This window comes from Trichomycterus rosablanca, chromosome 21 (genome assembly GCF_030014385.1).
Source record: "Trichomycterus rosablanca isolate fTriRos1 chromosome 21, fTriRos1.hap1, whole genome shotgun sequence".
NCBI classification, from domain to species: Eukaryota; Metazoa; Chordata; class Actinopteri; order Siluriformes; family Trichomycteridae; genus Trichomycterus; species Trichomycterus rosablanca.
The window spans coordinates 15436534-15569825 of record NC_086008.1 but is presented as its reverse complement, the minus strand read 5'-3'; the positions used below and the strand labels follow the sequence as shown (position 1 = coordinate 15569825).

Genomic DNA, 133292 nt, shown 5'->3' with positions numbered 1-133292 from the left:
TGGTGGGTCATTCTCAGCACTGCAGTGACAATGATATGGTGGTGGTATGTTAGGTGTGTTGTGCTGGTATGAGTGGATCAGACACAGCAGCACTGCTGGAGTTTTTAAATACCGTGTCCACTCACTGTCCACTCTTTTAGACATTCCTACCTAGTTTGTCCACCTTGTAGATGTAAAGTCAGAGATTGCTGCTGTTTGAGTTGGTCATCTTCGAGACCTTCATCAGTGGTCACAGGACGCTGCCCATGGGGCACTGTTGGCTGAAGATTTTTGGTTGGTGAACTATTCTCAGTCCAGCAGTGACAGTGAGGTGTTTAAAAACTCCAGCAACACTGCTGTGTCTTATCCACTCATGCCAGCACAACACACACTAACACACCACCTGCAGTGCTGAGAATGATCCACCACCTAAATAATACCTACTCTGTGGTGGTCCTGTGGGGGTCCCGACCATTGAAGAATAGGGTAAAAGCAGGCAAAAAAAGTATTTAGAGAAACAGATGGACCACAACCAGTAATTGTAGAACTACAAAGTGCTTCTATATGGTAAGTGGAGCTGATAAAATGGACAGTGAGTGTAGAAACAAGGAGGTGGTTTTAATGTTATGGCTGATCATTGTGTAATTTTTACATTATTATTAAAGAAGGAAAGCTTGGATCCTACACTTATTTTGCAGAAAGTATATCTACTTAATTTGACTTCATTTTACTTTTACATTTAAATTTTGACTAAAACAGATCTTTTGGTTCTTTACATTGGCTAAAATATTACCAGCAATCAATGGTAACCATTTAATCATTTTTACGTCGGTGCCTTGTTCTCTGTTACAAGATTTCATGGTGCTGTCAATAATCACAAATTCTTAATGGTGTGCTTACAAAATAGTGAGTGCCTTAATGTGGCTGAAATAACTAGATCCAATGGTACTGTTACTAGACATCTGAGGATATGTGTATTGATACTTTTTTTTTAATATGAGGTTTGTGAATCAACTAGGGTTAGAAAGGCCTTATGATGCTTGGAACACAATTTGATAGATTTTTTTTTTTGTAGGTTTTAGTCTCCAAAGAAATTTTGCAATACTATTACATCCCTGTCTGTTAACAAGTGATGCTCTCAAGAACTGTAGAGCTTTCACCATAGCTAAGGTGTGTTGCTTTACTAAACAGCAACTATTAACCAAATTACCCCTGTCAGACATACACTGATTAGCCATAACATTAAAACCACCTCCTTGTTTCTACACTCACTGTCCATTTAATCAGCTCCACTTTCCATATAGAAGCACTTTGTAGTTCTACAATTACTGACTGTAGTCCATCTGTTTCTCTACATACTTTGTAAGCCCCCTTTCATGCTGTTATTCAATGGTCAGGACCCCCACAGGACCACCACAGAGCAGGTATTATTTAGGTGGTGGATCATTCTCAGACACAGCAGCGCTGCTGGAGTTTTTAAATATCGTGTCCACTCACTGTCCACTCTATTAGACACTCCTACCTAGTTGGTCCACCTTGTAGATGTAGATGTAGAAGTCAGAGACGATTGCTCATCTATTGCTGCTGTTTTAGTTGGTCATCTTCTAGACCTTCATCAGTGGTCACAGGACGCTGCCCACGGGGCACTGTCAGCTGGAAATTTTTGGTTGGTGGACTATTCTTGTCCAGCAGTGACAGTGAGGTGTTTAAAAACTCCAGCAGCGCTGCTGTGTCTTATCCACTCATACCAGCACAACACACACTAACACACCACCACCATGTCAGTGTCACTGCAATGCTGAGAATGATCCACCACCCAAATAATACCTACTCTGTAGTGGTCCTGTGGGGGTCCTGACCATTGAATAACAGCATGAAAGGGGGCTTACAAAGTATGTAGAGAAACAGATGGACTACAGTCAGTAATTGTAGAACTACAAAGTGCTTCTATATGGTGGAGCTGATAAAATGGACAGTGAGTGTAGAAACGAGGTGGTTTTGATATTATGGCTGATCAGTGTATAATGAAAAACATTACACAGTAGATAAATGTGGACAGCTTCCACCAATCTGGATCAATTATTAACAGCAAAGGATCCAGCAGTCAGGGAATACAGCACATATGCGCAGTACAGACACTTGGCAGAACAAGAATGAAGGGACTCTAAAAGATTTACCAGTTTGTCTCTCTAAACAAAGATCAGAATGGTCCAGAGTGGTCTTCTCTGTGGCCTGTTATGTATGTGAAAGCTGGACAATAAAAAAGCTGGACAGGAAGAAAATCAGCAGCTCAACAAACCAAACTGGAGTTGCTTATTTTGGCACATTGTTGAAAGAACAAGTTAATTGGGAAACACAGTTATGCTTGGAAAGCTTGAAGGTAAAAGAGGAAAAGGATAGCCATCAACAAGATGGATGAGTGCAATTAAGAAGCCTGAAGACAGGTTGTTCTGGAGCACGGGTGTCCAATACATGGATCGCGCCTTATTCAAACAGGTCAGCGTGATTGACATTAAATGTGGCCACTGTTTCTTTAATTTGCGATTTGTTTCCATGGCTACGCCTCAGCCTACTTAAAGCACTGCGAATCTAGAAAGTTTTCATTCATCAGTAGCCAGTTTGCGCCATTTTGAAAGATGAGTGCGCAACCAAGCAAACAAACCAAAAACGTCTCTATTCAGGCAAGAACACTGCAGAGACGCTGTTTCGTTCATACGTGGCAGATAAATTTTAACCTTACAATCTGACATTCATATGAAGTCAAGGGCCTCTGCTGGACAATTTATTTATTTATTTATTTTTTAGAATTTTCTATTTTTCCCACTTTTCCCCCCAATTTTCTCCCCTAATCTAGTCGTGTCCAATTACCCTGATTGCGTCCTCTATACTGATTCGACCCTTCACCGCTGACTAAGGACGCCTCTCAACTGACATACAGGCACGTACAGTCAGTACAAACAGCATTTTTCACCTGCACGAGTCGAGTTCATACACCGACGGGCACTGTGTACGGAGGGCCACACCCCCATCAGCATTATTCCTCAGCCCTGTGCAGGCACCATCAGTCAGCCAGCTGGGGCCGCAGTTGCACCAGTTATGAGGACCTATGATCCGACTTTTTACCCCTAACCCTATGAACAACAGCCAATCGTTGTTCATGCAGCCGGCCAGCCCAATCAGAAGGCAGAGCTGAGATTTGATACAATATATTAGAAACTCCAACTTTGGTGTGCTAGCATACTTTACCGTTGCGCCACCTGAGCGGCCTCTGGTGGACAATTTTGGAACTTGCTGGCTGAGGTAAAAAATCCAAACATATGAAAATGTGCCACATATTAGACTGCCAGCATTTTTTGGATCAACCTACTTGTGTGAAACAGCCTTTTCCCACATAAAAATAATTAAGTCTAAATATCGGTCCACCCTTACTGAAGAACACTTGGAACACTCCTTGAGAATTGGCATCAGCAGCTACTGTCCAGACTACACAAACCTGGCTGACACCATTCAGTGTTAATCATCAGAATAAGGTTAGCGTGATTTTTCAGTTGCTTGGCCTGTAATATTGAATATCAATATAGGCGACTGAAGCACATTTTTAAAAAGCTACAAAGCTTTATTGAAAAATGATGAGGCCAACCCTTTTTAAAAGTAGATCGCGATGACCTGTCGACTGAAATAGTAGATCTCAAGCCACGAGTGTGGGCACCCCTGTTCTGGAGAAACTGCCCAAATGGTTACTAGGAGTCGGAATTGACTTGATGGCACTTGGTAGAAATAATAATTAAAGGAATAATTATAATAAGTGTGTGTTTTATAGGAGCTTTCTTAAACTGGCCAGTGTAATAAACAATACAAACTACAAAATACAATTTAAACATGTTTTTAAAAGGTAGTATTACCCTAGACTCAGACCAGCTACCAGTCTCTACAAATCAGATTCCTTCCTGGTAATCATCACATACACCATATTGCCAAAAGTATTCGCTCATCTGCCTTCACACGCATATGAACTTGAGTGACATCCCATTCTTAATCCATTGAGTTTAATATGATGTTGGCCCACCCTTTGCAGCTATAACAGCTTCAACTCTTTTGGGAAGGCTTTCCACAAGGTTTAGGAGTGTGTTTATGGGAATTTTTTACCATTCTTCCAGAAGTGCATTTGTGAGGTCAGACACTGATGTTAGACGAGAAGGCCTGGCTTGCAGTCTCCACTCTAATTCATCCCAAACGTGTTCTATCGGGTTGAGGTCAGGACTCTGTGCAGGCCAGTCAATTCTTCCACACCAAACCTGCTCATCCATGTCTTTATGGACCTTATTTTGTGCACTGGTGCGCAGTCATGTTGGAACAGAAAGGGGCCATCCCCAAACTGTTTCCACAAAGTTGGGAGCATGAAATTGTCCAAAATCTCTTGGTATACTGAAGCATTAAGAGCATCACTGGAACTAATGGGCCGAGCCCAACTCCTGAAAAACAACCCCACACCATAATCCCCCCTCCACCAAACTTTTCACTTAGCACGATGCAGTCAGACAAGTACCGTTCTCCTGGCAACCGCCAAACCCAGACTCGTCCATCAGATTGCCAGGAGAACCAGGAGAAGCGTGATTCATCACTCCAGAGAACTTGTCTCCACTGCTCTAGAGTCCAGTGGCGCCGTGCTTTACACCACTGCATCCGCCGCTTTTCATTGCGCTTGGTGATGTAAGGCTTGGATGCAGCTGCTCGGACATGAAAACCCATTCCATGAAGCTCTCTACACACTGTTCTTGAGATAATCTGAAGGCCACATGAAGTTTGGAGGTCTGTAGCGATTGACTCTGCAGAAAGTTGGCAACCTCTGCGCATCTGCTGACCCCGCTCTGTCATTTTACGTGGCCTACCATTTCGTGGCTGAGTTGCTGTCATTCTCAATCGCTTCCACTTTGTTATAATACCACTGACAGTTGACTGTGGAATATTTAGTAGCGAGGAAATTTCACGATTGGACTTGTTGCACAGGTGGCATCCTATCACGGTACCACGCTGGATTTCACTGAGCACCTGAGAGCGACCCATTCTTTCACAAATGTTTGTAGAAGCAGTCTGCATGCCTAGGTGCTTGGTTTTATACACCTGTGGCCATGGAAGTGATTGGAACACCTGAATTCAATGATTTGAATGGGTGAGTGAATACTTTTGGCAATATAGTGTAGTTTTGCTCTTAAGATAAACCTTGCTCAGCTTTTTTTGTGTCACTGAATCCACCCACTTCATACTGGCCCGCCTTCTGTCGCCGGAAATTGCCAACTTGAATTGAAAATGAATGACAGGCGGTCGCTTCGTTGCGTAACTTAAGACAGATTGGTCACACTTAGCATAACAGGCTGTGTGGGTTTTGATGGGAGAAAAAGGGGGCAGCTACAACCCTCTTTGCTCTCTGCATATTGTTATATTACTGAATCCCTTTCTGTAACAGAGCTGAATGGAGCTGGTAATGTAAGCTGGTGAGAGTGAACATTTTTGTTAATATATGAAGATGTAAAATGTAAACACAAATGATAGGATTGAAAATGTAGATATATATAGTGAGAAACACATATTTAACCACTTTTTGTTGTTCAATATGCTTTCATACATACACCGATCAGCCATAACATTGAAACCACCTCCTTGTTTTTACACACACTGTCCATTTTATCAGCTCCACTTACCATAAAGAAGCACTTTGTAGTTCTACAATTATGTTTGTATGTTTTAGCCTGCTGTCACCCTGATATTTAATGGTCAGGACCCCCACAGGACCCCTACAGTGCAGGTATTATTTAGGTGGTGGATCATTCTCAGCACTGCAGTGACACTGACACGGTGGTGGTGTGTTAGTGTGTGTTGTGCTGGTATGAGTGGATCAGACACAGCAGCACTGCTGGAGTTTTTAAATACTGTGTCCACTCTATTAGACACTCCTACCTAGTTGGTTCACCTTGTAGATGTGAAGTCAGAGACGATTGCTCATCTATTGCTACTGTTTGAGTTGGTCATCTTTGTCCACCAACCAAAAATATATCCAGCCAACAGCACCCCGTTGGCAGCATCCTGTGACCACTGATAAAGGTCTAGAAGATGACCAACTCAAACAGCAGCAAAAGATGAGCGATCGTCTCTGACTTTACATCTACAAGGTGGACCAACTAGGTAGGAGTGTCTAATAGAGTGGACAGTGAGTGGACATGGTATTTGAAAACTCCAGCAGCGCTGCTCTGTCTTATCCACTCATACCAGCACAACACACACTAACACACCACCACCATGTCAGTGCAGTGCTGAGAATGATCCACCACCCAAATAATACCTACTCTGTGGTACAGTCCTGGAAGAGTCCTGACCATTGAAGAACAGCATGAATGGAGGCTAACAAAGCATGCAGAGAAACAGATAGACTACAGTCATTAATTGTAGAACTACAAAGTGCTTCTATATGGTAAGTGGATCTGATAAAATGGACAATGTGTGTAAAAACAGGGAGGTGGCTTTTATGTTATGGCTGATCGGTGTACATTTTTACTGTTTTTTGACTTTGTACTCATACATGTGAACAATGCTTGTACATTTAAGCATTAATAATGAAATACTTGTTTATTTGCAGTTTTTAGTTAATTTACTTGAATAAACAAGTATGTGTTACCTCTTACTGTAGCTGTACATAAAGAATAGACATGAAAATAAGTCATTTAACAATTTGATATTGCACAACATTTTCATCATATTCATATTGGATTTGAATTTTAAGACAAACCTGGACTCGATACAATTCCATAATTGTATCACGCATATGTATTCTGAATTCTCGTATTGTGTTCCTACTCAACCCAGGCGAGGATTAAAATGTCATCGTGGTGCAGCGCTCCACACTGGTGTGTTCTAATTATAGATGCGCACACTAAACAGTGTTTGTTACAAATAAGGCCATGCACAAGGGAAGCTGTTTGAAATGTAAATGTAAATGAGACACTTATTTTATATATTATGGGTGTTGATACACATTTTACTATTTAATGTAGTTAGAATTTATTGCTGCTGTATTCACTTTTAGAGTTTGTAATAACACAAATGTTTATATACATTTGTTTTCCTTGCAAATTTATGATGTATTATTGACAGCATTTCTGTGTAAATTTAGGCTTAACTAATACTTATACTAATTAGCCATAACATTAAAAACATGTCAGTGTCACTGACATACCAGCACAAATAATACCTGCTCTGTGGGGGTCCTGACCATTAAAGAACAGCATGAAAGGGTATTTATATATATATATATATAAGGGATATTTATATATATATATTTATTTTTATACATACATACATACACAGGACAAGTCACCAGTCCTTCACAGGGCAAACACACACATTATCATACACTTACACATTCACACACACATTCATGTGGAAACCCACATGGACACGGGAAGAACATATATATATATATATATATATATATATATATATATATATATATATATATACATACTGATCAGCCATAACATTGAAACCACCTCCTTGTTTCTACACTCACTGTTCATTTTATCAGCTCCACTTACCATATAAAAGCATTTTGTAGTTCTACAATTACTGACTGTAGTTCATCTGTTTCTCTACATGCTTTGTTAGCCCCCTTTCATGCTGTTGTTCAATGGTCAGGACTCTCACAGAGCAGGTATTATTTGTGCTGGTATGTCAGTGTCACTGCAGTGCTGAGAATGATCCACCACCCAAACAATACCTGCTCTGTAGTGGTCCTGGAAGAGTCCTGACCACTGAAGAAAAGCATGAAGAAGGGGTAACAAAGCATGTACAAAGCAACTACAGTCAGTAATTGTAGAACTACAAAGTGCTTCTATATGGTAAGTGGAGCTGATAAAACGGACAGTGAGTGTAGAAACAAGGATGTGGTTATAATGTTATGGCTGATCAGTGTATATTCGTACACACATCTACATAAACGCACACACAACTGGTTGTTACTATAATAACTGCCTCGCACAAGATATCTTTCCAGTTTGGCACAGAAATTCCTGGTTGATATCTTTGATTTTAGTTCATTTTACCCTGATGTTAATATAAATGATGATGATGTTTTTGGACTTTAAATGTTGTTGCTTTTGGTTATCTTGTCTAAAGTATTGTTACTTAAAAAAATCATATTGTAATGTAAAGTCAGTTTTTTAATCGGTTTGGAATACGTGCAGAATGGCTAAACCGTTGTTGCTTAGCCATTTTTAAAGTAAAGCAACAGTATACTGTGATTTTAAACAGTGTTAAGGTCTTTGGACTGATGCTTTGGCGGGCTGAAGCTTCTTTTGAGTTTTTGTATTAAGGCTTTATTATGCACTTTTTTAATGTTAAGGAAAGTTGTTTTACAAATGCAGGAAATAAACCAGAAACCATGACTACATGGGCTTTTGTGTTTTTATTACTATTATTTACAATTAAAATGTTGGCTGCTCCCGTATTTAGCCCAGTTTTTATGCCAGATGCTCTTCTTTTTTATCAGGGGGTATGGATGGTTGAACAACCTAGCTATTGGGAGGGGCACAGTGGCAGTTCAATGTTTGGAAAAAAAAAGGAAGATTGCGACAAAAAGGGCATTCAGCGTAAAATTGTGCCAGGTCAGGTATGCAAACCAGAGTAATTTGCAGTGGCGACCGTCTTTTGTATTATGTTTGTTCATCACAACATCATTGAACACAGGAACAAAAAGAAAAGCATGATCTGAGGTGAGAAACCCTACGTCACCATCTGGTCAAGTAAGTTTTTAGCAGCTACCAGTTGGTAACCATTGTGGGTACATGTAGAATAATGTTATTTTCCTGTGGATGTGATGTTTGGGTGCAGCCTTTGATAACATATTGCTTGTTCTTAAAATAAAAATTTTAATGTTGTGATTTTAATTACAACCCCAAATCAGAAAAAGTTGGGACAGCATGGAAAATGCGAATAATAAAAATATATGTCATGTTTTGTCTGGTCAACTTAATTTAATTTATTAATAAACCTTCATTCCTGCATTTCAGGTCTTCAACACATTCCAAAAAAAGTTGGGACAGTAAAGCATTTACCACTTTGTAATGTTGCCATTCTTTTTCACCACACTTAAAAGATGTTTAGGCACCGAGGAGACAAAGTGATTTAGTGTTTCAGCTTTTATTTTGTCCCATTCTTCCTGCAAACATGTCTGCAAATTCTCCACACATTCTCTATTGGCGACAGGTCAGGACTGCAGACAGGCCAGTCCCGTACCCTCTTCTTCCATAGCCATGCCTTTGTAATGTGTGCAGCATGTTGTTTTGCATTGTCTATTTGAAAAATGCATGGACGTCCCTGGATAAGATGTCTTGAAGGCAGCAGATGTTGCTCTAAGATCTCAATGTACTTTTCTGCATTAATGCTGCCAATCACAGAAGTGTAAATGACCTTTGCCTAATCCCTCACCCATGTGGTTATATTGTTGAGTGGCGGTTCTTGATGCAGTGCCGTCTGAGGGATCAAAGATCATGGGCTAAGCTTAAGCTTTACGCACTGAAATTTCTCCTGATTCCTTGAATCATTTATTGATATTATGCACTGTAGAGTGAGAAATTGTTGTCAAACTGGAGATCTTCTGGCCATCTTTGCTCATTAAAGTGTTTCCTGGATGCTGCTTTTGTACCAAACCATGATTACAATCACCTGTTGACATCACCTGTTTGGAATCACATCATTATTTAGTTTTTTCACCTCATTACTAGCCCTAAATTGCCCCCGTCCCATTTTTTTTGGAATGTGTTGCAGGCCTGAAATGCTGGAATGGAGGTATATTAACAAATAAAATGAAGTTGTGCAGACTAAACAAAATATCTCAGGTTGATCCTGTCTGCAATCAAATAAATGCATTTTTTGTTTTTTATATTTAACTTTTTCTGATTTGGGATTGTATATATTTAAATAGTATTTAATTATTTTTAATAAGTAAAAAAGAAAAGCATTGGGTAAAGCATTTCCTGTATAATCAAGGCATCAAAGCTCTAGGGCACCAGGCAGTAACAGGGCAGCGCTACATTCCTCTGGTAAACCCGTAGACAGCTTGTATTTAAATGGATGACTGTTAGCAATGTCACACTGTTATGTGGTTGAAGGTTCTATTTTATATTCAAGGGCTTTATTGCTGTTCAACATCTTTAAATGCAACAGTTTAAACTAGCTATTATAACTTGAATATAAAGCATGTTCAACCGTCATGCTAATAGTGCTAAAATTAGAGGGCACAATGTCAGTTGTACAATAGTGTGCTTGTGTTGGGGTTAATTATCTGTATAGTCACTTTTAAACACTGTAAAAAAAAAACAAATAGAAGAATCATGGTGTGTGTGTACTTTTGAAATTAAAAGTATTCTGAGCCCAGAAAACTTGATGCCGCTTCTTTTTTTGTTTTAGTTTTAAGTGGCATTTGTGAATGTAACATATTGTAATACTTGACAAAGATATTGATCCTTAAATCGTTTAATGATATGCACAGTGGAGAGAAATATTAGTTTTTAAATAATATTACTATCCCTAAATTGCCCTATCCCAACTTTTTTTTTAAACGGCACTGCATTAAGAACCACCACTCAACAATAGCTGGTATAACCACATGGGTGAGGGATTACTTTGGCAAACCTTTGTCAAGCACTACAATACAGAGTTACATGCACAAATGCCACTTAAAACTTTACTGTGCAAAAAAGAAGCCTTATGTTAACCATGTCCAGAAGCGGTGTTGACTTCTCTGGGCTCAGCTAGGATGGACCATTACACAGTGGAACTGAAATGAATCAGCATTCCTGGTCTTTTTTTTTGGTCTGGACCAAAGATGAAAAGGACCATCCAGACTGTTATCAGCAACAACTCCAAAAGCCAGGGTCTGTCATGTTATGGGGCTGTGTCAGTGCCCTTGGCAAAGGTTAAATTACCTTTGCCAAGGGCACTGACACAGCCCCATACCATGACAGACCTACAATACCTCTGTGATGGCAGCATTAATGCAGAAAAGTACATTGAGATTTTAGAGCAACATGTGCTGCCTTCAAGACGTCATCTTTTCCAGGGACGTCCATGTATTTTTCAACAAGACAATGCAAAGCAAAACCACATGCTGCACACATTACAAAGGTATGGCTGCGGAAGAAGAGGGTATGGGTACTGGACTGGCCTGCCTGCAGTCCTGACCTGTCCCCAGTAGAGAATTTTAAAATAACAAATTCGACAACGACAACCCCGCACTGTTGTACATCTTAAGACGTGTTTGCAGGAAGAACGTGACAAAATAAAAACTGAAACACAAATTGCTTGGTATCCTCGGTGCCAAAACGTCAAGTGTGGTGAAAAGAAATGGCAACTTTACAAAGTGGTTAATGCTTTACTGTCCCAACTTTTTTTGGAATGTGGTGCAGGCCTGAAATGCAGGAATGGGTGTTTATTAATAAATGAAATATCTCAGGTTCATCCTGTCTGCAATGAAATAAAAGTCAAAGTAAATGTAAGTCAAAGTAAATGTAAGAAACTCACAAGTTTTTTTATTATTTGCATTTTCTTTACATACTGCCCCAACTTTCTCTGATTTAGGGTTGTATCAGCCAATTCCTTTATCAGTTCTGAGCATCACAATGCAAAAATCTCTTTTTTTATTAAAACAGAGAATTCCAGCTTTTGAATGACTTCAGACTACAAAAGGGTAAGTCATTCACATTTACTGTACAATAAAATATAATATGCTTACATATTATATTCACAGACACTATCAGGCTAGATAATTAGCAAATAACTAGCTAGCCTGTGTGAATGGAAATTTTATATTTTATTAGTTATTTGCATCAAACTTATACATTTCTGCTTTCTTAGTTCAATTAGCAGAGGTAGAAGAGACTTTTGGAAGGTTACTTAGGGGCAGAGATATGTTGACCTTGGCATGGGCTTCTTGCTTCCATGGGAATGCATAAGTGTCGGGACTGTGTGCGGGGGTGCACGCAGGGTTTTGATACAGGTGCATACATTGTGGAAGTATGCCATGTTTCTAACAAACTGACTATTCTTGTAGGATGATAAGCAAGTTTGATGTGGAAAGTTGACCTTGAGTTGGGTCGCTGAGAAGAGTTAGCCTGAAGGGGCAGTAAAGTGGGGTATAAATACTGCGATACTACAGACGGCATACGCCTCTCTCCTCTGTAAAGCTGTGTGAGCGTTTGCATTGAGATTGGTCCTCAGCTGAGTAATAAATTGATTATTTGCTTTTATCATTATCCCGGTTGTCTGTGTCAATCTTTAAGGGTTATTTTGAATTCCCACAACAACATGGCACCAACCAGATGGGACCCCGTTCCTTGGACGGCTGAGAAGTTCTGGGGGATATAGACGTCGGTATCCTGAAGGATTTCACTTCATCTGAAACGCCCAATTGGCATTCTGCGTTGCAGGACCAGACTTCATCTGCCGCCTTGGTTCCGGGGTTACTATCATTTTATAGAAAGTAAGTAAATAAAATATTAAATATAATTGTACGTAACAAAATTTAGACTTGGATTTTGTTGATGGTTGGGATGGCCAGCAAGGGTCGATGGGATGTCGACTTGGTTTAGCAGTATTTCTTGGATAGAAAATCTGCCACAGGTTGACGAATATGTCTCCCAGGAGAAAAAACAAGTCAATCCTAAACATAGAAGTTAAATATGGGATATATTTAACGAAATACGGGGTGTATTTATGTGTTTAGGTGGTGTAGAACGAACATAGAAGTTAAATATGGGATATATTTAACGAAATACGGGATGTATTTATGTGTTCGGGTGATTCACAACGGACAATTTAAATTGGGTGGATTGACACAAAAGGCATAATGGGGAGTGGCAAAAGCAAACAGAAATTTTTACTAGATGTGTATGATGAACCAAATGTGTGGTTTATGGATGTTAATTATGGTGAAACAGCAGTGGCTAAATTTGCATTTTGGATAAAAGAGTGTGGTTTTTCTTCCAAGGGTAGTTTTAGTGAAAGACAATTAAAAATGTTGAAAAGTTGAAAGAAAAAAAAAAAAAGAAAAAAAAAAGAGATGTATTAATGTGAAGGTTTTGGTATGTAGATTATTGAGTCTAAGAAACATGCATATATGCATATTCTATTACAAGTAGCATGTAATACTAACAAAGCAGATGTCTAGTGTGTAAAATCTGTTTCAGACCCAGACCTAGACGGGTGTCCCGGTCCGTGTCCTCCAGCACAGAGACGAGCGCAAGTTCAACAGGAAGCTAAGGCAAGAAGCCATGAGGATTCTATTCCACCTCCTGAACAGCATCGCCCAAGAACTCCACGTAATAATCTACTAGACCTGCCTTCCAAACCTGAAGCAGGAAGCTCAGCTGTGCTAAGTACATCCTATGACCCGCCCAGTGAGGATAGAGAGGACCTGTTCTAATCCAACATGTTTTCGTCCCTTCACACTCGCTCGACTGATGAATATCGTTTGAAGGAGAATAAAGATAGACAATAAAGACATGCTACACTTCCCGTGATTGAAGTAGCAGGACCTGATGGACATGTAATGGTGGTTCATCGTCTGTGGACTGAGAATGACATCCCTGAGGTGTCCCAACAACGGACAGATCCTCTTTAAGTTGAAGAAGAAAAGTTTTCAGCGGAGCTGAGACCTAACAGAAATGAACTAAGACATCTAATGGGTCAGAAGCTGAGCATGGACATTTCACATGTATAAATGGACTGGACAACAGACAATGTCACACAGTGAAATGTGACCTGGAGTTATAAGGACAATAACAAATGCTTCATTTGCAAAAAAGGACACTGGGCCAACAAATGACTAAAAGAGTTGAGAACTATGGAGAAGACTGAATGATGGAGGAGGACTGGACTGAGGACAAACCAAAAGGGTCTGGTGAGTCAGAATTTTCTATGCTTTGCAAAGAAGAATTGCTTAAGCTAACACCCTTTACCTGTTAAATATAAATGATAAGATCCAAGTAGCTATAAATCATATAGAACAAAAGTATTTTCCTGAAGGAACATACAGTATGTTAAGTATTCTGAACCTTAAAATGTCTATGATAATTTAATGTTTGTGAATGGTAGTGAGATACAGTTTTTGGTAGACTGAGGAGAAGGGAGTTCAGCCATTAGAACTGACAAGTTTGAGGTCATTCCAAAGAAAAGTGGAAGATTCATGCATTCAGTTAGGGCAACAGGAGTCATGGTTACTGAATATTATTCAGTGTTGTCAAAATGCCATTTGCAAGGCCTTGAGCCTTTCAAATTTTCCTTTCTACTGTCAGATCATTGTCCAGTGAATTTACTGGGGCGAGGTCTGATGTGAAAAATTAGGTATTACCCTGATCAGTGAAACTGACAGGCTAAAAATCCAAATTACCCAACATAACTCCTTTCAGGGTGTAATGATGAACATTAAACCCTTACTTTATGTTTATTTGTGGCAACTCTGCAACCACAGCATGAATGAAGTGAATCTGAAGCACACAGAACACGCTTACTTGCTTACTAACCAAGTGAAAAATTAAGATTTGCATTGCACGGATCCAAGAGGGGGAGTCAGATGAAAAGGAGTGTTTTAGAAACTTAGATAAGACTGAGGTTGTTTTCGAGTAGAAGTAGGAGCGAAGTTGAAGTTGACTTGTTTAGAATTGATGAAAGGGAAGGCTAACCACACCTGATTGACATAAAAGGCTGTGTCCCAAACGTGTCACTGTATAAAAGTTGTAATGATCACTGCAGTGATTTGGGTCCTTGAGGGTTGGAACTGTTGTCATGTGATGGTTGAACAGACATTGTGGATATTTTGGTGATGGAGAATAGGCGAAATGTCTGATTTCTGTATTATGTTGATCTATGTCTCTCATGAGGAGAGGACAGTTGAGTTGTGTACAAATGTGTACAAAGGACATGATTGGTTGTGTCCAAAAGGTCAACAGTGAATGTTTGTTGACAGCTCCAATGAAGGAGCAATGTGAAAATGACACAGTGAAACTATTATGTCACCTAGCAAAGATAAAGACAGCCTTTCAAAATTACAATTAGTAAAACATGAAGTTAAATTCCTAGGTTAACTGATCTCTGTCGAAGGTAAAAGATTAGAAAATGGCAGAATAGAAGCCATTCGGAAAAATGCCCATGCCAATCACAAAAAAGCAACTAATGTCTTAGGTATGTGATTTTATTGCAGAACTATCATCTCCAAGTATGAAGTCCTCGAGGCTCCCTTAAGCGAAATTGCTGATGGGAAGGGCCTACAGGCCCACAGTGCACTTAGTTGGAACATCAAAGCGGACAAGGCCTTTGAAACATCGAAAAGAGCTCTGCACATAACACCAACACTGTGAATCCCGGATCCAAACAGACCATTCACTCATACAGTGAATGAAAAAGGAGGGTGTATGACGTCAGTATTACTCCAGGGTCATGGAGGTAAACTAAGACCGATAAATAATTTTTTAGCTAAATTAGACCTTATAGAAGCAGGTCTCCAATGTGTTTGAGAGCTGTGCCAGCTGAATAAAAAGTGGTAAGTGATTCAATACACTTAGTAGGTTACTAAAATTTGACCTTTTTGGTACCAAACTATGTTTCTCAATTGCTGAACAAAGAAACAAAAAACTGATAACATGACAGCAGCCAGATGGCTGAGGTATAACAATGTATTAATTGAAATGCCTAACATCACACTGAAAATATATAATGTATTTAATCCTGATACTTTTCTTCCTACAGGAAATGAAGGTGAACAAAATGATTGTTTTAATGTTGTTAATGAAGTTTGCTTTCCTAGACCAGATTGACAGGAAACTCCAAAATCCAGATATGGAGCTGTTTGTTGATGAATCTTCATACAGAAGCACAGAAACAGGAAGAAGCTGTGTGGGGTATGATGTAATGACAAAAAATGAAACCATTAAAGCACAATCACTAACATCTCATCTATCAGCTCAAGCTGATGAATTAGTAGCATTGTAAATTGGCTAAAGGGAAAAACTGTTTACATTTTTACTGTCAGTAGATATGAATTTGAAGAAGTATATGTGGCCTTTTGACCTATTTAGGTAAACCTATCACACATCACAACCTGTTTTCTGCACTTCTGGATGGAATCCTATTTCCAAAAGCTATTGATATATGTAAATGTGAAGCTCACACCTCACGTTATGATCCCATTTCACAGGGCAACAACAGAGCAGACATGGCCGAGAAAGAAAAGGCAGCAGTGAAATGTACAGTAGATAAATATTTTGTGTTGTGCAAAAAATGATTTTTGTTTCAGCTGACCTGACAGCCATCCAGTCCTTCGCCAAGGCGGAAGAAAAGGCCGAGTGGAAGCGAGCTGGGTGTAACAAAAAGGACGAGGTTTGGTATGGTCCAACTGGTAAGCCGTGTCTTCCCAAAATTTTTTTTTCTAGATTATGATCATTTGACACATGGTCGAGACCATGTGCCAAAAAGGAGGGATGCATGGTAGTATCTCAAGACATTGGTACACTAAGGGCTTAACTAGCTTAACTAATTACTCCCAAACATTTTGTGAACGCTGCATGATTTGCAAAATAAATAAGGTTAGTAGGGGAATTAAAACTCCTTAAAGTGCCCAACCACCGACTGATTGATCATTTCAGCATCTCCAGATTGATTTCATTGATATGTTCTCCAAATGGATTGAAGCATTCCCAACTAAGGTTGGGACATTAAAAACAGCATGCAAGTGCGGTATAGCAAAAGCACTGACATAATCCAAAAGTGGGGGATCTGTGAAAGAATTGGCAATGACAATGGTACTCCATTTGTCAACAAAGCATTACAGCAGGTCGTGAGTATGTGATTTATTGATTTAAAACAACAATGTGCCCATCACCCAGCCTGTGAGGCTGTGGAGCGAGAAAATGGCACACACACACAAATTGACAAAATGTCGTTCAGATACTGGTCTGACATGGGTTAAGGCCCAGCCAGTGATAATAATGTATATGAGAACCAGAATAAGGGAAGAACAAACCTAAGCCCTTTTGAGATACTATTTGGCAAGACCTCCAAAAGCAGGAATCAGGCCCAGAGAAACTCCAAGGTCACTCACGGATGAGCGTGAGTGAAATGTTAAGTTATTGCGAAACCTGTCCTCTGTGTTTTGTGTGAAGTTCACAAGATTATTTGCTTTTATCATTATCCCGGTTGTCTGTGTCAATCTTTAAGGGTTATTTTGAATTCCCACAACACCTGTTAGCTTTGTGCTAATATGGTGTACATGAAGCCACATTTACTATAGAATATTTTGACCTTTATTTAATAAATCTGTGAACCAATCAGATAATAAAAATTCTGATACTGACAGACCCTCACTCATTTTAAAATCAGTGTGAGCTAGCTTATAAACAGACAGCTGGCCTGCTAACTTGGCTGCCACTTAAGCCACATGTTGTGTAAACTGTGTGTTCTTCAGACACACAAGTCTCAGTCGGCATCTCAGCATGTCTGGCAGACATCTCAATGTAGATGTCAGTTTATCACCTATTACTTAACCCCAGCAAGACAGAGCTAATATACACCGATGAACCACAACATTAAAACCACCTCCTTGTTCTACACTCACTGTTCATTTTATCAACTTACCATATAGAAGCACTTTGTAGATCTACAATTACTGACTGTAGTCCATCTGTTTCTCTACATGCTTTTTTAGCCTGCTTTCACCTTGTTCTTCAATAGTCAGGACCACTACAGGACCACCACAGAGTTTGAGTTGGTCATCTTCTAGACCTTCATCAGTGGTCAGGACGCTCCCCATGAGGCGCTGTTGGCTGGTTATTTTTGGTTGGTGGACTATTCTCATTCAAGCAGTGACAGTGAGGTGTTTAAAAACTCCATCAGCATTGCTGTGTCTTATCCACTCATACCAGCACAACACACACTAACAACACTAACGCCAGTGTCACTGCAGTGCTGAGAATGATCCACGACCCAAATAATACCGACTCTGTAGTGGTCCTGGGAGAGTCCTGACCATTGAAGAACAGCATGAAAGGGGGTTAACAAAGCATGCAGAGAAACAGATGGACTACAGTCAGTAATTGTAGAACTACAAAATGCTCCTATACGGTAAGTGGTGCTGATAAAATGGACAGTGAGTGTCCACAAGGAGGTGGTTTTAACGTTATGGCTGATCAGTGTACTCTTGGAGAGCAGTCTCCAACCCAAGACCTAGTCATCTCTCTTAATTACTCCATAAAATCTGACAATGTATGCAACCTCTGTGTTGTCCTGGATAAGTATCCCCCTATCAGTGTCAGCTATCCCTCTCTACTCATGTAGCTAACATGCCAAGATTATGCCAGTTCCTCCTCTACAACATCAAGAAGATTCAGCCATTTCTGTCTTTGAGAGCCACTCAGATTCTTCTCCTGTCATTTATTATCTCAAATCTGGATTGCTGTAACTGCCCCCTAGCTTCTATGTCCACTGTTAAACCCCACAGCAGCCCACTGTTCTTCCTGTAGCTGCCCGCATTTAATTTAAAACAACGATTACCAACAAAGCCAAAAATGAACCAGCCCCAAGGTACCTTAAAGAACTCAATACCCTGCTCCATACCACACAGCCAGCCAAGCCAAAAGTCTTGCTCATCTTGTTCTATTCTTTGTTATAGCACCCAACTGGTAGAATTCATTTAGCTGTCTGTTCGTACATCTGTTTGAGTCTCTCACTATCTTCAAAAGACGATTAAAGAGGTGTCTTTACTAAGCACTCAGCAATTTTGTATCCTTGAACTGATGTCTACTCAAACTACAGTAGGGAAATGTTAACTGTGGAAGCACTTCTGTAAGTCACTCTGTATAAGAGTGTCTACTAAACGCCGAAAATGTAAATGGGAAAATGTAAAAAAAAAAAAAACAGCATAAATGTTCATGTGTTTTTTTGTTTTTTTATTTTTATTTAATTTTTCCCCTTTTTCTCCCCCTTTAGCGCAGCCAATTGTTCAATTTTGCATCATGCTTCCTCTCTGTCTATGCTGAACTCTGCCCTGACCAAGGAGATCGAAGCTAACCCATATCCCCTCCAAAACATGGGCAGCAGCCAGATGCATCTTTTCCACCCACACATTGATGAGTTTGGCGCCACCCAGCGTTGCATGCGGAGAGACACACCCTAAGGGCACTGTTCCTCATCCCTGTGCAGGCGCCTCTAATCAGCCGGCAGAGGTCGTAATCACATTCTGACAGAGAGAGACCCACATCCGGTTCTTTGTCCTGCCCCCAACTGAGCAACCGGCCAATCGTTGCTCATACAGCCGCCCAGCTTCGAACCGGTGAAGCAGAGCTGGATTCGATACGGTGTATCTGGAATCCAGCTCTAGTTGCAGCATGTCTTTTTACCGCTGCTCCACCTGAGCGGCTTAATGTTCATGTTTTTTACAAGTTTGGGTTATGCTCAGTAATTCACTAAAATTAGGTTGCAAAATAAGACTTTAATCCTGAAAATACACTTTATCTTCCTGTGACAAATGTGATATAATGTTTTGTAATGTAGCCAAAAATGGTAAACACGGCCAAAAATACTGGCACCCCTGTGCTTCTATTGGAAAAAAAAGCACCACGTCTTCCATAAAATTGTCACAGTTGCAAATAAGTTGGAACAACCCAAAAAACTGTGGGGGACCAAAAGTTAAATCTTTTATGATTCCACACAGAAATTCTTTGCTTTTCTTTGAAATTCTTTTTTTTTTTTCGCAAAAATTGACTTGTGGACAACAAAAGTCAGCAACATTAGTTACGTGTGACATTTATACACTGCCTGGCCAAAAAAAAGGTCACACACTCTAATATTTCGTTGGCCCGCCTTTAGCTTTGATTACGGCACGCATTCGCTGTGGCATCGTTTCCACAAACTTCTGCATTAATTTTCCCCCAAGATCTTGTATTGATGATGGGAGATTTGGACCACTGCGCAAAGTCTTCTCCAGCACATCCCAAAGATTCTCAATGGGGTTCAGGTCTGGACTCTGTGGTGGCCAATCCATGTGTGAAAATGATGTCTCATGCTCCCTGAACCACTCTTTCACAATTTGAGCCCGATGAATCCTGGCATTGTCATCTTGGAATATGCCCGTGCCATTAGGGAAGAAAAAATCCATTGATGGATTAACCTGGTGGTTCAGTATATTCAGGTAGTCAGCTGACCTCATTCTTTGGGCACATAACATTGCTGAACCTAGACCTGACCAACTGCAGCAACCCCAGATCATAGCACTGCCCCCACAGGCTTGTACGGTAGGCACTAGGCATGATGGGTGCATCACTTCAGCCACCTCTCTTCTTACTCTGATGCGCCCATCACTCTGGAACAGGGTAAATCTGGACTCATCAGACCACATGACCTTCTTCCATTGCTCCAGAGTCCAATCTTTATGCTCCCTAGCAAATTGAAGCCATTTTTGCCGGTTAGCCTCACTGACAAGTGGTTTTCTTAAGGCTACACAGCTGTTTAGTCCCAATCCCTTGAGTTCCCTTCACATTGTGCGTGTGGAAATGCTCTTACTTTCACTATTAATCATATACCTGATAACTACTGTAGTGTTTCTACCATTGGATTTCACCAAATGTTTAAGTGATCGCCGATCACGATCATTCAGATTTTTTTCCGACCTCATTCCTTCCTTGAAGATGATGTTTTCCCACTGTCCTTCCACTTTTTAATAATGCGTTGGACAGTTCTTAACCCTATTAGTTTCAGCAATCTCCTTAGATGTTTTCTCTGCTTGATGCATGCCAATAATTTGACCCTTCTGAAACAGATTAACATCTTTTCCATGACCACAGGATGTATCTTTCGACATGGTTGTTTAACAAATGAGAAGCTACTCACTGCATCAGTTAGGGTTAAATAACTTGTTGCCAGCTGAAACATAATCACCCATGCAGTAATTATCCAATGGGAGGCTCTTACCTATTCACTTAGTTAAATCCAGGTGATGACCTTTTTTTTGGCCAGGCAGTGTATATGTATATGATTCGACATCATTCTGATCGTGTCATTTTCTGCTCTCTAATAACGCTTTGGCCGTCTTAACCCGCAACGCACGCAATGGGTAAATGTTACAGCCAGCTTCCGGCCTAGTGATGAAGCGTCACTCCCTACTCCCTACACAGTTTGAAGTTCACTTCATTTGAACATTTTTGTTACCTTCGGATTGCAATCTCACTTAAAATGGTGGAATACGTAGTGCACTTCACAGGAACAACTGGGGTGAATGGAACGCTCATACAGAATTGCTGCTACTGATTGAAAGAACCGCTTTCTGAACCAGTCAGACCTTCTGATTAAATTTTTTAGTAAGAAATGCTGTTATTTGCATGTATTTAGTTTGCAGTGTCACACAGATGATGTGTCAATGAAACGCTTGATTGGCTCTCTAACGAGTTAGTGTTTTACTTCACAACCGGGAAAAGTTTGGAGGTTTTTCATTATAAGCACATTTACAAAATAACGGATTATATTAATAATGGGACACACGGTTATAAATTTAATAGCATCTGGAACAACATAAGCTAAGGTAAGCAGTGGTTATGGATTTGCTGTGTTTTGGATTTTGGCCGCTGTGCCGTAATTTGCAATGAAAACAAAACGTCAGTTTTAACTACCAGTACCTAGGAAAGTAAAGGCACTAAGTAAAACGGCAAAATACAGTCGCTAATCTGTTTTTTATCTGAACTTACATATTATTTGTTTATTTCTACGCTACATTTCCAATATATGTTTTGTGTTTATTATATTGACTCGTGACTTGACTCTGATTCTAGCCTAAAGACTTGTGACTTAACTCGGACTTTAACCTAAAGACTCGTGACTTGACTCGGACTCTAACCTAAAGACATGTGACTTGACTCTAACTCGTATTTTGTGCGTATTTTGTATCTTGTGAACATCTCTGATACAGACACAAAGATTGAGACACTTTCCTCTATTTAAATGGGTGGTTGCACAGGTATTTTTTATATTGCCTGTTACTGCTTTTTGTTAGTCCATTGCAAGCATTTGGATTTGCAACAGTTTTCTTGGAAAAGTGCAGCGGTGCCCCTAAATCATGATTGCTTGCACTTTATTCAGTCTCAATTTTAAATAGCTTTGAATATTACATTTTTTCATATACGTTTCATATACTGCTTTATCCTAGTCAAGGTCACAGAGATCTTGAGACTACATGCTACTACATGGGGCATTTCCGAGTTGGTTATTCATAAATATTCATAGAGCCTGGTATAAGCATAAAGATGAAAAGATGTTTTAAACAATGTTTTGTTAAACAACAATGGTTACTTTATTGTAAATGACCTTAGAGAATGTGTGGTTATCTATTATATGTATCATGGCTATTTTTCCCCCCTTGTTCTCCCTCCCTTTGTTGTGTGTACTGACGCAACAGAAGCAAACACCCAGCTTGACAGGCCACAGACCTGTTAAGGGGTATTTAAAAATAGACCCTATTTTGCATTTAGGAAATGTTTACATGTGGTTTATAATGCAAATAGTACCTGGCCGCATTTATTTGTTGGGAGTACACCTTGCATGGCAGCAATCCATCACAGGGCATCACAAACCAGCTCAATGTGAGCTCAAGTCTGGAGACTGTGATGGTCATTCTTCATCTTGTTTTGTCTTCCAAGGTTGTCCTGGCACACTCTGAAGGTATGTTTCGGGTCATTGTCTTGCGTTGGATGAACCCTTGACCTGTTAGATGTAGACCAGAGTGCTGCAAGATGCCCACTGTATGCCCATAGTATATATCAGCATGAAACTTTCTATCTTAAATATTTATATCTACGACATTGTCCAAGCTTTTTGACTATGTAGTGTCCTCTTTGCTCAGTGTGTCTATTACGTCAGGTTTAGTGTAACATACAGCAAAAATGGATGTAACATTTCTTTTGGAAGCTTCATCACAGCTGAACGTCAAGATGCAGGTAGGACATGAGACTACTGATAACGCTGTTGTCAGGCAGTGAGTGTCCAATTATTCAGCACCAGTGTGTGTGTGGGTTTTTTTATTGTCCAAGTACCGACCTAGAGAGGGTGTAATGTTCCAACACTGATTTTAACACTGACATGGTGTTTGTAAGCAATGGAACACATTTTTGCCTCAAAGCCAAATTTACTTTGCCACTTTGGCCAAGCATCCGCCCTTGTTGGCTGTGGAGTGCAGTAGGCTAGCAGAAACCTGTTTTACCATGCTGGATACTGTGTACTGTGGATTCTAACTGCTTCTCTACACCAGTATACTGTGGATTCTTAAGAAAAGCCCTTAAACAGGCGAAAGATCATGCTATGCTCTATGTATTCCACCACTGTTTGTTCTGGCACGTTGACAATACAGAATGAGTCACTACTGCAACAGCAAGGGGATTATTTCCCATCTGGCTTTTCCACCCTCAGTCTCTCTTTAATTTGCAAACCCAAGGTAGCTTTACAAAATGGATAGAAATTAATCGAGTGGTGGTAGTAAGTGAATTTACATTTACATTTGCAACATGTGGCAGACGCGTTTATCCAAGCGACTTACAATTATGACTGAACACAGTGCGCAATAAAGGGTTAAGTGACTACTTGGCAGTGGTGGGGCTTGAAACCCCTAACACAGGCAAAAAGATCATGCTATGCTTTATGTATTTCACCACTGTTTGTGCTGGCCCTTGACCACACAGATTGAGTCACTGTTGCAATCGCAAGGGGATTATTGAACTGTCAACCTTCTGATTGTTCTGATTGTTAGTCCAGTATCTTAATCATTGAGCTACCGCTGCCCTGTGTGAATGGAAGTAGACTGAGAGAGAGGTTTTGGTAAGGAGTTTCAGAGAGAGGGGGGAGCAATACTGAATTACCTGCCACCCACAGTGGGACAGCCTGAACCTTGGAGACAGCTAGACACCTGAATTTGAGGACCTTAATTTGCTGGATGGGACATACTGATGTAGCAGGTCTGACAGCCCATGCAGGGCTATGACGGTTAGCAGCAGAATTTTAGAATGCATGCGTTTAGAATGCATGCGTTTAGTCGCGTTTAGTCACCGGTAGCCAGTGTAGCTGGTGAAGGATGGGGGTGATATGTGCAGATCTCTTGGTGGGGACTTGCAGGAGTCAGGTTGTAGAAATTTGGATGCCCAGTAGAGGACAAAGCACATTTAAAGGAAGACCATAAAAAGGAATTGCAAAAGTTTAAGCTTGATGTGACATGTACCAAGATCTTGCTAAGTAGCCGACTGCATCTTTTCACCTGCACTCGATGAGTTCATATGCGCATCAGCTTTGTGTACGGAGACTGATCACATTATTCCTCGACTCTGTGCAGGCGCCATCAATCAGCCAGCAGAGGTCGTAATTGCATCAGTTATGAGGTCCCTATCCGGCTCCCACCCTGTATGAACAACAAGCCAATTGTTGTTTGTGTAGGCACCCAGCCTGCCAGGTGATGATTTCAAGATGTCAGCTCTGGTGTGCTAGTGTTTTTTTTTGTGTGTCCCAAAAATACAATTTTATTTAATTTTTATTAATTACATTTAGAAATATTAAGTAGCGCTCAGATGATGCACTGTTCTATTATGCTAGCCTTTGGCCGGGCATCTACACAAACAGGATTGGCTATGTCTGAGAGGAGAGGAAAAATGGATGAAGCCCTGAGATAAACCCTGTCTGTGGTATTCTACAGAATATTATTATTTTTATTTATTAGGATTTTAACATCATATTTTACACACTTTGGTTACATTCATGAAGACAGATAGTTACTGGTTACACAAGATTCATCAGCTCACAAGTTTAATGTCATGGACAATTTTGGATAATCATGGATAATCTCCAGTTAACCTGACTGCATGTTTTTGGACTGTAAGAGGAAACCAGAGCTCCCAGAGCTCCCAGAGGAAACCCACACAGACACAGGGAGAACCTGCACCACCCCACCTGGGGATCGAACCCAGGACCTTCTTGCTGTGAGGCGACAGTGCTACCCAGTGAGCCACCGTGCCACCCGAATAAAGAATATAAAAAATATAAAATAACTGCAGTATCATTTGCAGAAAAAAGTAAATGAAAATATTTGCTCCAGAGTTTTAGTCAAGTCAACTTTATTTATACAGCGTTTTTTACAATAGACATTGTCTCAAAGCAACTTTACAAAATCCAGGACCAACAGATACAAAAACCCCTGTTGAGCAAGCCGAGGGCGACTGTGGCAAGGAAAAACTCCCTGAAAATTACAGGAAGAAACCTTGAGAGGAACCAGACTCAGCAAGGCCCATCATTCTTGGGTGGTCTGGAGGATACTTTAAATAAATACACGATTTACACAAAGCATACAAACACAGAATTAAATGATCTAAAAGTTATAACTGGTAATAAATAGATAAATAAATAATAATAGAGTTGTTATTCGCTCTAGTCTTCAATAAAGTCTGTAGTGAGTTCTTGTCATTCTTGGTGCAATTACTCCAGACCCGTCACATCCGGCAGGAGCAGCATAGTTGTCACAGCAGTCTCGACTTTAATCCTTAACCTCGGCGGGTAAACAGGTTTCCATCAGAATGCCTTTGGAGTAAAACAACAAAGAATGTAGTTATAATGTACAATGCTAGTTGAGTAAAACAGTTTTACAGAGAGTTTTAGATTCCGGCAGCCCTAATTATTACAGCATAACTAAAAGACATAGTTTTACCTTTTACTTTTACTAAAGTAATATTATAATATAATTTTATCTGGAGTGGCCAAATTTTAAGCGTACAACTGGTAAGAGATTATTCTGGTTGTTATATTCTTTTATCTGTTATATTCTTTTATCTGTCATGCGGGGTAACATAAAGCAGCACTGCCTGATGTTTTCAGAGAGATTTTCCCTCATGCGGGGTAACTAAGCTTTCCAGACCACATAAGGCATGGTGGCCATGTGTAGAGCTCTGCGATTTGTTGTGTCACACTGTTTGAAGCTTGTTGGACAGAAGAAAAAGCTTCATGCTGGGTGGCTGATATAACCTCTGCTCTATTGTAATAAACAACAACATGTTAAACACTTTCGTTACACTCAAGACATGACAGATAGTAACAGGTCACACATGATTTATCATTTCAAGTTCAATATCTTTGGACTCTGGGAGGAAACCAGAGCTCCTAGAGGAAACCCAGATGGGGGAGAACATGCAAACTCCATGGGAATCAAGCCTAGGTCCTTGTCACTGTGAGTCAACAGTGCACCCCCCTGAACCACCTTACCACCCCACTCTTTGCACTATGTTGACAAAACTTGACGTATATATAAAAGGGTAAACAGAAATTTCTTTACAGGCTCTTGTATGTTCAAGTGAAACAAAACGTTCAAGAACTTAAAGGTGGCTAAGTGGGTAGCACTGTCGTCTCACAGCAAGAAGGTCCTGGGTTCGAACCCCGGGTGGGGCGGTCTGGGTCCTTTATGTGTGGAGTTTGCATGTTCTTCCCGTGTCTGTGTGGGTTTCCTCCAGCTGCTCCGGTTTCCTCCCACAGTCCAAAGACATGCAAGTGAGGTGAACAAAAGATACTAAATAGTCCAAGACTGTGTTCGATATAACCTTGTGAACTGATGAACCTTGTGTAATGAGTAACTGCCATTCCTGTCATGAATGTAACCAAAGTGTAAAACATGACGTTAAAATCCTAATACACAAACAAACAAACAAAAGTGTGTGGACACCCCGTTGCATGAATTAAGATTAGGTGTTTTGACCACACTCATCGCTAACAGGTATATAAAAATACATTTGTGGCAACAGAGAAAGACCCTTTTCCGAGTGTGTTCCTGTTTTATGAGTTTGGTGTAAAGGAACATTGGTCAAATGCTGTTTTGAATACACAGGTGACTATTACAGTTCTGGCATGAAGATCTCTTTTAAGCCTAGGTCAGTGCATCCTAACTGGGTTAAGACCTTGACTTGGCCACACAATGTTGCTTAAGTTGAATAAAGCAACCTTACTAGAAAATGTATCATGTAACGAGTCTTAAGTATTTGGACACCTAAGCATGAGCTTGTTGGACATTGCATGAATAGTAAAAAGAGCGACATGTGTGTGATCGTTTTAGCTAGAACAGCATCTCATCTGAAAAGGCTACTCACAAGTCTTTTACTCACAAGGAATTTGCGCCCATTCAGTCAAAAAGAGCAATTGTATGGCTGGGCACTGATGTTGGTCGAGAAAGCCTCAACTGATGTTCCAGTTCATTACATTCCTTAATTGATGTTTCAGTGGGACTGAGGTCAGGGCTCTGTGCACGCCACTGGAGTTTTATTTTTTTCTTTAATCCAAGATTTTCTTCATGTCTTTAGCAGTCATGAATAAGCCTAACTATATATATATATATACTGTATATATATATATATATATATATATATATATATTGTATATATATATATATATATATATATATATATATTAGGGCTGTCGAAGTTAACGCGATAATAACGCATTAACGCAATCTCAATTTAACGCGATTTAAAAAAATAGTGCCGTTAACGCAAATTCTAGTTCATGTTGAGACTTGACTGGTAGAACCAACGTTTTAATGTCGGACTTGCCACCGTTGTTCATTTGCGGTTTGTTAAAATAATATAACTGAGCGTCGTAGGGATGCACTTGCATAATAAAGAAATAAATACACGGTATATTCACAAGTTGTCGGGAGCAAAACACTTTATGAACTTAATCTGTTACGGCACTGAATACCGGAGTCAAGCACGCTAGTCCATGAACTATGGAAGCCCCAAAAGGGTCAAAACACACTCACTTCGTGTAGAAACGTCCACTTTTCACATTTCACTTAAAAAACCTTGTTTTCTATAACATTTACACAGATTTTATTTAATGCGATTAATCGCGATTAACTATATGAAATTCTGAGATTAATCGCGATTAAAATTTTTAATAGTTTGACAGCCCTAATATATATATATATACTGGTGCTGGTCATAAAATTAGAATATCATGATTTATTTCAGTAATTCCATTAAAAAAGTGAAACTTGTATATTATATTCATTCATTACACACAGACTGATATATTTCAAATGTTTATTTCTTTTAATGTTGATGATTATAACTGACAACTAATGAAAACCCCAAATTCAGTATCTCAAAGGTACAATATTGAAGACACCTGGTGCCACACTCTAATCAGCTAATTAACTCAAAACACCTGCAAAGGCCTTTAAATGGTCTCTCAGTCTAGTTCTGTAGGCTACACAATCATGGGGAAGACTGCTGACTTGACAGTTGTCCAAAAGACGACCATTGACACCTTGCACAAGGAGGGCAAGACACAAAAGGTCATTGCTAAAGAGGCTGGCTGTTCACAGAGCTCTGTGTCCAAGCACATTAATAGAGAGGCGAAGGGAAGGAAAAGATGTGGTAGAAAAAAGTGTAGAAGCAATAGGGATAACCGCACCCTGGAGAGGATTGTGAAACAAAACCCATTCAAAAATGTGGGGGAGATTCACAAAGAGTGGACTGCAGCTGGAGTCAGTGCTTCAATAACCACCACGCACAGACGTATGCAAGACATGGGTTTCAGCTGTCGCATTCCTTGTGTCAAGCCACTCTTGAACAAGAGACAGCGTCAGAAGCGTCTCGCCTGGACTAAAGACAAAAAGGACTGCTGAGTGGTCCAAAGTTATGTTTTCTGATGAAAGTACATTTTGCATTACCTTTGGAAATCAAGGTCCCAGAGTCTGGAGGAAGAGAGGAGAGGCACAGAATCCACGTTGCTTGAGGTCCAGTGTAAAGTTTCCACAGTATTGAGTGCTGTACATGCTCATACTTTTCATGTTCATACTTTTCAGTTGGCCAACATTTCTAAAATTCCTTTTTTTGTATTGGTCTTAAGTAATATTCTAATTTTCTGAGATACTGAATTTGGGGTTTTCATTAGTTGTCAGTTATAATCATCAACATTAAAAGAAATAAACATTTGAAATATATCAGTCTGTGTGTAATGAATGAATATAAAGTTTCACTTTTTGAATGGAATTACTGAAATAAATCAACTTTTTCATGATATTCTAATTTTATGACCAGCACCAGTATATATATATATATATACAGTGTATCACAAAAGTGAGTACACCCCTCACATTTCTGCAGATATTTAAGTATATCTTTTCATGGGACAACACTGACAAAATGACACTTTGACACAATGAAAAGTAGTCTGTGTGCAGCTTATATAACAGTGTAAATTTATTCTTCCCTCAGAATAACTCAATATACAGCCATTAATGTCTAAACCACCGGCAACAAAAGTGAGTACACCCCTTAGTGAAAGTTCCTGGAGTGTCAATATTTTGTGTGGCCACCATTATTTCCCAGAACTGCCTTAACTCTCCTGGGCATGGAGTTTACCAGAGCTTCACAGGTTGCCACTGGAATGCTTTTCCACTCCTCCATGACGACATCACAGAGCTGGCGGATATTCAAGACTTTGCGCTCCTCCACCTTCCGCTTGAGGATGCCCCAAAGATGTTCTATTGGGTTTAGGTCTGGAGACATGCTTGGCCAGTCCATCACCTTTACCCTCAGCCTCTTCAATAAAGCAGTGGTCGTCTTAGAGGTGTGTTTGGGGTCATTATCATGCTGGAACACTGCCCTGCGACCCAGTTTCCGGAGGGAGGGGATCATGCTCTGCTTCAGTATTTCACAGTACATATTGGAGTTAATGTGTCCCTCAATGAAATGTAACTCCCCAACACCTGCTGCACTCATGCAGCCCCAGACCATGGCATTCCCACCACCATGCTTGACTGTAGGCATGACACACTTATCTTTGTACTCCTCACCTGATTGCCGCCACACATGCTTGAGACCATCTGAACCAAACAAATTAATCTTGGTCTCATCAGACCATAGGACATGGTTCCAGTAATCCATGTCCTTTGTTGACATGTCTTCAGCAAACTGTTTGCGGGCTTTCTTGTGTAGAGACTTCAGAAGAGGCTTCCTTCTGGGGTGACAGCCATGCAGACCAATTTGATGTAGTGTGCGGCGTATGGTCTGAGCACTGACAGGCTGACCCCCCACCTTTTCAATCTCTGCAGCAATGCTGACAGCACTCCTGCGCATATCTTTCAAAGACAGCAGTTGGAAGTGACGCTGAGCACATGCACTCAGCTTCTTTGGACGACCAACGCGAGGTCTGTTCTGAGTGGACCCTGCTCTTTTAAAACGCTGGATGATCTTGGCCACTGTGCTGCAGCTCAGTTTCAGGGTGTTGGCAATCTTCTTGTAGCCTTGGCCATCTTCATGTAGCGCAACAATTCATCTTTTAAGATCCTCAGAGAGTTCTTTGCCATGAGGTGCCATGTTGGAACTTTCAGTGACCAGTATGAGAGAGTGTGAGAGCTGTACTACTAAATTGAACACACCTGCTCCCTATGCACACCTGAGACCTAGTAACACTAACGAGTCACATGACATTTTGGAGGGAAAATGACAAGCAGTGCTCAATTTGGACATTTAGGGGTGTAGTCTCTTAGGGGTGTACTCACTTTTGTTGCCGGTGGTTTAGACATTAATGGCTGTATATTGAGTTATTCTGAGGGAAGAATAAATTTACACTGTTATATAAGCTGCACACAGACTACTTTTCATTGTGTCAAAGTGTCATTTTGTCAGTGTTGTCCCATGAAAAGATATACTTAAATATCTGCAGAAATGTGAGGGGTGTACTCACTTTTGTGATACACTGTATATATATATATATATACACAGTGGGGCCAAAAAGTATTTAGTCAGTCACTGATTGTGCAAGTTCTCCTACTAAGAAAGATGAGAGAGGTCTGTAATTTTCATCATAGGTACACTTCAACTATGAGAGACAAAATGAGAAAAAAAAATCCAGGAAATCACATTGTAGGATTTTTAAAGAATTTATTTGTAAATTATGGTGGAAAATAAGTATTTGGTCAATAACAAAAGTTTAACTCAATACTTTGTAACATAACCTTTGTTGGCAATGACAGAGGTCAAACGTTTCCTGTAAGTCTTCACCAGGTTTGCACACACTGTAGCTGGTATTTTGGCCCATTCCTCCATGCAGATCTCCTCTAGAGCAGTGATGTTTTGGGGCTGTCGCTGGGCAACACGGACTTTCAACTCCCTCCACAAATTTTCTATGGGGTTGAGGTCTGGAGACTGGCTAGGCCACTCCAGGACCTTGAAATGCTTTTTATGGAGCCACTCCTTCGTTGCCCGAGCGGTGTGTTTGGGATCATTGTCATGCTGGAAGACCCAGCCACGTTCCATCTTCAATGCTCTCACTGATGGAAGGAGGTTTTGGCTTAAAATCTCACGATACATGGCCCCGTTCATTCTTCCCTTAACACGGATCAGTCGTCCTGTCCCCTTTGCAGAAAAACAGCCCCAAAGCATGTTTCCACCCCCATGCTTCACAGTAGGTATGGTGTTCTTGGGATGCAACTCGGCATTCTTCTTCCTCCAAACACGACGAGTTGAGTTTTTACCAAAAAGTTCCATTTTGGTTTCATCTGACCACATGATATTCTCCCAATCCTCTTCTGGATCATCCATATGCTCTCTGGCAAACTTCAGACGGGCCTGGACATGTACTGCCTTAAGCAGGGGGACACGCCTGGCACTGCAGGATTTGAGTCCGTCTCGGCGTAGTGTGTATACTGATGGTAGCCTTTGTTACTTTGGTCCCAGCTCTCTGCAGGTCATTCATCAGGTCCCTCCGTGTAGTTCTGGGATTTTTGCTCACCGTTCTCATGATCATTTTGACCCCACGGGATGAGATCTTGCATGGGGCCCCAGATCGAGGGAGATTATCAATGGTCTTGTATGTCTTCCATTTTCTTACAATTGCTCCCACAGTTGATTTATTCACACCAACCTGCTTGCCTATTGTAGATTCACTCTTCCCAGCCTGGTGCAGGTCTACAATTTTCTTCCTGGTGTCCTTCGAAAGCTCTTTGGTCTTGGCCATGGTTGAGTTTGGAGTCTGACTGTTTGAGGCTGTGGACAGGTGTCTTTTATACAGATAACGAGGTCAAACAGGTGCCATTAATACAGGTAACGAGTGGAGGACAGAAGAGCTTCTTAAAGAAGAAGTTACAGGTCTGTAAATACTTTTTGGCCCCACTATATATATATACAGTGTATCACAAAAGTGAGTACACCCCTCACATTTCTGCAAATATTTTATTATATCTTTTCATGGGACAACACTATAGAAATAAAACTTGGATATAACTTAGAGTAGTCAGTGTACAACTTGTATAGCAGTGTAGATTTACTGTCTTCTGAAAATAACTCAACACGCAGCCATTAATGTCTAAATGGCTGGCAACATAAGTGAGTACACCCCACAGTTAACATGTCCAAATTGTGCCCAAAGTGTCAATATTTTGTGTGACCACCATTATTATCCAGCACTGCCTTAACCCTCCTGGGCATGGAATTCACCAGAGCTGCACAGGTTGCTACTGGAATCCTCTTCCACTCCTCCATGATGACATCACGGAGCTGGTGGATGTTAGACACCTTGAACTCCTCCACCTTCCACTTGAGGATGCCCCACAGGTGCTCAATTGGGTTTAGTCCATCACCTTTACCTTCAGCTTCCTCAGCAAGGCAGTTGTCATCTTGGAGGTTGTGTTTGGGGTCGTTATCCTGTTGGAAAACTGCCATGAGTTGAGCCAGTTTTCGAAGGAAGGGGATCATGCTCTGTTTCAGAATGTCACAGCACATGTTGGAATTCATGTTTCCCTCAATGAACTGCAGCTCCCCAGTGCCAGCAACACTCATGCAGCCCAAGACCATGATGCTACCACCACCATGCTTGACTGTAGGCAAGATACAGTTGTCTTGGTACTTCTCACCAGGGCGCCGCCACACATGCTGGACACCATCTGAGCCAAACAAGTTTATCTTGGTCTCGTCAGACCACAGGGCATTCCAGTAATCCATGTTCTTGGACTGCTTGTCTTCAGCAAACTGTTTGCGGGCTTTCTTGTGCGTCAGCTTCCTTCTGGGATGACGACCATGCAGACCGAGTTGATGCAGTGTGCGGCGTATGGTCTGAGCACTGACAGGCTGACCTCCCACGTCTTCAACCTCTGCAGCAATGCTGGCAGCACTCATGTGTCTATTTTTTAAAGCCAACCTCTGGATATGACGCCGAACACGTGGACTCAACTTCTTTGGTCGACCCTGGCGAAGCCTGTTCCGAGTGGAACCTGTCCTGGAAAACCGCTGTATGACCTTGGCCACCATGCTGTAGCTCAGTTTCAGGGTGTTAGCAATCTTCTTATAGCCCAGGCCATGTTTGTGGAGAGCAACAATTCTATTTCTCACATCCTCAGAGAGTTCTTTGCCATGAGGTGCCATGTTGAATATCCAGTGGCCAGTATAAGAGAATTGTACCCAAAACACCAAATTTAACAGCCCTGCTCCCCATTTACACCTGGGACCTTGACACATGACACCAGGGAGGGACAACGACACATTTGGGCACAATTTGGACATGTTCACTGTGGGGTGTACTCACTTATGTTGCCAGCTATTTAGACATTAATGGCTGTGTGTTGAGTTATTTTCAGAAGACAGTAAATCTACACTGCTATACAAGTTGTACACTGACTACTCTAAGTTATATCCAAGTTTCATGTCTATAGTGTTGTCCCATGAAAAGATATAATCAAATATTTGCAAAAATCTGAGGGGTGTACTCACTTTTGTGATACACTGTATATAGTATATTAAAACCACCTTCTTGTTTCTACACTCACTGTCCATTTTATCAGCTCCACTTATCATATAGAAGCACTTTACTGACTGTAGTCCATTTATTTCTCCATACATACTTTTTTTAAGCCTGCTTTCACCCTGTTCTTCAATGGTCAGGACCACCACAGAGCAGGTATTATTTAGGTGGTGGATCATTCTCAGCACTGCATTAACACTGACATGGTGGTGGTGGTGTTAGTGTGTGTTGTGCTGGTATGAGTGGATAAGACACAGCAGCGCCGATTGAGTTTTTAAACACCTCACTGTCACTGCTGGACTGAGAATAGTCAACCAACCAAAAATATCCAGCCAACAGTGCCCCATAGGCAGCGTCCTGTGACCACTGATGAGGGTCTAAAAGATGACCAATTCAAACAGCAGCAATAGATGAGCGATCGTCTCTGACTTTACATCTACAAGGTGGACCAACTTGGTAGGAGTGTCTAATAGAGTGGACAGTGAGTGGACACAGTATTTAAAAACTCCAGCAGCGCTGCTGTATCTGATCCACTCATACCGGTACCAGCACAACACACACTAACACACCACCACCATGTCAGGGTCACTGCAGTGCTGAGAATGACCCACCAACCAAATAATACCTGCTCTGTAGTGGTCCTGGGAGAGTCCTGACCATTGAAGAACAGCATGAAAGGGGGCTAACAAAGCATGCAGAGAAACAGATGGACTACAGTCAGTAATTGTAGAACTACAAAGTGCTCCTATATGGTAAGTGGAGCTGATAAAATCAACAGTGAGTGTAAAAACAAGGAGGTGGTTTTAATGTTATGGCTGATCAGTGTGTGTGTGTGTGTGATCACGCAAGCTTTGTAACGAGTATTTCCATTGGCTGCTAGACCTGTCCATCAAAACCGTGTAGCTCCGCCTCCTCCCCCTCCGATAAAAAGTGAAACTCTGTGTGATGTTTCATCTCTACAGTTTATTCAGCTTATTCTATCACATGGTTATAAACATGATTTATATTTGTGATGTTTGTAGTTTTCTAAAAACACATTCGTATCAGATATTTATATGGACTGTTTTAATTAACACTTTTTTTATATAGCTACAGTCAATTACTTATAGATAATGTCTGCTAACTTGACCGTTTCAGATATTTATAGGTGTTTAAATGGTAATTTAGAACAGTATTTCCCAGTATTCTTTCTGCACAAACACAGTATTAAAGGGTTTTCTTAATAGATCTATGAAATAATCATATCTGTGTTTTGATGCTTTATTGATGCCTTATATTAGATCAAAACATTATGGTTGGTGCACCTGTTTTCAGTGTCAGGGTCATGAACAGGAAAAGATCCTCACTTTTGTCAGATAATGTGCTTTCTACAATGAATTTAGATTTAATAATTTTATCATAGTTTATGAATGTTTTATTGGTAAACACGTTCTTGCAATAACAATGTACATAACTTAAAATTTGGCTTAATTATTAGTTTGCGATTAATTGAGATGAATACATATATATTAGGGCTGTCACACGATTAAAAATTTTAATCGAGATTAAAAATTTTAATCGTGTTACAGCCCTAATATATATATATAATTTTAAAAGAATTAAAAACATACACAACTAAACATTCACTTGACAAAAGTTGGGACCATTTGAGAACTTTATTATTATTTTTTTTTTAAACATTTTAACTTGTAATACATTAAATGCTACATTAAAGGAAAAAATGAAAATTGCTAATTACTGCATTTTTTATGAATTTTATTTTGAAATCTTAACAGGCTAGCATCGAACCCTGTCACTGAAGCTGCTTGTATAGACTGTAAAGTTAAGGAGAAATGAAGCCACTTAACCATATTATTTATTAAGTTCAATGTGCCCCAACCACATTACAATAAGATCTGCAGTAATAATCCTTTCACAAACCAGCGCAAAATACAAGCAGCTACATGCTTTTCTCCAACAATGGGGAAGAGAAGAGGAGGAGGAAGAGGAGGATAATATATAAAAAAAAAGAAAAACAAAGAAGCACAGAGTCCTAAAAATGTGGAATTTATCGGTTGGTTTTCTTCTTTTGTACATGGTGGCCAGTAATGGAGAAAAAGAGAACAGCCATGTGGCCACAGGTTTCTGAATTATCCATAGAGGTCATCATCGTTGTCCTCGTTAAACACGTTGCCTCCACTGCCACCTGCAGAGCCTTGGCTCGGTCCACCTCCGCCCTGGTTACTGGAGGGGAATCTAAGAAAGAGGATTTGATGGTTAATACACTGATAATCATTGGGCTTTAACTTAAACAGTGAGGAGAAAAAAAAAGCATGTTTTACATAAAAAAAAGAATTTTAGAATTCATTGAACTGAGATAAAAGCCACTTCACATTCACTGGCTTAGCTTCATATGTACAAAAATATGAAGGACCAGCTAGGCGACTGCTACACATGGTTTCTGGCAGACATGGTGCTGGAATTAAATTGTTTCTACAGGACACCTGATTAAGCCAAACACTTTATTTAAGAAGACACAATCATAAGTGTGTTTTAAAAACAATTCTTACTGCTATATAAAAAAAAAAAGAATCAGGTTAAGGGAATTATACAACACACTGCTGATCTTTATTTATTTTTTTAAAATGCATTTTCCCCCCTTTTTAGCACGTTCAATTGCCCGATTGAGTCATGCTTCCTCTCCACCAATGCCGATCCCCACTCTGATTGAGGGGGTGTGGGTTAGCTTCGTTCTTCTCAGACACGTGGGTAGCAGCCGTATACATTTTGTCACCTACACTTTGACGAGTGCAATACGGATCAGCACTGTGTACGGAGAGACACACCCTGACAGCTCTCTCTTCCCGTGCAGGCGCCATCAATCAGCCAGCAATAGCATTAGTTATGAGAGAGTCCCTATCCGGCTTTTTTTTTTAATATCCCACCCTATCCGAACAACAGGCCAATCGTTGTTTATGTGGCCCGCTCAGCCCAGCCGGAAGACAGAGCTGAGATTCGATACGATGTATTCGAGATCCCAGCTTGGGTGTGCTAGTGCGTGTTTTACCACTGCACCACCTGAGCGGCCTTTGGGCTTTTTTAATGCTTTTCATTTTCAGCTTTATAGCCAAGTTCTGAATGTTTTGCACCAAAATAGATATTTAATTCCCTCCAACTTTACCTAAGCCCCAGTTCCAACCAAATAAAAACAGCCCTAATGCATAATGCTGCCACCATCATGCTTCTCTCTGGCTCCAACCTTATGATTGCTTAAGTGCATGTACTTTGTTCACTCTTAAACCACTCTACTATATATTTTTTTTCTATTTTATTTATGCATTTTCCCATTTTCTCCCAATTTAGAGTAGTCAATTGGTCTTCCGCTGCTGGGGGAATCCCTGATTGCAGTCGAGGTGGGTATATTGCTGTTCACGCCTCCTCCGACCCACACACAGCCCTTAGTGGAACCCCTTTTCACTTATGCACTCTGCACAGGCACCTCTCTAGGGTCCTTACACAGCGTTTAAAGACCCCACGCTAGTGGAAACATGTCTGCTGCAGGCACTGCCAATTATGCCCGCTAGATGGCACCCAGCCGACTGGTGGCAACGCAGAGTTTCAAACCGAGGAGTTCAGAATCTCTGCACTGGTGTCCTAGTGGAATATCCCGCTGTGCCACCTGGGCGCCAACCACTATATAATTTGAACTACAGTATGAAAAGACACTAGTAAGTGAGTGTGTGTGTGTGTGTGTGTGATAAACGCTCGGTGATTATGGACTATAAATTAAAGCTTGTTTACCTGAAACTACCAAAGCCTCTGCTCTGCTGAAGGGTCTGTGCAAACATCTCATATTTGCGGATGTCGTTATCACTGACAGAGCGTCGAGCAAAACGCATGGCCTCTTCAAAGTGGTCCTTCCTGATTTCCGGCACTGGGTCGTCCTCCTCCACTTCCTGAATATAAACAATAATGGTATAGTAGTAACTGTTTACTGCACCAAAAATAAGGCCTGAATAAATAGCCCCCCCCACAAATGACATATTAAACATCTCTACCATGGCTGAGGGGTTTGTCTGCCTCTCGCGTTCCCTTCTGATCTCATTCTCGATAGACTCGCGAATAGCCAGCTTGCAGGCTCTCTGGCAAATCTCGGTCAAGTCAGCGCCAGAGAAGCCATTGGTCATCTTGGCAAGGAAATCCAGGTCTACATCCTTAAATGAGAAAACAAGAGGTTAAGAACTGTTTGTTGCATTCCAAAGTTTAGCAATATGACTTCCTAAGTGAGATATACCCTTGAGGATAGTTCAATGTAATTTAATTTGCATAAATTTAGTTTTTTTTATTAACCTTGGAAATGGGAGACTTCCTCAGATTAGCCTTCAGGATGGCCATACGAGATTTCTCATCAGGCAGGGGGATGTAGATAAGCTGGTCCAGACGACCAGGCCTGAGAATGGCGGGGTCAATGATATCGGGTCTGTTGGTGGCACCGATGATGAAAACATTTTTCTTGCTGGACATGCCATCCATTTCGGTTAGGATCTGATTGATGACACGGTCGGCAGCTCCGCCACCATCACCCACGCTTCCACCACGGGCCTTAGCAATAGAGTCAAGCTCATCAAAGAAAAGCACACATGGGGCAGCTTGGCGGGCCTGAAAGAGAAAGAGTGCATAGTGAATATAAATTATAAATAATATACACACAGCCCTTTTACAATGCCACTGCGCTCTAGATGAAGGCCCTCACCTTATCAAAGATTTCCCGAACATTAGCCTCGGACTCTCCAAACCACATGGTGAGCAGCTCAGGACCTTTGATGGAGATAAAGTTGGCCTGGCACTCATTAGCAATGGCCTTAGCCAGGAGGGTTTTACCACAACCTGGCGGTCCATAGAACAGCACACCCTTAGATGGGGTCATACCAAACTTCAGGAATTTGTCAGGATGTTCAACTGGGTACTAAAACAAGAGAGACAAACAGTAGTTCATTAAAACGCCAATCACAGGCAGGCTGAATTCCAGGATTCTGAATAGAAAGCACACAGTGAGGTAAAATATGCTACCTGAACAAGTTCCTGCAGTTCTCGCTTGACATCGTCCAGTCCACCAATGTCTTCCCAGGTGATGTTAGGCACCTCAACCACGGTCTCACGCAGAGCTGAGGGGTTGCTCTGGCTCAGGGCCCACTGCAAAGCAACATGAACTTATTTATAATAATATATAAAACAAGTGTCTTACTATAGAAACTGAACAATCAATTGAACTTTTAGGCATTTCTCAGATACCAACAATGGCAACTTGCAGTGGTGGTTGACCTTTCATAAAACCTAACATCCAAACACATTTTTGTGTAAATCGTGTATTTATTTAAAGTATCCTCCAGGCCACCCAAGACTGTTTTTGTATCTGTTGGTCCTGGATTTTGTAAAGTTGCTTTGAGACAATGTCTATTGTAAAAAGCACTGTATAAATAAAGTTGACTTGACATTTTTGGATTAATACATAATCAGAAGTAAAAAAAAAAAAAAAAAAAAAAAGTGTACATACCCTGAAATCATCCATGGTGACAGCCAGAGAGTTCATGACCTCTGCATCAATAGTCTCATCCTCCAGGTCGATGAGATCCATCTTCTTACGGATGGCCTGCAGTGCAGCCTCTGAGCACAGGGCAGCCAAATCAGCTCCCACATGGCCATGGGTCTCGTTGGCAACCTGAATGCCAAACATTATTCATTAGTGGTGAACACACAGATATGCAATACAGTTTATAGCAGTGCTTTAGTCACACACTCCTAAAAAGAAAAATGCAAATCTAAACTTGTTTTACAATCCTGTTAACTGTTCTTGTTTTTGGTAAGTACATTCGGATAGGGTTTCTTTGTACATTTCCACACTGTTACTTTACACTGTCAGCTACTAGGCTATTTTCATGGCAGGATATAGGTTCTGGCTTTGAGGAGTCTCAGTGGAGGTTTACTTACTACTCTAATTGTATATTTCAAAGGTTTGGGGTGTAATTTCTGTTTCTATAGATGGTCAATAGTAGGCATTTTTAGGACCCTGTGCTTCTAAAAATGTTGGAAAAGACAAAGTTTTTTGTTGTAGGTGAATTTAGTCCTATATTAGTGTGGTTCCTCACCTAGCAGGCAATGAGAAGGTGTTTAACCATGGTTCTTGACTCACTCTTGACTTTAGTAGGTAGGAGTGGGTGAGCTTTGTGTGTCCTATATGGCATCTTGTATATATGGTTTGTTCTCAGCGGTTTTTGGGACAGTGGATTTTGTTTCTTGCCATGGTGGGGTGAACTTTGTAGAGCGCTCCTGTTCTCCTGAGGTGTAAGCCGTAATGGTTGATTTAAATATGGACAGATGGTATGGAACTACTGGATTAGAGATGTTATGAGTCGTTTTGTTGCCGATGGTTAGCTGATGGTTGCTATTATCCAGAAGGAAGAGTTACGTAATGCCAAGTCCTGAAGGCAATTTTAAGTCTGTGCAGTTGAGACGACAGCTGTTTTGAATACAGTCCAAAGCTCAAGCTTGCATGAAGATAAGAGTAGTGAATTGAAATTTGGATTGAGAGGCTGAACTGGCTGATTGCACACATTCCCACATGACATTAGGAAATGCATTAGAGAAAGATGATCAAAAACATTCCAGACTTGCACTAAAAGACATCATTCAGGACCTTTAAAAAAAAAATCACTTACCTGCTCTAGGTCAACATCATCAGCAAGCTTCATGTTTTTGGTGTGGATCTGGAGGATCTCCAGTCTCCCTGTTGCGTCAGGAATACCAATATCCACCTCTCTGTCAAAGCGTCCTGTAGGAAGAGAAAGCAGATTATTTAACTTTAGTCACACATGGCTTCTATCAGCATGTTGGAGCAAGCGTCCATTTATATAAAATAAACAAAACTCACTAGTAATCTGACTTCATCAAATACCAAAGTCCACAGAGGTGGTGTAATAAGAATGATATATGATGCATGGCCTTTTATCTTACACTTAACACATACCATCAAACCAGGGTGCTGATTAATATATCCTGAATTATTAAGGGTATAATCCTGAATTTCAGCTACTCTATAGCAAAACTGTAAAACAACATATTTTTGGACACTCAAGTACCAGAGACTGTAAAAACAAATATTGTGACACTAAAATCGTTTCCTTCATATAAGTACTCTGGAGCTTATGGCCTTGTACAGTGAACCACTGAACCCTTGCTACGTGTGCATTAGGACAAGGAAGCACAGTAAGCATCATTTAAGTGCCTCTAAGTACAAGAAGGCAGCACAAAACACAGACCCCAAAACATGTAGTTCAGTGAGTGGTATTTATGACATTTGGAGACTGGAACATTTTAGCACTGATTATTAGCTGAATGCTAATGATATAATTAACCACTGTGCTAATTCACACACCAGTGCAGCAAGGCACATAACCACACTCTCACTAGCTCTCAAACACAAGGTATTTTTTCCTCCTTTGTGTGCATTTAAATGCTGATGGAGAAACAATTACTAAAGCAATTTAAAGAAAATTAGCAATGCATAAACCCCTTAGGAAAAGTTGGGATTCCCAGTGTTTACTAAAAAACGCAACTGTTTAAACCTTTCCTTCTTTGTTGGGATTTACTGAAGTTCAAGATCACAGAACAGCCCCTCCTATGATTTAAATTGGATTAGTGATGATCCAAAATATAATATACAATTATATCTTTAGCAGAGATGGGGAGTCAAGTCTGCAACGCCAAGTCGCACACACAGCAACTTCAGACTCGACTCGGACTCGTTTCAAATGCCTCGGACTCGACTCATGACTCGCAAAAAAATGACTCAAACAACAAGAGTCCCTAGCCACATGGTTCCTATTGAGTGCCCTTGTGTTCCCTACACACTGATCACGTGATCTTGACTATGAGACCTTAAGCAGGTTAAACAAATTAATTCGGACGCCCTGTGACGTCATCACGTACATTACAGCTTCTTGTTACCGAAATTTCTTTGAGCGTTTCTTTACTTTCTAAACTACTGAAGTTCAGCCGTCTATCATATTGTGATGTCATCTGGGAATAAACCTGATTTTATCATCGTACAGCCGCTTTGTGATGTCATCTGTTTATTGTTTGTGATTAACAGTGTAAAAGTTAACAAGCTACATTTGTGTTTTTGGCGGATTGTGCAGCGTTTCTGGACGGTCACTGGTTATTCTCACATTACTGCAAGTTTTTATTAAAGATGAATAAAACGTCGATCTGACATCATTCTGATCATGTAATTTTCTGCTCTCTAATAATGCTCACACAATGGGTAAATGTTACAGCCAACTTCTGGCGTAGTGATGAAGCGTCGCTCCCTACTCCCTACACAGTTTGAAGTTCACTTCATTTGAACATTTTCTTTACCTTTGGATTGGAATCTCACTCGAAATGGTGGAATACCCTACATAGTGCACTTCACAGAAACAACTAAGGTGAATGAAACGCTTATACAGAATTGGCACAAATGGCTGAATGACCACTTTCTGAACCAATCACACCTTATTTTAATTTTTAGTAAGAAATGCTGTTATTTGCATTTATTCAGGTTGCATCACACAGATGCGTCAATGAAACGCTTGATTGGCTTTCTAACGAGTTAGTGTTTTACTTCACAAATGGGAAAAGTTTGGAGGTTTTTAATTAGCAGCACACATTTACAAAATAACGGATTATGTTCCTAATGGGACACACGGTTATACATTTTGGATTTTGGCCGCTGTGCTGTGATTTATCGCATGCTTTTGTTTTGCAATGAAAACAAAACTTATCAGTTTAAGCTTTTAACTGGTACCTTCTTGTTACAGAAATTATATTCATTTGCACAATGACTAGAAAAGTAAAGGCACTAAGTAAAACGGCTAAATACAGTTGCTAATCTGTTGTTTTTTATCCGAACGTACATATTATTTGTTTATTTCTACGCTACATTTCCAATATGTTTCATGTATATTATATTGACTTGGACTCTAGCCTAAAGAGTCGTGACTTGACTCGGACTCGTATTTTGAGACTTGTGTCTTATAAAAAATCTGAATAGACAAATGATATTGGGCAAAATATTTTAGAATTGCAGGCCTAACATTATGATTTAAAGATGCGAAATCCAGCAGGCGTACCAAATCTTCTGAGTGCCGGATCAATGCTGTTGGGTCTGTTGGTGGCAGCCATGACAATGACGTGAGCCCTTTGCTTCAGCCCGTCCATCAGGGTGAGCAGCTGAGACACAATGCGTCTCTCCACCTCACCATGAGTCTGGAGACGAAGCACAAGACAGGTTAGCTTACTGCAAGGAGCGTGACTATAAACACTCGATCTTTCATAGCTATCTTTGTTTTAGTGGTTTTATTTTATTTATATGTTGGTGCGTATGTATGTTATTGTGTATGTATGTTAATGATCTGCTAAATGTTGCATAGTTGAGTGGTATTTATACTTGACTTTAATGTACAGCACTTTGGTTGACACACGTTGTCTTTTAAATGTGCTATAAAAATAAAGGTTCAGGCAAATTCTGCATGATCTCACCTTCTCTCTCTTGGGTGCAATGGCATCCAACTCGTCAATGAAGATGATAGCAGGAGCGTTTTTCTCGGCTTCCTCGAATGCTTTACGCAGGTTGCTCTCAGACTCACCAGCCAGTTTACTCATAATTTCAGGACCTACAGTAACAGAAACACAAGTTAAAAAACCTGCATGTGTCTTAAACGTAATCACACACAAACAATGCAATGTATTCTGCTATATTTATGATCATGAATGATAACTAGGGATGTAATGATGCACCACAAGACAGTTAAAAATCGATTCACATGTGTAACAATTCAAATTGATTTACATGTATAATGAATCGATATTCACTTTAAACAGCAGAGGGCACTAGCACTATTCACCTCGCCTGGTTGACGTCACTACAGGGTTGCCAGGTTCGGAAATTTTTTGGCCAAATTTATTTATGTGAAGATACTTTATTTGTAGTATTTATTTATTTATTTATTTATTTAATGTAGGATTTATTTCATTTCAGTTTTTGTTAAACAAAAAAGGAAATGTGCAGCATTGTTTTGCATAGTTTGTACCAAAAATAAAAGGGCATAAAGAGAAATAATAAAAAAGAGAAATAATAAAAGGGAACTTTGTCATAATTTGTCTTCAATTTCACTTTGTTTAAAAAAAAAAAAAAATGGGGGAAAAAAACGTATTGTGAACCCAGTATCGTGAATCGTTACATCCCTAATGATGACAATAGTTTTTACCATTTATTAAGAAGAAAAAGGCTCCAGTTTCATTTGCGACAGCACGAGCAATGAGAGTTTTTCCAGTTCCAGGGGGTCCGTACAGCAGAATGCCACGTGGAGGCTGTCATTAAAAAACCCCCAAAGTTTTACACTTTACACCAACATCACTTATAACTTTGAAACATGTGTAATGTATTACAAAGCATATTCCATACTTTCACACCGATGGCCTTGAAAAGCGCTGGATGTCGGAGTGGCAGCTCTACCATCTCTTTGATCTGGGCCAGCTGCTTTCTGACACCTCCAATGTCATCATAGCCTACTTCATTCAAAGATTCTTCCTCATCCTGGCAACACACAATACATATATTAGTATTAAAAACAAGACGCCAGTTGTCATAGGCTTTTTACTCAACTGCTTTAGTTTGCATGGATCTAAAATATAAAGCACTTTTTAATTCTATTTTTTGCATTGTCCCCCATTTAGTTCCAATCTGGTCGTTTGTTTGTTATTATCATGGCTAGCTAATAGATTATTTAAACATCAAAGTTTTTTCAGGGGCGTATGGTGGTTAAGAGTGTTTGTGTGACTATGAGGGTCTAGCTTATATGGTGTTTTAAATTGCAAGTGATTTCAAGAATTTAAGCAGTTTTTTGGGGGGAGGGGATACTGATGTGAAGATCCTTGTAGCTGTTCGTATTGTAGAATTGTGTTCTGATGGTGTTTATTTATTGGCATGAATAGAGGATGTGTTTAATAAAAGTATTTGATCCACAGAGGGGGCAAGTGGGGGCCTGGTCTCCTTTTAGCAGGTATGTATGGGTCAATTTGTTGTGTCCTATGCCGCATCTTGTGTATATACATTGTTCCCATACTGTTTTGAGGTACTGAACTCTTTCAGCATTTATGGTAGGGTGGGTCTCATATAGTTTGTTGTTGGTATGCGTTTCCCATTCGTTTTGCCAAGCTTCTGCGGTGTATGCTTTTTATAGCTGGACTGAGATCAGATGGTGGGTAAGGACATTGTTGGAGCGGGGACGTTACAGTTTGCTTTGCTGCCAAGTCTGCTTTTTCTTTTCTTTTTTTTAAGGCCGCAGTGTCCAGGGATCCAGAAGAACTTTGTCACGACCACAGCTTTTCAGTTGCTTTACTTTTTGGGCTATTATTGGGTGTGTAGGACTATGAGAAGCCCAATCTGGTTGTGTACAATTATTCCCCAAATGAGACTATAATGCACCCTCTACAACACATGTACACATGAACTGTCAGAGAGCTTCACAGACAGCAGTGTTGCATCTGGAGAGTCGCGCACTACTATCCGGGACTCAACCATTTCTTGTTCAGCAGGTCAGTAACTGCAGCAGTAATAAGATACCCATTCCTGTTTCCTCCTGTTTTAGAGAAGCCAATACATTTGGCAAAATTTTTGGAAGGCTCCATTTCAAGACCACATCTGTGCTTGCAACTCAATTTGAGACCTTCTTGCCTGCTTCACATTTCCAGACATTTACATTTTCAGCATTTAGCAGACGCCTTTATCCAAAGCGACTTACATTACAGTTACAGTATACAGTCTGAGCAACTGAGGGTTAAGGGCCTCAGACATGCTCTATTTAAGTGATGTTCAAGTTCAATAGCTGTGGCAGTAATCATGTTTAGATCCAAGTGTGACTAATGAATATGAACCCAGTTGCAAGTTGAATCTGGTTGATTTAATACCTAAGGAAGCAATTACTTTTTCCAAATAGGGCCACAACAGGCTGAACAGCATTTTTCATTCAGTATTTTGTATTTTGTGTTTACTTGGGTTCTCTCTGTCGAATATTAGAGGTAGTTTGAGGCTCTGAAACATGTGGAAAATGTGCAAAAAGACAAATCGTGAATCTGCAAATAATTTCTCACTGGACTGTAGGCTATTTTAATGGCACAAATGGTTATGAGGGGGCTTCGTTGCTAAGGGAACGAGGTACTGTTCATCTCATCACTGAATGGATGAATCTGCTGTCTGGTGGCCCTCAGATGTGCACTTTTTGCTTTGTTAAAGAGGAACAACTGCTTTGGTGTGGCTGAATATTTGTATTAAGGTTGGTGGTGCTGCTTCTCGTGGCTATAGGCAGTGCATTCGGCTAGCTTGACAAAAATTTAAGAATGGTACAAATCATTTTACGGTCAACACAAACTTTTACACAGAAAACTAGATTTTGTTACACATACTTCACGCTTGATTGGGTCTCCCTCACAGTGAATGACTGTGTCTGGAGCCACTATACAGTAAGGGCTGGGATCAGTCGCCACCACTTTAAACTCGACGGCACGCATTCCTCCTCTCACCAAGAAGATGTCACCTGTTGGAGAAACAAAACGGCATTTAACATAATCACAAAAAAACTGCCCAATAACAATTAAACCTTGTTTTTATTCGTACCTTTGCGGATTGGCCTATAAGCCTCAAGGAAATATGGCTTGAGGTAGACCTCAAATAAATTTCCAGTGATCCCTTCAACTGTGTCATCAATAGGTAAAACATGAATGCGTTTTCCATACTTTACATCAGGGCAAGGCTGAATACTAGAGAAAGATACAGAGGGGAAAAAAAACATATGTAAAATGTTATACTGAATATTTTATATTTCTAAGATGAATAAGAAAAGCTTTAAGACAAAGCTATATATATATTAATCATGATTAATCGACTGCAAACACTAAGGACACACAATAACTAAGCAAAATTTGAAGTTATGCACATTTTTATTGCAAGAAAATGTTTTTATGAAAACCAATAAAAAAATTTTATTCAAATTATTTTTAGAAAGCCAGTCAATGCCTATATAGAGTTGTTAACAGCTACCCATCTTTCAACCAGTTATTTAAAATGACAAGTCTGTTCACATTATCTGGCAAAAGTGAGGATGTTTTGCTGTTCATAATCCTGCCCCTGAAAACAGGTGCTCAGGGTACTAATATGAACCATTTCTAGATGCAACACATATAATGTCATGTAGACCCACATCGTAATCTATGGTAAAGAATCTAGTCCATTGCGATCCATTTAACACTAGTGTTTGTAATGTTCCCACGACATGTACAGTTCATGGGCTTTTAGACTGAGTCTGAGCTCAATTTGCCTGTAATGCGTATCCGTGCGCGCAGATGCCTGATGAGACAAAGGTTTGCCCAGACCAAAGGTGATATTAAAGCATCAATTAATAACTGTAATTTTGTCTAGTGATTATTTCTCATGCTATTTGACAAAAAACAAAAATTATTATTTAAAACACCCTATATTTTGCAAAATGTAGCAGTGGCAGCTGTAATTTGTAACTAATGACCATTTACATTTTCAGCATTTAGCAGACGCTTTTGTCCAAAGCGACTTACACAATGAGCTGAACACTATGAGCAATTAAGGGTTAAGGGTCTTGCTCAGGGACTCAACAGTGGCAACTTGGTGGTGGCGGGGCTTGAACCGGCAACCTTCTGTTTACTAGTCCAGTACCTTAACCACTGAGCTATCACTGCCACAAACTAGAAAAAGACCTGTGTTATCATTATACAGTATAAACACAATGTTGCTGTATTAAAGCACAACATTTTTTTATTCTCATTTCATTTTTTTTAATCGCAATTAAAATTAACACATTAATCGCATTTAATAATGCAATTAATGACAGCCCTAATTTACGTATATATATATTTATGTATATATGAAGTGCAATTACCTGATGACATCTCCAAGGCGCACTCTGAGGTTGTTGCGTACCACCCTGTTCATGCGGACCTTCTCATCAGAGCAGGTGTCATCAGACAGCACAATGCAAACAGTTTCCCTCCTCTTCTTGCCTTTGAGCAGAACAGTATCTCCTCTGAACAGCTGAAGCTCGTCCATCTTGGCCTAAACATGGGTACATTGAACATGCATAACTCAATTGGGTCACCAGCAAAGCAGACCACTGTTGTGTCAGGGTATATTTTATATATATAGGTGTGACAGATGGAGTACGTGGCAAATCTCACAAAGAGGAGGGTCTCCCCCCTTCCCCCACAAGATGTGCCAAACCTGTGTGGACAATGCTGCATGGAGACGGTCACTTGATCTACCCGCTTTTGGGTTTAATTCTAATTTTGGGTGTGTACGGTGAGACACATTTTATACAGTTTGTTTCTGACTTGAGGGTCCCATTCCGCTTGCCATATGTTCCTGAAGTAGGGGGTAATCAGGCACTCTGTCAAATGTGCATTTTCTTGCTAATATGTCTGCCTTGATATCGGTTTACAGCCATGTGCCAAATTCCAGCATACTCTTATGTTGTAGTTTTGTTTTTATTTGATCCAGCATGTTGTTTATTATTGAGTGGTCCTGGGTAAGGGTGTCCAATGCTTGTAAACAAGACTCGGAGTCAGTGCAAATTAATGTTTTGGTTTGCTGCATTGTGTGTATAAGACTTAGTGCCATGAGTAGGGCTTTGACTGTATAGGCTGAGCTATGATGGGGCAAGATGTTACCGTTTGTGAATTGTCTGTTTACAGTTACTGTTACTCGATTCGCCATCTGTGTACACAATGGTGTGTGACAGGTAGCTTTCTCTTAGATCAAGAAATCTCTTTAGTATGTGATTCCTTGGGCATGGATGGGTAGTCAGTTTCTTATATTTGACTATACCTTTCACAATAAAAACATATAACTCGCATTATATAATTTTATATAAAGATACATCATTTACAATATAACAAACTTGTCTATATTGACTATGCATGCTGCCCAAACCAGACCTTCTTTGGTCAATTAATTATAATTGTAACAAGACTTACCATGCCAGCTGTAATGCAACAAAGATTTAGTATCTGAAACTCACAAACTTTCTAATCCACAGCACAAAACATCTTAAACTTTAGCATACAAACTTAATCTTCTACTATAAATTTTAGTTTTTTCTGGATTCTCTCAATGCTCTGATGTACTTTTTGCATTATTTATCTTGCCCAACAGCACACTGTTTAATGCAAACGGCAAATTTAAGTTCTGGAATTGTAATGGCAGCAGGTACAGATCTGTTTAACATACATTTACTCAGACTGTGTGGTCTCAAATGTGATCAGCACAGCTATTTAATGTTGTTATTTATTCATTTATTTTCACCAACCACTTTACATCCTGCACACTGGGCACAGGGCAGGAACATCCTGGACAGGCCATTACCTCCTCAGACAAAAATCAATCATGTCTAATTTTACCTATATAAAAAATATAATCCTACAGTAACTGAACACTTCAAGCCATTGCATTTATTGTGCGCTTACTTAGGATGTACACCTAACTGACATGGTCAAATCAAACAGAAAAGTACAAGTGTTTTCACCTCCGGTTTTAACAGGCAGACATTGCACAACTGCTTCCTGACTGCATACCAAAGCATATATTGTGCTCTATATAATTAGTAATTACACTAACTAGTACTTCATTACATGATATATGGCTATAACATTCTAGTGATGGCTTGCCCACTTCAAGTAACTAGTGAGGCTAGATAATTCCCTATATTTATATTTCCACAATTTCCCTTCGGGGATTAATAATGTACTCAATCAATCAATCATCAATCAATCATCAATATTTGATTATTTCCCAGTGAGCTTTAAGCCTTACAAAGCTTTATGGCTTACAAATAACAAAATGATATTAAAAACAGACTAGGAGAGTAGTCAAAAATGTCTAGCAATTTTCAAAAACCTGCATTTTCCAAATCCACACTACACTGATGTTCATTATTTTATCTAAGGCTCTGAATAGTGCTTTTAAAGAAAGGTAGTGTCTGGAAATGTTAGTTTATCATGCATATGAAACCAGTAAAAGCAAACTGTCAAGTTCATACATTTTACCACAAGTAACACCTACGCAAATCAAGGGCATACCTGAGAGAGGGAGACCACACTGTTATCTTCATTGATGGATTCATCAACAATCAACCTGTTGGGTCTGTTCTTTTGCTTCAAAATAGCAGTAGAAAGATCATCGTTTTTGGATCTGTGAAGATAGACCAAACACACAAACAATGAGACGCTCTGGGTTGGACTGTTAAGGGTGTTTTTGGTATGCTTCCAGTGTTTCCAGACCCACCATGGCTCATTAGTGAATACGAATGGTATTGCAGTAACAAAGCAAAGTAGTTTCAAGTTCATTTGATCTTCTTGGTCATACAATTTAAAAGCCATTGACCTACATTCTTATAAAATGACATACTGAAACCATGCTGAAATCTTCTTAAAAGAGATTTAGGAAAACCCTTAAAGGCAAGAGAGCAAGTTGGCAACTCCTGCCTCCTACCATGTCCAAACCATCAGCTATTTGACATAGTGAGTCTTGACCATTTAACAATAATAACCAAGACATGTCTTGATACTTTAACATTGATTCAAATACAGCACAGAACTGTGAATGAATTTCTGTAACAACTTTAATATAGTAGGAAATAGAATAAGCAAGTATTTACATACTTGTAATGCAGGGTACTTCCCTGTATGTAAGGTAGTGTAGTATGGTAATACAGCAAGTAGATGCCACATAGCAACATATGGTTTCAATTTTCACATTCAGTCTTAGTCTGTGAAGATTGGTGTATGTTCACCACAGACCTTCTACAGGATTTAACCAACCACAAAAACATGCAAAACATGGACTACTCAAAACTGCCCAATTTTAGATGCCCCATCACAATTAATGAATAAGTGAATGTGCAAGTTGACCAGCAGTGGACTGGTGTTATGTTGGTGATGCCAAACCCATAGCAACCCTGACCAAGATGAGGCCAGGAAAAGAAACAGACCACAATTCGAATGGTATAACATGGTATATAACAGTGCTGCTAATATGTTGTTTTTTTTAGGTGGGCGTAAAAACACTTTAATTTTACAATAGCATGAAAACTTCAGCAATGTGTTAGGAAATTGCTTAAAACATGTTTTGGTCCACTGTAGTGTGTAAAATAAAAAGGATATGCAAGTGATGTTTGCAGTGAATAAAATTTTTTACAAGCTAGTGTGGCTTTAAATAATAGTATATTACTACAGTGAGAGCGAAACCTTGATTTATATATTGGTTTTTATACCATACGTATGTAAGTCAAATACGATAGTGCTGCTAAAAGATACAGTGGTACCTTGTAACTCAACGTCCCCTTAACTCAAAATCTTTTGGGAAATTTGTACCCTTAAACTCAGCGCGTGTGCAACTGCTGCTTTATTCAGCACTTGGCTTGAACGGTGTCGTAAAATGTCATGCGAACATGAGACGAATCTGCATGTGTGTGGAATAACCGTCAAACTCACTCTAAAAGCTCCACATGTATCTGTGTTCAGCTGCGTTTCTCCTGTTTCACTTTTAAACTTCTGTTACGGCTCGGGGTTCTGAGAAATTGTAAGAATCAGCTTTTAAGAGAGTCTAAAACGCTTATCATTAAAAAAAAAGTGACAATGTATTAAAAGAACGTCATAGAAACACTAAACCTCTCTTAAATACAAAGAGTAGGATTTTAAATGAAAAATTAAGGCACTTCACGGTAGGGCCCCATTGTACATCAATGACATGTTATGTCACTATAAGGCACAAAGGACACTCTGGTCTTTAAACAAATCTTTACTAAATGTACTTCAATCTTGCCTAAAACACAAGGGTGACCGTGCTTTCTCAGTTGGTGCTCCCTGTGGAATTCACTACCTCCTGGAATTAAATCCCAGACTTCGATTGATGCTTTTAAAACTTGTCTTAAAACCTACCTTTTCTCTCTGACATATGAAGGTGGTTAACCTGGTGATTCATTTACTCCTGCTGTTTTTATTCTTTGTTTATTCCACATTTATTAATCTAATAAATGTGTATATATTCTGCTGTACAGCACTTTGGTTTGCTTTGGCTTTTAAATGTGCTTTATAAATAAATTGAATTATTATTACTGCTTGTAAGTTCTTTCCACTAATTAAGAAGCATAAGAAAACAATAAAGGGTAAAGTGCAAGTTTTATTGTATTTGTGATTGATTTTTAACTGTTTTTTAAATTGTATTTCAGTGTTTTTATATTATACTTGTGTTATTTTTAGCATATCAGTGTCAAAAACGACCTCATTATTTTACATTAGCCTAAAATATATGCAGTTCAACAGGACCATGAAACGCATTAACAGGTTTCCCAAACATCCTTATGGGGGAAAAAAATACCTTAAAACTCAACGCCTTTTAAACTCAACGTCACTCCCAGAACCAACTAAGGTTGAGTTTAATGGTATCACTGTACCTAATAACAATAAAATGAAATTGAAAATGAAATTACACTTGAAAATTAAATTAATATTAAATTTTACAAAAAAAAGTAAAAATCATGATTTAAAAAGTTTGGAATTTTTAGGCCAAGATTTTACAAAAAAAGGTTTGATCTTATTTGCTTTAAACAGTGCTGTACCTATTCCAACCAGAGAACACGATCTGTTACAGTCTTAGATAAATGGCGCAGGTCTGATATCGCTCCACGGCCTACATTCAAATAAGCATTTTATTCCAAACATGTACGAAAATCGGTAACTGACTTAACTTGGGGGTATACATTTGTTTACCAATTAATAAATTAAATAAGTATTTGCTTACAGGCTACAGTACCAAACGGCTGATCCGTGTTAACCACTGTTGAAAGCAATTACCAGAGCATTAGCTAGCGTTAACTCTAAAAGCACCTTATTAAGTGTAGTATTGTAAATATCACATCTATCCGTTATCTAAGCCGTGCGCTACAAGTAAGAAAAGATAAACTGATCTGGATCGTGCTGTGATCTGGTTAATTATAGCAAACTTTCTCATTTGGTAAGGATTAGCTTCATTCACCAGCTAATACTTCAGATGTCCGAATGACACAGCAAATGCTACGAAAGCAAGCTAACGCTAACTAGCTTCAGCAGCCAACAAAAATGACAACACGCTAGCACGGTAGTAGTAAAGTGCAGTGACTATGAAAAGAAAAATGCTTTGATTTTGATTAAGGTATTTTATTTCGCACTAAATATGTCGGTAATTTAAACATATCTTTAATAATTTGTATGTTGTGTACTAGAATGCTAGCTAGCGTTACAGATGTGTCATTCGCAAACGAGTCGACTCGTGTGGGCCGAGTCACTCGAGCCGAACAGTCTTTTTAATAGTCAAACGGCTCGGAATGTTCGATCAAAAGTGAAATATAAACTGTTGTAAGGTTTTACAAACATGTCTAAAAAGGTTAAAAATGCAAAATCCACCATATAAATGACATCACAGCCAGTTATTGAAATACTCTAGCAATGTTACCACGCAAAGTGATGTTTGCGAGCCAACAGAGTCGGTTCTTATTGTGACCTGCCATCACAGAAATGACAGAAAAGAATCGTACAGCCAAACAGTACCAACACTGTAGCATGTTTACCACAAGAACTGTTAAGCTAATGCTAATAAAGTGATATAAAAGAGATAACCAAAGTAAACACTGATCAAATGAAGTAAAATTTACGATCAGTTGGTATCACAATGGAAAACAATGACAGCGGTTGGTACAGTTTACAATGTTCAATGCCGGTAGGCCCAAGCCTTAAGAGAATGACTCAGTACTGTGTGAGCGAGACCCTAACCGAGCGACATCGTTACTTATGTTTACATCGCAAATAAGAATAATGAACTTCAAAATTAAAGAATTAACTACTCATATAGACAGAACATTTGAAGCAACCGCGTATAACAGATCCGTTTAGTGACAGAACCACTAAAGCTAGCTTGCTTACAAAATGCTAAACTGCGTCGGTAGCTAGCGAACGAGCTAACTCAAGTTAGCAGTAAAATATTAATGTATATATTCTTAATACATGCGTTTGCTTATTACGACATATTAATGTTACTTACTCTCCACCTGAAGCCATGCTGCCTCCACCGTTGGTCTATATAAATAATAACTCACAGAACAGTTTACGGGGCCAAATCCAACCTTAAGCCTGCACTTTACCTCTGAACTGAATTTCAAAACGTCAGCTTAGCCTGCTAACATCATATGCGCAAAACAATCCGCCCGCCCCCTGACTAATGAGCCAATCACAAGTAAAAAGATGAAAAATTCAGCCAATCAGAGAACACGATTAAAGCCTTGCGCTATCACTGGGCCAACTCAAAATCCGTTTCATTTCACTAACAATCGCCCACAAAGACTTTCCTTATAGAGTGATGAAACGTAATGCGAAGTTCACACTACACGACTTTCTGATTTGTCGGGTCGCTGTACAGTTCACACTACACGACTGAATCTTTTGCACTCTGGAGTCTTTCAGTCGGTGTATATTTCACACTACACGACTGATCGGTGATAGGGGGTTTCACACTACACGATTTATCACCAACTGGAATCACAGGCGAGCTTTTCTGGTCTCCCAAACTATGTTTTTTTTTTTTTTTTTTTTTACAAAAACACTCGTGAGAAGTGACGAGGGGTTTAATGATACCACGTCCAAAAAGTCAACAAGCGTTTGTGTGCTGATGTGCAGCATAAAATCAAAGAGAAAAAATAAATGAATCTGAGTGGATTTGGCAACACGAGCAGCAGGGATTGTTTTTTAAGTTGGAGGTTAATAAATATTTTTGCAATGAGGTCAGAGATACTGTAAAACGTGTGTGCGCCGGTGTATTCTGATATAAACTATATTACGCCCCTGTCCCACCTGTTTACACTCCTCTCCTGTGTTTCCCCTCACACTATCCTGCGTTCTCATTGGCTGTTCGACATAGCACTCACTGCCAGTCGCACAACTCGGATCAGATATCTGACATGCTAGAAAACTAGATCCGGTCGCCGAGCGCTCGGCGAGGCAGTCGGGTCAAGTTGTTGGGTAGTTCATACATAGCGATTGAGAGCCGAGTTTTGATCGCCGAGCGAACGGCGAGTTGCTCCCAAGCCGGCAAATCTAGCACCGACCAGTTGGCGAGCGAAAATCAGGACAAAAATCGTGTAGTGTGAACCAGGCGTAATCCATAGCATTAGTTAATACATTCAAATAATTGTAAAAGTGATATAAACGTACCAATAAAGCCATGCTATGTCCAGAATAAACACACATTAAGGCTTTTGAGGGGGTGGTTTTAGCACTTTTATCAATTTAACACAATCACTTGAACGTAATATCAAACTAAGTGGGCACTGAAAACTTTTGGAGCTTTTTTTCTGGTAACCGGTGCCATTTCTGCAAAGAGTTGATGTATATGGATTTCTCTTTGCATAACTGCATTTCCTAATGCAGTGGTAGAATGTGTTCTGTGACAATGGTTTTCCAAAACACTTTTGCCCCATATGGCTCTATTTCCAAAGTAGCATGACCGTTTTTCACACAGTGCTGTCTGAGGGCTTGAAAGTCACACACATTCAACAGTGGGTTTCCAGCTTAGCCCTACATGATATGGGATGTCTGGATTTCCTGAATCTTTTTACATTATATACTGTAGATGGTCAAAGTGTGAAATTATTTGCAATTTTGCACTGAGAAATTTTCTTTTTGAACTGACAATTCTCTAATGCAATTTGGAAATATAAAATACATATGCAAATTATTTTAGATATATATTTTTGGATACATCTAAAAATGATCAGATGGCTTAATTCCGAGTGATGGGTGAAAATTACAGAAATTAATATTACAGCGACTTTCGGCATCTTAAAGAAATAACTTTTCAGTAAATTATTTTACTATAAAAAATGATAAAGGATACAAATAAAAGAACAGAACAACATTATTGTGTTACCCAAGTTTGATTATTGACATACTGTGACTTGTCTGTGTCGTGCGAGGCATGACCTTAATGTCTTTGTTGTGGTATTTGTAAACTGTAAATTATTTTACAAATGTCAAGTTTAATAATCTAAAACGGAACCTCAGATGGCCTTTTCATAGAAGGTGTACAAGATATATACAGGGTGTTTTTAAGATTAAAACTTAAAACTTATTATGTACCCAGTTATTGGTACATACACCAATCAGGCATAACATTATGACCACCTTCCTAATATTGTTGGTCCCCCTTTTGCTGCCAAAACAGCCCTGATCCGTCGAGGCATGAAGTCTGACACCTTTCTATCACAACCAGCATTAACTTCTTCAGCAACTCGCCAGCCACTGTTCTTTCCTTGGACCACTTTTGATAGATACTGACCACTGCAGACTGGAAACACCCCACAAGAGCTGCAGTTTTGGAGATGCTCTGACCCAGTCGTCTAGCCATCACAATTTGGCCCTTGTCAAACTCGCTCAAATCCTTACGCTTGCCCATTTTTCGTGCTTCTACACATCAACTTTGAGGACAAAATGTTCACTTGCTGCCTAATATATCCCACCCACTAACAGGTGCCGTGATGAAGAGATAATCAGTGTTATTCACTTCACCTGTCAGTGGTCATAATGTTATGCCTAGTCGGTGTATATCTGAAGTAGAGATGCATGAGTACCGATACTGGTATCGGCTATTTGCCCGATACCGCGCTCATTGTACTTGAACTTGTACTCGCAAACGAGGCTCCGATACTAAACATCCGATACCGTGTGCCTAGTGCACGTTGCTGCGTTATGCCTAGTTCACACTACACGATTTTTGCCCTGATTTTCGCTCGGCGACTGGTCGGCGCTAGATTTGCCGGCTCGGGAGCAACTCGGTGTTTGCTCGGCGATCAAAACTCGGCTCTCGCTAAGTGTGAACTATCCAACAACTCGATCCGACCGGCTCGCCGAGCGCTCGGCGACCGGATCGAGTTTTCTAGCATGTCAGATATCTGATCTGAGATGTGCAACTGGGAATGAGTGACATGTCGAACAGCCAATGAGAACGCAGGATACGGTGTGAGGGGAAACGCAGGAGAGGAGTGTAAACAGGTGGGACAGGGGGATAATATAATTTATATCAGAATACACCGGCACACACACACGTTTTACAGTATTTCTGACCTGATCGTTCTCTAACATAACAACAAAACACCAACATTGCAAAAATATTTATTAACCTCCAACTCATTAACTCCATCATTTTAAATAGGTATTGGTATTGGTATCGGTATCGTTAAGTATAAAAATACATGTACTTGTACTCGGTTGGGAAAAAATTGTACCGATGCATCCCTAATCTGAAGTAGCCGCTTCATCTTGGTTACAGTAGATCCTGTGCTTGTCAAGGGAACAGGGGTTGTAAAGCAGGAACACTGCTGTGTAGTATATATGCAACTAGTAGACCTCTGTAAGACAGCTTGGAGTACCAGGTACTTCCACGAGCATGCTTTTGGAAGCATTAAAACATGAAGTTCATATTATAAATAGTAACAAGACAATAAAATTAGATTTTAAATCAACCCACATTAACCCCACAAATACAGAATTTGTAAGTAGTTACTGTATTTCGGTTGATTAAAAAGTGGTATTTGAAAAATTTGTTAATTGTGTTCCAGACTGTAATAAACTCAATCAATTCCAATAAAATGTATTTTTATGTACACATATTATACAGTGCAAGAGATAAAATAAATCATGTAAAGCAAAAGAAAATACGGACATATTTAGAGGTAGAAGTATTTCAGAACGTTATTGTTCTGTCACACTACTTTGAATGAATTCTTCCATTTTCTTAATCAGGTTGCTCTTGTCAAAACAGATAGCATCTTCTTGCCATGTTTGAAGATACAAGGGCAGGTTTCTGAAATACAAACCCAAAGATATTTTAAATTGAGTAAAACAATGATATTAATATAATTGTGATTTTTCAACTATAAACAATACATACATACAAAAAACAGTTTTATTCACTTACAGTGTTGTAGGTGACTGTGCAGAATTATGAATTTGTCTCCATATAACTGTGGCCTCCTCCTTGCGGTCCAGTCTCCACAATATCTCTACCAGCCACATCCCTGTATTCTTACACCCTGGTAACATTAAAACCAAAGCATGATGTGGTGGAGACTGATGAACAATGCAACATTTATAGACAGAAAATTTGTGCTAAATATAGGATTAAAACTTAACAAATGTATAGTATAGGACTGTGGATAGGACTGTGGTATGGAGCTATTGCAAGGGGGACATAGCAAATGAATAAGGCATGTTTGAGCACTGCTATCATAAGATGGACCAATTTGTGAAAATTACACAGTAAAATGTAAGATACATAATTCATGTCACTTGTAATGATTCCACTGTAAAGGTGATTTGTTACATCATTCTGTTCCTGTGGACAGTGGTAGCCTAGTGGGTAGAGATTTGGACTATGATGGTGGAATGGTGGAAATGGTGGAATACCCTACGTAGTGCACTTCACAGGAACAACTGGGGTGAATGGAATGCTCCTACAGAATTGGCGCTAATGGTTGAAAGACCGCTTTCTGAACCAATAAGTTAGTAAGAAATGCCATCATTTGCATTTATTCAGTTTGCGTCACATAGATGATGTGTCAATGAAATGCTTGATTGGCTTTCTAACGAGTTCGTGTTTTACTTCACAACCGGGAAAAGTTTGGAGGTTTTTAATTATAAGCACACATTTACAAAATAACGGATTATATTACTAATGGGACACACGGTTATAAATTTAATAGCATCTGGAAGAACATAAGCTAAGGTAAGAGTGGTTATGATTTTTTTGCTGTGTTTTGGATTTTGGCTGCTGTGCCGTGATTTATTACGAGCTTTTGTTTTGCAGTGAAAACAAAACTTATCAGTTTAAGCTTTTAACTGGTACCTTTTTGTTATGGAAATTACATTCATTTGCACAATGACTGAGAAAGTAAGCAACTAAGGCACTAAGTAAAACGGCAAAATACAGTTGCTAATCTGTTGTTGTTTTTTATCTGAACTTACATATTATTTGATTATTTCTGCGCTACATTTCCAATATATGTTTTGTGTATATTATATTGACTCGTGACTTGACTCGGACTCTAGCCTAAAGACTTGTGACTTGACTCGGACTCTAGCCTAAAGACTCGTGACTTGACTCGGACTTGTATTTTGTGACTTGTGAACATCTCTGCCATACAATGTCTGACCCTGCGCACTGACCCCTTCAATCAGAAGTTGCAATTTTGCATGGATTACAATGTTAATAAAAAAAAATCCAATACATTTTCAGTGAAATTCCTAAATGTGTGTCAGAGTAAAGGGGGGCTGGAAAATATTCTTAAAAATAGTTAGTATAAAAAAATAACTGTATTTTTGCACACCTGGTAAGACCTGAAGACTGAGTTGAAAATCCCTTAAAGCTTCCTTCAACTGGCTTCTCTCAGCAAAACACACAGCTCTGACTGCAAGCACTTTTGCCTTTAAAGCCTTCAGCACCACCACATTAAGGTCCATGTCTCCTGTCTCTACTGAATCCATCTCTGTGGAAAGTTCAATTAAATGAAATTTAAATAATTAGAATTAGAGTTTCGACAGGTCTGGTTCGACCAGGAAACACTTGGCATAAATATTCCCAACAGGGTGCCAATTTATCACAGGGTTCCCAACCCAACCCTCCACCCACCACTCAGATAAATAGCTGAGATTTGAACACGGATCACCAGGTGGTGGGCTAGCGTAATAGATCGCTGCACTACCTGAGTGCCAGAAATAATTGTTAATGAATTACAATATGTCACAGAAAATTTATAATGATTAAAGACACAAAAATTCCTAATAAAATTAAGAAACTATAAATTCTTGTCTGATTAATCTTGATAAAAAAAAGTAAATTAATGCATACCTTTCTGTTTAATATGCACTTTCACCAGATGATTGATAGCTCTGCAAATAAAAAATATATATGGTAAATAAACAGAAATGACTATGAACTCATTCAGAACTCAAACATCTGTGAATCCATTGGATAAAATAACTTAGATTTCTGCACTGATTTAATGTTCCACATAGTAGTTGCCTACAAGAAATAACAGGTGATTACTGGTTACACAAGATTCATCAGTTTAAGTCTTTAATGTCAAACACAGTCATGGACAATTTTGTATCTACAGTTAACCTGACTGTATGTCTTTGGACTGTGGTAGGAAACCGGAGCTCCCAAAGGAAACCCACACAGACTCGGGGAGAACATGCAGACTCCACAAAGAACGGACCCGGACCACTCCACCTAGGAATCAAACACAGGACCTTCCTGCTGTGAGGCGATAGTGCTACCAACTGAGCCACTGTGCTGCCCTCATAATACACTGATCAGCCATAACATTAAAACCGCCTCCTTATTTCTATACTCACTGTCCATTTTATCAGCTCCACTTTCCATGTAGAAGCACTTTGTAGTTCTACAATTACTGACTGTAGTCCATCTGTTTCTCTTCATACTTTTTTAGCCTGCTTTCATCCTGTTCTTCAATGGTCAGGACCCCCACAGGACCATCACAGAGCAGGTATTATTTAGATGGTGGATCATTCTCAGCACTGTAGTGACAATGACATGGTGGTGGTGTGTTAGTGTGTGTTGTGCTAGCATGAGTGGATCAGAAACACCAGCGCTGCTGGAGTTTTTAAATACCGTGTCCACTCACTGTCCACTCTATTAGACACTCCTACCTAGTTGGTCCACCTCATAGATGTAAAGTCAGAAATGATCGCTCGGTGTTTCCATATTTAGGGGTTGCAACAGCAGATCTGGTCCACATGTTTGTCATAGTTCTTGCTCTGAGAGTGCAATAACAGAAGCACCTCCCGAGTTTAGTTTAAATAAACAGATAAGATTAACATAAAGACATGACAATCAATACTAGAAATTTTCACACTAGCCCAGATGTAATACTGCACATTTGAATTGCACAATCGTTAATAAAAGATTGCACATGTTAATTAAAGTCCACAAGCAGTTATTGCACAAAAACAATGTGTGGTTGTTGGTTGTTTAAGGTCCTTATGGACCAGGGGAAGAAACTGGAGGTACAAGCTTTAATCACTTATAAAATGCCTGATACTCATAAAATGCCTGTGTAAAATAAACACAGTAAGCCTAAACCAAGGTATAATAAGTGTTCGATAGTAATTTTTAATTACTCCCTTTTTTTCCTCCCCATTTTTAGCGCGTCCCATTTTTACCCGATTGCGTTATGCTTCCTCTTTACTGGTGCTGACCCCCTCCTCTGAACGAGGAGAGTGAACTGACATGCCCCCTCCGACACTTGAGCAGAACCCGACTGCATCTTTTCACCTGCACGAGGCAAGATCTCATGCCAATCAGCCTTGTGCACGGAGAGCCACACCCTGATCAGGATTATTCCTCTACTCTGTGCAGACGCCATTAATCAGCCAGCAGAGGTCGTAATTGCATCAGTTATGAGGTCCCTATCCGACTCCCTTACCTGGATGAACAACAGTCAAACATTGCTCTTATAGCCGCCCAGCCCAGCCAGATGGCAGAGCTGAGATTAGATACGATGTATTTTAAATCCCAGCTCTGGTGTGCTAGCGTATTTTACCACTGCGCCACCTGAGCGGCTTCGATTGTAATTTTTTACAAACAAATAAAAAGTGAGATGTGAGGGGTCTCTGAGGATAAAAGAGCATCAGCCAAGAGACCCCTCACATCCCGCTTTTGTTTGACCCGATGCCCTTGAGTAGGTGATTAAAAACGTAAAAAGTACAATTGTACATTTATTAAGTGTTATATTGATTTAGGCTGAATGTGTTTTTTTTTTAATTATTATTATTATAATGAGGATCAGGCATTAAATAAATGATTAATGCAGCAATCCAGGTAAATCCAAAGGCTTAAAACCTTCACTTACAACTGCATTTATCGGGTAGCACTGTCGCCTCACAGAGATAAGGTCCTGGGTTTGATCCACAGGTGGGCCAGTCCAGGTCCTTTCTGTGTGGAGTTTGCATGTTCTCGCCATGTCCGCGTGGGACAGTCCCACAGTCCAAAGACATGCAAGTGAGGTGAATTGGAGACACTAAATTGTCCATGACTGTGTTCGATATAACCTTGTGAGCTGATGAATCTTGTGTAATGAGTAACTACCGTTCCTGTCATGAATGTAACCAAAGTGTAAAACATGACGTTAAAATTAGGGATGCACCGATCCAACTTTTTCAGTTCCGATACCGATCCGATACATATACTTTGCAAATCGGCCGATACCCGATACCGATCCGATACCATTGTTGAATTAATAAACTGTATACTTTATTATGTGAAGGCATCAGGATCGACTTAAACATTACCAAGTTTGCAAAACAAAATATAATTAACATCGATATAAATGTACTGAACTGCTATTTATTTGTCAATAAAATAATAAACAGGCATCTTAATATTTCAGTGTTATTTTCACTCAACGAGTGAGCATCCGACGCTGCCTTGGTGACCAAAGCAATCCCAGCATTCATTGCGGGTCGGGTGCGCTTTTCTTACAGAAAAATAAACATGGCTTGACGGGGCGGAGAAACGAATGGAGTTATTATTAAACGTAAATAAAATATTACTGATTTTTAACTTGTATAAACTTGTACAGAGTGTTTTTATTTGCAAGTTCGAGCTCGTCAGGAAATGTAACAGTTATCGGTACATGAAGGGAAATGTTATATTAACGTTAGCGTTAGCGCTGTGCTACCTCAGTTCATTGGTTTTAATGGCAAGATGCTAAATGCTAAACCCGATGGAATCGCTATGTAACGCGTTCGAATAACCCGATTTATGAGTTGATGACTTATTAGAATCCTCTCTACTGAGGCAGCCGCTTATGTAGACAGCAAGGCAGCTCCTTAGGTTTTCGAACACACCCATAATGTAGCTGCTGACAATGAGAAAAACAGTAGTAGCTTAAATAACTTTTTCAAATAAACTTATCCGTAAATATTTAGTGCAAACAGTAATTCAAAATAAAATATAGCAGCTAAACCTGAGTAATAAACATGTTGCCATCGAACTTGTTGGCATAGCAAGCAAGTGAAATACCTCCATGCAGCTGACTCTTTGGCTCGCTCCATGTTGCTGTTTTTGTTTGTGCTCTACGCCATACGTCAGCAGCGCGTCCTGTATGGGCTTAGCACGCGTCGCAAACGAATTAAAGTGAACGTATATCACTTGGATCGGTTTAATTATCCGATATCCGATCCATCTCATTTTGGTAATATCGGGACCGTTATCCGATCTTAATATCGGATCGGTGCATCCCTAGTTCAAATCCTAATAAATAAACAAACAAACAACTGCATTTATTACCTGGTAAAGCTGGTCAAAGCCTCTTTCGTATCATTGAGCTGCAAATAGGCCTGGCCTTGGAGGAGGTAGGCAGCACCAGACCAGAGAACACACTCTAACTTTTCCCCTGGGTCATCAGGTTCCAGAGCCAGAGCCGAGAGTTCACTGGAAGCTTCCATGGGTATCTTGATCACCAGCATCTCTGGGATGAGGTCAACAGTCATAGCAATGACCTCATCACAAATTGCAATGGCATCCCAAAACCTTTGGGCCTTTAACAGTGCAAACGCTGCTTCAAGATAGACCACAGGAAGTCTTGGAAAGAGCAGGCCATCCTTTGTAGGTATCTATGTCAAATTTGCAAATTAGTAACTTTGTAAATAATAATATAATTTAATATAATATAAAATTATATAATATAACATAATATAATAAGGTGTAATATACAACCCCAAATCAGACAAAGTTGGGACACATGGAAAATGCAAATAATAAAAAACAGTTTCTTACATTTACTGTAACTTTTATTTCATTGCTGGATGAACCTGAGATATTTCATGTTTTATCTGCTCAACTTCATTTCCTTTATTAATAAACATCAATTCCTGCATTTCACACCTGCAACACATTCCAAAAAAAGTTGGGACAGTAAAGCATTTACCACTTTGTAATGTTGCCATTCCTTTTCACCACACTTAAAAGACGTTTTGGCACCGAGGAGACCAAGCGATTTAGTGTTTCAGCTTTTATTTTGTCCCATTGTTCCTGCAAACACGTCTTAAGATGTGCAACAGTACGGGGTCGTCGTTGTCGCATTTTTCGTTTCAAAATTCTCCACACATTCTCTATTGGGGACAGGTCAGGACTGCAGGCAGGCCAGTCCAGTACCAGTACCCTCTTCTTCCACAGCCATGCCTTTGTAATGTGTGCAGCATGTCGTTTTGAATTGTCTTGTTGAGAAATTCATGAACGTCCCTGGAAAAGATGAGGTCTTGAAGGCAGCACATGTTGCTCTAAGATCTCAATGTACTTTTCTGCATTAATGCCGCCATCACAGAAGTGTAAATGACCTTTGCCAAGGGCACTGACACAGCCACATACCATGACAGACCCTGGCTTTTGGACTTGTTGCTGATAACAGTCTGGATGATCCTTTTTGTCTTCGGTCCGGAGTACACAGCGTCCATTTTTTCCAAAAAAGACCTGGAATGCTGATTCATCTGACCACAATACACGTTTCCACTGTGTGATGGTAAATTCTAGATGCCTCCGAGCCCAGAGAAGTCAACGACGCCTCTGGACATGGTTAACATAAGGCTACCTTTTTTGCACAGTAAAGTTTTAAGTGGCATTTGTGCATGTAACTCTGTATTGTAGAGCTTGACAAAGGTTTGCCAAAGTAATCCCTCACCCATGTGGTTATATCAGCTATTGTTGAGTGGCTGTTCTTGATGCAGTGCATCATTTGCATTTTCCATAATGTTCCAACTTTTTCTAATTTGGGGTTGTAAAATAATATAATAGTTTATAATCAATTAAATAAATTACTTAACCAAAACAAATAACTTACATGTTCTTTGGAGTCTGACTGTAAATAAGCCAAAAGATCCAGATAGTATTCAGCACCTTCTGAATTCCTGATCAACCAAATAACAAGACAAATACATTTTGAGCACTGGTGTCACTAAAACACTCTCATGTATTTTGATCCTATGACATTTTCAAAAAAGTTTTTAAGAGATTTAAATCTGAAGTCTAAAAAGCCAGGATATTCCAGGACTCATTTCTTTGGTTGAGTAGAAGTGTACTTGGAAGTATTGTCTTGCTGGAACGTCTAATTATTACCAAGTTGTATTTTTACCCCAGACGGCATAACTGAGTATTTCTGTGAATCTATGAAGCCTGTGTCCCAGACTTCTACAGTATCAAAATATCCTCTGGTGTGTTTCCAAGGAGGACCAGGAGTAGTTCTGCCAGAGCCTTACAAAATGACCTTTAGTGGGCTACTGGTGTGCATATTTCTGATGAAACTGTCCGATCAGCCATAACTAGGGTTGCCAACTTTCAGAAATGGAAATAAGGAACACCCTGTTTACATGAGCGGGGGGGGGGGGGGGGGGGGGGGGCTTAGGGTTGCAGGTTGCACCTGTAAACAATATAACGGGTCTTACACCATCATAGGAACATTATCAAAATGTTTAATTTAAGCTGTTTAACATATATTATTTTCATTCTTTATTGATAAATCAGAACCATATTTTAGGTAAAACAACATGCATAAACAACATCATGTAACCTTTTTTCTCAATAGTGAAAACAACATTTTTACATAATCCATCTTAACACCGACATGCAGCCCGGTTCTGGACTGCGTTGCTTAGGGGGGCAGTAAGAAAATTGGGGGAGGGTTGGGGCAATGCCCACCCCAGCGCCCCCATAGTGCCGGCCCTGCTTGTGTTACTTTAGTTTCGCCCTAAGCCGGATTCGAACCTAGGGCAGAAGAACGTGCGCGATGCACGCTGCCCACTGCGCTACTCAAACAGTGAAGTATTTATAGTGGTGGTAATTTCGGTTCATTTTATGGACTCGGGTTAATCTGAGTCACTCAGTAATGTGATCCGGTTTACTTGGGTCACTTGAGTCAGTTGAGTCACTTGTCTTCCATGCACTCATCTTCTGTAAATAAATCCTTCTCTCTTAATTCTCTTGGGGGGTGTTAGGGTTAGAGAGGAGGGTGGACTCACCTACCAATCAGATGGGTATATTAATGGGTCACGGGTTTAAAATTACCATGGGGGCTGCGATACTTCTTAAGCAGTACAGTACTAAAGTAGCCTGTAAGCATTTGCATTTTAATAATAATATAACTATATTATGTTCTTTTGCTTACAAGAAAATATGCTGCATTAAATCTATACCACTACTGAACTGTCTAATCTGCAGCGTTTCTCTCCCATTGATAAAAATACGGAACAAAGCGCGTCCCGTATCAGTTCAATACGGAACGCGACATTTAGTTTCCAAATACGGAACGATTCCGTATTTTACGGGACGGTTGCCAACCCTAGCCATAACATTAAAACCACCTCCTTGTTTCTACACTCACTGTCCGTTTTATTGGCTTCACTTACCATATAGAAGCACTTTGTAGTTCTACAATTACTGACTGTGGTCCATCTGTTTCTCTGCATGCTTTGTTAGCCCCCTACATGCTGTTCTTCAATGGTCAGGACCCCTACAGGACCACCACATAGCAGGTATTATTTAGGTGGTGGATCATTCTCAGCACTGCAGTGACACTGACATGATGGTGGTGTGTTAGTGTGTGTTGTGCTGGTATGAGTGGATCAGACACAGCAGCGCTGATGGAGTTTTTAAACACCTCACTGTCACTGCTGGACTGAGAATAGTCCACCAACCAAAAATATCCAGCCAACAGCGCCCAGTGGCCTTGGTCCTATGACCACTGATGAAGGTCTAGAAGATGACCAACTCAAACAGCAGCAATAGATGAGCGATCTGACTTTACATCTACAAGGTGGACCAACTAGGTAGGAGTGTCTAATAGAGTGGACAGTGAGTGGACACGGTATTTAAAAACTCCAGCAGTGCTGCTGTGTCTGATCCTATCGTACCAGCACAACGCACACTAACACACCACCACCAAGTCATTGTCACTGCAGTGCTGAGAATGATCCACCACCTAAGTAATACCTGCTTTCTGGTGTTCCTGTAGGGGTCCTGACCATTGAAGAACAGCATGCAGAGGAACAGATGGACTACAGTCAGTAATTGTAGAACTACAAAGCGCTTCTACAGTAGTGTTCAAAAAAATAGCAGTGACTTTAAAAAAGTGAATAAAGCACAAAGTCATTATAATAACTTATTTCCATAAATGCAAACGCACTGAAAATACTACACTTTCAATTCTAAATCAAAACATTAACTAAATGTAGCCAGTTTGTGTTAATCCTTTACAGAAAGTTAAGAAAAATGAATATTAGGCTGTTCAAAATAATAGCAGTGCCAGCATTTTTCTTTAAAAACTAAAAAAATATATCTATAACATGAAAAAAATTTTTAGGTTTCACTTTACTTTAAATTACTGAACTAATATTTAGTGGCATAACAATTGTTTCCGAGATCTGTGTTGCATGGAGTCGACCAACTTCTGGCACATCTGAACAGGTATTCCAGTCCAGGATGATTAGACTACATTCCACAGTTCTTCTGCAATTTTGGGTTTTGCCTCAAAAAAACGTGTTTCAGACGTCAGCCCACAAGTTCTCTATGGGATTGAAGTCAGGGGATTGTGCTGGCCACTCTATTACCTCAATCTTGTTTGTCTGTAACCAAGATGTTTTGGGTCATTGTCATGTTGAAACACCCATTTTAAGGACATTTCTTCTTCGACATAGGCCAACTTGATCTCCTCAAGTATTCTGATATATTCAAACTGATCCATGATCCCTCGCATGTGATAAATAGGCGTAACACCATGGTATGAAAAACATCCCCATATCATCATTTTGTACCACCGTGCTTTACTGTCTTCACAGTGTACTGTGGCTTGAATTCAGTGCTCGAGGGTCATCTGACATACTGTCTATGGCCACTAGACCCAAAAAGAACAATTTTGCTTTCATCAGTCCACAAATGTTGAGCCATTTCTCTTTGGACCAGTCAATGTGTTCCTTAGCAAATTTGAACCCATTCAGGACACGTCTTTATCTTAACAACGGGACTTTGCAGGAGTTTTTGCTGGTAAATTGGCTTCACTTAATCATCTTCTGTACTTACTGGTAACTTCAGATGTTCCTTGATCTTTCTGGTAGTGATCATTGGCTGAGCCTTTGCCATTCTGGCTATTCTTCGATCCATTCGAACAGTAGTTCCACGCTTCCTTCTGCGTCTTTCAGGTTTTGGTTGTCACTTTAAGGCATTTTAGCTGAGCAGGCTATAATTTGCTGCACTTCTCTGTATGTTTTTCCCCTCTACAATCAAGTTTTTAATCAAAGTACTCTGTTCATCAGAACAATGTCTGGAACAACCCATTTTACCCAGTATTTTAAAAGGAAATGTGCTATGACCAAGCTGTGCAATATTTGCCACCCTCCTACCTTAAATAAGGGCCAAAATTGACACCCGTTCTTCTGCAGAATGAATGACTTCACCAATTGAACTCCTCACTGCTATTATTTTGAACAACCCCCTTTCAATCAATGCTTCAATTACTCAGAATGAGTGGGATGCATGTCCTAATTGTTGGGTTTGTTTTGTTTTCATTACTCTACTACACTTTCAAGTGAATTTTTTGCTATGTAGAAATATCACTTCTACTAAAAACAGTGATTTATCAAGTTAATGGTGTTGGACTGCTATTATTTTGAACACCACTGTATATGGTAAGTGGAGCTGATAAAATGGACAGTGAGTGTATAAACAAAGAGCTGGTTTTAATGTTATGGCTGATCAGTGTATACCAAATTTGGTAAGTCTGCCACTGGTGCCCCGTTTTTTTCACAGATGAGTGCGGAATCACACAGAGCATGTGACAGATGTGAAAGAGGTGAATGCTTTGACAGGTTTGTTGGTGGATCAGTGATCGTCTGGGGAGGCATATCCTTGGAGGGTCGTACAAACCTCCCATGGTACACTGCTATAACATAGCGGGATAAAATCAATTGTCAGAACTTGTACAGAGATTTGACTGGTACAATAGGGCCTGGACTGTTACCTCTCACACATTTAAGAATGACCACCTTAGAATAGCACCAACTGCTCAGCATGATAAGCGCATCTGAGCATTTTTACCATTAAAACAGCTTGGAAATAGTACTTGCCTGTCATTGAGCACACATCTTTGTCCCAGAGTGTGCAATATATGAAGAGGGGAGGGAATTTGGCAGATGAAGGTCATTTGTTCACTACCTAGCAGCATATCAGGAGATACAAGGAGGGCCGATGTACCTGATGAATCTCTCTCAGCGTGCAAAAGTGAAGCCTATTAAGAGTGTATACAAATAATGTCAGGATAGCAGGAGCCAGATAATTACAACTATACTCAAAAAAATATCTGCTTTTGTACTACATTTTATCACCAACAAGAATTTCAACACACATGCATCTAATGAGCAATGAACAGCAAACCTATTATCTGTACACTGATCAGCCATAACATTAAAACCACCTCCTTGTTTCTACACACAATTTATCAGCTCTACTTACCATATAGAAGCACTTTGTAGTTTTACAATTACAGACTGTAGTCCATCGGTTTCTCTGCATACTTTGTTAGCCCCCTGTCATACTGTTCTTCAATGGTCAGGACCCCCACAGGACCACTGCAGAGTAGGTATTATTTAGGTGGTGGATCATTCTCAGCACTGCAGTGACATTGACGATTGATGGTGGTGGTGTGTTAGTGTGTGTTATGCTGGTATGAGTGGATCAGACACAGCAATGCTGATGAAGTTTTTAAACACCTCACTGTCACTGCTGGACTGAGAATAGTCCACCAAGCAAAAACATTCAGCCAATAGCGCCCCGTGGGCACTGATGAAGGTCTAGAACATGACCAACTCAAACAGCAGCAATAGATGGTCGATCGTCTCTGACTTTACATCTACAAGGTGGACCAACTAGGTAGGAGTGTCTAATAGAGTGGACAGTGAGTGGACACGGTATTTAAAAACTCCAGCAGCGCTGCTGTGTCTGATTAACTCATACCAGCACAACACACACTAACACACCACCACCATGTCAGTGTCACTGCAGTGCTGAGAATGATCCACCATCTAAATAATACCTGCTCTGTGGTGGTCCTATAGGGGTCCTGACCACTGAAGAACAGGACGAAAGCAGGCTAAAAAGGTATGTACAAAAACAGATGGACTACAGTCAGTAACTGTAGAACTACAAAGTGCTTCTATATGGTAAGTAGAGCTGATAAAATGGACAGTGAGTGTAGAAACAAGGAAATAGTTTTAATGTTATGGCTGATCAGTGTAGAATGTAAAACAGAGTGGCTTAATGTACAAACTCCATGTCTGGATACTTTGTAAAATGCAGTAAAACCTAGAATTTGTGATATTTGTTTAGTCCTCCTAAAACTTTGATCAAAGGACAAAAGTATAGAAAATATATAATTCTAAAGTTTTTAAAGTGATTAAATAAAACAACAATGTATTTCTAGCATGATGAAGATTTTGCATTATAATCACTTACAGAATGTAGAAGACGTACAGCCTCTATTTCAGCATTACTGTTGCCTAGACTTCTGTACACCAGTGAGCTCTGATAAAGTGCTTTTTGACAGTTGAAGTCCGCTTCCAAAGCCTTTCTGTAAGATTGGAGGGCACTCTGGGGCTGGTGCTGAAACGACATAATTGTAAGTCTAATTCTATCCAGTTGTCATGCAGATTTGATGTAAAATTGGGGAAATTGAACTTGCGATCCATCACTTAGAGTAATTTTAATATTTTTAGATGGCATCACAAGACTATGAAGGAAAAATATCAGAGCTGTCATGGTAAAACAAAAATACTTGGTGTGGCTGCTATTCACTACAAACATTATTACATACACTGATAAGGCATAACAATATGACCTGTGTTGGTCCCTTTTTGCTGCCAAGACAGCCCTGACCCGTCGAGGCATGGACTCCACTAGAGCCCTGAAGGTGTGCTGTGGTATAAGATGTTAGCAGCAGATCCTTTAACTCCTGTAAGTAGTGAGGTGGGGCCTCCATGGATCTGACTTGTTTGTCCAGCACATCCCACAGATGCTTGATTGGATTGAGATCTGGGGAATTTGGAGGCCAAGTCAACACCTCAAACTCGTTGTTGTGCTCCTCAAACCATTCCTGAACCATTTTTGCTTTGTGGCAGGGCGCATCATCCTACTGAAAAAGGCCACAGCCATCAGGGAACACCGTTTCCATGAAAGGGTGTACATGGTCTGCAACAATGCTTAGGTAAGTGGTACTTATCAAAGTAACGTCTACATGGATGGCAGGACCAAAGGTTTCCCAGCTGAACATTGCCCAATGCATCACACTGCCTCCGCTGGTTTGCCTTCTTCCCATAGTGCATCCTGGTGCCATGTGTTCCCCAGGTAAGCAACGCACACGCACCAGGCCATCCACATGATGTAAAAGAAAACGTGATTCATTAGACCAGGCCACCTACTTCCATCGATTCGTGGTCCAGTTCTGATGCTCATGTGCCCATTGCTGGCACTTTTGGAGGTGGACAGGGGTCAGCATGGACACCCTTACTGGCCTGCGGCTATGCAGCCCCATACACAACAAACAGCGATGCACTGTGTATTCTGACACCTTTCTATCAGAACCAGCATTAACTTCTTCAGCAGTTTGAGCTACAGTAGCTCGTCTGTTGGATCGGACCACACGTGCATCAATGAGCCTCGGCCACTCATGACCCTGTCGCCAGTTTACCACTGTTCCTTCCTTGGACCACTTTTGATAAAAACTGACCTCTGCAGACCGGGAACAACCTACAAGAGCTGAAGTTTTGGAGATGCTCTGACCCAGTCGTCTAGCCATCACAATTTGGCCTTTGTCAAACTCGTTTAAATCCTTACTTAAATGTTCACTAACAGGTGCCGTTGTAAAGAGATAATTAGTGTTATTCACTTCACCTGTCAGTGCTCATAATGTTATGCCTGTTGAGTGTATATAACAAATCTCTGAGTGGCAGCCATATTATTTAATAATATTTAATATGAATAATAATAATTTTATTAGTTCTAATATACTGTATGTGTATTTGTAAACAGAGCATGCAGTCAGTCTTCTATTCAAACCTCTTCACATCTCACACTTTGTGTCTTTTGAAATAATATAATTTTTACCAATCACACTTAATCACCCATAATGACAAAATGAAAACAGACTTTTAATTAAAAATCAATACTGAAATCTTTCATTCTCAAAGGTTTTCAGCCCCTCTGCTGTGGCACTTCAAATTTTGACCAGGCACATCCTGTCCGCTTTAATGATCCTTAAGATGGTAAAAATGTGTTTCAAATTGAAATGATTGGACATACACTGATCAGCCATAACATTAACATTGTTTCTACACTCACTGTCCATTTTATCAGCTCCACTTACCATGTAGAAGCACTTTGTAGTTCTACAATTACTGACTGTAGTCCATCTGTTTATCTACATACTTTGTTAGGACCCTTTTATGCTGTTCTTCAATGGTCAGGACCACCACAGAGTAGGTATTATTTAGGTAGTGGATAAATCTCAGCATTGCAGTGACACTGACATGGTGGTGGTGTGTTAGTATTTGTTATGCTGGTATAAGTGGATAAAACACAGCAGTGCTGATGGAGTTTTTAAACACCTTACTGTCACTGCTGGACTGAGAATAGTCCACCAACCAAAAATATTCCAGCCAACAGCGCCCTGTGGGCAGCTTCCTGTGACCACTGATGAAGGTCTAGAAAATGATCAATTCAAACAGCAATTGATGAGCGATCGTCTCTGACTTTACATCTACAAGATGGACCAACTAGGTAAGAGTGTCTAATAGAGTGGACATGGTATTTAAAAACTCCAGCAGCGCTGCTCTGTCTGATCCACTCATACCAGCACAACACACACTAACACACCACCACCATGTCATTGTCACTGCAGTGCTGAGAATGATCCACCACCTAAAAAATACCTGTTCTGTGGTGGTCCTGACCATTGAAGAACAGGGTGAAAGCAGGCTAAAAAAAAGTATGTAGAAAAACAGATGGACTACAGTCAGTAATTGTAGAACTATAAAGTGCTTCTATATGGTAAGTGGAGCTGATAAAATGGACAGTGAGTGTAGAAACAAGGAGGTGGTTTTAATGTTACGGCTGATTAGTGTAGTTTGGAAATACACACACTTTCTTCTATAAGGGCCCACAACCGTTTATGAATCTCTGCAAACAAACGGTATCAAGGCAAAGATCAGGGCAAGGATATAAAACAATATCTAAGGTTTAGAGTGTTTTCAGGACCACAGTGACCTTAATCACAATTGGCACAACCTTAAACTTTAATATAGTTGGCCATCTGGGCAAAAAGGGTCTTGGTCAGAGAGGTAAGAAAAGATAACATTCACTACTCTGTAGGAGCTCTAAAAGTCCTGTGCAGAGAATCATTTCGGCACTGCAGCACTCCATAAATCAAGCATTTATGGTAGAACTGCACAATAAAAGACACTGATGAGTAAAAAAAGCATATCACAGCGATTCTCTGGTCGAATGAGATGGAAATAACTCTTTGGGCAGAACAAACACTAGGTAGTGCAAATCAGATTGCAATGGTAGCTGAGTGGTCAAGGTACTTGACTAGTAATCCAAAGGTCGCCGATTCAAGCATCATCACCACCAAGTTGCGACTGTTGGGCCCCTGAGCAAGACTCTTAACCCTCGCTTTGGACTCTTAAAGTCGCTTTGGATAAACGTGTCTGCTAAATGCCGTAAATGTAAATGTAATAGCACCTCTATGGTAAACATGATGGTGGCAACATCATGCTATGGGGTGCTTCTCAGAGGTAGGGATTAATTTACACATTTTTTGCCATTTTTTGTGCAGGTTGCTTCATGCTCAATTTTAAATTTCACACAAAACATATAAAATAGAAAGTTGTAGTGAAAGTAATCAGAAAAAATACAATTCTGGTATGTGCTGTATTCTTTTTGGGTTTACAATAGTATACACTAACAAGTTAATATACGCTGATCAGCCCTAACACTGAAACCACCTCCTTGTGTCTACACTCACTGTCTATTTTATCAGCTCCACTTACCATATAGAAGCACTTTGTAGTTCTACAATTACTGACTGTAGTCCATCTGTTTCTTTACATACTTTTTTTAGCCTGCTTTCACCCTGTTCTTCAATGGTCAGGACCCCCAGAGGACCACTACAGAGCCGGTATTATTTAGGTCTTGGATAATTCTCAGCACTGCAGTGACACTGACATGGTGGTGGTGTGTTAGTGTGTGTTGTGCTGGTATGAATGGATCAGACACAGCAGTGCTGCTAGAGTTTTTAAATACACTGTCCACTCACTGTCCACTCTATTAGACACTCCTACCTAGTTGGTCCACTTTGTAGATGTAGTGGTCACAGGATGCTGCCTACAGGGCGCTGTTGGCTGGATATTTTTGGTTGGTGGATTATTCTCAGTCCAGCAGTGACAGTGAGGTGTTTAAAAACTCCATCAGCATTGCTGTGTCTGATCCACTTATACCAGCACAACACACACTAACACATTACCACCATATGTCAGAGTCACTGCAGTGCTGAGAATGATCCACCACCCAAATAATACCTACTCTGACCATTGAAGAAGAGCATGTAGGAGGCTAACAAAGCATGCAGAGAAACTGATGGACTACAGTCAGTAATTGTAGAACCATAAAGTGCTTCTATATGGTAAGTGGAGCTGATAAGGAGGTGGTTTTAATGTTATGGCTGATCAGTGTAATTTAGCAGTCTATAAAAATAAAGAGGCAACAGCTACTTCTTACCAGCTTGGCAAAGCTTAGGCCTATAAGAGTGTAAACATGAGCCAAGAGAGCTCTGGGTGAAGGTAGAGTAATGGCTTCCTGAAAAGCCAAAAGTGCCTCACTATACTTCTCCTTCTTCATCTGCTCCACTCCTAAAACAAATACATTTAAATTTACCCATCAGGACAGACCACATTTGTGTGCAATATTTTCAGTATGGCCACATGAAGCGTAGTCACATTACCATGGGATATAAAAGTGGTGAGATGCAGAATATTCTTAAGATCCTGGACTGCAACGGAACTCAGCAAGGTGTCTTCTTGGATGGAAATGGCAAGGTTTCGAGTTTCTGCAAGCAGATCCATTGACAGTGTGCTCTGTTTCTGTGGGAGAGTCAAATGTCACAATAAATTAATTAAACCTCAAAAATAAATTCACTGTAAAGTGATGAGCCTCATCAGTAAGAATGATATTGTATATCAGAATCATATTACAGTTCAGTGAGTAATTGGACATTTATACTTATACAATAATGCATTAACACTTGTGGATATTTTATTTAGGTAATTACCTCATCTATGAAACACAATGACCTAAACATGTAAGGTCGCCAATCAAATTTCCACATTTACCTAACCCAGATAAATCCACCAGAACCCGACATTCTAAAAATAATATAATAATATAATAGCTATGTTTAGCTCAACTTTTTAACTACTCATAACTTGACAATCAACATTCAAACAAATACAAATCTGTGCACCAGAGCTGGGATTTCGAATACATCGTATCGAATCTCAGCTCTGCCATCCGGCTGGGCTGGGCGACTACATGAACAACGATTGGCTGTTGTTCATAGGGTGGGAAAAGCCGGACCGGGTTCCTTATTACTGGTTCAATTACGATCTCTGCTGGCTGATTGATGGTGCCTGCGCAGGGTTGAGGAATAATGCTGATCAGGGTGTGGCTCTCCGTGCACAAGGCTGATCCGCATATGAACTCGCCTTGTGCAAGTGAAAAGATGCAGTCGGTACTGCACACGTGTCGGGCCGTGTGTCAGTTGCGAAGCTCCTCAGTCAGCAGTGGAGGGTTGTGAAGGGTTGAATTAAAGAAGCCGGTGCTATTGCTGATGTGCACACCAGCACAGAAATTCTGAACTTCTTGGTTCGAAACTTACCGTTGCCACCAGTCGGCTGGGCACCATCTAGTGGGCATAATTGGCAGTGCCTGCAGCAGACATGGTTATGCTAGGGCGGGATGACTGGACTATGTGGGTGGGGTCTTCAAACACTGTGTAAGGACCCTGATTGGCAGATAGAGGGGCCTGTGCAGAGTGCATAAGTAAAAACAGGGTTCCGCTAAGGGCTGCGCATGGGTCGGAGGAGGCATGAGCAGCAATATATCCACCCTGACCACAATCAGGGATCCCCCAGCAGCGAAAGACAAATTGACTATGCTAAATTGGGAGACAAATGGGAGAAAATGCATAAATAAAATAGAAAAAAAAGTGCTTTAAGCAGATACAAATACAAAGCCACGCAGTTTAACTATTATCTAGGACTTACCTGCCTATTGCTATTTTACGTATTTCCATGTGGCTTAAATCAGCATGTTTGCTCATTTAAAGCTGAAGTGTAGGAAAAGCAAATTGTCCTAGGTGATTGCAGAGCATTATCAGAGAACATCTTAAATGAGCAAGGTTGTATACAGGGGATCCAGAGGGCACACTTTGTTAGATTTAGTATTGAATGCATACACTGATCAGCCATAACATTAAAACCACTTATTGTTTCTACACTCACTGTCAATTTTAACAGCTCCACTTACCATATAGAAACACTTTGTAGTTCAAAAATTACTGACTGTAGTCCATCTGTTTCTCTACATACTTTTTAACCTCCTTTTACTCTGTTCTTCAATGGTCAGGACCCCCACAGGACCATGACAGAGCAGGTATTATTTAGATGGTGGATCATTTTCAGCACTGACATGGTGGTGGTGTGTTAGTGTTCATTGAGCTGGTATGAGTGGATCAGACACAGCAGTGCTGCTGGAGTTTTTAAATGCACTGTCCACTCACTGTCCACTCTATTAGACACTCCTATCTAGTTGGTCCACCTTGTAGATGTAAAGTCAGAAACAATCGCTAATCTGTTGCTACTGTTTGAGTTGGTCATCTTATAGACCTTCATCAGTGATCACAGGACGCTGCCCACGGGGCGCTGTTGGCTGGATGTTTTTGGTTGGTGGACTATTCTCAGTCCAGCAGTGACAGTGAGGCGTTTAAAAACTCCAGCAGCACTGCTGTGTCTGATCCACTCAAACCAGCACAAAACACACTAACACACCACCACCATGTCAGTGTCACTGCAGTGCTGAGAATCATCCACCACCTAAATAATATCTGCTCTGTAGTGGTCCTGTGGGGGTCCTGATCATTGAAGAACAGCATGAAAGGGGCCAAACAAAGCATGCAGAGAAACAGATGGACTACAGTCAGTAATTGTAGAACTACAAAGTGCTTCTATATGGTAAGTGGAGCTGATAAAATGGACAGTGAGTGTAGAAACAAAGAGGTGGTTTTAATGTTATGGCTGATCGGTGTATATTTGTAATTTTTACCTATCAATCCACAGTGAATCATTCATAACGGTCATGTGTGCCTTTCACACATGATTGAGGTATAGCTCCTATTACGGCGTTGTAAGATGGTGAGAGATAGGAGCCATACCCCAATCATGTGTGAAAGGCACACATGACCATTGGAATTAATGGTCATTGTGATTTGCATATGGACCTGATCATCGGTTCCATTGTTATGTAATGGGTGGTGATCGGTCGTTATGCAAATCGGCTGCATATAAGGTTGAGGTATCCACCACCAACTCACTTGGATTGAGTGGCGAAACATATCTCTACAACAACTTGTGTCCAGATAAACTGATTCAACTTTGTGGATATAACAATTAAATGAATAGGTTAAAGTATTGGATGGTTAACAATATTAAATAAAAATACCCATCAGTTCATTTTAAAAGAAGTGGTGAAAAAGAAAAAGCCAAAGTAAAAATAATAGGTCCTAATTTCTTGTTGAAGTGTTGATTTGTAACATTTCTTACTTTGTGGTTAATGAGCACAAGCAGATGAAGGATCTTTTCAAACTGGCCCTCTGATAGCCATAGAGCCCACTGAACCAGCAGAAGCTTATGGATCCAGGGTTCATATTCCGTACCCCTGAATGTCGGCACCACAACCTGCCATAATGTAACCAAATCAGAAGTGGGTTCCTGTGTGCCAACAGCCTCCAATGCTAAAAACGAAAGAAAACACAACAATACATACAATTCATACATCTATGGGAGTTTATGCATGTTTATTTTTTCTACTGTAACAAATGTGATTTACCTCTCACTAGAGTATTGGTGAGGTGACAAGTTGTCTCATTTGATGTGGAGTAACCAAGAGAAAATATCAAAGTATTGAATGAAATAGTGATTTCAAGTTGAAGTTGTTCTGTGAGAGCTGGTACACCTGTGTGGAAAGTGCACAAAGAATTAAGCGGTTTGTCTGAAACAGGACCAATGATGCAGTTGTTCGACCCCAATGCCAAAAAAGTTTGCAGGAAAAAATATTAAACAGAAATACAACCCCAAATCAGAAAAAGTTGGGACAGAAAAATGCAAATAAAACAAAAATGCAGTGTTCCTTACATTTACTTTGACTCTTATTTGATTGCAGACAGGACGAACCTGAGATATTTCATGTTTTATCTGCTCAACTTCATTTCATTTATTAATAAACCTTTATTCCTGCATTTCAGGTCTGCAACACATTCCAAAAAAAGTTGAGACGGGGGCAATTTAGGACTAATAATGAGGTGGAAAAAACTAAATAATGATGCGAAAACAGGTGATTACTTTGGCCGAGTGCTCAAAGGATGTGCAGACCAGCTGGCAGATGTATTCACTGACATCTTCAACATCTCCCTGAGCAGCGCCATCGTTCCAACGTGCCAAAGAAGTCATGTGTCATGCTTCAATGACTATCGTCCCGTAGCACTCACGCCTATCATCATGAAGTGCTTCGAGAAACTAGTCATGAGGCATATTAAGACCCTACTGCCTCCCACCATGGACCCACTGCAGTTTGCGTACCGTCCTAACCGCTCAACGGACGACGCCATATCCACTACACTTCACCTGGCTTCTACACACCTGGACAGAAAGAACACTTACGTCAGGATGCTGTTCATAGACTTTAGCTCAGCATTCAACACCATCATTACTCAGCATCTAATTGGAAAGCTGAGCACGCTGGGCCTGAACACCTCTCTCTGCAACTGGATCCTGGATTTCTTGACTGAGAGACCTCAGTCTGTCCGGATCGGTAAGAACACCTCCAGCACCACCACACTGAGCACCGGCGCTCCCCAAGGCTGTGTGCTCAGTCCACTGCTGTTTACTCTGCTTACGCACGACTGTACAGCAATGCACAGCTCGAATTCCATCGTTAAGTTTGCAGACGACACAACTGTGGTGGGACTCATCAGCAACAACGATGAGTCAGCGTACAGAGAGGAGATACAACATCTAACGGACTGGTGCCAAGTCAACAACCTGTCTCTGAAGGTGGATAAAACCAAAGAGATGGTCATTGACTTTAGAAAGACACTAAGGGACCACTCCCCACTGCACATCGACGGCTCATCTGTTGAGATCGTCAAGAGCACCAAATTTCTCGGTGTTCATCTGGAGGAGAATCTCACCTGGACCCTCAACACCAGTTCTATCACCAAGAAAGCCCAGCAGCGTCTCTACTTTTTGAGAAGACTGAGGAAAGCTCATCTGCCACCCCCCATTCTCACCACGTTCTACAGAGGAACAATCGAGAGCATCCTGAGCGGCTGCATCACTGTCTGGTTCGGAAATTGTACTGCGTCGGACCGCAGGACTCTCCAGCGAGTAGTGAGGACAGCTGAAAAGATCATCGGGGTCGCTCTTCCATCTCTCACGGACATTTTTAACACCCGCTGCATCCGCAAAGCTCTCAGCATTGTGGACGATCCAACCCATCCATCACATGGACTTTTTACTCTGCTCCCGTCTGGGAGACGATACCGCAGCATCCGGACTAACACAACCAGACTGTGTAACAGTTTTATCCCTCAGGCAATCAGACTCCTCAATTCAGTACTATAACAATTTCCTCCGGAAATTTTCTGCTGCCACACACTGATCTGTATTGACTATGTTACTTGCATTTTTTGCACACCTCCTGGAACTGAACAAGCAATTTCTGCACCTTACTTGTATTTTTGCACCTTATTTACTTTTTAGGCACCTTATCGGCATTGCCAATTTTACGCTGCTAATGTACAACATGTCAGTACCTCATGAACCATTGTACCATCTATTCACCATCATGTACTAACACTTGTCTTTAGTCCTGTCTTCTAATTACTTGTTTATATTAGGGATAATTAGGAATATCTTTTGTAGTTATTTATTATAGGATTTTTTGTATTTATTGTTGTATTTACACTGTTTTGTATTGTCTTGCACTTTTTGTACCATGTTACACCGTGATCCTAGAGGAACGCTGTTTCGTTTCAATATGTACTTGTATGTAGCTGAAATGACAATAAAACCTCTCTGACTCTGAAACCTTTGTCAAGCACTACAATACAGAGTTACATGCACAAATGCAACTTAAAACTTCACTGTGCAAAAAAGAAGCCTTATGTTAACCATGTCCAGAAGCGGCGTCGACTTCTTGGCTCGAAGGCAACTAGAATGGACCATCACACAGTGGAAACGTGTATTGTGGTCAGATGAATCAGCATTCCAGGTCTTTTTTATAAGCAACAAGTCCAAAAGCCAGGGTCCGTCATGGTATGGGGCTGTGTCAGTGCCCTTGGCAATGGTAATTTACACTTCTGTGATGCAGCATTAATGCAGAAAAGTACATTGAGATCTTAGAGCAACATGTGCTGCCTTCAAGACGTCGTCTTTTCCAGGGACGTCCATGCATTTTTCAACAAGACGATGCAAAAGCACATGCTGCACACATTACAAAGGCATGGCTGCAGAAGAAGAGGGTACGGGTACTGGACTGGCCTGCCTGCAGTCCTGATCTGTCCCCAATAGAGATTTTAGAAGGAAAAATGTTACAACAACAACAACGACCCCGTACTGTTGCACATCTTAACCTGAAATTCGGGAATGGATGTTTATTAATAAATGAAATGAAGTTGAGCAGATAAAACATAAAATATCTCAGGTTCATCCTGTCTGTAATGAAATAAAAGTCAAAGCAAATGTACGAAACTCTGTGTTTTTTTTATTATTTGCTTTTTCCATGCCGTCCCAACTTTTTCTGATTTGGGGTTGTAATTTGCAAATCCTTATTCTGAATTTAACGTCCGATTACCCAATTGCATTTTGCTTCCTCTCCACTGATGCAAATCCCCGCCCTGATTGAGGAGAACGAGACTGACACATGCCCCCCGAGTTCATATGCGGATCAGCTTTGTGTACAGAGAGCCACACCCTGACCAACTCATTATTCCTCGACTCTGTGCAGGAGGCATCAACCAGCCAGCAGAGGTCATAACTGCATCAGTTATGAGGTCCCTGTATGAACAACAAGCCAATCATTGTTCATGTAGCCATCAGCTCCACTTACCATATAGAAACACTTTGTACTTCTATAATTACTGACTGTAGTCCATCTATTTCTTTCACCCTGTTCTTCAATGGGACCCCACAGGACCACCACACAGCAGGTATTATTTAGGTGGTGGATCATTCTCAGCACTGCAGTGACACTGACATGGTGGTGGTGTGTTAGTGTGGATAAGACACAGCAATGTTGACGGAGTTTATATCCAGCCAACAGCGCCCCGTGGGCAGCATCCTGTGACCACCGATGAAGGTCTAGAAGATGACCAACTCAAACAGCAGCAATAGATGAGCGATCGTCTCTGACTTCGCTTCTACAAGGTGGACCAATTAGATAGGAGTGTCTAACAGAGTAGACAGTGAGTGGACACGGTATTTAAAAACTCCAGCAGCGCTGCTGTGTCTGATCCACTCATAAGAGCACAACACACACTAACACACCACCCCCATGTCATTGTCACTGCAGTGCTGAGAATGATCCACCACCTAAATAATACCTGCTCTGTAGTGGTCCTGTGGGGTTCCTGACCTGAAGAACAGCATGAAAGGGGGCTAACAAAGCATGCAGAGAAACAAATGGACTACAGTCAGTAATTGTAGAACTACAAAGTGCTTCTATATGGTAAGTGGAACTGATAAAATGGACAGTGAATGAATAAACAAGGAGGTGGTTTTAATGTTATGGCTAATCAGTGTATATCACTGAGCTATCTTTAGCGAATACAGCATAGTGTTTATATTATAAATGGAATGACTCGTACCTTGAACTTTCAGATGGAGTTTAAGTAACTCTTCATTACAGCATTTTCTCGTGTTCTGAAGTGACTGAAACTGGATTTCATATTTCTGAAATTAAATATAAAAGAGTTCAAAATGTTAAGCGTAACTAAAAATTAAAAAAAATTTCATAACCCGGCAGAATACCAAATTACTCCAAAATTACACGTAAAGTTCACTACATATAAGGGAGAAGTCAACTATTTTCCACATATGTAGTGTACTTATGTAGCACGTAAGGAGCAATTTGGTATTCAACCTGCTGTGTGATAACGCTAGTTAGCTAAAGCTACCTTCCACTTTCTGATGATGTTGTTATTCTCCTCAGCCCATCTTTCAAACAAACCAGAAGTCACAGACATATCTAAAACACATAGGTACAAAACACTGACATTTATACAACCAAAAATTAGTTATAAGTAATGTTAGTTGAATAATAACGTGACTAACGACCACTGAAAAAGACTTGCGCCAAATTTTAACTTTTTCTTCTTTCCACTTGTTCAGTTTTTTGTCGCCACCTTGTGCTCGTGATACGTAAAAAAGACAAATAAAAGTCATGGCCTAAAAGTGTAAACAAAATATTAATATTAAAACGTTAATATTATTTTTAATAATCGCTTTATTGTGGTCAAAGTCAACTGGAAACAATGGACACGATGGAGGAATACACGTTAATGCCTTGCAAGACACTAGGAACTTATTCACTTGAGTGGTGTTTGGGTCTGTGGGACCCATTTTCAATGTTTACCAAAAGAAAAATTATGCTATTTATTATTATTTCATCCTCAGACTCCTTGCCTTTGGCTCATTTTGTGTGAAGAACATGTTTAATGACACGTTTCTAATGCGTTCACACTCTACACCCCCCTACACATCTATATTACACATGGTGTTCGGGTCCACTGGACCCACAGGTATAAAAGTGTGTCCCTTTACTCTGTCCTACTACAACATGTCCTCCTGTGTGTGTGTGTGTGTGTGTGTGTGTGAGTGTGTGTGTGTATCTGAGACAGACAGAGAGCCAGACTGAGAGAGAGGCAGACAGACAGAGAGAAACAGACACAGACACAGAGAGAGAGAAAGACAGACAGAGAGAGAGAGTAACAGATAGACAGACAGAGAGAAACAGAGAGACAAGCAGAGAGACAGCATACATGCATCAAATGAATGTATGTAACACACACACACACACACACACACACACACACACACAGTAAAGCTGACCCTCATGTGTTGTATAGGCTCGAATGAATAGACTGTGTTCAATGGGACTGATGTGTAGACTGATATAGATACTGTATCTGTTCAGGCTGGTGTTTCTTGTTTTAAATTTCTTAAGGTTGTTTCATTTCGATTTGTTCAAAGTAAACACGCTGATGGAGTTTTTACGCCTCACTGTCCCTGCTGGACTGAGAATAGTCCACCAACCAACTTTTTAGTCTGCTTTCACTCTGTTCTTCAATGGTCAGGACCCCCACAGAGTAGGTATTTTTTGGGGTGGTGGATCATTCTCAGCACTGCAGTGACATGGTGGTGGTGTGTTAGTGTGTGTTGTGCTGGTATGAGTGGATAAGACACATTAATGCTGCTGGAGTTTTTAAACACCTCACTGTCTCTGCTGGACTGAGAATAGTCCACCAACCAAAAATATTCAGCCAACAGCGCGCCTTGGGCAGCGTCCTGTGACCACCGATGAAGGTCTAGAAGATGACCAACTCAAACAGCAGCAATAGATGAGCGATCGTCTCTGACTTTACGCCGACAAGGTGGACCAACTAGGCAGGAGTGTCTAATAGAGTGGACAGTGAGTGGACACGGTATTTAAAAACTCCACTCATACTAGCACAACACACACAAACACACCACCAGTGTCACTGCAGTGCCGAGAATGATCCACCACCTAAATAATACCCTGTAGTGCAGGGGTCACCAACACGGTGCCCGCGGGCACCCTGTCGCCCGCAGGGCATGTTCCAAAATAGCACTATAGTGACTATAGAGCTCCGTCTAAAAAATGTATTTGTGTTGCTGTTCTTTTTTAATTAATAACACTTGCATTGATGTAGATTTGAAAATGACAATACTGAATTTAACATTTAAAAAACAAAACTGTTTGATGTTTATTTGAGCTCTGATCTCGGAGTTTTAAAACGTGCGCATAACGCTGAGATAAGCGAGCTACGCATGCGCAGCCGCATAGGAGCGAGATGCAGGTTTTATGTAGTTTTTACTCTATGAAAGGCGCTTTTCAAATAAAATTTTATTATTATTATTATTATTATTATTATTAATATTATTATTATTATTATTTACAGAAATGTTATAATGAAACCGCTGATCAAGCTCCCACTTCAGCTAAGGCGTTAGGGAGCGTCATCAAACTAACAGAAACACGTAGGAGACATTTACTCTGCACTCATTACAGAGAAATAAATCTATTAAAGTCTTGTAATGATTTGATGGATTAATGTCAAACTATTTTTATACAAACACATTAAATACTACAAACCATATTTTTTAAAAATAACGTTTGTATTTATTTTCCATTAATTTTACTTTAAAAAGTATCAATAAAGTATGAAAAAATTTGTCACAAATTTATAATGGAGATGAATAAATCTATAAAGATCTCAATTTTTTTTTAGCATTTTTATATACAAACAATCAATCTTCCTCACCTACTACAAACCTTGTTTTTAAATAAATTATTTTATTTATTTTAAAATAATTTAATTGTGCAAATAAATAAATCTATTAAAATCTTGTATCATTTCATGAATTAATGTCAAACTATTTTTATATACAAAATTAATGTCCCTTACCTCCTACAAACCTTGTTTAAAAAAAATCCTTTTATATTTATTTTATATTAAAATATAATAAAGATCAGTAAATTCATAATAAGTGTGATCATTTGTAAAAAAAAAAATTAGATTTTGATCAAAATGCTACATATGTACTCATTCATACAAAACTGTCAAGAAAGATATTTACAAAAATATTAAAGATGTGATAGCTCTGACAGATTTAGATTAATATAGAGATAAATAATGTTACATGTTGAAATTTATGTTTTCTACCATGGTAAATAGTTGTTAATAATTATTCTGAGGAATCATTAACATTATCATATGATCAGACAGTCTCTTCATATATATGAATATTGATAATAATAATAATAATAATAATAATAATAATAATAATAATAATAATGATAATAATAATAATAATAATAATATCATTAAAGGTGAACCGTGCAACTTTATGTTATTCAGGAAGTTTGTATCACCAAGTAGCCCTTCGTATTATTCAGTAGCCTTGAAGTAGCTCTCGGCCTCGAAAAGGTTGGTGACCCCTGCTGTAGTGGTTCTGGGAGAGTCCTGACCATTAAAGAACAGCATGAAAGTTGGCTAAAAAAGCATGCAGAGAAACAGATGGATGCTACAGTCCATCAGTAATTGTAGAACTACAAAGTGCTCCTATATGGGAAGTGGAGCTGATAAAATGGACAGTGAGTGTAGAAACAAGGTGATTTTTGCATTGTGGTTGTTGCGTTCATACAGAAAAAGTAGTGCCTATTTTTCTATTTAAAAATACAAAATGTCTGCGTTACATTTTTACACAAACAACATCAATAATAACTATTTATATGTTGTTTATTAAGTGGGGTTAATTCACCACGACATCAGCTCATATGACCGTGTTTCCACATGACCGGGTGCGCTGCAGGATAAACTCCCGTCCGACGTCATCATCTCCCTCTGTTCCCCGCCGAGTCCTGAAGCGCAGAGGAGCGCAGAACCGCAGCCCAGGCCACCAATACAGGACTGCCGATCGCCAACATGGTACGATTATTTTACTGATGTAAACAACTCTAGAGCTTGATGAAAAATGACATCTACCTAATAATATTCACTTACTCATGCGCTGTTTTACTACACGGACATTTAATTTAGATTTACTGATCTAGTTCTGTGGTTTATTTATTATTTTATTTACTTTAATTACGCAATTCCGACATGCTAGAAATGTTTGTCTTATTTAGTTTGTGTGGCAAAATTACCTGGCGTCGCACCAAAGACCATGACGCATTTATAGAAGACACCTTTTAAATATAGGCCTTTATTAAGATGTATCGTGGGAAGGACTGTCGGAATAATTGTTGCTTTGCATAGTTATCTAATAGTTGTCAGATAATGTGTGTTTATGCTATCTTGACGGGTCGTTATGTTTGTTGGTTATGTCCTTTTACACCGTGTAAGCGACATAGCGGCGTTATAAATAACCCGATCACACCCTGTGCTCACTGCGGTGCCGCGCGCGTTCATGTTTCACTGGCACGGTGCGCGACACACAAACGATTCGTTTGAACGACTCTTTTAAATGAATCGACGCAAATAAACAAACTGATACTGTAGACAGTTGTCATCAATAACGCAAAACATCATCGCAGTATTAACTACTTTATTTTCATTCTCATACATTTACATTCTTATAATGCAATTAGTATTATGTCACCTTTAAAATATTTAGCTTTTCATATTGGGTGGCGCCATGGCTATATGATGAAAAAAGCAAAAAAATAAAAATAATCCAGTGAGCAGCAGTTCTGCAGGCTAAATGGTTTGGTAATAAAAGAGGTCAAAAGAAATTGAACCAGATTGGCTTGAGCTGACAGAAAGGCTACCTTGAGCCAAGAGCACAAATCTGAGGCTGCAGTGGACACAGGCTTTCAAAAACTAGATAGTCGAAGCTTAGAAAAATGTTAAATAAATCTCGACCCCAACCCCAAATCAGAAAAAAGTTGGGACAGTATGGAAAATGCAAATAATAAAAAACATAGAGTTTCTTACATTTACTTTGACTTTTATCTGATTGCAGACAGGATGAATCTGAGATATTTCATGATTTATCTGCTCAGCTTTATTTCAACTTTATTTCATTTATTAATAAACATCCATTCCTGAATTTCAGGTCTGCAACACATTCCAAAAAAAAGTTGGGACAGTAAAGCATTTACCACTTTGTAATGTTGCCATTCCTTTTCACCACACTTAAAAGATGTTTTGGCACCGATGATACCAAGTGATTTAGTGTTTCAGCTTTTATTTTGTCCCATTCTTCTTGCAAACACGTCTTAAGATGTGCAACAGTATGGGGTCATTGTCTTTGTTGGAAAATGCATGGACGTCCCTGGAAAAGATAACGTCTTGAAAGCAGCATATGTTGCTCTAAGAGCTCAATGTACTTTTCTGCATTAATGCTGCCATCACAGAAGTGTAAATTACCTTTACACAGCCCCATACCATGACAGACCCTGGCTTTTGGTCTGGATGGTCCTTTTCGTCTTTGGTCCGAAGCACACGGCGTCCATTTTTTCCAAAAAAGAATGCTGGAATGCTGATTCGTCTCACCACAATACACGTTTCCACTGTATGATGGTCCAACCTAGATGCCTCCGAGCCCAGAGAAGTCAACGACGCTTCTGGACATGGTTAACATAAGGCTTCTTTTTTGCACAGTAAAGTTTTAAGTGGCATTTGTAACATGTGCATGTAACTCTGTATTGTAGAGCTTGACAAAGGTTTGCCAAAGTAATCCCTCACCCATGTGGTTATATCAGCTATTGTTGAGAGGCGGTTCTTGATGCAGTGCTGTCTGAGGGATCGAAGATCACGGGCATTCAGCTTAAGCTTGCACCCTTGGCCTTTATGCACTGAAATTCCTCCTGATTTCTTGAATAGTTTAATGATATTATGCACTGTAGAGGTACATTGTTTTTAAACATTTCAATCATTTTCTCACACATTTGTTGACAAACTGGAGATCCTCTGATCATCTTTTCTCATTAAAGACTCAACCTTTCCTGGATGCTGCTTTTGTTCCAAACCATGATTACAATCACCTGTTTGTAATCACATCATTATTTAGTTTTTTCACCTCATTACTAGCCCTAAATTAGAATTTTTTTTTGGAATGTGTTGCAGGCCTGAAATGCAGGAATGGAGGTAAATTAACAAATAAAATTACAGGGGTTGGACAAAATAACTGAAACACCTGGTTTTAGACAACAATAATTTATTAGTATGGTGTAGGGCCTCCTTTTGCGGCCAATACAGCGTCAATTCGTCTTGGAAATGACATATACAAGTCCTGCACAGTGGTCAGAGGGATTTTAAGCCATTCTTCTTGCAGGATAGTGGCCAGGTCACTACGTGATGCTGGTGGAGGAAAACGTTTCCTGACTCGCTTCTCCAAAACACCCCAAAGTGGCTCAATAATATTTAGATCTGGTGACTGTGCAGGCCATGGGAGATGTTCAACTTCACTTTCATGTTCATCAAACCAATCTTTCACCAGTCTTGCTGTGTGTATTGGTGCATTGTCATCCTGATACACGGCACCGCCATTGGATGCACATGGTCCTCCAGAATGGTTCGGTAGTCCTTGGCAGTGACGCCAAGTGTCCATCTAGCACAAGTATTGGGCCAAGGGAATGCCATGATATGGCAGCCCAAACCATCACTGATCCACCCCCATGCTTCACTCTGGGCATGCAACAGTCTGGGTGGTACGCTTCTTTGGGGCTTCTCCACACCGTAACTCTCCCGGATGTGGGGAAAACAGTAAAGGTGGACTCATCAGAGAACAATACATGTTTCACATTGTCCACAGCCCAAGATTTGCGCTCCTTGCACCCTTGAAACCGACGTTTGGCATTGGCACGAGTGACCGAAGGTTTGGCTATAGCAGCCCGGCCGTGTATATTGACCCTGTGGAGCTCCCGACGGACAGTTCTGGTGGAAACAGGAGAGTTGAGGTGCACATTTAATTCTGCCGTGATTTGGGCAGCCATGGTTTTATGTTTTTTGGATACAATCCGGGTTAGCACCCGAACATCCCTTTCAGACAGCTTCCTCTTGCGTCCACAGTTAATCCTGTTGGATGTGGTTTGTCCTTCTTGGTGGTATGCTGACATTACCCTGGATACCGTGGCTCTTGATACATCACAAAGACTTGCTGTCTTGGTCACAGATGCGCCAGCAAGACGTGCACCAACAATTTGTCCTCTTTTGAACTCTGGTATGTCACCCATAATGTTGTGTGCATTGCAATATTTTGAGCAAAACTGTGCTCTTACCCTGCTAATTGAACCTTCACACTCTGCTCTTACTGGGGCAATGTGCAATTAATGAAGATTGGCCACCAGACTGGTCCAATTTAGCCATGAAACCTCCCACACTAAAATGACAGGTGTTTCAGTTATTTTGTCCAATCCTGTAAGTTGAGCAGATAAAACATGAAATATTTTGGGTTCAAACTGTCTGCAATCAAATAAAAGTCAAAGTAAATGTAAGGAACACTGTGTTTTTATTTTATTTGCATTTTCCATACTGTCCCAACTTTTTCTTTGATTTTAGGTTGTATTTATTTATATTATTTAAGATTACATACAAGTGTATAAAATCTGATATTTCCAAAGGGTTTACAAACTTTTCTTGCAACTAAAAGTAGGTGCACTGACAATCTGCACAGTAATATTAAAATATCAATGCAATTTATTGTTGAAGATAAACCTGTTTTTTTCTAAACCTGTGGGCGCTGTGTGAGCGTTGTGTTTGCAAATTATTTTTCAGAGGGCAAAACTGCCCTTATCTGTCAACCAAGTCTAATTAAAACATGAAATATGCAGGTGGTAAAGACAAATATCATAGCACTCCTGCAAGTTCAAGCTGGCCTGCTGAATTATGGGACATGATGGTTAAACAAGCCTGACCAAGTGGAGCCTTGCACTGTGCTTAAAATCTTACACAGCTAATCAGTTACATCTCTGGCACAGAAAGCACAATAAACTATGTGTGGGCAGACATAACGTTTCACTACATTTAGTTGGAATTAATTCAGTGCAAAACTTCTGAAGACGTCCATAATTTATACATATACATGCATTTCAGGCCTACAACACATTCCAGAAAAGTTGGGATGTGGCAATGCTTCTGTGCCTTAACCTGCAGCCAAAATAGCACAGCTTGTAATAATGCAAACCAGACTCACAAGTGACGTGCATTGCTTTAAAATAGGCTTAAAAATAAGCTCAAATAAATTGACTTGCTTCATAGTTAATAGTGGCTAACAGAACTGTGAAGACTATAGCTAGCTATGTAGCAGTGCCGATACCGTTAACCATGTTTACTAAACATCTTTACCTAGGCCTTTGTAAATCTATTTATTATTAGAGCAATAAGCCACGAGAGACCGTGCGTTACTGAGATTTTATCATGGGGAAGGATGTTTTGGCATGACGCGAAGCGGAGACGCGTCTCGAGTGGCGTATTGCTTTTATAAAACGGCGGTCAACATAAAATACAACAATGTTCAATTTATAAATGTTTTTATTTACGAAAACACTTACAAAAAGCATTCTTCCGTGACCCCAGGTAGGCCGTTAACAGTGTTGCTGTTGCTAGGCAACATGAGGGCAAACATAACATTCACTTTTTCTTTTCAGTGGCGTATTAATATGGAATGATGTGAGGTGGTCCTAGGTGTGCATTTATCGGGAATTTTACAACGGCTTAGAACGCGGCAGGGTGTGTAGAAATACTGGCCGTAACGTAACAGGTACATGAAGATTTTTGGAACATATCGGACAGTGATACTTATGTCATATGTAATAAAGGCGCAACAATATTATATATGGTGGTACCTTGAAACTCAGCGCCAATTGGTTCTGGGAGTGGCGTTGAGTTTTAAGGTATTTTTCCTATAAGGATGTATCGCAAACCTGTTAATGAATTCCATGGTCCCATGGAATTGCATATATTTTAGGCTAATGTAAAATAATGGGGTTGTTTTTGGCACTTACACACTGAAAATAACACAAATATAATATAAGAAAACACTGAAATACAATGCAAAACAGTTAAAAATCAATACATTTGTGCCTTTTTGGCTCTAAAGCTCTGTCAGACTCTGTCCATACACATGAAATTTACCCCTTTCCCATTTCTTTACATCAGTCTGTGAAAAAGCCAACTGAGTAACGTCAGAAACGACTCTTTTCAAACTAATTATTCATTGGAATCGAATCAGGGAGCTGTGCTCTTATCTATGGTAAAGGTTCATTCGGTCAAAGATTCATTCGGTCAAAGATTCCTTTGTTTTGCTCACTCTGTTTCATTATGGTGTTGTGTGTAAACGACTCCATGGATCGGTGCATGTGTTTCAAAGATTCAGTCGTGGTCAAACCTTGAAAAACAGCTGTATAAAGCAATCAGAGCTTCTAAATTCAGATTTTGGGCGGAACTTTAGTTGTTCCTCGAATCCAAAGCAATATGTGCAAATTTTTTTTATTACTCCAGCGTGTCTGATTTAGGTGAGCTGGCAATGAAAAAAACTCTCTCTTTATTGGTTGTAGAGGTATGTGACAGCTTAGTTAACGAATTACCAGTTTCAGCTTTTTACCGCGAAAGCTGAGAGAATAAATTTTCCAACTAAGACGCTTTTAGTTAGTTAGGTGGACAAACACAGTTAAAGATGGATTTATACATTCTGGAAATATTCTGGAAACATACAAGATGGCCACCAAGAAGAAAAACAAGTGGATTATATGCCTAATGGAACAACACACGGGTATAGATTTGGTCTCAATTTGAAGAAGAGACGCTCAGGTAAGCAGCGGTTATGATTTTATGTTGTTGTGTGGTAATCTGGGTCACGGTGCTGCTGTTTACCGTGCGCTTTATCAAACATTGAACTTTTTTGGAATTTTTTAATGCTCATTAATTTGAGATTAAATGGACAGCATACATTTGATTGTGAGATTCTGCTGGTTTGTTTGATATAATATTGTCAATATTAATACTTTGATGATGTTTCATCGAATTTAAAAGATTTCGGGTTTAGGGGAGGTCACAAGGTACCACTGTATACTCTGATTAGCCATAACATTAAAACCACCTCCTTGTTTCTACATTCACTGTCCGTTTTATCAGCCCCACCTACCATATAGAAGCACTTTGTAGTTTTACAATTACTGACTGTAGTCTATCTATTTCTCTACATACCTATTTAGTCTGCATTCACTCTGTTCTTCAATGGTCAGGACCACCACAGAACAGGTATTTTTTGGGTGGTGGATCATTCTCAGCACTGCAGTGACACTGACATGGTGGTGGTGTGTTAGTGTGTGTTGTGCTGGTATGAGTGGATAAGACACATTAATGCTGCTGGAGTTTTTAAACACCTCACTGTCCCTGCTGGACTGAGAATAGTCCACCAACCAAAAATATCCAGCCAACAGCACCCCGTGGGCAGCGTCCTGTGACCACTGATGAAGGTCTAGAAGATGACCAACTCAAACAGCGGCAATAGATGAGCGATCGTCTCTGACTTTACATCTACAAGGTGAACCAACTAGGTAGGAGTGTCTAATAGAGTGGACAGTGAGTGGACACGGTATTTAAAAACTCCAGCAGCACTGCTGTGTCTGATCCACTCATACCAGCACAACACACACTAACACACCACCACCATGTCAGTGTCACTGCAGTGCTGAGAATGATCCACCACCTAAATAATACCTGCTCTGTTGATGTCCTGACCATTGAAAAACAGAGTGAAAGCAGGTTAAAAAAGTATGTAGAGAAATAGATAGATTACAGTCAGTAATTGTAGAACTACAAAGTGCTCCTATATGTTAAGTGGAGCTGATAAAATGGAGAGTGAGTGTAAAAACAAGGAGGTGGTTTTAATGTTACGGCTGATCAGTGTATATAACACTTATTGATATTGTCGCACACTGGCCCACATGACACATCTGGTTGGAAATGTCTGCATTAATTTCTTATAAATGGGGTGTAATTATCATCCGACTTAAAATAATATACTCTATTAGCTGCAATAATGTTTTCTCTATTTGCTGATTAGACTTTCACAAGAGCAAAGAAGAATTTCTGAGTATTCTGGTGTTTCTCAAACTTATTTTTTTATTACAGGTGAACTTTACGGTAGACCAGATCCGAGAGATCATGGACAAAAAGTCCAACATCAGGAACATGTCTGTTATCGCCCATGTGGACCATGGAAAATCCACTCTGACCGACTCACTAGTGTGCAAGGCAGGTATCATCGCCTCCGCGCGAGCAGGCGAGACCAGGTTCACGGACACCAGGAAAGATGAGCAGGAACGGTGCATTACCATCAAGTCCACGTAGGTGTTTATGCTGGCTTTAAACAATGTCATTTTTTTATAATATTTAAACATTAATATTCATTTTAGTGTAACTAATTACTGTTTTTCTGTTAAAATGTTATAAAACTTAGGTGGTGCAGCAGGATATTTTGCTAGTACATCAGCGCCGAGATTCTGAACTCCTTGGTTCCTCGGCGCCATCTAGCGGGCATGATTGACAGTGCCTGCAGCAGACACGTTTCTGCTAGGGCGGGATGACCGGACTATGTGGGTGGGGTCTTCAAACGCTGTGTAAGGACCCTGATTAGCAGAATGCATGGGTGGAAAAGGGTTCCGCTAAGGACTGCACGCGGGTCGGAGGAGGCGTGAGCAGCAATATACCCTCCTTGACTGCAATCAGGGATTCCCCAGCAGCGGAAGACAATTTGACTAGGCTAAATTGGGAGAAAATGCGTAAATAAAATAGAAATAAATAATGTTATTAAAAAAAGCTGATAAAGTGAACATCCAAAGCTTCCGCACAACATGCCCATGTCATAAAATTAAAACCCAACCCAGTACTTTTAGATTTAAGATTTTAAAAGCTATTATGTATAAATAAAATAAAATAAATTGATGTATTATCTTTAATGCAGAGCTATCTCTCTGTACTACGAGCTCAGCGACAATGATATGGCCTTCATCAAGCAGTGCAAGGACGGATCTGGTTTTCTCATAAACCTGATCGACTCTCCGGGTCATGTGGACTTCTCGTCCGAGGTGACGGCGGCTCTAAGAGTTACAGATGGGGCTCTTGTAGTAGTAGACTGTGTATCAGGTATGACAGTGCTGAACTTCAGCAGGTCAGATACAGAGGGTCTATCAGATTGTGTTTATATTTACTTATTTACAACCCCAAATCAGAAAAAGTTGGGACAGTATGGAAAATGCAAATAAAATAAAAATGCAGTGTTCCTTACATTTACTTTGACTTTTATTTCATCGCAGACAGTTTGAACCTGAGATATTTCATGCTCAATCTGCTCAACTTCATTTCATTTATTAATAAACATGCATTTCAGGCCTGCAACACATTCCAAAAAAAGTTGGGACAGGGGCAATTTAGGGCTAGTAATGAGGTGAAAAAACTAAATGATGATGTGATGTCAACAGGTGATTGTAATCATGGTTTGGTACAAAAGCAGCATCCAGGAAAGGCTGCGTCTCTAATGAGCAAAGATGACCAGAGGATCTCCAGTTTGTCAACAAATGTGTGAGAAAATTATTGAAATGTTTAAAAACAATGTACCCCAAAGAAAGATTGGAAGGGATTTGCATATTTCTCCCTCTACAGTGCATATTACATTAAACGATTCAAGGATTCTGGAGGAATTTCAGTGCGTTAAGGCCAAGGGCACAAGCTTAAGCTGAACGCACGTGATCTTCGATCCCTCAGACGGCACTGCATGAAGAACCGCCACTCAACAATAGCTGGTATAACCACATGGGTGAGGAATTACTTTGGCAAACCTTTGTCAAGCACTACAATACAGAGTTACTTGCACAAATGCCACTTAAAACTTTACTGTGCAAAAAAGAAGCCTTATGTTAACCATGTCCAGAAGCAGCGTTGATCTCTCTGGGCTCTGAGGCATCTAGGATTGACCATCACACAGTGGAAACATGTATTGTGGTCAGATAAATACACATTCCAGGTCTTTTTTGGAAAAAATGGATGCCGTGTTCTCCGGACCAAAGAGGAAAAGGACCATCCAGACTGTTATCAGGAACAAGTCCAGCAGGGTGTGTCATGGTATGGGGTTGTGTCAGTGCCCTTGGCAAAGGTAATTTACACTTTTGTGATGGCAGCATTAATGCAGTAAAGTACATTGAGATCTTAGAGTAACATGTGCTGCCCTCAAGACGTCATCTTTTCCAGGGACGTCCATGCATTTTTCAATGAGACGATGCAAAACCACATGCTGCACACATTACAAAGGCATGGCTGAGGAAGAAGAGGGTACAGCTACTAGATTGGCCTGCCTGCAGTCCTGACCTGTCCCCAGTAGAGAATTTTGAAACGAAAAATGCGACAACGACGAACCCGTACTGTTGCACATCTTAAGACGTGTTTGCAGGAAGAACAGGACAAAATAAATGCTGAAACACTAAATCGGTCTCCTCGGTGCCAAAACGTCTTTTAAGTGTGGTGAAAAGGAATAGCAACATTACAAAGTGGTAAATGCTTTACTGTCCCAACTTTTTTTGGAACGTGTTGCAGGCCTGAAATGCAGGAATGGATGTTTATTAATAATTGAAATGAAGTTCAGCAGATAAAACATAAAATATCTCAGGTTCATCCAGTCTGCAATGACATAAAAGTCAAAGTTAATGTAAGATTTGGGGTTGTATTTTTTATTATTAGTTTTTACTAGATGAATTGCTGCCTAATAAATCTTTTTATATATATTTTTAGGCAGTGCTACAGAAAGCAATGTATTTTAAAACTTAATTTCTGTCCACCACAACATTTACAAATCACATCTTGAATAAAAAAATACCTACATTTGAATGAATGATTTTTAACATGTTTGTTTTTGTGCAGGTGTGTGCGTGCAGACGGAAACCGTCTTAAGGCAGGCTATTGCAGAACGCATCAAGCCCGTCCTAATGATGAACAAGATGGACCGTGCGTTGCTCGAGCTGCAGCTGGATGCAGACGAGCTTTACAACACGTTTCAGCGCATTGTGGAGAATGTCAATGTTATCATCTCAACCTACGGTGAAGGAGAGCATGGACCGATGGGCAATATTATGGTAAAAGTCAATTTATGTTGTGTCTTTTTGGAATTGTCTTCATTTTATGTGCTCATGTAAATAAATGTGGTTCTTTGGTACTTGTGTTATGCCTAGTTGAAAGTTTTCGCTCACCGACTGGTCGCCGCTAGATGTGGCAGCTCGTAATGCCAAGTTCACACTTCACGACTTTCCAAGTCGTCAGGTTGCTGTCAGGTTCACACTACACAACTGGATCTCTTGTAATAGCGGGTCACACACTACACCATCTATCACAAACTGGAATCGTAGGCGAGCTTCTCTGGTCTCCCAAACTACATTTTGTTACGAAAACAAACACGAGAAGTGACGAGGGGTTTAATCAGGGGTGGGCAATTAAATTTTCCAAGGGGCCACATAAGAAACTGTTACTGTTGTGGAGGGCCAGAGTCAACTTCATTCTGCTCAATATTAATAAGAAATCTTTTTATTGCCTAAATTTTACAGTTCTGATAAGCTGTTACTGCTAAGAGTAGATGTTACAATCAGAAAATGAAAAGCAGGCAGAGTAAAAACATCAACATTATTTCACTATTTAATCAACTTTCTTGAAAACAAATGTGAACAAAATGTGCATTAACTTTACACACAGTGCTGTTTGGATATCACAAAGCTGATCTTAACTGCTCCAGTCCTGGATGTGTAAAACTTTATAAAAAGTCTGTGTTGGTTTGCAGTTTAGTTAGTGAAGCTTCAGATGTCATGCTCTGCATCGTTCAAGTTCTTGGATTTCTCTGTGTTTAGTACCATAACGGCGATATAAACCCTAGATTTAAATTGTGATCCTTAAACAGCTTTACACCTGACTTTAGAAGTTAGTGTCTTGTTAAAAACTCTATTGTCTCTGTCAGTCACGCTCAGTTCTGATCGCCGACACTTTACGGTGAAGCTGGATACACTCGTCTCACACACACGTACATCGAAACTTGCGAAAATGTAAAGAAATAGCGCTTCCATCAAAATAAAAACAATCCTGTTATATGGCATGTGTGATGTACATTTAGTTACATCTGATTTTTAATTGCCACTGACCTTATGCCACTGTCCCATCTTTTTACAACTGCATTTCCACTCACCCTGTATCTTGCATTCTCATTGGCTGTTCGACATAGCACTCATTGCCAGTCGGGCAACTCAGATTTAGATATTTGGCCAGTTGGCGAGCGAAAATCAGGCCAAAATCGTGTAGTGTGAACTAGGCATAAGCAACTCGGCTCGCCGAGCAGTCGCAGACTCAAATCGTGTAGTGTAAAAGGCGTTGTGAGCTGGTTGCGAGTGGCAGCGAGTGCTATGTCGAACTACAGCCAATGAGAACGCAAGATACGGGGTGAGGGGAAACCCGGGGGAGGAGTGTAAAAACGTGGGACAGGGGCATAATATAGTTTCTATCAGAATACATCAGCACACATACCAGCTTTACAGTTTTTTGTGATCTTATCGTCCACGCCAAACCATAATACCCACACTGCATTGCAAAAAAATATTTATTTACCTCCAACTCACTACAGAACAGATGATTCCTGCTGGTCGTGTTGCCAAATCCACTCAGATTCATTTATTTGTCCTACTTGCTTTTACTCTGCACATCAGTGCTCAAACAACTTTGATCGCTCGCTACTTGTTGATGTGTATTTTTGGACGTAGTATCATTAAACCCATCGTCACTTCTAGCGTGTGTTTTCGTGACAAAATCTAGTTTGGGAGACCAGACAGACTCATCTGCGATTCCTCCTGATGGTGGATCGTGTAGTGTGAAATGCACAACAACTTAAAAGACTCCCGATTGCAAGAGATCCAGTTGTGTAGGGTAAACTGTACAGCGATCTGACGACTTGGAAAGTCGTGTAGTGTGAAAATCTGTCAGGCAATTCAAGGTTTGCAGGTTGTGTGGACTGTTTTTTTTCCCATTTGACACCCAATCCAGTTGTGGCCATTTGAAACTTCTGAAATCTCTCTCTCTGGTTGCTGCTGCCACCCACACCCCCAACTGAGGAGGGCCGTGGATAGAGACACCGGTGCAGCGAATGCCTCTTTTTACCTGGCAAGGATGGGGTCGCACAGACCGCAGTATTCCATGCCATCCAAGATCAGCTGCCCCTGTGCAAGTGCCTTGACTGGTCAGCAGAGGTCCTAATTGCCAATTGACGCTGAACCCCGTTCAGTCATGGTCCCTCACCCACAGACTCACAGCCAGTCGTGTGGCTGTGTGACCGCAGTATCACATGCAGAGAGCCAAGCACTGCCATCAGTGATCAGCTGACCTTGTGCAAGTGCCCCATTCAGCCATTGTCCCTCCCCCAACAGACTCACAGCCAATCGCCTGGCCAGCTGATAGCAAAGCTGAGATTCGAACTTGAGAGCTCGAGATTTTCTCCGGTAAAACACGCTAGCACACCAGAGATGACTTTTCGAACTTCTTGGTTTGAAACTCAGCTCTGTCATCCGACTGGGCTGGGCGGCTATATGAACAATGACTGGCTTGTTGTTCATCCAGGGAGGGAGCCGGATAGGGACCTCATAACTGAAGCAATTACGACCTCTGCTGGCTGATTAATGGCATCTGCACAGAGTTAAGGAATAATGCTGATCAGGGTGTGTCTCTCCGTACACAAAGCTGATTCGCATATGAACATGCCTCATGCAGGTGAAAAGATGCAGTCGGCTACTGCACACGTGTCGGAGGGGGCATGTGACAGTTCGCTCTCCTCAATCGGGGTGGGGGTTAGCACCAGTAGAGAGAACGCATAACACAATTGGGTAGAAATTGGATGTGCTAAAGTTCGGGAGAAAAAGGGGAAAATGCATTAAAAAAGTAATGCATGATTTTAACTGTCTTTCAGGTGGATCCTGTGATAGGTACAGTAGGATTTGGGTCAGGCCTTCACGGCTGGGCCTTTACCCTAAAACAGTTCGCTGAGATGTACGTGGCTAAGTTTGCTGCCAAAGGTGAAAAGAAAAAATCGGATATTTCCCCTGATGATCGCTGCAAAAAGGTGGAGGAGATGATGAAGAAGCTTTGGGGAGACAAGTAAGTGAACCATTTATTAAAAGTAAATGATTGACAGCCTTAATAATATATTTAAGACTCGTGCCCTGATGGAACTCAGCCACTCAAAATACACATATACTGTACAGTGGTACCTTGAAGCTCAATGTCAATTGGTTCTGGGAGTGGCGTTGAGTTTTGAGGTATTTTTTTCCCATAAGGATGTATGGGAAACCTGGTAATACCTGTCATGGTCCTGTGGAACTGCATATATTTTAGGTTTATGTAAAATAATGGGGTTGTTTTTGACACTTATACATTGATATAACACAAATATAATATAAGAGACACTGAAATACAATTGAAAACACTGATTCCTTATGCTTCTTAATCATGGAGATGCTTGATCTTGGAATACCGTAGTCCGTTCAGTAAAAACGCATTCACATGAGAAGCGGCACATTAGCTTTTGCGCTGCTTTTTAATGAAAAACGCTTTAGACTCTCTCGAAAAAAAGATGATTCTTACAATTGCTCAGCACCCCGAGCTGTAACACAAGTTTAAAAGTGAAACAGGAGGAAAATCCAGCTGAACACATACATACATGTGGAGCTTTCAGAGTGGACTTGACTGTAGGGCAGTTGTAGCCTAGTGGTTAAGGAACTGGACTAGTAATCGAAAGGTCACCGGTTCAAGCCCCACCACTGCCAGGTTGCCACTGTTTGGCCCTTAAGCAAGGCCCTTAACCCTCAATTGCTTAAACAATATACCAGTACTGTAAGTCGTTTGGATGAAAGCATCTACTAAATGCCATAAATGTAAATGTTATTCCACATAAATGCAGATTGGTCTCATATGCGCACCTTTATGACGTTTTCCTGCACGGCTTAAGTTGAGCGCTGAACAAAACGTCTGGTTATTGTTAATTTGAAATTAAATTTAAAAAATTTTTTTAAACTGAACACGTTGAGTTTAAGGGTACAAATTTCTCAACAAAGGGCGTTGAGTTACAAGGTACCACTGTTTTTTTTTTTTACCAAATATACTAGTTTCCTATAGTAACCGTTAAAATATGCTCCTGAACAACCAATCAGCTTTCAGATCACACACAGTGGAAGGTATATGGCTCCACCGACACCTTGCCAAGATCGAGCTGTCCTTTTAAACTGGATGCCTAAGCCAGGAAGATATGAATCGTGGAAGCTACCAAGAGTCTGTATGGCTGAGATTGGTCAGTCTGGCCAAAGATAACAGGGTGGCAAGAAAGACCTGGAAGACTGTAATGCCATGTGGCAAAAGGTCAGATGAGAACAAAATGAACCTTTATGGACTGAACACCAACGGAAATACACCATACCTACTGTGAAGCACGTTTAGTTATGGGGATGTTTCTCTTCAGCAGGAACTGCTACCTTGCAAGCATTCCCCAATCTAGGTGTGTAAAGCTGATGGAGACATATTCAAACAGACTAATGGCTGTAATTAAGACAAAAGGCTTCATATGGTCAAAAGTATTTGGACACTTGACCATGAGCTTGTTGCCCATCCCATTTCATAGACAAATGGTATTAAAATAGTGACCTCTATGTATATTCAAGTATGTGTCCATTCAGTCAGACGATCATTTGTATGACTGGGCACTGATGTTGGTCAATAAAGCCTCAACTGATGTTCCAGTTCATTCCAATACTATTCACTGAGGCTGTGGTCAGGGCTCTGTGCAGGCCACTGGAGAACTTGTCTTTATAGACCTTGCTTTGTGCACAGGGCACTGTAATGCTGGGACAGGAATGGCCTTTCCTAAAACGTTGCTGCATAGAAGCTAGAAGCTTATAATTTCCTTTATATAATTAATCTGTTACACCTATTAGGAATTGTTGTAGCTTAAACACATGAATGAAAAATAACAGAAAAGGTATCACAATACTTTTGTTCATAATTTGTTGGGGCGGCACAGTGGCTAAGTGGGTAGCACTGTCGCATCACTGCAAGAAGTTTCTGGGTTTGATCCCCAGGTGGGGTGGTCCGGGTCCTTTCTCTGCGGAGTTTGCATGTTCTCCCCGTGTCTGCATGGGGTTCCTCCGGGTGCTCCGGTTTCCTCCCACAGTCCAAAGATGTGCAAGTGAGGTGAATTGGAGATACTAAAATTGTCCAAGACTGTGTTCGATATAACCTTGTAAACTGATGAATCTTGTGTGATGAGTAACCGTTCCTGTCATGAATGTAACCAAAAGTGTAAAACATGACGTTAAAATCCTAATATAAAAAACAAACAAACATAATTTGTTGTCATCCTTCAGGTACTTTGATCCTTCATGTGGAAAATTCAGCAAAACAGCAAACAATGCAGACGGGAAAAAGCTACCTCGCACTTTCTGCCAACTTGTCCTGGATCCAATATTTAAGGTGTGCAGTAAAGATTTTACTAAAATTCATCATAAAATTACTGCTTGATATTATGATGTGCAGTACAGTGATATGATTTAATGCTACTCACATGCACACACACACACCAACAAATTGTGTACAAACTCAGCTGATATCAGGGGTGTCCAGACTTTTCTTGACTAAAAGCCAGTGGGTCTATCCGGAGGTTCAGAAACATTAATGTAGGTGTACTGTTGATAATGTTTTGAGTTGGGGAGCTTTTAGATTGTGTTTATATCTGTCAGGTTTGGTTGGATTAAAACAAACCCTGGTGCGATTGCTCTGTTAGAGCGGTTGGTTACAGTAAGTGTGAACGCTTCCTTTTGAGCTCTGGTGCACATCGAACTGAGCAGGACGATCTTGTATCAGGTGTGAACACAATACAAACCAAAGGCATCTAAACTAATCAAACACATGACATTTCACAAAATGCGACACTAAACATGCTGCAAGAAAACAGAATACCTTCTTTGGTACACTATATTGCCAAAAATATTCACTTATCTGCCTTCACACGCATATGAACTTGAGTGACGTCCCATTCTTAATCCATAGGGTTTAATATGATGTCGGCCCATCCTTTGCAGCTATAACAGCTTCAACTCTTTTGGGAAGGCTTTCCACAAGGTTTAGGAGTGTGTTTATGGGAATTTTTGACCATTCTTCCAGAAGCGCATTTGTAAGGTCAGACACTGATGGGCGAGAAGGCCTGGCTCGCAGTCTCCGCTCTAATTCATCCCAAAGCTGTTCTGTTGGGTTGAGGTCAGGACTCTGTGCAGGCCAGTCAAGTTCTTCCACACCAAACTCGCTCATCCATGTCTTTATGGACCTTGCTTTGTGCACTGGTGCGCAGTCATGTTGGAACAGGAAGGGGCCATCCCCAAACTGTTCCCACAAAGTTGGGAGCATGAAATTGTCCAAAATCTCTTGGTATACTAAAGCATTAAGAGTTCCTTTCACTGGAACTAAGGGGCCGAGCCCAACTCCTGAAAAACAACCCCACACCATAATCCCCCCTCCACCAACTTTACACTTGGCACAATGCAGTCAGACAAGTACTGTTCTCCTGGCAACTGCCAAACCCAGACTCGTCCATCGGAATGCCAGACGGAGAAGTGTGATTCGTCACTCCAGAGAACACGTCTCCACTGCTCTAGAGTCCAGTTGCGGCGTGCTCTGCACCACTGCATCCGACGCTTTGCATTGCAGCTGCTCGGCCATGGAAACCCATTCCATGAAGCTCTCTACACACTGTTCTTGAGCTAATCTGAAGGCCACATGAAGTTTGGAGGTCTGTAGCGATTTACTTTGCGACTTCTGCGAACTATGCGCCTCAGCATCCGCTGACCCCGCTCTGTCATTTTACGTGGCCTAACACTCGTTCCCAATCGCTTCCACTTTGTTATAATACCACTGACTGTCAACTGTGGAATATTTAGTAGCAAGGAAATTTCACGACTGGACTTGTTGCACAGGTGGCATCCTATCATGGTACCACGCTGGACTTCACTGAGCTCCTGAGAGCGACCCATTTTCTCACTAATGTTTGTAGAAGCAGTCTGCATGCCTAGGTGCTTGGTTTTATACACATGTGGCCATGGAAGTGATTGGAACACCTGAATTCAATGATTTAAATGGGTGAGTGAATAGTTTTGGCAATATAGTGTATCTATAAGGTGTAGTTTGTAAAATAAGTAATTAATGTATTTACCTGTTAGGTGTACCATACAGTTGTCGGTGAGTGTGATTTTTTGTATGTTTGATATGTCTAAAAAGGTGTTTGATGCCATCATGAACTTTAACAAAGAGGAAACCCAAAAACTAATCGAAAAGCTGAATATTAAGCTTGATGCTGAAGATAAAGAGAAGGAAGGAAAGCCACTGCTTAAGGTAATATTAATATGTTTTTTGAATTAATTTATAATGGCACATTGAATTGTACAGGTCAGTGAAATGTAATTTTTATCTTCCACGTGCAGGCTGTGATGCGCCGCTGGCTGCCAGCAGGTGATGCTTTGCTTCAGATGATTACCATTAATCTACCTTCGCCAGTCACGGCTCAGAAATACAGATGTGAGCTACTATATGAAGGCCCTGGAGATGATGAGTCAGCCATGGGTACGTAAAACTTTTCAATACTAACATATATAAACATACACCGATCAGCCATAACATTAAAACCACCTCCTTGTTTCCACACTCACTGTCCATTTTATCAGCTCCACTTACCATATAGAAGCACTTTGTAGTTCTACAATTACTGACTATAATCCATCTATTTCTCTACATACCTTTTTAGCCTGCTTTCACCCTGTTCTTCAATGGTCAGGACCCCCACAGGACCAGCACAGAGCAGGTATTATTTAGGTGGTGGATCATTCTCAGCACTGCAGTGACACTGACATGGTGGTGGTGTGTTAGTGTGTGTTGTGCTGGTATGAGTGGATCAGACACAGCAGCGCTGCTGGAGCTTTTAAAATACCGTGTCCACTCACTGTCCACTCTATTAGACACTCCTACCTAGTTGGTCCACCTTGTAGATGTAAAGTCAGAGACGATCGCTCATCTATTGCTGCTGTTTGAGTTGGTCATCTTCTAGACCTTCACCGGTGGTCACAGGACGCTGCCCACGGGTCGCCGTTGGCTGGATATTTTTGGTTGGTGGACTATTCTCAGTCCAGCAGTGACAGTGAGGTGTTTAAAACTCCATCAGCATTGCTGTGTCTTATCCACTCATACCAGCACGACACACACTAACACACCACCACCATGAAAGGGGGCAAACAAAGCACTACAGTCAGTAATTGTAGAACTACACAGTGCTTCTATATGGTAAGTGGAGCTGATAAAATGGATAGTGTTTAGAAACAAGGAGGTGGTTTTAATGTTATGGCTGATCGGTGTATAGTTACTACCCTAAAGGGAGTTTCAGGTTGCATTTCTTGATGCAGCGGCGGACTTTGTTAAGTGACGATGGTTTTATTACTTTCTCCCGAGCCTATGTTACTATCATAGTAGCATAATCTGAAAGCACACATTCAGCAGTGGTTTCCAGGTTTGCCCTTCATGAACCATGATCTCTTCATATTCCCTGAATCTTTTGACAATATTATGAACAGTAGATGATGAAGGAATAAATTATATGCAGTCTTGCATTCGTTTGCTTTTTGAACTGATTGGCAATTCTCTCCCTAAAGTTTGGCACAAAGTGGTGACCCAGGACCTATCATTGCTAATAAAGACTGATCCTTTAATGGATTTTCCTTTTAGATCCAATCATGATTCCCTCATTGTGGAACACTGTAATTTAAGTGGACTTAAGTGGACTCATCTGAATTTTCTTAGGTATCAAGAACTGTGATCCTAAAGCTCCACTAATGATGTACATCTCCAAAATGGTACCGACAAGCGACAAGGGCCGATTCTATGCCTTTGGTCGTGTTTTCTCCGGTGTTGTTGCCACTGGACAGAAAGTTCGCATCATGGGCCCAAACTACACACCAGGAAAGAAAGAGGACTTGTACTTGAAGCCTATTCAAAGGTTTGCTATGTTTTAATAAATATGACAAATCATAATTAAATAAGAATAAATTACCTGCATATAATGTTCTGTTTATTAATTTTCTGATTTGCTGCAGAACCATCTTGATGATGGGCCGCTATGTTGAACCCATCGAAGACGTGCCATGTGGGAATATTGTAGGATTAGTTGGAGTTGACCAGTTTTTGGTAAAGACTGGTACCATAACCACTTATGAGCAAGCTCACAACATGAGAGTGATGAAGTTTAGTGTTAGCCCCGTAGTACGAGTGGCTGTGGAAGCCAAGAACCCAGCCGATCTTCCAAAGCTTGTTGAAGGCCTGAAGCGCCTGGCCAAGTCAGACCCCATGGTTCAGGTAAGTTTTGAGAATCATGAGTAGTCATTATCCAAAGTGACTTAAAGCTGTGATTGAATACAGTGCAAGCAAGTGAGCGAGAGAGGCCCAAAATTGGCAAATTGGCAGTGGTGGGATATACACTGATCAGCCATAACATTAAAACCACCTCCTTGTTTCTACACTCACTGTCCATTTTATCAGCTCCACTTACCATGTAGAAGCACTTTGAAGTTCTACAATTACTGACTGTAGTCCATCTGTTTCTCTACATACTCAGGACCCCCACAGGACCACTACAGAGTACGTATTATTTAGGTGGTGGATAATTTTTTAGCACTGCAGTGACACTGACATGGTGGTGGTGTGTTAGTGTGTGTTGTGCTGGTATGAGTGGATCAGACACAGCAGTGCTGCTGGAGTTTTTAAATACAGTGTCCACTCACTGTTCACTCTATTAGACACTCCTACCTAGTTGGTCCACCTTGTAGATGTAAAGTCAGAGACGATTGCTCATCTATTGCTGCTGTTTGAGTTGGTCATCTTCTAGACCTTCATCAGTGGTCACAGGACGCTGCCCACGGGGCGCTGTTGGCTGTATATTATTGGTTGGTGGACTATTCTCAGTCCAGCAGTGACAGTGAGTTGTTTAAAACTCCAGCAGGGCTGCTGTGTCTGATCCACTCATACCAGCACAACACACACTAACACACCACCACCATGTCAGTGTCGCTGTAGTGCTGAGAACGATCCACCACCTAAATAATACCTACTCTGTAGTGGTCCTGTGGGGTCCTGACCATTGAAGAACAGCATGAAAAGGGGGCTAACAAAGCATGCAGAGAAACAGATGGACTACAGTCAGTAATTGTAGATAAACAAGGAGATTATTTTAATGTTATGGCTTTAATCTTATATACAGTGTATCACAAAAGTGAGTACACCCCTCACATTTCTGCAGATATTTAAGTATATCTTTTCATGGGACAACACTGACAAAATGACACTTTGACACAATGAAAAGTAGTCTGTGTGCAGCTTATATAACAGTGTAAATTTATTCTTCCCTCAAAATAACTCAATATACAGCCATTAATGTCTAAACCACCGGCAACAAAAGTGAGTACACCCCTAAGAGACTACACCCCTAAATGTCCAAATTGAGCACTGCTTATCATTTTCCCTCCAAAATGTCATGTGATTTGTTAGTGTTACTAGGTCTCAGGTGTGCATAGGGAGCAGGTGTGTTCAATTTAGTAGTACAGCTCTCACACTCTCTCATACTGGTCACTGAAAGTTCCAACATGGCACCTCATGGCAAAGAACTCTCTGAGGATCTTAAAAGACGAATTGTTGCGCTACATGAAGATGGCCAAGGCTACAAGAAGATTGCCAACACCCTGAAAATGAGCTGCAGCACAGTGGCCAAGATTATCCAGCGTTTTAAAAGTGCAGGGTCCACTCAGAACAGACCTCGCGTTGGTCGTCCAAAGAAGCTGAGTGCACGTGCTCAGCGTCACATCCAACTGCTGTCTTTGAAAGCTAGGCGCAGGAGTGCTGTCAGCATTGCTGCAGAGATTGAAAAGGTGGGGGGTCAGCCTGTCAGTGCTCAGACCATACGCCGCACACTACATCAAATTGGTCTGCATGGCTGTCACCCCAGAAGGAAGCCTCTTCTGAAGTCTCTACACAAGAAAGCCCGCAAACAGTTTGCTGAAGACATGTCAACAAAGGACATGGATTACTGGAACCATGTCCTATGGTCTGATGAGACCAAGAATAATTTGTTTGGTTCAGATGGTCTCAAGCATGTGTGGCGGCAATCAGGTGAGGAGTACAAAGATAAGTGTGTCATGCCTACAGTCAAGCATGGTGGTGGGAATGCCATGGTCTGGGGCTGCATGAGTGCAGCAGGTGTTGGGGAGTTACATTTCATTGAGGGACACATGAACTCCAATATGTACTGTGAAATACTGAAGCAGAGCATGATCCCCTCCCTCCGGAAACTGGGTCGCAGGGCAGTGTTCCAGCATGATAATGACCCCAAACACACCTCTAAGACGACCACTGCTTTATTGAAGAGGCTGAGGGTAAAGGTGATGGACTGGCCAAGCATGTCTCCAGACCTAAACCCAATAGAACATCTTTGGGGCATCCTCAAGCGGAAGGTGGAGGAGCGCGAAGTCTCGAATATCCGCCAGCTCCGTGATGTCGTCATGGAGGAGTGGAAAAGCATTCCAGTGGCAACCTGTGAAGCTCTGGTAAACTCCATGCCCAGGAGAGTTAAGGCAGTTCTGGGAAATAATGGTGGCCACACAAAATATTGACACTTCAGGAACTTTCACTAAGGGGTGTACTCACTTTTGTTGCCGGTGGTTTAGACATTAATGGCTGTATATTGAGTTATTTTGAGGGAAGAAATAATTTACACTGTTATATAAGCTGCACACAGACTACTTTTCATTGTGTCAAAGTGTCATTTTGTCAGTGTTGTCCCATGAAAAGATATACTTAAATATCTGCAGAAATGTGAGGGGTGTACTCACTTTTGTGATACACTGTACATGGTTTTCCCCAGTTTTTTTCCCAATCTGGTCGTATCCAATTGCCCAATTGCATTTTGCTACTTCTACTACTGACCAAAGTGGGCCATGACTTTCACATGCCCTCTCCAATGTGTGAGCAACAGCTTCTTTTTCACCTGGAGCTCACATGGAGATCTGTATTGTGCACGGAGAGTCACTGATCTCCATTATCTCCATCTGTCTCTGAGCAGGCACCATCGATCAGCCTGCAGAGGTCGTAACTGTAGCAGTTTTCTACAACAAGGAATGCCCTCCGGCACTCCCACCCTTCGGGCAAGCCAATCGTCCATATAGGTGTTTGGCCTGCCGAAAGCAGAGCTGAGATTCGAACTCGCGAGTTTGGGATGTCAGCTCTGGTGTGCTAGTGTGTTTTACAGCTGCTCCATCTGTGCACTCGAATCCATTCTTTAATACAATAAAATGAATATATTTTTTAAGGTTCTTACAAACACTGTTTGAGAAGTTAAACCTTATGCCTTTGTTATGCTTGACAGTGTATCATTGAAGAGTCTGGTGAGCATATCGTGGCTGGGGCAGGAGAGCTACATCTGGAAATCTGTTTAAAGGATCTCGAAGAAGATCACGCCTGTATTCCCTTGAAGGTAAAGCTGGTTAATCTGGGGTGCTCAGGGCAGTAAAACATTCTACACTCTAAAAAGACGTGTTAAAAATGACACACACTGGGTGTGTTCGAAAAGCTAGGGAGCTGTCTACATAGGCAGCATTTTACATCATCCTGTGCGCGCTCCTGAGAAGGAGGCTGTTCGAAATCCTAGATGCCTTAAAATCCACACTTCTGAGGCATCTTATTATATCAATGTTATTTTGGCTCAAGAACGAGTGAGCATCGAACGCTGCCTTAGTGATCAAGACAATCCCAGCATTCATGGCTGACGGGGCGGAGAAACGAATGGAGTTATTTTCAAACGTAAATAAAATATTACTGATTTTTAACTTGTATAAACTTGTACCGAGTGTTTTTATTTGCAAGTTCGAGCTTGTCAGGAAATTTAACCGTTATCGGTACATGAAGGAAGATGTTATATTGACGTTAGCGTGCTATGCTACCTCAGTTTATTGGTTTTAATGGCGAGATGCTAGATGCTAAATGCTAAACCCGATGGAATCGCTATCTAAGTAGTGCGCTCGAATAACCTGCCTTTTAAGTCACTAACTTATTAGAATCCTCTCTACTAAATCAACTGCCTATGTAGACAGTAAGACAGCAAGGCAGCTCTCTAGGTTTTCGAACACACCCACTGTGTGGAATTTCAACACGTGATGAGTGTGCTCAGGTACGACACATACTGGGTTGATTTAAACACAGTAAATGTGTCATCCTGTTTTTGCACACCCACTGTGTCAGGATAATTAACACACAATGTGTGTTGATTATGTGTAATCAAGAAAATGGGTAAAATAAAGACTAATACAAATGGAAACAGGTGTAAAAATTTGTAGCCATTTTATTTTACTGTATAATATTACAAATGTTTAAATAACATTTTCTGTGACAAGTAATAAATTAAAACAAGATTACAAACAGTTTAACAGTAAAGGTACAAAAACGTATTAAAATATTCAATATTTTGTAATGAATAATGGATTAAGAATGTATTGAAAATACAAATGGATAAATAGTAAAGGCCCAAACACACTTTTAAATATTCAAATGCAGTTTCTTTTGTGTTCTTTCCCATTCTTAAAGATGGTTGCAAGAACTCGTAAAACATCTGTTTCTCTGTCCTAAAAGAAAGACAAAAAAAATATCATTACAAGGTGCTGTGATTCTCTCTGTCTTGTACACAATACAAAATATTAACTGAATTAAACATTTACAACATTTAATATTTTGAATAACATTCGGATTATTCAACCAACCAAATGAGTAATCAGCTAACACAACTAATATTCCTCCAAATTTGTCATCAGCTGTCTAATTATTCACATAGGCTGTTTAACAAATTATTAAACAAGTCACCTGAAAACTAGTTACAGCGTACAAGCTAAAATGTTTCCTTTACCAGAATAAAGTAAATCGGATGATGAATTTTGGAGGAGTTTTATTATTTAATTAGTTGCCTTACCCTAAATATATCCACCACTACCAGCTTTAATGCTAATGATGTTAGGCAATGTTGCTAACGATTCGATTCAAAGAACCGATTCTTCCGAACAACTCGTTTCAGTGAATACCTTTGCTTCCAGAGTGGATAAATAATAAAAATAACATTAGTTCTCTGAATTTATGCAAGTTATGACTGTGATATTTGAGTTAACTAATTATTTAAAGTTTTCGTTCCACCTTAAGTAGTTTAGCATTTACATCCAGGCATCCACTGTTGTACTGTTTAAGGTAGAATGTAAAATAAACAGCTGTGATTAAGGAGTCAATACTTCGATACTTATGAATGCACTCAGCCTCTTAACAGTCCTAATGAATCAATCGATTCAGTTTTTTCGATTCGTTTAAACGGATGATTTAAAAGAACCGATTCAGTAAAACGAACTGAGCTAAACTAAGCGAATTAAAATTCGCTTCTCATATTGAGATTTAACTTAAATATGTTACTCAATCACTGTAACCACACAGTCCCAATAGGTCAGTTAAGTAAGTTACCTTGAGAACACCGAAAACACAGAGGGTTGCTATGGTAACCTTATCCACAGTCAGTCTGTTTTGGTGCCATTTTGAGCAAACTAAAAGTCCAATTAACGGTTAGCCAGTTAGCTAACGATAAATAATACCAATAAAAAGAAAGACTAGTCAGGTTTAACATAACATTTATTGCTGAATAGGAACAGAAAAGCAAACTTAGGTTTATATTAATGTTATTCAGTGCCTCCTTTTTTACTTAACTAAGTCAATTGTCAATTAAAGTCGATTGTTAAAACAGGTCACAGGGTTAAAACCTACTTTTTATAGCTTTGCTTGACTTTATAAAACACACAACAAAACACTGATAAACATGAACTAAATAAACATTAATAAAACACTCAATACTAGTTCCTTTTGCAACTTACCAATAAGGGTATAAGGACGGATCCTGCTCCTTTCCTTGCATGGTCCAAAAAGAGGGAATCAACCATGAAACACTGAGATATACTGTACTTGATAGGAGAAATGTGATTGGTTAACGCATATTTTTATTTATTTATTTAATTTTAATCTTACATGTGAAATAATCTATGTTTTTAGTCATAAATGCCATTATTTTATCCAACAAATTTAAGTAAAATTAAATAAATATATATTTTTAAACAATGTATTTTCTCACAGTTCTACACATAAATGTGTAGACTAACTATTAGTTTACACGTGTCTGTGTAAAAAGGGGCCAGAAATGACACAAAGTGTGTTACAGACCGCAGGACACAGTAGCTGTGTAGAAAAAATGACACATTACTTTTTAGAGTGTAGATAGGGTCTAGAACAGCCTTTCTCAACCAGGGTGCCGTCTGGCTTCGTCAGGGGTGCCGTCAAAAAAATTCTGACGTTACTGATATTATGAAATAAATTTAAAATACAAAAATGTCAACTTATCATGAAAATGTAGACCATTTGCTGCCTTAAAGATCAAAATTTGTCTCACACGCCCCTTTCCCCATGCTACAACGTCAACACGGGTTGCGTGCGTTGCCTATAATGATTGGTCGTTCGCGAACGATCCGATTCTATTGAACGGCTCTTTAAAATGAACAAAAGGAACCGAGTCGCACCTCTGGGAGCCGCACAGGTGCTGGTCATAAAATTAGAATATCATGAAAAAGTTGATTTATTTCAGTAATTCCATTCAAAAAGTGAAACTTGTATATTATATTCATTCATTACACACAGACTGATATATTTCAAATGTTTATTTCTTTTAATGTTGATGATTATAACTGACAACTAATGAAAAGCCCAAATTCAGTATCTCAGAAAATTAGAATATTACTTAAGACCAATACAAAAAAAGGATTTTTAGAAATGTTGGCCAACTGAAAAGTATGAACATGAAAAGTATGAGCATGTACAGCACTCAATACTTAGCTGGGGCTCCTTTTGCCTGGATTACTGCAGCAATGCGGCGTGGCATGGAGTCCATCAGTCTGTGGCACTGCTCAGGTGTTATGAGAGTCCTGATAGTGGCCTTCAGCTCTTCTGAATTGTTGGGTCTGGCGTATCGCATCTTCCTCTTCACAATACCCCATAGATTTTCTATGGGGTTAAGGTCAGGCGAGTTTGCTGGCCAATTAAGAACAGGGATACCATGGTCCTTAATCCAGGTACTGGTAGCTTTGGCACTGTGTGCAGGTGCCAAGTCCTGTTGGAAAATGAAATCTGCATCTCCATAAAGTTGGTCAGCAGCAGGAAGCATGAAGTGCTCTAAAACTTCCTGGTAGACGGCTGCGTTTACCTTGGACCTCAGAAAACACAGTGGACCAACACCAGCAGATGACATGGCACTCCAAACCATCACTGACTGTGGAAACTTTACACTGGACCTCAAGCAACGTGGATTCTGTGCCTCTCCTCTCTTCCTCCAGACTCTGGGACCTTGATTTCCAAAGGTAATGCAAATTTTACTTTCATCAGAGAACATAACTTTGGGCCACTCAGCAGCAGTCCAGTCCTTTTTGTCTTTAGCCCAGGCGAGACGCTTCTGATGCTGTCTCTTGTTCAAGAGTGGCTTGACACAAGGAATGCGACAGCTGAAACCCATGTCTTGCATACGTCTGTGCGTGGTGGTTCTTGAAGCACTGACTCCAGCTGCAGTCCACTCTTTGTGAATCTCCCCCACATTTTTGAATGGGTTTTGTTTCACAATCCTCTCCAGGGTGCGGTTATCCCTATTTCTTGTACACTTTTTTCTACCACAGCTTTTTCTTCCCTTCGCCTCTCTATTAATGTGCTTGGACACAGAGCTCTGTGAACAGCCAGCCTCTTTAGCAATGACCTTTTGTGTCTTGCCCTTCTTGTGCAAGGTGTCAATGGTCGTCTTTTGGACAACTGTCAAGTCAGCAGTCTTCCCCATGATTGTGTAGCCTACAGAACTAGACTGAGAGACCATTTAAAGGCCTTTGCAGGTGTTTTGAGTTAATTAGCTGATTAGAGTGTGGCACCAGGTGTCTTCAATATTGTACCTTGTCACAATATTCTAATTTTCTGAGATACTGAATTTGGGGTTTTCATTAGTTGTCAGTTATAATCATCAACATTAAAAGAAATAAACATTTGAAATATATCAGTCTGTGTGTAATGAATGAATATAATATACAAGTTTCACTTTTTGAATGGAATTACTGAAGTAAATAAACTTTTTCATGATATTTTAATTTTATGACCAGCACCTGTATATATATATTTATATTTCTGTGCAGTTCTTATTGGCTGTAATTCAACCATTCCGCTTCCATAAGTAGAGGGAATTAGTCATAATAAGAGCTGTTTATTGTCGAAATTCATATCACTTTCAGTATCGCGGAGAGAGCAAGCGACACACACACCGACACACACACACATACAGAGAGAGAAAGAGCTCATTAATGTAAATATTATAATTTTTATTGTTATTATTTTGCACTGTTTTTATTAATATTTTATTCTATTTTATATTTTTGCACAAGTAACTGTTTTGTATATACAGTGGGGGAAATAATTATTTGATCCCCTGCTGATTTTGTAAGTTTACCCCCTTACAAAGACTTGAACAGTCTATAATTTTATGGAAGGTTTATTTTAACAGAGAGAGACAGAATATCAACAAAAAATCCAGAAAAAAAACATTAAATAAAAGTTATAAATTAATTTGTATTTAATTGAGGAAAATAAGTATTTGATCCCCTACCAACCAGCAAGAATTCTGACCCCCACAGACCGGTTATGTGCCCATGAGGCACACAAATTAGTCCTGTCCCTGTATAAAAGACTCCTGTCACAGAATTTTTGTTTCTTCCGTTCAAATCTCTCGACCACCATGGGCAAGACCAAAGAGCTATCAAAGGACGTCAGGGACAAGATTGTAGACCTGCACAAGGCTGGAATGGGCTACAAGACCATCAGCAAGAAGCTTGGTGAGAAAGAGACCACTGTTGGTGCGATAATTCGAAAATGGAAGAAATACAAGATCATAGTCAATCGCCCTCGCTCTGGAGCTCCATGCAAGATCTCACCTGGTGGGGTAAGAATGATTCTGAGAAAGGTGAGGTCAGCCCAGAATTACACGGGAGGAGCTTGTCAATGATCTCAAGGGAGCTGGGAGCAGAGAAATGCTGGATATGACCCCAAGAACACCATCCCCACTGGGCATTTCTTTGCCTCCAAACACGGCGAGTGGAGTTGATGCCAAAGAGCTCAATTTTGCTCTCATCTGACCATATCACATTCTCCCAACCTTTCTCTGAATCATTCAGATGTTCATTGGCAAACTTCAGACGGGCCTGTACATGAGCCTTCTTGAGCAAAGGGACTTTGCGGGCACTGCAGGATCTCAATCCATTACGGCGAAGTGTGTTACTAATGGTTATCTTGGTGACTGTGCTCCCAGCTCCCTTGAGATCATTGGCAAGCTCCTCCCGTGTAATTCTGGACTGACCTCACTTTTCTCAGAATCATTCTTACCCCACCAGGTGAGATCTTGCATGGAGCTCCAGAGTGAGGGTGATTGACTGTGATCTTGTATTTCTTCCATTTTCGAATTATCGCACCAACAGTGGTCTCTTTCTCACCAAGCTTCTTGCTGATGGTCTTGTAGCCCATTCCAGCCTTGTGCAGGTCTACAATCTTGTCCCTGATGTCCTTTGATAGCTCTTTGGTCTTGCCCATGGTGGTCGAGAGATTTGAACGGAAGAAACTGATTCTGTGACAGGAGTCTTTTATACAGGGACAGGACTAATTTGTGTGCCTCATGGGCACATAACCGGTCTGTGGGGGTCAGAATTCTTGCTGGTTGGTAGGGGATCAAATACTTATTTTCCTCAATTAAATACAAATTAATTTATAACTTTTATTTAATGTTTTTTTTCTGGATTTTTTGTTGATATTCTGTCTCTCTCTGTTAAAATAAACCTTCCATAAAATTATACTGTTCAAGTCTTTGTAAGGGGGTAAACTTACAAAATCAGCAGGGGATCAAATACTTATTTCCCCCACTGTATTTGTTCTTTTTTATTGTTCTTTTTATTATTTCTCTGTAACTGAGCTTTGGCAATACGAATGTCATGCCAATAAAGCTTCTTTTGAGTTTGAGTCTGAGAGCCGTAACCGAGCTACAGAGAAACCATGCAGACAATGAGCAGTGCTAGTGGTATAATGACAAATAATTGAGAAATAAACTATAAACTTGTTTAATGATGTTAAATCTGATTGGTTCATGGCACGTATGTTTTAAAGCAGAAACAAACACAGGCTCATCTCTGCACAAGAGAGGATTTTTCTGAAGCTTAATGCAATGCAACCACAGTACGTCTCTTCCCTGTAGTGTTTTTGTGTGTTAGCAGTCCGAGGAATGCAGAGTGTACGTTTTTTAATACATTTTAGACTGGTGTGACTCGAGATTTTGAATACTTTTAAAGGGTGCCGTGACTGAAAAAAGGTTGAGAAACACTGGTCTAGAATATGGAAATAAACATTATTCACAATGTTTCACGGAAATGCACACAGTAAGTGAGGCACTTGCTAAACTTATCCCATACAGTGACTAGGGATAAGGCTCAAACCCAGGTCCAAAGGTTTCTGTACCTGTTCAGCACCCTCCACATTAAATAAGATGTTTTCCAAGACCTTGACTGAACATAGAGACACCAATGAGAATACTGTTCAGACGTTCCAAAGTTACAACGCAGCAAACCTGCAAAAGGTTTAGCTGGAATACACTAGATTTACAGTGGTGTCAAACTCATTTTCACCGAGGGCCACATCTACATTATGGTGGCCCTCAAAGGGCTGATTGTAACGTATCCTGCTGTGATTGCAGTCTGCCTTTTAAGTCTTGGAGGCTAAATTTATACTGTATATTTATAATGTATATGTACATTTATACTGTACTCCTTTACCACAGACACGGCCTCATAACACAAGAGACATACCGGTTTCTCTTTCTGAAGCCCAAACTTGTTTTCACTTTCCCATCTTTTATTAAATTGCCTCCTTCTTGTACATTTTGGGATTATTTGTAAATTTTTCTTAACATCACTTTGCAGGTCACAAAATCGGCATGCATTGTGGGAGATGCAGTTTATTTCACTATAACAGTGTGGCTTTGCAGAGAAAGATTTTGTTGCGTGTGCTTGACTGGCCTGCCTGCAGTTCAGATTGGTCTTCTATTGAAAATGTATGGTGCAGCATGAAGAGGAGAATCGTCTGTTGGATCAATGAGCCTTGGGCGCCCATGACCCTGTCGCCGGTTTACCCCTGTTCCTTACTTGGACCACTTTTGATAGATACTGACCACTGCAGACCGGGAACACCCCACAAGAGCTGCAGTTTTGGATGCTCTGACCCAGTCGTCTAGCCATCACAGTTTGGCCCTTGTCAAACTCGCTCAAATCTAACACATCAGCTTTGAGGATAAAATGTTCACTTGCTGCCTAATATTTCCCACCCACTAACAGGGGCTGTGATGAAGAGATAATGAGTGTTATTCTCTTCATCTGTCAGTGGTCATAATGTTATGCTTAGTCGGTGTATTTGTATTTACAAAATACAATGAAATTGATCAGTGAAAACATTGGAAGTCTTTTCTTTCTACTTTTATCAATTACGTAAATATTCAACAGTATTAAGCAATCATAGATTCTTTTATTGCATTTTAGAAAATGTCCCAACATTTGTGAAAATGGGTTTTATATTTTAGATATATCGACTGTATATCGACACCCATATAAATTTGTCCTAGGATTAGGTTTTAGGATTAGACTTTTATTAAAATAAGTAAACATAATACCAGCATTTTTATTTCTGTCATCACATGGCACTGAAACCAAACCATCAAAAATCAAACATGATTCTAAGTGTGGAATATATTTTCGTTTAACAGAAATCGGACCCAGTGGTGTCCTATCGTGAAACAGTGAGTGACGATTCTGACCAGGTTTGCCTGTCCAAATCGCCCAACAAGCACAACCGTCTGTACATGAAAGCCCGTCCGTTCCCAGATGGCTTGGCTGAGGATATCGATAAGGGGGACGTGTCCGCCAGGCAAGAACTTAAACAGAGAGCTCGCTACCTGGCCGAAAAGTATGAGTGGGAGGTCACCGAGGCTCGCAAGATTTGGTGCTTTGGACCGGATGGAACAGGACCCAATGTTCTGGTGGACATCACAAAGGGAGTGCAGTACCTAAACGAGATCAAAGACAGTGTGGTAGCTGGGTTCCAGTGGGCAACAAAAGAGGTAAGTAAAGCCCTATTTAAAATTGTAAATTGAATTTATTTAATAATGATGGTTTGGGTTCTTTAATACTAGGCCAGCGCACAATGATTACATGTTCTTTAATACTAATACAGTGCACAGATTTTAGTGTGAAGTGGAAGTGGAAGTACACCAAGGGTCTGTTCGAAGACCTAGTGAGCTGCCTTGCTGTCTTTATGCCTACATAGGCAGCTGCCTAAATAGAGAGGATTCTAAAAAGTCATTGACTTATGAGGGAGGTTATTTGAACGCACTACTTAGACAGAGATTAGATTGGGTTTCGCTTACTCAGCTAACACAGTTAGCCTCATGCCATTGCCTTCACTGATAAGGCAGCATCGGATGCTCCCTCGATATTTAGTCAAAATACCAGTCAAATTTAAGGTGCCTCAGTAGGCAGCATTTTAAGGCATCTAAGAATTCGAACAGCCTCCTTCTCAGGAGCATGTAGGATGACGTAAAATGCGTCTATGTAGAGAGCTCACTAGGCTTTCGAACACACCCCAAGTAAAATGTATTTGTATATCACTCTTTAATCGTATCTTTTTACTATGGACAGTGTTTCAAAGCAACTTTATAGATTCCAGGTCCAAAAATCTAGCAGAGGGGAACATTAAATTAGGTAAAAAGTAAATTAATTAGGACAAAATAATATTAAAAAGCACAATGAAAGTAACTACTTCACCTTCAATACGTTCAGTCTATGGTAGAATCATGTCTAATGGTAAGTTTCTTATACCCATCAACATCATTGTAATATGATGGCATATTGGCACAGTTGCTGCCTGCAGCAGACAAATTTGGCCACTAGTCTGCTAGGTGGGAACAGACCAGACTAATAAGTCTGTGGGTGGGTGGGGTCTTTGATGCTGTATAAGGACCCTGGTTAGTAGCCGGATGCGCACGTACAGAAGTGGAGAAATGTGGAGAACAGTGCATGACTCTCCATGCACAAGACTGACCTAAGTATGGGCGAATAAGAAGGGGTCAGCGGTCAAATACGCTAGCACACCAGAGCTGGGATTTCGAATACATCGTATCAAATCTCGGCTTTGCCATCCGGCTGGGCTGGGCAGCTACATGAACAACGTTTGGTTGTTGTTCATACAGGGTTAGGGAGCCGGATAGGGACCTCATAAATGATGCGGTTACGACCTCTACTGGCTGGTTGATGGTGTTTGCACAGAGTAGAGGAGTAATGCTGATCAGGGTGTGGCTCTCCGTGCACAGGGCTGATTCGCATATGAACTCAGCTGGTGCAGGTGAAAAAATGCAGTCGGCTACTGCTCACATATCGGAGGGGACGTGTGTCAGCTCTCCTCAATCAGGGGCTAGGGGTCAGCACCAGTAGAAATGAAGCATAATGCAATTGGTTCAAAATTGGACGCACTAAAAAATCCAGAGAAAAAGGGAGCAAATGCATAAAAAAAGAAGGGGTCGGTGGACTGCACACGTGCTAAAGGGTGCGATCGTGTCCCAAGAAGTGGAAGACTAATTGGCTACGCTAAATTTGGAGAAATAGAGAGAAAATGCATCAATGAAATAGCAAAAAAGACACACTAAACACAGGTGGGGAACTACTCTACCAACATGTATCGCCAGGCTAAAGGCTATGCTAAGCTAACAGCAATGCTAACACTAAATGCTAACTCTTAAAAGAAACTCTTGACACAGATTCCCATATCCACTAATCTGAACCCTAAACTGGACAAAATCAGGAATGCTAATTCCCATGCTAAAACTAAGCTTAAGGTTAAACAAGGTCTTGAAGGGCAGGGTACTATGGGGGGAAACCAGGACAAGGAAAGGCTAGGATATAATAAAGAACATGGATCTCAAGGTCAGGCTACAAACATGAACATGGACATCAAGATTATATTACAACAAGCTGCAACAAGGAGGGTTTTAGGCTAAGCTACGCTATCCTGCTTCACCTAATTTTAATCCAACAGTTCTCAACCTGAATAGGGGAGCATGGGTAAATTATACACAAGACAATGCTTACACAGCAGGGAACAGGTGACCATGATGAAGGTGAGGACAAATGAAAAGGCAAGGGCGGAGACAAGGGAACATAATTTTGAACATATGAATGAAGCACAGGTTGCACAGGTCACATGACAGTATATGACATCCATGATGTTACCCTGCATTTTTTTTTTTATTAAAGTCCCTTGATCCCATATATATATATATAGACCTAAATAAATGACCCAATAAATTCTTTACTTAAATCATCACCCGAAGTTGGAAATGTTCCTTCTTCTAGAGTATGTGAAGAGTTTTTAAACTTTTTTGTGGAAAAAACTGAAACAATTAGGTCTGGCATTACTTACTTGGGTATAGATTCTCCACTTCCACCGCCGTGCCCAGGTATGTTTGAAAAGTTTGAGGCTGTTTCAATCTCCGAATTAACAGATTTGGTGCTGAAAACAAAGCCAACAACCTCCCCACTTGATGTGATGCCCCCACAGATAGTTAGGGAGACATTTGATATATTAGGACCTTTTGTCCTGGATATCATTAATACTTCCCTTGCCACTGGTACTGTTCCAGCATGCTTTAAACATGCTGTAGTTACACCTCTGCTCAAAAAGCATAATCTTGATGCTACAGTGGTTAGTAACTATAGGCCGATTTCTAAATTACCATTCTTGGCTAAATTGCTGGAAAAGGTTGTATATTCTCAGCTTTTACCATTTTTGAGTAGAGATGGTATTTTTGAGATTTTTCAATCTGGCTTTAAGTCTATGCACAGCACTGAATCTGCTCTTCTGAAGGTGACAAATGACTTGCTACTTACTGTTGATGAGGGAAATTGTGCCATCCTCATTTTATTGGACCTTAGTTCTGCTTTTGATACTGTTGACCATGACATACTTGTTGGTCGCCTGGAAAAGTGGGTGGGGTTACAGGGAGAGGCCCTGAATTGGTTCATATCTTATTTTAAGAATAGAACCTTTTCAGTGAATATTAGCAGCTATTTCTCTTCTTCTGCTGATGTCTCTTGTGGTGTTCCACAAGGGTCCATACTAGGGCCCCTCCTTTTTTCTCTCTATATGCTGCCATTGGGTCAAATAATTAGGAAGCACAATGTCAGCTTTCACCTGTATGCTGATGACATACAGCTTTATCTTCCCATTAGACCGAATGACAATGGCTCGTTAACATCTCTTAGCAGTTGTCTTGAGGACATAAAGAGGTGGATGGCTGACAATTTTCTTCAGCTGAATGAAAGCAAGTCAGAGGTTATCGTTTTTGGGGGTCCTCATCACATCAATAGTGTCTCCAATAACCTTGGTCACTTGTCTACATGTGTCAAAACATCTGTGAGAAATCTTGGTGTTATCTTTGACTCTGACCTCCGATTTGATAAACAAATCAACTCTGTGGTAAGGAATAGCTTCTTCCAGCTCAGAAATATTGCGAAGATTAAGCCTTTTCTCTGCTATTCTGACCTGGAAAAAGTTATTCATGCATTCATTTCTGCAAGAATTGACTACTGTAATTCTCTGTATATTGGGATTAGTCAGTCTCTGTTGCGGCGCTTGCAGGTAGTCCAGAATGCAGCAGCAAGGTTACTGACTAATACCAAGAAAAGAAACCATATTACACCAGTCCTTGCCTCACTACATTGGCTGCCTGTTCAGCACAGGATTCATTTTAAAGTGCTTTTATTTGTTTTTAAAGCGCTTAATGGTCAAGCCCCGGCTTATCTCAGTGGTATGCTTTCTCCCGCAACCGCACAGCGATCTTTAAGATCAGCCACTCAGAATTTGTTGACTGTTCCTAGGGCTCGTTTGAAGCTAAAAGGTGATCGTGCATTTGCAGTTTATGCTCCGAGGCTATGGAACACTCTACCTCCTAATATTCGACAAGCACCTTCGGCCGCTGTTTTTAAATCACTCCTAAAAACATACCTTTATAAGCTGGCATTTGAACAGTGAGGAGCCGTGGTAATTATAATTGTTTAGTCTATTTGTATTTGTTTTATTTTGTCTCTTACTCTGTATTTTTTTATTTGGTTCTTACTTTTTTAATATATTGTTGTGTTATGTATGCTTATTCGATGTACAGCACTTTGGTCAACGTAAGTTGTTTTAAGAGTGCTTTATAAATAAAATTTACTTACTTACTTACATATATATATATATATATATATATATATATGTACCCGCAACGCACGCAATGTGTTAATGTCACAACCAGCTTCCGGCTTAGTGATGAAGCGTCACTCCCTACCCCCCACAGTTTGACGTTCACTTCATTTTAACATTTTTGTTATTTTTGGATTGGAATCTCACTTAAAATGATGGAATACCCTACGTAGTGCACTTCACAGGAACAACTGGGGTGAATGGAACGCTCCTACAGAATTGACGCTAATGGTTGAAAGAGCGCTTTCTGAATCAATCAGACCTTCTGATTTGAATTGTTAGTAAGAAATGCTGTTATTTGCATTTATTCAGTTTGCGTCACACAGATGATGTATCAATGAAACGCTCGATTGGCTTTCTAACGAGTTCGTGTTTTACTTCACAACCAGGAAAAGTTTGGAGGTTTTTAATTATAAGCACATTTACAAAATAACAGATTATATTCTAATGGGAATTAAATTTAATAGAATCTGGAAGAACATAAGCTAAGGTAAGAGTGGTTATGATGTTTTTTGCTGTGTTTTGGATTTTGGCCGCTGTGCCGTGATTTATCACGCGCTTTTGTTTTGCAATGAAAACAAAACGTATCAGTTGAAGCTTTTAACTGGTACCTTCTTGTTACAGAATTGACATTCATTTGCACAATGACTAGAAAAGTAAAGGCACTAAGTAAAACGGTAAAATACAGTTGCTAATCTGTTGTTTTTTTATCTGAACTTACATATTATATGTTTATTTATACGCTACATTTCCAATATATGTTTTGTGTATATTATATTGACTCGTGACTTGACTCAGACTCTAGCCTAAAGACTCGTGACTTGATTCGAACTCTAGTCTAAAGACTTGTGACATGACTCGTGACTTGTGAACATCTCTGCATCACAGGTCACTTAACAGTAAAATTTCTTTAGGGAGCGCTTTGTGAAGAGAACATGAGAGGGGTGCGATTCGACATCCATGATGTTACCCTGCATGCCGACGCCATACACAGAGGGGGCGGCCAGATCATTCCCACCGCCAGAAGAGTTCTCTACGCCTCTGTGCTTACTGCCCAGCCAAGACTCATGGAGCCCATTTATCTGGTGGAGATTCAGGTACGTTTGAAACCTTAAATGATAAAGGTTTGCGTTGCAGGTTATGCATCAAAATGAAACACAAAACGAAAAATACTTCATTAATAAAAATGATGGCAATCTGGTTCCACTGTGGTTTACAAGATGTAACGTAAAGCCTACACAAGGATGCACTCAATGATTTATTATACAACCCCAAATTAAAAAAAGTTGGGACAGATAGGAAATACAAATTAAAAAGCATTATTTCTTTCTCATTGATGCACGTGGGGAGCAAAGGCTGGCCTGTGTGGTTCGATCCAACAGACGAGCTACTGCAGGTCAGATTCTGTTAATGCTGATTCTGATAGAAAGGTGTCAGAATACACAGTGCAGCACAGTTTGTTGCATAGCTGCAGACCAGTCAGGGTGCCCATGCTGACCCCTGTCCACCGCTGAAAGCGCCAACAATGGGCACGTGAGCATTGGAACTGGACCACGGAGCAATTGAAGAAGGTGGCCTGGTCTTATGAATCACGTTTTCCTTTACATCATGTGGGTGGCCGGGTGTGTGTACGTCGCTTACCTGGGGAACACTATGGGCAAAAGGCATGCCGACGGAGGCAGTGTGATGCTTTGGGCAATGTTCTGCTGGGAAACCTTGGGTCCTGCCATCCATGTGGATGTAACTTTGACACTTAGCACCTACCTAAGCATTGTTGCAGACCATGTACACCATTTAATGAAAACAGTATTCCCTGATGGCTGTGGCCTCTTTCAGCAGGATGATGCGCCCTGCCACAAAGCAAAAATGCTTCAGGAATGGTTTGAGGAGCACAACAACGAGTTTGAGGTGTTGACTTGGCCTCCAAATTCCCCAGATCTAAATCCAGTCGAGCATCTGTGGAATGTGCTGGACAAACAAGTCCGATCCATGGAGGCCCCACCTCACAACTTACAGGAGTTAAAGGATCTGCTGCTACAGCACACCTTCAGGGGTCTAGTGGAGTCCATGCCTCGACAGGTCGGGGCGGTTTTGGCAGCAAAAGGGGGACCAACACAATATTAGGAAGGTGGTTGCACATAATGTTATTCCCAATCGGTGTATATTAACAAATAAATGAAGTTGACCAGACAACTTGCAACTTGTTTACTTGCATTTTCCATCCTGTCCCAACTTTTTCTGATTTGGGGTTGTACAGTCTGGTCAGTGTAATGCTGGGTCCTGTAGAGCAGCTTCTTCTAATGAGTCTTATTCAGGACTACAGCAACAAAATAGCCATTTAAAAATCACATGGGTTCTTCAGAAAGTTTCTGCACTTTCCTACAGTCACCTTCCGATGCATTTTTCCCAGCATCGTACCAACTGATGCACTGCTGCTTTTACATAATAATCACTTGAAAATCTTTTTCCCCTTAAAGCTTCTTTGAGCGTCCAAAAAGGTGGAAATCAGATGGCGCTACAGCCGGACTCTATCAGACATGACAGATTACTACTGCTCCTACTACACCCTCACCGTTTCCAACCAAAATATAAAAGTGCTGAAACTTTTTGAAGATCCCTCGTATATATTTATACATTACGAGTCTAATACAGTTATTTGCAATTTACAAAATGAAAGCACACTTCTCACTTGATGCAAATGTTTTGCAGCAGTTATGTCTTGTGATATTATTATTGGACACATTTATGACATACTAGGGAGGAGTAAGAGGGTCTCTTAAGTTCTCCTTGCTGCTCAAAGATTGAAACCCAGGAGCAAGGAGAACATAGATGTGCTGCAGCTTAGCCATTACAGTTGGGAACCCAACTCAAGACAGTTGGCTTTGAACATTCACCTCAATATTATATACCATGTACACAAAACCATGCTGTGCAGACATCATCTTGGGTTTTTATATCTTAAAGAAGGAGCTCATGGATGAACTCTTTTATTATTTATTTGGTCTGATTACACTGGATCCGTTTCAAGAAATGTAATTGTGATGCCTTTGGCATTAAACATTTACCTAATGTACCACTATTTTCTCCAGTGTCCAGAACAAGTTGTCGGTGGTATCTACGGTGTCCTGAACAGGAAGCGAGGCCATGTCTTTGAGGAGTCTCAGGTGGCAGGGACACCCATATTTATAGTAAAAGCATATCTCCCTGTGAATGAATCATTTGGTAAGTCTTCAAATATGAACTTCTAACTGGCTAAAGTAGACGGCCATAAAGAATATACACTGATCAGCCATAACATTAAAACCACCTCCTTGTTTCTACACTCACTGTCCATTTTATCAGCTCCACTTACTATATACGTAGAAGCACTTTGTAGTTCTACAATTACTGACTGTAGTCCATCTGTTTCTCTGCATGCTTTGTTAGCAGCCTTTCCTGCTGTTCTTCAATGGTCAGGACCACCACAGAGCAGGTATTATTTAGGTGGTGGATCATTCTCAGCATTGCAGTGACACTGACATGGTGGTGGTGTGTTAGTGCGTGTTGTGCTGGTATGAGTGGATCAGACACAGCAGCGCTGATTGACTTTTTAAACACCTCACTGTCCCTGCTGTACCAAAAACATCCTGCCAACAGCACCCCGTGGGCAGCGCCCTGTGACCACTGATGAAGGTCTAGAAGATGACCCACTCAAACAGCAGCAATAGATGAGCGATCATCTCTGACTTTACATCTACAAGGTGGACCAACTAGGTAGAAGTGTCGAATAGAGTGGACAGTGAGTGGACACAGTGTTTAAAAGCTTCAGCAGCACTGCTGTGTCAGATCTTATACCAGCACAACACACACTAACACACCACCACCATGTAATTGTCACTGCAGTGCTGAGAATGATCCACCACCTAAATAAAGAGAAACAGATGGACTACAGTCAGTAATTGTAGAACTACAAAGTGCTTCTATATGGTAAGTGGAGCTGATAAAATGGACAGTGTGTGTAGAAACCAGGGGGTGGTTTTAATGTTATGGCTGATCAGTGTATATGTTTTTTTCAAACAGTGTTTTTGACCACCTTTTATTATTATTTATTATTTTATTAGGATTTTAACATTATGTTTAACACCCATAATAGGACAGATAGTTACAGGTTACACACAATGAGTTCAATTTCAAACACCGTCATGGCCAATTTTGTATCTCACCTAACTTACATGTCTTTGGACTGTGGGAGGTAAACAGCTCCTAATGGAAACCCAACCCAACATGGGGCGAACATGCAAACTTTTTTTTTTTATTTAAAAAAGCATTTTTTTAAACTGATGACAGTTTTAAATCTATTAAACAGTAAATGATTATATTATATTTACTAACTACTTGATCCAGGGGGGTGGCACTGTGGCTAAGTGAGTAGCACTGTCGCCTCACAGCAAGAAGGTCCTGGGTTCGATCATCAGACGGGGTGGTCCGGGTCCTTTCGGTGCGGAGTTTGCATGTTCTCCCTATATCTGCATGGGTTTTCTCCGGAGCTCCGGTTTCCTCTCACAGTCCAAAAACATGCAGTCAGGTTAATGGAGACACTGAATTGCCCTATAGGTGAATGGCTCTGTGTGTGTGTGTGTATGTGTGACTGCCCTGCGATGGACTGGCGCCTTGTCCAGGGTGTTATTGTGTGCCTTGCGCCCATTGAAAAGCTGGGATAGGCTCCAGCACCACCCTGCGACCCTGATTGGATAAGCAGTTAAGAGAGTGAGTGAGTGACTTTGTCCAGTTTGTGGGCACAGTGGGCCCTGCACCACTCCGAAACACTGGCCGAAAGACAGTAATACACTCTGGACTGAGTGCCACTTGATTGGGCACCACACGCTCGCACATTTACTCAATGACTTAAAAGTAAAATTAACTGTCCTGAATGTTTGTTTTTTGAAAACACACACACACAAATAGGGAGAACATGTCATCTCAGTGACTGGAGGTTACATTTAAAATTGCTATGCTGTAATTAAGGTATGTGTACACCGACCAGGCATAACATTATGACCACTGACAGGTGAAGTGAATAACACTGATTATCTCTTCATCACGGCACCTGTTAGTGGGTGGGATATATTAGGCAGCAAATGAACATTTTATCCTCAAAGTTGATGTTGGAAGCAGGAAAAATGGGCAAGCGTGAGGATTTGAGCGAGTTTGACAAGGGCCAAATTGTGATGGCTAGACGACTGGGTCAGAGCATCTCCAAAACTGCAGCTCTTGTGGGGTGTTCCCCATCTGCAGTGGTCAATATCTATCAAAAGTGGTCCAACGAAGAGACAGTGGTAAACCGGCGGTCATGGGTCATGGCCGGCCAAGGCTCATTAATGCATGTGGGGAGCGAAGGCTGGCCCACATGGTCCGATCCAACAGACGAGCTACTGTAGCTCAGATTGCTGAAGAAGTTAATGCTGGTTCTGATAGAAAGGTGTCAGAATACACAGTGCATCACAGTTTGTTGCTTATGGGGCTGCATAGCCGCAGACCAGTCAGGGTGCCCATGCGGAGCACAACAACAGATTTGAGGTGTTAACTTGGCCTCCAAAATCCCCAGATCTCAATCCAATCGAGCATCTGTGGGATGTGCTGGACAAACAAGTCCGATCCATGGAGGCCCCACCTCACAACTTACAGGAGTTAAAGGATTTGCTGCTAACATCTTGGTGCCAGATACAACCATACACTTTCAGGTCTAGTGGACTCCATGCTTCGACGGGTCAGGGCGGTTTTGGCAGCAAAATGGGGACCAAGTCAATATTAGGAAAATGGTCATAATGTTATGCCTGATAATGATAATGTTTGTAAACTGTCTTTGAACTCCACAAGTAGAAAACACCAACACAAAATTTTTATCCCTCCACAGGATTCACAGCTGATCTAAGGTCCAACACGGGCGGCCAGGCCTTCCCTCAGTGTGTGTTTGACCACTGGCAGATCCTGCAAGGAGATCCGTACGATGCCAACAGCAGGCCCTCACAGGTTGTTGCAGAGACCCGTAAGCGCAAAGGCCTTAAGGAGGGCATCCCAGCCTTAGACAACTTTCTGGACAAACTCTAATGATACGAGTCTTAAAACCAGTTAGTGATTAGTAGCCCTTAAATTAATGTTACTTATCTCCAAGCTAAATTGTATGATAATACAGTGGTTCTCAACCTTTTTTCTCGTAGACCCCACCACCCCCTCCCCTGTGTTCGAATAATTAATGAATAATAGTATATATCTTGGTACTTCTAGTGCTTGCGGAGCTTCGTCACATTGGTCTACATCAACGGGATCTGCATCAACATCCGAATCGGAATCATTTGTTATGCCTATCTGTTGACCTTTGCACTTTTGACGTGGACAAATCAAATATTTGTCCGTTCCTAAAGACCCACTGTAGGTTATAGGTAGTTTAAAATAGATTTCCATTACATCACAAGAGATCTTTCATAAGCTAATAGCCTATAGATTTTCTCATTCCTGTTGCTTCTCTGTAAAATGCAACAGGACCCCTCGAGCTCACCGAGGCCCCCTAGTGGGCCACGCCCTCTGGTTGAGAACCACTGTGATAATACACATGCACATTCAAAACTTACAAGGCTTGGCTTGTTTTCCATGCTATCAATGGTACAAGTGAATAAAACCCCAGCACCTTAACTGTGGCTCAGATTTAATTATTACACCAAACAGAACATTTTTGGGGGATTGGAAAGGACTTATCTGGTCCTTAATACTCAATAAATTACCAAGAAATAAAAATGAAAATGACACTTCAACATGTAAGGATAAATTCTATACAGCTCAGTACTGTTGAGCTTAATTTATTTCCATGTTTTACTGTTTAAAGAAATGTGGTTTGACACCAAAGTATTTGACAAAGTATTTTTTGTCCCACTTGGAATTTTAGTGCCCAGTTTAAATTTACAGTGCATTTACAGTGCACCACAGGGATGTAACAGTGCACCACAAGACAGTTATCAACTGACAAATCGATTGATATGTAAAATGAATCGATATTCACTTTAAACAGCAGAGTGCACTGGTGCTATCCACCTCGCCTGGTTGATGTCACTACACAGAGTTGCCGGGTTCGGGGTTTTCCAGTCAAATTGGGGTTAATTCAAAATGGGTGAAAATTTAAAGATTGCAGGGTGGTGATTTCTGCCTGACCTGGCAACCCCATCACTACACTGTTTTAGTAAAATGGCAACGACAGGTGAAGATGTGGAACTTGAGGACGCCCCATCTTCTTTCAAATCAGAAGTGTGGCAGCATTTTGGCTTCCTCAAAGACGAAAATGAAAAATTAATTCATTTATTTATATCAGACCTGGGCATTGTACGAGACATCCCTAACCGGCCCGCATGAGGTTCGAGGCAATTAAAAATTTGATGTAAATAAATGTACATCAAACATGCAATATAACAGGATTGATTTTGATGGGAGCGCTGTGTCTTTAAATTTCCGTAAGTTTCGATTTACGTGTGTGCGCGAGTGTATCCAGCTTCACCGTGATGCGAACAGAACTGAGTGTGACTGACGGTGGAGTTTTTAACAAGACATGGACTTCTGAAGTATTTATTTACTGAAGTCAGGTGTAAAGCTGTTTAAGGATCACAATTTAGGCTCTAAATCACGGTACTAAACAGAGAAATACAAGAACATGAACGATGCAGAGCGTCACACCAGTGGCGGAGCCAGACAATTTTCATAGGGGTGGCCAGACTGAGACCATTGCTCACACGGGTGGCACAGAAACTGATACCTTTTTTTATGTGGTCACTCACTCATTTACCTATACAGGCAGTAAGTGCCATGTAGAATTACATCACGAAGAATAATAAGCTTTTTTTCCTCTCTTCATTTTCTCTGACAAGTGAAAAACCAAAATATAGACTATAACCTTAACGTTATGAGGAAGAATTTCAAAGATATTCCTTTGCAATACATTATCATTTGGCTGCCAACTTGTGTGTAATGATGAGACTCATTTGAACACCAGAACATGCCAGTGTGAATGCATGGAAAACAAATTTTAATTTTCTTTCAAGAATATGATACAGACTGACCAACACTATTAAGCCAAATCAGCATTAAAAATAGACTTTACTTTTAATAGCCTTCTACAATGCTGGAGCTTCTTAAAACGGAATATATTCTTTTAAATAGAAGTGTTATTTAACTGCTATTAAATTGTTTTCCAACAAAATCCGCCCAATTAGGATGATAACCGCCCAATCTGGCAACACTGGAACGCGCAGAGCCAGCTGGCGCCTTTACTCGTAGCTCGCCACAAATACTACTAAATAGTAATAGTAGTACTAGTAGCACTAAGTAGTACTTCTTCTGTAATTGTGTTGGTGGTTGACATTTATGTCGAGTGTATTACTGCACTGTTTTGGTGGAGAACTACTTCTTTGAGGTGCGCTGTTGAATTGCGTCCCTGTGAGAACACCTGCGTGCAGAAATGCTTCCGCAAAAAAAGTTGCCGGTGATGGGGGGGCCGGAGGGGTGGCCGAAGATTCATTTATGGTGGCCATGGCCACCACTGGCCACCCCCTGGCTCCGCCCCTGCGTCACACCTGAAGCTTCACTAACTAAACTGCAAAAGCAACAAGGACTTTTTATAAAGTTTAACACATCCAGAAGGACCAGCTTTGTGATTTTAAAAAGAATATCTAACAATAACAAAGGACTGAAAAACAAATGCGGTAATTAGACTCAAAACAAAATAGTTTAAAAACCTGCACATTTGTTCACATTTGTTTTTGTTTTTTGCATTTGTTTGTTTAAATAGTAAAATAATGTTGATGTTTTTTCTCTGCCTACTTTTAATTTTCTGATTGTAACATCTAAACATTAACAGCTTATTAGAACTGCACAATTTACTGCTTTTCATAAAGAGTGGGCAGTTGTAGCCTAGTGCTAAAGGTAGTGGACTAGGAAATACAAGGTCACTGGTTCAAGCCTCCACTGCCAGGTTGCTGCTGTTGGGCCCTTGAGCAAGGCCCTTAACCCTCAATTGCTCAGACTGTATACTGTAACTGTAATGTAAGTCGCTTTGGATAAAGACGTCGACGCTAAATGCTGAAAATGTAATGTAAATGTAAATCAAGAGATAAAATTAATATTGAGCAGAATTAAGTTCACCTTATTGGTCCGGCCCTCCACAACATTCCCAGTTTCTTATGTGGCCCCTTGGAAAATTTAATTGCCCACCCCTGATTTACAGTGCCTTGCAAAAGTATTCAGCCCCCTTGAACTTTTCAACCTTTTGCCACATTTTAGGCTTCAAACATAACGATATGAAATTGTAATTTTTTGTGAAGAATCAACAACAAGTGGGACACAATCGTGAAGTGGAACGAAATTTATTGGATATTTTAAACTTTTTTTAGAAATAAAAAACTGAAAAGTGGGGCGTGCAATATTATTCAGCCCCCTTGCGTTAATACTTTGTAGCGCCACCTTTTGCTGCGATTATAGCTGCAAGTCGCTTGGGGTATGTCTCTATTAGTTTTGCACATCGAGATACTGAAATTTTTGCCCATTCTTCCTTGCAAAACAGCTCGAGCTCAGTGAGGTTGGATGGAGAGCGTTTGTGAACAGCAGTTTTCAGCTCTTTCCACAGATTCTCGATGGGATTCAGGTCTGGACTTTGACTTGGCCATTTTAACACCTGGATACGTTTATTTGTGAACCATTCCATTGTAGATTTTGCTTTATGTTTTGGATCATTGTCTTGTTGGAAGATAAATCACCGTCCCAGTCTCAGGTCTTTTGCAGACTGCAACAGGTTTTCTTCCAGAATGGTCCTGTATTTGGCTCCATCCATCTTCCCATCAATTTTAACCATCTTCCCTGTCCCTGCTGAAGAAAAGCAGGCCCAAACCATGATGCTGCCACCACCATGTTTGACAGTGGGGATGGTGTGTTCAGGGTGATGAGCTGTGTTGCTTTTATGCCAAACATAACGTTTTGCGTTGTGGCCAAAAAGTTCGATTTTGGTTTCATCTGACCAGAGCACCTTCTTCCACATGTTTGGTGTGTCTCCCAGGTGACTTTTTATAGATATCTTTGAGAAATGGCTTTCTTCTTGCCACTCTTCCATAAAGGCCAGATTTGTGCAGTGTACGACTGATTGTGTCCTATGGACAGAGTCTCCCACCTCAGCTGTAGATCTCTGCAGTTCATTCAGAGTGATCATGGGCCTCTTGGCTGCATCTCTGATCAGTCTTCTCCTTGTTTGAGCTGAAAGTTTAGAGGGACGGCCGGGTCTTGGTAGATTTGCAGTGGTCTGATACTCCCTTCATTTCAATATGATCGCTTGCACAGTGCTCCTTGAGATGTTTAAAGCTTGGGAAATCTTTTTGTATCCAAATTCGGCTTTAAACTTCTCCACAACAGTATCTCGGACCTGCCTGGTGTGTTTCTTGGTCTTCATGATGCTCTCTGCGCTTTAAACAGAACTCTGAGACTATCACAGAGCAGGTGCATTTATACGGAGACTTGATTACACACAGGTGGATTCTATTTATCACCATCAGTCATTTAGGTCAACATTGGATCATTCAGAGATCCTCACTGAACTTCTGGAGTGAGTTTGCTGCACTGAAAGTAAAGGGGCTGAATAATATTGCACGCCCCACTTTTCAGGTTTTTATTTCTAAAAAAAGTTTAAAATATCCAATAAATTTCGTTCCACTTCACAATTGTGTCGCACTTGTTATTGATTCTTCACAAAAAATTACAATTTCATATCTTTATGTTTAAAGCCTGAAATGTGGCAAAAGGTTGAAAAGTTCAAGGGGGCTGAATACTTTTGCAAGGCACTGTATATAATGTAGGATTTGTTTGAAAATTATTATTATTTTTTTTACACAAAAAGGTAAATGTCATGCTGTACACCAGAGCTGAGATCTCGAATACATCGTATCGTATCGAATCTCAGCTCTGCCTGCCGGCTGAGCGGCTACATGAACAACGGTTGGCCTGTTGTTCAGATAGGGGTGGGATTAAGCCGGATGGGGACTCTCTTTCAGACTAGTGCGATTACGACCTCTGCTGGCTGGTTGGTGGCACCTGCACGGTGATGGGAAAGGAGTGAGGTAGAGGGTGTGGCTCTTGGTGCACAGTGCTGTACTGCACAGTGCTGTACTGCACTGCACTCGTCAAGTGTAGGTGATAAGATGTTCGATTGCTGTGCACGGTCTCAAAGTCTGTAGGACATTTTTATGCATTTCCCCCAAATTATTCTTATCCAATTAACTGCTGCAGAACTCAGCAGCTCGCTGACTGAAGAAAGATATCTAGCATGTTAAATATCTGGATATCAGTCAGGCGACTGGCAGGGGAGGAGTTGTAAAACATAGGACGGGCATAATATAGTTTCTATCAGAATACATCGGCGCACACACGTTTTACAGTATTTCTGACCTTATTGATCTCGTCAAAGCATAACACCAATGTTGCATTGCAAAAAATATTTATCAACCTCCAACTCACTACAGAACAATCCGTGATGTTCGTGTAGCCAAATCAACTCATTCATTTATTGTGGTAAACTTT

At 40.4% G+C, this 133292-nt stretch overlaps 3 protein-coding genes and 1 long non-coding RNA gene across 5 annotated transcripts; 1 reads left to right on the top strand and 3 right to left on the bottom strand.

Moving 5' to 3' along the window:
• Window positions 1-35446: 35446 nt before the first annotated feature.
• On the bottom strand, window positions 35447-54106 carry vcp (valosin containing protein). Its single transcript, XM_063018240.1, has 17 exons — window positions 53999-54106; window positions 50002-50113; window positions 47811-47983; window positions 46517-46659; window positions 46306-46436; window positions 44306-44437; window positions 44109-44211; window positions 43381-43514; window positions 42972-43107; window positions 40521-40633; window positions 39359-39523; window positions 38875-38997; window positions 38558-38770; window positions 38155-38463; window positions 37863-38018; window positions 37606-37760; window positions 35447-36060 (listed from the first exon to the last, which is right to left on the bottom strand). Exons 1-17 carry the CDS (start codon window positions 54013-54015, stop codon window positions 35955-35957), a joined length of 2421 nt encoding a protein of 806 aa, XP_062874310.1. The 5' UTR covers window positions 54016-54106; the 3' UTR covers window positions 35447-35954.
• Window positions 54107-57104: 2998 nt separating this feature from the next.
• Window positions 57105-82766, bottom strand: fancg (FA complementation group G). 2 transcript variants are annotated; one of them, XM_063018241.1, is made up of 15 exons: window positions 82729-82766; window positions 82572-82642; window positions 82263-82347; window positions 78227-78352; window positions 77941-78131; window positions 75066-75204; window positions 74843-74973; window positions 70526-70672; window positions 69142-69302; window positions 64869-64935; window positions 63320-63645; window positions 59855-59895; window positions 59334-59492; window positions 57926-58040; window positions 57105-57811 (listed from the first exon to the last, which is right to left on the bottom strand). In XM_063018241.1, exons 2-15 carry the CDS (start codon window positions 82638-82640, stop codon window positions 57700-57702), a joined length of 1869 nt encoding a protein of 622 aa, XP_062874311.1. In that variant the 5' UTR covers window positions 82641-82642; window positions 82729-82766; the 3' UTR covers window positions 57105-57699. The 2 variants fall into 2 exon arrangements, with proteins under 2 accessions (XP_062874311.1, XP_062874312.1); XM_063018242.1 differs by lacking the exon at window positions 82729-82766 and having other exon boundaries at window positions 82572-82693.
• A 191-nt stretch (window positions 82767-82957) lies between these two features.
• On the top strand, window positions 82958-128381 carry eef2l2 (eukaryotic translation elongation factor 2, like 2). The gene is given in 17 exon segments (XM_063017453.1): window positions 82958-83450; window positions 86011-86095; window positions 86098-86126; window positions 93279-93493; window positions 94111-94292; window positions 96060-96271; window positions 99130-99317; window positions 101576-101681; window positions 103479-103592; window positions 103682-103820; window positions 105048-105243; window positions 105341-105599; window positions 108658-108765; window positions 117184-117537; window positions 122627-122809; window positions 124802-124934; window positions 127606-128381. Coding segments are annotated over 17 exon segments (2712 nt in total). The 5' UTR covers window positions 82958-83435; the 3' UTR covers window positions 127800-128381.
• LOC134335071 (uncharacterized) lies at window positions 109731-111714 on the bottom strand. Its single transcript, XR_010015539.1, has 3 exons — window positions 111571-111714; window positions 111188-111269; window positions 109731-109909 (listed from the first exon to the last, which is right to left on the bottom strand). It is a non-coding gene; the product is annotated as an uncharacterized LOC134335071 (long non-coding RNA).
• Window positions 128382-133292: the final 4911 nt, after the last annotated feature.

What these genes read in the sequence shown, in the direction of transcription:
- vcp (XM_063018240.1), bottom strand. An exon ending in ATGATGTTGACCTAGAGCAG is followed by an intron (nt 39,524 to 40,520) that starts GTAAGTGATTTT and finishes TTTGGCATTCAG; the next exon opens with GTTGCCAACGAGACCCATGG. An exon ending in AACTGCAGGAACTTGTTCAG is followed by an intron (nt 38,771 to 38,874) that starts GTAGCATATTTT and finishes CTCTTGTTTTAG; the next exon opens with TACCCAGTTGAACATCCTGA.
- fancg (XM_063018241.1), bottom strand. Translation starts at nt 82,640, where the DNA reads ATGTCTGTGACTTCTGGTTTGTTTGAAAGATGGGCTGAGGAGAATAAC. An exon ending in CACCAATACTCTAGTGAGAG is followed by an intron (nt 78,132 to 78,226) that starts GTAAATCACATT and finishes TTTCGTTTTTAG; the next exon opens with CATTGGAGGCTGTTGGCACA. An exon ending in CACCACTTTTATATCCCATG is followed by an intron (nt 74,974 to 75,065) that starts GTAATGTGACTA and finishes TATTTGTTTTAG; the next exon opens with GAGTGGAGCAGATGAAGAAG.